Source organism: Ochotona curzoniae, unplaced genomic scaffold (assembly GCF_017591425.1).
Source record: "Ochotona curzoniae isolate NIBS_2020 unplaced genomic scaffold, NIBS_Ocur_1.0 contig_3432, whole genome shotgun sequence".
Classification (NCBI taxonomy): Eukaryota; Metazoa; Chordata; class Mammalia; order Lagomorpha; family Ochotonidae; genus Ochotona; species Ochotona curzoniae.
Window position 1 is genome coordinate 13216965 of NW_024465859.1, and position 144179 is coordinate 13361143.

At 43.0% G+C, this 144179-nt stretch overlaps 1 protein-coding gene across 1 annotated transcript; it reads left to right on the forward strand.

Moving 5' to 3' along the window:
- Nucleotides 1-2048: 2048 nt before the first annotated feature.
- TRIM44 (tripartite motif containing 44) lies at nt 2049-116010 on the forward strand. The gene is made up of 5 exons (XM_040980111.1): nt 2049-2792; nt 37545-37622; nt 59497-59736; nt 66365-66384; nt 111588-116010. The coding sequence occupies exons 1-5, from the start codon at nt 2148-2150 to the stop codon at nt 111613-111615; spliced, it is 1011 nt and encodes a 336-aa protein (XP_040836045.1). The 5' UTR covers nt 2049-2147; the 3' UTR covers nt 111616-116010.
- Nucleotides 116011-144179: the final 28169 nt, after the last annotated feature.

Sequence of the window (144179 nt, forward strand, 5' to 3'; positions counted from 1 at the left end):
TTCTAGAACTAAATTATTTCCTTTTAAGTCTGAGGGGGGTTAGAAAAAATAAAAATGCTACTCACTTGGTTTAATAATGGTGATGTTCAAGTTAATATTTGTTGAATTTCCTTTTCTAGAATTATGCATACATCTCCACTTTGAATGTAGATACAGAAAAATAAAATCCAGAGAAATTAACTGGAGGGAAACAGCAATGTATATGGAATTGGAACAGAGATTTTTTTTTTAAATCAGCATTCTACAAGATTGTTTTGAGATTTAAAACAGGAGTGTAAGAAAGACTTATCTAAGAAAAGCTGCAGGAGGATTTAGCATACTGGGGACTCAATGATTAAGATGCTGGTTACAACATCTGCAAGGCCAGAATGCCTGAGTTGGATCTGTGCCTACTCCAGCGGGAGGCAGCAGGCCACTGCTCCAGTACCTCTGTTCCTGCCACCTCCACAGCAGACAGGGACTCTGTTCCTGCCTCTATGCCAGCTACGTCCAGGCCAGGATGCTGTACTTTGTGGAGCGAACCAGCAGATGCAAGAGAGCTCTCTGCTGCTCAAGCAAAAATCAATCAAAAGATGAAGGCGATATTATCTGTGGGTTACATTCGCTTTGTTTACAATGTTTTCCATAACCCCACCTACTGCCTTGATATATAATGGCAATCATGCAGAAATCCTAGAGCAAAATTAACTAAGGGGGTCGACGACATTCAGCTCCTGTTCTTAATCCTACCTCAGCTTCTCCATGACTGGGTAGGTCAAATGTTCTTTTTCCTCTCTTCTATGAAGGGTGAGACCAAGATATAGGATTGAGACAGGATGTACACACTCCCACTCACTAGGAAAAATTCCCCATGGGTTTAAAACATACTTCAAAACCTCCTCCATAGATCACCGCAAACACTAAATATAATTTGTGCCAAAAATAATAAGCGAATGTACTGCAGGCACCTTCACACCAAATCCACAAAAATACCCAATGAAGTGGGCAGGGCCTTTATTTCCACTCTGCCCAGCATGGCCAGAAACCTGATTAATGAATGCGGCATCAGGAATTGGGGGGTCCTGGGGCAGTGCACTTCCCACAGCTTTCAAAGAGCCACAAAAAGATACGACCTAGTTCTTGGCACTTCAACACTGCTTAATAAATCACAGCCCATTCTTCACTCTAGGAATCTAATCTGAATCCAGAAAGACTTCTCACGTATAGGAAACTGGAGCTCGGGCCATAGCCTTTCCCTCCAGCCTCACCTGTCTAACCAAAGGCTCAGGAAAAGAGCCAGGAATCCTCAGCCCCTGGGAGGCAGGAATGCAAACACACTTTGCAAACAAAGCATAGTATTTCTTCGGATCGAAAAGTGTTTGCTCAGTCTGTCTGACAGTCCCAGGGCCCCAGAGAACAAACACAGACCTTCTGGGGCCTCTGAAAACCCCCAAAGCTCAGGTTTCCGGCTGGTCAACAATGCTCCAAGCTGGCACCGCGCAGAAAACCCGCGGACCGCGACGGGTACTGAGCACACAAGGACCAAGGTCCAGTGGACATCTCCAGGGAGGGACTGGGGGGGCGGGGCCGAGTCCCCAACCCCAGGAGACCGCGAGGCTTCCTCCATCCTCGCTCCACTTTCCCGGGATGCTGAGATTCCTAACCGCAGAGCCGAGCCCCAAGGGAAACGCTTAAAAAAAAAAAAAAGGGCCATTGCCACTTTAAATGACTCAGGAAGTGAAAAGAGTCCGCCTGACAGCGAAAGGGAAAGTGGAACCGGGGCGGCGCGGGAGCCTGCAGCCGCCGCCGCGTTCCTCGCCCGGGGAGGGAGACCAGCGGGCGGCGCGGGGGCCGACGGGGCCGCGGGGCGGCCGCGCCGGAAGTGCCCCGAGCGGCCGAGGAAGCGCCGCGGCTGCGCGCAGCAGGCCGAGGCGGAGGGACGGGCCTTCGCTGCCGGCCGGGCTAAGGGGGCTGTCTGCGGGTCCGGCTCTCGCAGCGAGACGCAGCGCGACCCCGGCGGGCGGCGCCTCCCGGAGAAAAGGCCCTCGCCCGGGCGAGGAAGAGGGGGAGGAGGAGGAGGAGGAGGAGGAGGAGGAGGTGAAGGAGCCGCGCCGAGGCCGGCGGCGAGCGCGGCGGTCCGCAGGCCTGGGCCGCGTCCCTGCGCCCACATGGCCTCCGGAGTGGGCGCGGCCTTCGAGGAGCTGCCTCCCGACGGCACGTGTGACGAGTGCGAGCCCGACGAGGCCCCGGGCGCCGAAGAGGTGTGTCGCGAATGCGGCTTCTGCTTCTGCCGCCGCCACGCCGAGGCGCACAGGCAGAAGTTCCTGAGCCATCACCTGGCCGACTACGTCCATGGCGCCCAGGCCTGGGCCTCGGGAGCCCCTGGGGAAGGGGACGCGGAGGCCAAGGACGAGCAGGACAAGGAGTTAGAGAGCGAGACGGAGGAAGGCAGTGAGACGGAGGAGGAGAGCGAGTCGGAGGAGGAGGAGGAGGAGGAAGAGGAGGAAGAAGAGGAGAGCGAGGAGGAGAGCGACGAGGAAATGGAAGACGAACAAGAGAGTGAGGCGGAGGGGGACAACCAGGAGGAGGGGGAGTCGGAGGCGGAGGGGGAAACCGAGGCAGAGAGCGAGTTTGACCCCGAAATAGAAATGGAAGCCGAGAGGGTGGCCAAGAGGAAGTGTCCCGACCACGGGCTCGACTTGAGCACGTACTGCCAGGAGGACAGGCGGCTCATCTGTGTCCTGTGCCCTGTCATCGGAGCCCACCGGGGCCACCAGCTGTCCACCCTAGATGAAGCCTTCGAGGAGCTGAGAGTAAGTACCGAGCACAGGCCTGGGAGCAGCACCCCTGGGCTTACAGCCGGTGGTCCAGTGGGTGCTTCGACCCTGGAACCCTGTTCTGTTCACCTGATTGGAAACAGTGTTTATTCACTACTGTTGATGACACTTCTCTGAGAAGCACAGGGACTGGACCCTTGAGATTGTAGACGTGTACACAAAATGTAATCTATAATTTCTGGAGATTTGCAGCCCTCTGGTCTGCGGTTCCCAGAGATGAAGGAGCATTCCTTGGGAATGTTGATCTCTCCTAGGCCATTTTCCATAAGTCGTGCTTGTGGGTGCAGGTGCTGTGACTTAGGGCTCCTGGTGATGAGGGTTGCTTTGCCAGCTTGGAAACGGGGAAAGTCGTTGAATGAGTGTGTGTTGAAGGTGAACTTGGCAAATGGTTTGCCTCGAGTTGTGATGGTGTCGTTTGACCTTGGCTTTTCGAAGCAGCCTTCAGCTTGCTGGAATGGAGTAATAAACATTGTGACAAAATCCACCATATCAGCTTTTCTCTTTTATTCCATATTTTTCATTGTAAAGCTTACATTCAGAAAGTGTATGAACATATACATAATCAGTAATGATAAAACACTGATGTATTCTTCACTTGGCTTACGATGTTCTGGTGTGAGATGTGTAACTTGCCACACTGTGATGCCCATCCTGGTTGACTAATACTGATTCAGTCCCGGCTTCTGGAGCTCCTGGCCATCGAAAACAGTACAGACACTAACATTGTTAGTCATGTCTTCTGATGTAGATTTCCCATATTTGATTGGATTAGAAACATAGGAATGGAATTACTAGGTTTTAGACTGATGCATTTCTTCAGTAGTACTAGAGATCGTCAGCTGTTTTCTGAAGTGGTTGTACCTGTTGGACTCATGAAGCATGTGGAAGTTCTGCATTTCTGGATCTTCACTAATACTTACTGTTACAGTAGTTTTGATCTTTGCCAATCTTGTGACTATGTACTGAATGGTATTCTTCCTTTTTCAAGAGGTATTTATTTGAAAGGGAGTTTAGTGTAGATCATATCATGGTTTACTCTCCAGAGCGTCACAGTGTTCAGGAGGGGGCCATGCCACAGCCAGGAGTGCCACCTGGATCTTCCATGTGGGGCTCAGGCAGGCCTGAGTCGTCACCCATCACCTGCCAGGCACTGGAACCAGCACTCCAGGGTGGAGTACAGAGTCCCAATGTGGGCTTGACCCTTTGTAGCACAGCACCGGTTCTGTGAATGGTGTCTTGTTTGGGTTTCACTTTGTATTCCTCTCGATATTAATGATTTTTGAATATCTTGTTTTCCTATTTTGTGAAGTACCCAGGCATGCTTCTGTGGGGTTGCCAGTGATTTTCTTGTTAACTTCTAGCCATTTTTATATATTTGTTTCTGACTTCTTTGTTGTTAATATCGGTTGCAAATATCTTATGTAATTTTTCCTATTTCAGAATTCTAACTTGAGTGGGAGTTTTTCATTTTATTGCACAATTTATCAGTACGCTATGGTTGCTTGTGTATTTTTGTTTGTTTGTTTTTTGCTTTTTGGCAGTGGGGGAGGGAGGTAGGAAATCTTGTTCTTAATACCATGGTGGAAATGTAGGAGTCCAATTCCATTTTTTCCCCCCCTACAGGTAACCAGTTTATCAAGCACCAGGAAGGGCATGTTGACAGAGAGAAGGAGAGACAAAGAGAAAGATACTACATCCGCTGGCTCACTCCTCAAATGGCCGCAATGGTTGGAGCAGAGCCAATCAGAAACCAGGTGCTAGGACTCTCTTTCCAGGTCTTCCAAATGGGTGTAGAGTCCCCAGGCTTTGGGCCATTCGCTACTACTTTCCCAGGGCACAAGCAGGGAGCTAGATGGGAGTGGAGCAGCTGGGGCACGAACCGGCCCCTGTATGGGATCCTGGCACATGAAAGGCAAGGACTGAGCCACTGAGGCATCATGCTGGGCCCATAGTTTTTTTTTTTTTTTTCCATTATTTTATTTTATTTTTGACAATCTTTACATAATTAGGGCACAAAGGTTCAAAGGCTACAGGAAAGTGGGTAAGACTATCATTTCCACATTTTTTTTTCTGTAGCTGGGGTAAAAGGGGAGGTAAAGACATAAGCCCCACCCAGCCTCCCACCCATCCCAGGTCCCCGATGTGGGGTATGCTCCGAGGGTCTTGCTCAAGTGGTTTTGATAGTTCACCAGTTCTGGATTGCTGCCAGTCTTGCCATTCCAAGCATGATGAGGTCGCTGTGGAATTCGCTGATTGGCATAGTCCATCTTAGAGTCTCCATTTGCCCTGTTTTTCATTGCCAGCATATGGCTGGGGTAGCTGATTGATTTTTTCTGTCCTCTGTCTTTTCATGGTTAGGGATCTGAGTCCTGCAGTTCAATTACGGGGATCCCTAAAGAAACTTTGAGGTGAAGCCAGATCAGGTTCTTGTGTGTACTTGCAAATACAGGGCCCAGTACAGTCCATCGCCCCAATCAGCTAGTGGGTGCAATTGCTGGGTCGGTTTTATTTCCAGTGCTTTCTTCTACGCGAACCAATGGGTGTTGCAGGCCAGCTTGATTCTGCCCAGCACATCCTTAGCCCTCACATAAACCAGTGGGAGCTGCAGCCTAGTTGGAACCACCCACAATAACCCCCACCAGGCCCACCCCCTACCGTGGTTCCCATGCTTGCCAGTATGTGCAGCAGACTAGTCCAGTCTGTCCCACATCCCATTCAGCTCTCATACATGTCTGTGGGTATTGAAGCCTAGTTCAACCTAACCAGCTCCACCATCCAGCTCACACACATGCTGTTGGGTGCCTTTTTGTCTAGCCACCCCTGCCCCTGTCCTAGTTTTCGAGCCCTGCAGTGGGGGTGGTAACCCAAGAGGGAGGAGCTCACTATTTCCCTTCTAGGCCACTCCCATTCCCGAATTATGCACTCTCCATGTGGTTCTGCAGTTTAACCACAGATTTAGCCACAAGTGCCAGCTTTTGCATGCTGATGCTGTGGCAAAGCCTAACCAACCCTCACCTGCTCTAATATAAGCTTGCACCAGTTGGAACAATCAGCCCAGCCTGGCTGCGGCAAAGCCCAACCAACCCTCACCTGCTCTAATATAAGCTTGCACCAGTTGGAACAATCAGCCCAGCCTGGCTTTTCCCTGGTCTAGCACACATGAGGCCCACAGGTGTTGTAGCTCTGTCTAGTCTGGTCTGCCCCATCCCAGCTCACACTTTCCAGTAGGAGTAGCTATCCAGCAGGACCCCCCCCCCCCCCCCCCCCCCCCCGGCTCACACACACACACATTCTCCCTGCCAACCCTGCCACCTCCCTCCCTGGTTCTGACATGTGCTGTGCTGTTGGGTGCTGTGGCCACATCCAGTACAGGTCTCCTCACCTTGGCATTCCGTATTGTGTACTGGTTTTTGTTGTGACCAAACCTGGCTCAATCCACGCTCTGTTCCGGTGCTCAGATCACCAGCGGCTGATGTGAATTGGTTCAGCCTGGTCTGCCCCCGACCCATGCAAAATGTATGACAGTGGGATACATGGCCTGTTCTGGGCTGTTTCCTGTTGTGGTTCTTTTTTTTTTTTTTTAATTTTTTTTTAAAGATTTATTTTTATTATTTTTTTATTGGAAAGGCGGATATACAGAGAGGAGAGACAGAGAGGAAGATCTTCCGTCCGATGATTCACTCCCCAAGTGAGCGCAACGGGCCGATGCTATGCTGATCAGAAGCCAGGAGCCTCTTCCGGGTCTCCCACGCGGGTGCAGGGTCCAAAGCTTTGGGCCGTCCTCGACTGCTTTTCCCAGGCCACAGGCAGGGAGCTGGAAGGGAAGCGGGGCTGCTGGGATAGAACCGGCGCCCATATGGGATCCCGGGCGTGCAAGGCGAGGACCTTAACCACTTGCGCCATCACTCCGGGCCCTGCTGTCGTGGTTCTTGCATTCACCTGCAGGGACTATGTCCTGCCAGAAGAGTTGCCCAGGCTCTTTCATCAGAACCTTTCCCAGTGCCAGATCTTGCACATACCAATGGGTCCATGAGCCAGCCCTACTCAGTTCACCTCCTGTCCTAGCAGGAACAGTGGCCTTTCCTGACTGGCCTTCAACCCATTCTGGTTCTCACTGTTGGGTGTTTTAGCTCAGCCATAGCTTGTCCATTCCCACATACAGCTCATACATGGCTCAGTAGGGGCTGAGACCTAGCCTAGTCCATCTTATATCTACCCTGGTCCTCAAGAGCACCAGATAGTGTTGGAGTCTAGCCCAGCTTGGTGCATCCAGTCTCAGTCCACACTTGTGCCTAGGGAGGTTACAACTGTATCCTGATCAGAACGCAGCCCCCCATTCCAGCCCACGTGCTCCTTGGTGGGAGCCTCCACTCAGCTAGGGTGTCCCCTTAGCTCCCCAACCATGCCTGTTCCCAGCCGTAGATCGTGCACATGCCAGTGGTTGCTCTGACTCAGTTTGGCACAGCCCCTCATCTGTTCCGGTCCCTGCCTTAGATGCTGTGGCTTAGTGTCCTTGGCTCACCCAGATTAGTAGGTGCAAGAGCCTAGCTCGGCATGACCTGTGCTCCCTCCTGATTTCTCATTTTGTTTGTGAGCTAAGGTTTACTCAGTCCTGCCTGGTCTACCCCGTTCCATTACCATTTCACACATTGGCCAGCCAATGGAGCTACTTTTCCCAGCTTGTCCGACGCCAGTTCTGGATCATGTGTTCACCAGCACAAGCTATGACCCTCCAGGGGAGTTTCCCAAGTTCTTCCACTTGACCCACTCCCAGACCCAGTTCTCATACATGCCAGTGGTTTTTAGGCCAGTGCCTGGCATAGCCTGGTCTTCCCTTTGGCCTTGTATGAGCTGGTGAATGTTGCAGCCTGGCCCACCCCACACCCTATTCAGGATGCACGTTCGGGTGCTGCTGCCTTGACTAGTCCAGACTGTTGTCGGTTCCTTTACTGTGATTGATGGCAAGCTCCTTGGTCACACCTAGCTTAGTCCATCACCTCCCCAGCTCTTGAGCTAACCAATAGGGCTAGTATTTCCACAGGGTTTTGGGCCAATAGTTTTTAATTTATTAAGAACATATATAGGATTTTTTTTCCACTTTAGGAAGAAACTTTCCTAGGCAACAAAGAGGGAGTTGGATGGGAAGTGTAGAGCCAAGCTCCATTGTGTTTTTTGATACTGTAACAATTGCCTGTATTCCTTTAAGAACAAGTAAGCTGATTTATAATCTCTGTCTTTGATAATTCTGAGATGTAAAGATGTTGTTCCCCCACCAATTTCTTCATTACCGATATGTCTGATTATATTTGGCTGAGTGGCATCCCATTGACTTTAAAAATATATCTGTGGAAATGACCTAAGCCTAAATGAAACTATATTTTTTGAGAGATGATTTGAGTTTGCTCCTGTTGAGATCTCAGGATAAACTGTTTAGAACTCCCTTAAACTTATTTGTTGAAATTCCTTGGACCAGGCCAGGCGCGGTGGCGCAAGTGGTTAAAGTCCAAGCCTTGCACGCCCGGGATCCCATATGGGTGCCGGTTCTAATCCTGGCAGCCCCGCTTCCCTTCTAGCTCCCTGCCTGTGGCCCGGAAAAGCAGTCGAGGACAGCCCAAAGCTTTGGGACCCTGCACCCGCATGGGAGACCCGGAAGAGGCTCCTGGCTTCGGATTGGCATAGCATCGGCCCGTTGCGCTCACTTGGGGAGTGAACCATCGGGCGGAAGATCTTCCTCTCTGTCTCTCCTCCTTGCTGTATATCTGCCTTTCCAATGAAAAAATAATAAAAATAAATCTTTAAAAAAAAATTCCTTGGACCAAACTTTTAGGACGGCCTGCCCAATGTTACAGTGTCAAAGATTTTTTTCTTTTTAAATTATCTGCTCTCCATGGCCTCCTATTTTGTTTTCTGTTCAGTCCCCTTTGGAGGTTGAGAGAGAGACAAGTTTACCTTTAGTTTAAGAACAGAAGGGTTGAAGAGTTCTGAGTCTATATTGGAAGGCTCTGTTGTAAATGTGCACTCCCTATCTATTACTCGCTGCTTCCCCCACATCTCACTTTTCTTCCCAAACCGAGTACACAGCCATTGTATTGACTTCAGTCAGTGTCTATATTAAAAGCTGCTTCCTGGACACTGCTTATCCTAATGTTGATTGGAACGTCACTAACTATGGATTTTTTTTTAATGTTATCAATATTTTCTCTTGTGGCTACTATACCAAGGACACACATTACTTTTTATTTTGTCTTGTGTTGGATGATTCTAATAACTTTTTAAAAATTTTATTACTTATTATTTTATTTTTATTGGAAAGTCAGATGTACAGAAAGAAGGAGAGACAGAGAGGAAGCTATGAATTTATTACTCCTCCTGAATCACTCCCCAAGCGACCGCAACAGCTGGAGCTGAGCCAATCCAAAACCAGAAGCCCGGAGCCTCCTCTGGGTCTCCCACGCAGGTGCAGGGTCCCAAGGCCTTGGGCCGTCCTCAGCTGCTTTCCCATGCCACAAGCAGGGAGCTGGATGGGAAGCAGGGCCGCTGGAATTAGAACCAGCGACCATATGGGATTCCAGTGTGTGCAAGGCAAGGACTTTAACCCCTAGGCTTCCGTGCTGGGCCTGACTCTCATAATTTTTGAGGAGCAGTAGCCAGATACATTTGTAGAGTGTTCTTCAGTTTGGTTTCACCTAATTTTTTTAAATCATGGATTAGAGTTGTGACTATTAATGGAATTACAAGTATATAATTTTTTAATGCTTTTTAAAATATTTTGTTTATTGAAAGGTGGGGCTGGTGATGGGACAAGGAGATCGTCCTTTAAGGCATGCCTACGTTAGTTAGGACAGGGCAGTGTCAAAGCCAGGAACCAGGTATTGCGTCCTGGTCTCATGTGGGTCATAGGGATCTAAGACTTGAACCATGACTTCTTCCTTCCAGTGTGCTTACTGTTGCGAAGCTGGGTTAGAAGCAGAGGCAGAGCTTTGTCCAGCCCAGCCGGTGCATTAAACACAGCAAGCAAAATTCGGTGAGTCTGTAGCAGGCTAATTTTTAAGCTGATAATTTTGAATGGCCCAAAAGTAATGTTGCAGATATTTGAAGGGCTCTTGGCAGAAAAAATGTTCCCCACATCGTGATGCTGTGTGCAGGTGTCCTAAGGAGCACCTTCACGCATGGCTGCAGCTAACTGCTGCTGTTAACATTGTTTGGACAAGGCACAAACTACCCGAGGAGTTGTGGGTGGGTTTTTTTTCTGTTGTTTGCTGCTTTGTTTGTTTTGATTTGTTTCTGTTTGATTTGTTTTCCCAAGCTTTTATTTTTTTTTTGAAAGGCAGAATTGCAGAGAGGCAGGAATACAGAGAGGTCTTCCATCCACTGATTCCCTTTCCAAGTGTCTCTGCTTAGCTCTCTGCTGATGACCTGGGAAGGCAGAGGAGGATGGCCCAAATGGGAGACCTCACGTGGGAGGCTCAGCAGCTCCTGGCTCCCAGCTTCAGATTGGCCCAGCTCTGGCCATTGCAGCTGCTTGGAGAGTAAACCAGAGCATGCAAGAGCTGTGTCTCTCCTTCTCTGTAATTCTTTCAAGTAAAATAAATACATCTTAAAAAAATTAAAAGATATTTTCTTTTTTTTTTTTTTTTTTAAAGATTTACTTATTTTTATTGGAAAGGAGATATACAGAGAGGAAGATCTTCTAGCAGTTGATTCACTACCTTAGTGACCGCAGTGGTCAGAGCTGAGCCAATCCGGAGCCAGGAACCAGGAGTTTCTTCCAGGTCTCCCACACAGGTGCAGGGTCCCAAAGCTTTGGGCCGTCCTCTACTGCTTTCCCAGGCCACAGGCAGGGAGCTGGATGGGAAACAGGGCCACTGGAATTAGAACCGGTGGCCATATGGTATCCCTGTACTTTCAAGGTGTGGACTTTAGCCACTAGGTCGCCACACTGGGCCTAAGATGGCATTTTCTAAAGTGGCAAAAGAAAAACTCGTTGGCAGAATGCAACACTAGACAGCATCTGTGGAATTTTTAGCACGTGTTTGTGATGCACTAATCCAAACATTTAGAAGCCACACCTCTTTGCTTCAAGTATGTTTTTTAGGTGTAAGTTCTGGGAGAGAAATGTTTGGTAATTGATTCTGGGAACAACTGCCTGGAGGAATTAGAGAAGGACTGCTGGTAGCCGGGTGATTGGAACAGCTGTGACTCCACAGGGACTGTGACAGTAGGCTGCATTCCATCCTGTAGTGGTCAGTGGTTATGACTTTTTGTCCACTCATAGAATGTTAAGGTTTGTTGTAACATACATTTCATTTTTATTGTCTGAAAGAATATAGGGCATCTTCTGATAAGAGCATGAAGCACTGATTGAAAAATGGTACTAGAGAAGAACAGGAAATATCATAGCTTTTCCACTAAAATTATTTATTAAATTGCATTTATTAGAAAGGAAGAGCAGCAGGGAAGAGAAAGATTTCAGCCAGTGGGTTAACCCCCAAGTGCCTTCCAATCAATTGTGTCTGGGACAGGTTCAAGCTAGGAACCAGGAACTGTTCTCCAGTCTCCCATGCTTGACTGTCATTTGGTGCCCCCGAGGGTGGATATAGGCAGGAAGCTTAAGTTAGGACCAGAGGGTGGGTCTACAGCTCACCTGGAACACGTCACCCTGAACATTCCCGATCTCGTCTGCTCTGAAGCTATGCAGGGTCGGGCCTGGTTAGCACTTGGATGCGAGCAGCAGAGGTGCTCTGATACGGGATGCAGGCGTCCCAAACAATGCCTACTCTTATGTGTATGTTTATGTGAACTTTTCAATTTTAGGGTCATTTTATATTTACTGGAAAATTTGAACATAGCACTGAGTTCCCATATATGGTTTTCCATGCCCTGTTTCTCTTGTTATTGAAATCTTTTTTTGAATGAACTATTGTCACATTATTAACAATAGTCTATATTTCAGATTTCCCTCTGTATTTTTTTTTTTTTTCTGATCCAGGGTTCATTCAAAATAATATACTGCATTTAGTTGCCATGTCTCTTTAGGCTCAGCTTAATTTTAGCAGTTTCTCAGACTTTTCTTTTTCTTCTTTTTTTTTTTAAACCTTGTCAGTAGTATTGGTCAAGTATCCCGTAAAATGTCCCTGTATTAGGATTTGTTTTATCGTCATTTTTTTTTTTCTTAAAGTTTCATTTATTTATTGACAGGTAGGGTGACAGGGAGATTTTCTGTCCACTGATTCCCACTGCAGATCCGCGCGTAGCCAGGGCTGAAGTCAGGAGCCAAGAATTCCATGTTCCCGTGGGGGTGGTGGGAACCCAAGCACTTAGCCATCACCTGCTGCTTCCCAGATGTGTTAGCAGCGTTAGCAGCATTAAGGGAAAGCTGTGTCCAAAGTAGTGTAGCCAGCACTCTAATTGACATTCCGCTGTAAGTCTTGAACATCCCAAGCAGCAGCTTAACTCACTGCAACACAATGCCTGCTCCTGATGTTTATCTTATGGTTGGACGGGGATCATGGGTTTTGGGGTGACAAAGATTCTTTTCTGATACTGAGCAAGGATCTTGTAATATCTCATATAGCTTGGAAATGTCTTCTGGTCTTTTCCTTATTTCATTGATCAACTATTTTTTTTTTTTTAAAGATTTATTTTTATTATTTTTTCATTGGAAAGGCAGATATACAGCAAGGAGGAGAGACAGAGAGGAAGATCTTCCGTCCGATGATTCACTCCCCAAGTGAGCGCAACGGGTCGATGCCATGCCGATCAGAAGCCAGGAGCCTCTTCCGGGTCTCCCACGCGGGTGCAAAGCCTTGGGCCGTCCTCGACTGCTTTCCCAGGCCACAAGCAGGGAGCTGGAAGGGAAGCAGGGCTGCCGGGATTAGAACCGGCGCCCATATGGGATCCCAGGCATGCAAGGCGAGGACCTTAACCACTGCGCCACCGCGCAGGGCCCCATTGATCAACTTTTAAGCACAGCCCTGATTCATGAAAAATGATTAGTAGTATTGATAACTGACACTTAAAATATATACAAGTAGTTTTTTCTTAAGTGTTTTATATATATATATTAACTTATTTGATCCTCATTATAACCCTTGAGTACAACAGTAGGTTAAGTTGCCACCTGCAGTGTTAGATCTCATGCTGTAGTGCTGATTCAAATCCTGCCTGTTTTGCTTCTGGTCAGGCTTCTTGCTGATGTACATGGTAAGGCACTGGAAGATGGCCAAAGTCCTTGGACCCCTGTTACCCATGTGGGAGACCTGGATATTCTGGCTTCTGGCTTTGGCCTGGCCCAGCTTGACCATCATAGCCATTTTGTGGGTGAACCAGCGAGCGGAAGGTTTCTGTCTCTCTGTAACTCTGCCTTTCAGATAAATAAATATATCTTTTTTTAAAAGACAAATGGAGCAAGCCATGACTTGCCCACATAGTATGCTGGCATCGCAGATAGTGACTTAACATGCTGTGCTATACCACCAGTCCCTTTCTCTCTCTCTCTCTCTTTCTTTGTTTCAAAAAGCCTTATTTGAAAGCAGAATGACACAGAGAGATCTACCATGTGCTGATTCATTCCTCAAGTTCCTACAATAGCCAGGGCTGCGCCAAACTGAGGCCAGGCCCGTCTGGGTCTCCTGTGTTTGAGGCAGAGACCCAAGTGCTTGGGCTGTTATTATCTTCCTATGTGTCTTGGCAGGAACACTGGATTAGAAGTGGAAGAGCTGAGACTGGAATCAGCATTTTAATAGAAGATGTAGGCTATTTGGGGTATACGTTTATTACAGTACTAGCTACTTTTCCCTTGTCTGTCCTGTATGTGCTACAAACTTTTCTGAGGCTAGAACTATGTTTTTTCTTGGTAGTGTTGTGTAGGACATACTGGATAAACATGCAAGTGATAACAATCTTGTCTACACTTGATATATTAATGGATTGTTAATATTTTTTGCATCATGTTTTAGGATTAAGTTGTACATTTAAAATAATAAGATTGGACAAATCCAAAATAACAGTGACTCAAACAGATGTTTCATTTTTCTCATATAAAGGAAGTCTGGTGTAGGCAATTAAAGGATGTAGTTCTTATCTTTAGGAGGTCTGGGAAGCACTTCCAAGTTGGAGAGCAGGCATGAAAGTGTAGTGTGGTACAAGTGAAGTCTGAAGAAAAAACACACACATTGCTTATGCCATTGGGTAAATCTCATTTCCTTAATTTTTCTAATTGCAAGAGAGACTGAGAAATTAGTCATTTTTTCAGGCCATTGTGTCTATCCAGTGTTAGATTTAAAACACACACACAAACACACCCCAAAACAGGGGTGCTACCAAGACCAGAATGATGATAAAATCAGGTTTGTTGAGCTTTGCTCCCAGGCGAGGTTCATTGGGCTGCAAAGTAGTGGGCTGCTGAAGGGTGATGACAAAGCTTGAGGTAAAGGTATGTGTTGTCTTCTGATTGGTCAGCTTCATTTAAGTGAGTCTGGGGCGGCTATTATTGGCGGGAACTTTTGGTACCATGGAGGGGCTTTCTGCCTGGCCCTGGGCCCTCTAGGCTAACATCCAGCAGCTGAGATTTTGAAACTAAGTAAAAATGAATGAGTATTAAAGGATCTGACATGCTGCACTTGGCTTTGCAGCCTAAGCCTCTGAGCTGTGACTCTGCCACCTAGTTAAATATGTCATGTTGAGTAGTTCATGTATATGTAGCAGCTTCTTTTGTAACATTGACATAGTTGTTTCTCATTGGATTACAATGAGGAACAAACATGGTTCCTGGAATATATTAAGTTCTCAGCAGTTGGTGATTCTTATTACCATTTAGAGATTCTTTTCTGAGTTCAGTTCTACACAGATTGGTCTGGTAGCAGTAGACATTCTGGACACCAAGTGTCTTTGGATGAAAACTGTTCTTCCCCCTCTCCTTCTGCTTGCTTTAATCTGGTGGGTAGATAGACTGGTGAAAGATTTGTCTTCCGAGAAGAGCTGTTGTATATTTCGGTGTCCTGCTGATGCCTTATGCACTAGCTAACCAAAACACAGCTGGTAAGTCTAATTTTAGGCTCACAAGTCTTACTGGTTGTCCTGTATAGATTCTGTTTTACATTCTGATCTGTGTGAAATTTTTATAGAAGCAGAAGGGAAGCTGGGGCAGTATTCCTTTTACTTTCTGGTTAGAAAATAGCTTTTTTTGTGTTTTCAGTTGGCAGTCATGAAGAGAAATGTCAGATAAGTTGATTTAGATACTTGTGCTGTTATGTCTGCACCTCAGGGATTTTTTTTAATTTTTAATTTTCTTTTTGAGAGGGCAACATGCCCATGTGGACCTCTGATTAGGTGGGAGGAAAGGTGGGTGGGACAAATGTTTCCTTTTTTTCTTTTTCCTTCCTTCTTCTATGTCTTCAAAGAAGGGTGGAGGGGGCCTTAGTCAAACTACATCAGCACCTGGCATGCATGGGGGACAGTCATTTGATGATGCCTTAAGGAACCCGATGATGGAATGTATGTTCCAAGGATGTTACTTGAGTGATTTTGATAGTTCTGAGAAGTTTTTGGTTTCCTTGCTTCAGGGTTGGGAACATCTTCCCAAGGTCTTTTGATTGACAGAGTCCACCTTAGTGCATTCATAGACCCAGGAAGATGCTGCAAAGCTTGGCTAGGAGAGTAGTCCAACCTGTTTCCTACTTTCCGTCCTTCATTGAGGCAGTGGACATCCCCTGCTGGCCTAGATGAGCTGACCATCATGTCCTCAATGTGCATCTGGGCATGGTGTCTCCTGCACAGACACTAGCAGCTGAGGAGGTCCATCCTGATACATGTACTTCAAGATCAGTATGCACATCCTGTGGTTTTCCCTATGGCCATGGTCTGAGTTCAGCAGTCTAGTTGGGGAATACCCCAAGAATCCTCACCTGGGGTGACTTCAGATTTGACTCTTGTCAGTCAGTGTGGGGGGTCAGGTTCTGTCTGATACCTGCACCAGCCAACACACATACCAGTGGATGCAAGCTGCTTGGTCAGTTCTGCCCCAGCCACATATCTCAAATAAACTAACATTCTGTGGACCGGGCCAGCCTGCCTGCCCACCACAGACTTAGTCCTACAGCCTTGTTGGGGTGACCCCCAAACCTCCCACCAGGCCAGTTCCATGCCCTAGTTTTTGCATATGCCAATCTCTGCTTTAGTCTAGCCTGGCCCAGCCTGCATCCCATCTGGGTCTCATGCACACACATGGGTACTGTGGCTTACCTTAGCCTGACCTACACCCAGACCTGGTTCTTGTCCTCACCAGTGGAGGTATTACTTAGCAGGGGAGTGTTCATGGTTCCCCTGCCAGGGATGCTCCCAGCTCTGGATCTTGCACCTGCCAGGAATACTGTGGTTCAGTTTGACAAGACTTGTACCCAATCCTGATCCATGCTAGCTGGTGGCCTACACCCACCCATTCTGACTCTTACATGTGCCAGTGGGTGTGGTGGCGTGGGCTAACCTGTCCTGTCCTCAGTCCCATTCACCAATGGAAACAGCAATACAGTATGCAAATTCTGGAGATTCTGCTACTAGGCCCGTTCCCAGCTATGGGTCTTGTGTTCTAGTGGGTGCTGTGGCCCAGTCTGAGATGGTCTGCCCCCCAGTCTCAGCATTTGGCAGCAAGTGCTACAGCCTGGCTCAGCTCAATTTGCTCCTAGTCCAGCTCTTGCCATATGAAGATTTCATTTCCTTTGGTATATGCCCAGAAACGGGATAGCAGGGTCATACCATAGGTCAATTTTCGGTTCTGTTAACACTTTCCATACTGACTTTATTAGTGGCTGCATTAGCCTACACTCCAACCAACAGTGAGGTAGGGTACCTTCTTGCTCACATCTGTGCTGGCAGGTTCTGAATGTGGGCCAGTCTCACTGGAGTTAGGTGGAGTCACAGTGTATTTTTTGTTTGTATTTCCCTAATAACCAGGGAACTTGGACATTCTTTGATATCTCTGCTAGTCATTTGAATTTTTTCTTATGAAATTGCCTGCTCATTTTTTTTTTTTTTTGCCCATTCCTTCATAGGGTAGTTTGTTTCCCTATGTTGAGTTTATGAGCTCTTTGCAAATCCTGAATATTAGTTCCATATATGTTTTGTGGAGTTAAAAGATTTTCTTTCATTCTGATGGTTGCTTTTTCATTTTGTTGATCATTTCCTTTACTGTGCAGAAACTTCTTAGTTTTATGTAGTCCCATTTGTTTATTTTAACTTTGACTGCCTGGGCTTAGGTGACTTTTCTAAGAAGCCTTATGAATGCCTGTCTTGCTGAGTGCTTTCCATGTGTTTCTGTAATAATTTGATGGTTTCTTGGGGGCACATTTAGGTCCTTGACCAATGTAGAAGTAGGGGTCTTGCTTCTTAGCTCTATGGGCTGCTATCCAATTGTTCCAGCAGCATTTGTGGAATAGACCTGTCTTTTGCCCTGAATTATTTTCAGTTCCTGATTATTCTGTGTATGTCTGAGATGTCCAGTGTTGTATTTTCTTTTTGTTTTTGATTGTATTAATATTGTATCTTCTCCCTGCTTTTTTTGTTTTTCATTAGTTGGACTAGTGGGGAATCTATTTTGTTTTTCTCCACTAACCAGCTCTTTTATTCCCCGATCTTATGTATTGTTATTTCGGTTACTATTTTGTTTATTTCCTCCCTTATTTTGATTATTTCCTTTCTCTGATAATCTTGGGATTGTTTTACTATTGTTTTTCTAGTCCTCTAGGTGTATGGTTAGCTTGTTTACTTGGTATTTTTCTAATCTCTTGACACAAGCATTAATTGAAATGAACTTTCCTCTTAATACTGCCTTAATAATGTCCTACAAGTTTTGATATGTTGTGTTGATGCTTTTATTCATTTCAATCTATGTTTTAATTTTCCTCTCTGATTTCTTCTATAACCCACTGTCTGTTTAGTAGCATATTATTCAGTCTCCAGGTTTTTGCATGTCTTGGGGGGCATATTTTGACTTGTTGGTCTCAGTTTTACTCCATGATGATCTGAGAAGATGCATGATATGATTTTGATTTTTAAAATTTTGCTGAGGCTTGTTTTGTCACCTACAATGCAAATAATCCTGGAGAAGATTCTATGTAGTGATGAAAAAATGCATATTCTGCATCTGTAGGACAAAAGGTTCTATGGATACTTAATTGTGCATTTGTTCTGTTGTCTGGGTAGCCTTTGTTGTTTCCTTGCTTCCTTTGGGGAGTTTCTTTCCCCATTGATCTGTCCATTGAGGTTCATGGGGTGTTAAGGTCTCCTACTTTTACTGTGTTAGAGACTGTTTCTCCTTTTAAATCCACTAATATTTGCTTCATGTAGCTAAATGTCCTGGAAACCTGGAAACCTGGGTGAGCATGCACTTATTATGTATCCCTTGATCATTTTGTGGTATCCTTCTTCAGCTCTTTTAATGCTTTTCATATCAACCTCTGATATAAGAATGGCTACACCAGCTCCTTTTTTCTTTCCACTAGGCTGGAATATCTTTTTCTGTCTTTTCCTTTTCAGTTTCTGCCTATTTTCTTTTTTTTCCCACCAAGTCAGCTAATCTGTGTTGTTTGATTTATGAATCTAAGCCATTTGCATTCAGGGTTAATATCAATAGGTAGTGATTTGGTCTTGTCAGTTTAGCAATGGGTTGTTTGTTTTTTATTTTAGTCCTTTGTTGTATTGGGGTGTTCTCCATGTTTGCCTTTGGTTTTGGTAGGTGCTATTCCATTTCTCTGTTAGCAGGACATCTTTATGTACAATTGTAGAGCAGGTCTCATATAGGTGCATTGTTTGAGTTTTGTCTGCTGTGGAAGAATTTTATTTTCAAAGACACATGAAAACTTTGCTGGGTAAATTATTCTGGACTGACACTTTTTCCTTTTAGGATCTGAAATATGTTCCTCTATTCTCTTCTGGCCTGCAGAGTTTCCTCTGAGAGGTTGGTTTTGAGTGTCATTGGCTTTTCTCTGTATGGCTTTTCTCTGTATGTTAATTGATTTTTTTGACATGCATATTTAAGTATCTTTTTCTTATGGTCAACTGAAGAGAGCTTGATTATGATGTGTCATGGCAAGGATCATTTGGTTGACCATATTGGAAGTTCTGTGCTCCTTCTATATTTTGTTTCCTAATTGTTTTTCTCTATATTAGGTAAATTCTCAATTATACCATTTTTTCTAAAGGTTTATTTTCTTTTCTTTTTTTTTTATTTTATTTTTATTGGAAAGGTGGAGAGACAGAGAGGAAGATCTTCTGTCTGATGATTCACTCCACAAGTGAGCGCAACAGCCGATGCTATGCCGATCCAAAGCCAGGAGCCTCTTCCGGGTCTCCCACGCAGGTGCAGGGTCCCAAAGCTTTGGGCTGTCCTTGACTGCTTTCCCAGACCACAGGCAGGGAGCTGGAAGGGAAGTGGAGCTGCCGGGATTAGAACTGGCGCCCATATGGGATCCTGGGCTTGCAAGGCGAGGACCTTAACCACTGCGTTATCGTGCCGGGCCCAGTTTATTTTATTTTTATTGGAATGACAGATTTATAGAGAGCAGGAGAGACAGAGAAAGATCTTCCATCTACTGTTCACTTCGCAAGTGGCCGCAATGGTTGGAGCTAAGCTGATCTGAAGCCAGGAGCTTGCTCTGGGTCTCTCACATGTTTGCAGGGTTCCAAGACTTTGGACCATCCTTTATAGCTTTCCCAGGCTAGAAGTGGGGAGCTGGATGGAAAGTGGAGTATCTGGGACACAAACCAGTGCCCACATGGGATCATGGCTTGTACAAGGCAAGGATTTAGCTACTGAGACACAGCTCTGGACTGTCTCAATGATTATTTGTTTGAATCCATCTTTGAATCCAGCTTCTCTTTCCTCACATTTAGGTACTTCCATAGCTTTTATATTCAGCCTTAAAAGATGTCTTATCTTTTGTATGTTTTTTGTTTGTTTTAGCTTGATTCATGTCCTCTTCCAGCTTTCAACTGTTTCAGTTATTAAAAATTTTTTCTCCAATTCTGAGATTATTTTTCCTGCCTCAGTCATTGTATTATGAGGCTTTCCACTGAATTTTTAATTTGCTGTGTTGTGTGCTTCATTTCTAATAATTCAGCTTGATTTTGTTTCAGTGCTACTATTTTCTGTGAAATATATTATTTGAACTCCTGTATGTGCTTCATGTTTTTAGAAGCTTTATAATAGTTTAAAAAAATATGGTCCCAAGCTGTGGGCAGTGGCATAGTTTGCATTGTATCTGAGCAAGTGTTTCAGTGCTGGGAGAAAAGCAACTAATAGCTGGTGGGCATCTTGGGCCTGGTTAATGCCAAAGCTGTGTTAACCATGCCAGTATGCCAGAATAGTTTCATAGCCTATTCTATTTTCCTTTTTTTTTTTTTCCTGAAGATGTGTGGGGGAGATGCTGGGCCCGTGAGCCCTGGGGGTGAGGGGCCTGACAGAGCCCTAAGGGGTCTGTGTAGCCTGACCTGGGACCTTAGGCCTGCCTACGTGGTAGATGACAGGTCCATGAGTCCCAGGGGTGGGAGGTTTGGTGGGGCCGGGATCTCCTGGCCTGGGTCCTTAGGCCTGCCTGCACAGTGGGTGCCAGGTCACTGAGCCCAGGTGCTGGGCGCCTGTCAGGTGTGGGAAGCCCACTAGGGCCTGGAGGCCTGGGTCCTTACACAAGCCTCTGCAGTGGGTGCTGGGTCTGTGAGCCCCAGTGGCTGGGGGGGGGCGGGTCCAGCTGGGCCCTGGTCAGATGGCCCAGGACACTAATGATGCGGGGCTAAGCCCACTGGCCTCTAGGCAGCATGCGTGTGGGGGCTTGGTGTGGGCTTTCAAGGACTCTGGGGGGGTCGCACAGGTGGGGGTATGCAGGGACATGAGGGCGCATGACCAGTATTGGTGGTCTGTGTATAGAGAGCATATTGCAGAACTGGGCCTCCTCAGTGGAAAAGATGGAGCAGTGGATGAGTGGCCCAGATGCACACGGAGGATGTGGCAGCCCATTGTGGCTTGCGAGGAAGGAGTGCAGAACAAATCGGAAACACCTCAAACAAACTATACAGTGAATATCTGGACAAATGGAGACTCTAAGGTAAACTCTGTCAGCCAGTGGACACTGGAAGGATTTCCTCATCCTAGGATGGGTGAGATTGACAGCAGTTTAGAATTATTAAAACCACTTAGGCAGAAGCTTCAGAACATGCTCCACATCACGGACCCTGGTTGTATAATGAGTGATTGTTCTCCATCCCTGGGTACTGGGGCAGTTGGAAGGCTGGGTGTGGCTTCTCCCCTTACTCTCCCCTTCTTCCAAATGCAGGAAGAAAAAAAAAAAGGAAATTTGGAAACAGTGGTGTCACCTACTTTCCCTTAATCCTTGATCTTTCCCACCCTGATAAACAATGTAAGCACTATGAAAAACACTAAAGTATTATGTGGCAGTTCCTCCCTGTGTTCCTCAGTAACTCAGATCCAGATAGGATTTTTGGCTCTTTAGCTCTCGGTCATTGCGATCAACTCTGATTAGTGCTTGCTTCTCCTTAGGGCCAGTTTTAAACTGTGATTTCCACCGGACTGTAGGGTGACTTTACTGGTTATGTTCAGGTTCTGGTTCTTCCTTTGCAGTCATTTGTACCACTCCTTCCCGTGAGTTTCATTCCTGGACTCTCTTGCCACAGTGGTCTCCATGGCCCCAGCTCCTGGCTCATCACTTTCCACTCGCATCACTATCTGCTCAGCCTTCTTTCCCCACTCCTGGTTGGTATCCAGGATTAAGGAGACACCAGCTGTCCTAGATCACAGGGGGTTGTCTGTTGTGCCCATTGAACAATTTTTTTTTTTTTTTTTTTTTTTTTGCTTTTTCTCCTCTTCCTGGAACCTGCTGGCAGTTAGGTCTGGTGCCCACCTGGATCTATTTTGGATGGAACCTGCAGTATTGTTTCCCCGGTGTGACCAGTGCAATGCATTAAGGAAGAAATGAATCCTCTATGTAGCACATGTGCAGGTTTCCAAGGTCTCTTGCCCCACCCAGCCTTTGCCTCTGTACACCTGATTTGGCACCGGTGAATGTCTGGACCATGGAATCCACCCTGTTCCAGTACCTGGCTGCTTAGGCTCTGCCACTTTGCTTCTGCTCATGGTTGGATTAAACAAATCAGCAGTTCAGGCAGTTGTATGACTAGGTTCACCTGAGTTACTGTTAAACTCCCTTCCCATGTAGCTTCCAGTGGAGCTGTGATCACCCCTGGGGTGTCTCCACTGTTTCTGCTGCTTCCCCACATCCTCGGTGTCCAGGTGTCCCTCTGCCATCTGTCTGTCCTCTCTTGTTTCCTGGGATCGCATCCTCTCTTCTTCACCTCGGCTAATCTTTTCTGAGTGAAAAATACACTGGCCTTTTCTTAAGAAAAGGAATGATTACCATTGTTACAGCTTCACTCTATTTACCATGTAACTGGAACAGAAACAATATTGCTATCTCTACTATTCTGGGAGAGTGGAGATGGTGAAGAATAGTTTATGATGACATGCAGTTTAGAGTTAGGTCTGCAAAAACATGTTGATGGATTTTCTCAGAGATAAGAATGAATTTTGGGGTCTGAGCAACTAAAGGCATTTTTTTGTTTTTTTTTTTTTTAATTAGAAAGTTAGATTTACAGAGAGAAATATTTTCCACCCACCAGTTTGTTCCCCAAGTGGCCGCAATGGCCAGAACTGAACTGATACAAAGCTAGGAGCCAGGAACTTCCCACGTGGATGTAGGGTCCCAAGACCCTGGGCTGTCCTCCACTACTTTTCTAGGCCACTAACAGGGAGCTGGAAGGAAAGTGGAGCAGCAGGGATACAAACTGGCACCCGTATAGGATCCTGGCACATGCAAGGTAAGGACTTCAGCCACTTGGCTACTATGCCAGGCCCCTAAATATGGTTTTTTTGCCAAGCATTGGAGTGGATTAATTGTTGAAGAATAAAGTAATATGACGATGGCAAAGAAATTCATAAATCGAATCAGGATATTATACTTTGTTTTCATTTTCTTTTGAACAAAACTTTGCTTTTTGATTTCTTGGGAGGATTTTGTATTTTTTAAATTTTTATTTTTTATTATTTCAAGATATGTTTCCATAGGCACTGGAATTGGGACCATTTGGTTGCAAGAGGTAGAATTTCATTCTTTTTAATTGCTCAGTTGTATTCCATGGAGTAGATGTACCACTGTTTCTTTATTCACTCCTCTATCTGGGTTGTTTCTATGTCTTTGCTATGGCAGATTCCTTTTTCAGGTGCAGATTTCATTTCCTTTGGCTATATTCCCCTAGAGGGATAGCTGGATCATCTCAGTAGATGCAGAGAAGCCATTTGACAAAGTCCAATACCATGTCATGCTAAAGACCTTAAGTAAGATAGGTATAGAAGGAACATTGTATAACACAATCAAAGTAATATACGAAAAACCCAGTGCCAGCATCATATACTAAATGGAGGAAGACATTCCACTAAAATCTGGAACTAGATAAGGATGTCCACTTTCGCCAGTGCTATTCAATAATTTTAGTGGAAATTCTTGCCAGAGCTGTTAGGCAAGAAAAAGAAATGAACTTAAATTGGAAATGAGAAATTAACATTATCTGTTTGAGGATGTTATGATCCTCTACATAGGAGAACTGAAAGATTCAGTCAAGAGCCTATGGAACTCATAAGAGAATTTGGCAGGGTATCAGGATACAAAATTAATGAACATGAACATGGACTTTGTATTTCGTCTTTGAATCTTCTGCTCTTCCTCCAAAGATTTTTTTTTAATGACAAAAAATTGTACCAACATAGTTTTTTTTTTCCTTTTTAATGTAATATCCATACAAGGTCAATGGGGTTTGGGGCTGGTAGACTCATCACCTCAAATAACCTTCAGTTTTTCTTCTTGAACCCAGCATTTTCTGATTCTCTGTGATGTAGAGTTGAGTACTTAAGATTCGGTTTAGGATTTTTACATTTCTGTTGAAAAATGACTTCTTTTGGTGACCAGCTAATGATTACCCTTAGGCTAGACTGACTTTCCTAGAGGTGCTGAGACTGATTTTCAGTAAATACTATTTCTTGTTCAGTTGTCAGTTTACCTATCTTGTTCCATGTTTACTCCACAGCGGCCCCAATTTTAAAAGGATTTTTACGTAAGAGTGAACTTTTTTTCTGTGTTGGATGAATGATATATGTATATCTTGTGTTCTGCACTGCTTTGAAGAAAGAAATTTAAGTATTTTTGGTCTTCAAAACTAAAGAGTCATAAAAATAGAAAAACCCCTATTTGGAAGACAGATAAGAGACAGAGATCTTCCATTCCCTGGTTTGCTGCCCAAATGCCAGAAACAGCCAAGGGCTGTGCTGGGCCATGCCAAAGCAGGAGCCCAGGACTCTGATATGGATAGGAAGGACTAAAATATTTGTACCATCACCTGCTACCTGCAAAGGCACACATGACCAGGAAGCTGGAACCCAGGGAATGAGCCTGAATTCAAACCCAGAAATTCTGATTCAGGCTCTCAAGTGATGTCTTAATCCCTGCACCCAACACCTGCTGTGAGCCCAGTTGAGAGGGTTACTCCCAGTGGTAGGCAACTGAAAATGTCTATAGAGACCAGAAAGGCAGCACAAGTGAGAGAAGCAGGTAGCTGCTACTGAGCTTTAGCCAATTTACCATATCAGAATGTAACCAGTAGTCGTGATCTTTGGATTTCCAAGGAAGCTGGAAATCTTAATCAGTGTTTCCTATTTTAAACATTTAAATGTTGGCAGCTAAATAAAATTCGCAATAGGATGAGTACGATAACATTCTAGAACCAAAGAAGTAGTTCCGTGGGCTGCAGACTGTAAATTTGTATCTTTTGATCTGGTCCAATTTCCTCATTTACAGGTGGAGAAACACAAACCCAGAGATATAAAATTACTTTACAAGCACACACAATAGTGACAGAGCTAAGATTGGAACCTAGGTCTTTTTCCTCTTTGCACAATGCTCTGTATACTAGAAGAGTTCTAACTTTTTTGGAGGTCTGAGGAAAGCTGATATTCCTTTGCCTAGAAAATGCATGAATGGTCCAAATATTATGTATGATTTGGGGTCTTGTAACATACTCTGAAATCCAGACTTGAGCACCAAGAATGATTTCCTGTAACTGCTGGTTTGTTTGACTTGTAGAAGAAATGGTTCCTTTTATTGATGTTTATATTTAGGCGGAAAAAAAGACGGCACTTAAAGAATATTTCCTGACCTCCTCCCTTTACTCTGTCCCATACATACTCCTTTTTCTTTCTCCATTGCATCTTGCCTTTCCCTCTTTCCTGCCTTGAATTTTTTCTAAATATGAAATCTTGTCTGCAACTCAGAGAAATACATCTTAGGTGAGTCCAGATCCCTCATACTACTTTTGAGTCTCACAACAATTGCTTTTTTTCTAGTCTTTTGCATACATATGTTACCCATAGAGACTCAGTCTTCTCCCCAGATGTAGGCAGCTACCTAAGTTGCATAGTATCTAGGGAAGTTTTACATTGCTGGGAGAAAAGCTGCTAGTAGCTGGTAGACATTCTGGGCCTGGTCAATGCCAAATTTGTGTTAACAGTACTAGTGTGACAGCACAGATGCCTATTCTATTTTCTTTATTTTTTAAAAGATATGTGGGGGGCAGACACAATCATGCCAGCACATGGGGTCTGGGGACCTGGGTCCATGCGTTTGTAGGCCCTAGGCAGGGCCAGCGGGTGGGAGGAGGGAGTGGGTTGGGCATGACATATTGCTGGAGGACTGGGCTTGGGGATCTGTGTGCTTGTGGGCATGGGGGCGCTGTGGATTGCTCAGGGTAGGGATCTTGGGGTGTGTGGAAAGTAGGACTGCTAAGGGAGAATGTGAATTGTGAGGAGTAACTTCTGGGGGACTTCCACCAGCCAGGCTACTACACTTGTAGATAAATAGAGGGTTGACACCAGGTGGTTTGGAGGAGGGAAACCAGAGCATCTCTTAGGGTCAAACCAATACACCTGCTCATGGGGGAGACCTGAGCTGGGCTTGTTGGTATCAGTCACCATCTGCCAGTGCACATGAAAACCATGGCTTGGGGGGTCTGTCAGGGCTAGACCACAGTACCTGCCAGTGAGTGTAGGGGCAGGAAATGGCCCGTGTCAGGCTAGTCCATGACACTAGCCACCAGGTCTGGGAGCAGATTCTGTGGGCTCACACCTATGAGACTGCCATAGCAGCTGGTTTGCTCAAGGGTGGGCAGTGGTATTGGGCCAAGCTAGGCATGACCAACACTCATAAATACTGGAGATGGGGACAGGCTGGGATGTTCAAGACTGGAGTATCAGCAGGTGCACCGAAGAATTGGGTGTGTGGCAGACAAGTACTGCAATATCCACTAGCACACACTAAGGCTGACAGTGGCAGGCAGACTGTGCTGGGTAAGGGCTTAACACCTGTTGGCACATGTGAGATATGGGTCTGGGAGTGGGCCTGATGGGGGAATTGGGAAACTCCCCTGGTGGGCTGTTGCTCTCACTGGTGAGTATGTGAGTTAGGTAAGTGTTGGATAGGCTAGGTGGGGCTGCCTCACTTGTCGGCAGCTTTGTGAGTTGGCTGTAGGGCTACAGATAAGGCAGAGATAGACCAGACCTTAGCACATTCAATGTGTAGGAGCCAGGATGGGGTACAGACTGTGCTGGGCTAGGCTAGGCTACCTATCACACCTACTTGTTTGCATGAAAGCCAGGGATGGAAGCAGGCTGGGTAGGGCTAGACTCTAGCACCCTCCTATGAAAGTTGGGACTGGGGTGGGCCAAGCCAGGCAGTGCCACAGCTTTCAATGGTAAAAACCAAGCCGGGTGATAGGCTATGCTGGGCTGTGGCAAAATAACTATTGGCACAAGCCAGAGCTGTGGCTGGGAGTGGGCCTGATTGGGGAGCTAAGTGGATGCCTTGGCTGGGCTGCGGCTCCCACTGGTGAGCACAAAAACTGGAATGGGGAGGGTAAACTGGGATGGACTTGGCTGTTGTATCCCTTGGCATGGGTGTGAACTGGGTCTGGAGTATGCCTGGCTGTGCCAGGCTCCAGCACCTGCCAGTGCTCGCAGGAGCCAGGGTAGGTGTAGGACAGGCTGAGCCAGGTCTCTGTACCTGTTGAACTGTGTGAGAGATGGTTGTGGGACTGGACCATGCAGGGCCAGACTGCACCCAATAGTAAGAGCCAATATGGGTGTGGGCTGGTCGGGCAAGGCCGCTGTACCTCCCAGGACAAGAGGTTGGAGAAACCTACTGGTGTGTATGAGATCTGCCACTGGGCGATGACCTGGTAGAGCAGCTTGGGAAACTGTTTTGTCAGGATGCAGTCCCTGTAGGTGAGCACAAAAATTAAGGCTAGGAGCAGCCCAGATCAGGCCAGGTTACAGTACCTGCTGGCATACGTGAGGGTCAAGTTTGGGGGAGGGCCATGTCGTGCCAGTTCTTAGCACCCACTGGCAGATCTGAGAACCAGAATGAGGTGCAGGATGGCCCAGGTTGGGTCACAACGTCAGCCAGTTCACAATAGGGCTCAAACTAGGACTAAGATGTAACACCTGTTAGCATGAGCTAGAACTGGTGTCAGGCTGGGCCAGACCAGGCTACAGAGCCCACTGGTGGATGCCTATGTGAAGCAAGCCTTGCCAGCCTGAGCTGCAACTCTCACCAGTGCACATAAGACCCTAGGATGAAGGATAAGCCCATCGGTGCCTCCCTGCTGGGCCAGTGTTCCCTCTGGTGAGTGTGAGAGCTGGGACCAGGGACAGAGCAAGCTGGGCAGGTCTACAATACCTTTTGGCCTGTATGTTAACTGGGTTAGGGGTAGAGCCAGACTGAGCTAAGTGATCATATCCGTTTGTGCATTCATGAGCCAAAGTACAGGCTGATTGGACTTTGTTGCAGCATCAGCTGACAAGAGGGAGGATTAGGCGCAAGTACTGTCAGGCTGGAGCATAGAACCACCTGGAAAGTACAAGATCTGGGGCTGGGAGTTGGGCCTACTGGGGAGATTGTGGGTATCCCACTGATGGGTTGCAGCTTCCACCAAAGAGCGTGGGAACTAGAACTGGGGGTAGGCCTGGCTGGATGGGCATTGGCTCCTACCAGCATTACTGTGGGCTGGATAGTGGTATTGGTCAGGCTGAGCTAGGCTCCAACACTCATTGATATGTTTGAGAGCTGAATGGGATGCCTGATGGACTGAACCAGTCTGCTGCACACACTGGGATGCATAGCAACTAGGGCTGGGAATGCCCTGGGGTTAGGGGAGCTTACTGAGGTTCACCCCAGCTAGGTTGTAGTTTTTGCTGGTGTGTGAGGGTTGAGTGTGTGGTAGGCAGTGATGGGCTGTGCCACAGCATCCATTGATTGGTTTGTCCAGGAGATAGAGCTGGGGACCGAACTGACCAAGTGACTGCAACCACCAGTGTGTGTGTAGGCTGATGTGAGTGATGGACTGAGCCAGACCATGTACCAACTGACATACAAAGTCATATCTGGGATCACCTTGGTGAGGTTTTTTTGGGGTCCCCCCTCAACTGGACCACTGGACTCAGAATTCAAACCACAAGGCAAATCACAGGATCTGTGTCCTGACTATGGCGTGCATGTGTCAGAACTGTGTCTTCATGGTTATTGAAACCTATGCAGTGGATGGCATGCCCAGATGTAAATGGGGGACATGACAGCCTGCAAAGGATGTTTACTACCATGAATGGCAGGGCAAATTGGACAGCTCTTCCAGCCCCAGCCAAGCTTTGACAGTGATTATCTGTGTGAGTAAAGACTCTAAGGTGGACTGTGTCAGCCAAAGAACCTTGAAAGGATTTCCTCAGCCTTGTAGCAGTGAGATCAGTAGCATCTCAGAACTATCAACACCACTTAAGCAGTACTCTTGGAACTTGGTCCACATCAAGGACCCTGGGATGACATCGGGTGGCCATCCTCATTCCTGCATACTGATATATGTTTGGGCTGCTGGGAGCACCCTCACTTCTTCTCTCCCCATTTTCCCCAGATACAGGAAGAAAAAGGAGGTAGGAAACAGTTGTTCCATCCACTTTCCTCCATTCCTCCACCCTCCCCACTGTATTTGGTGGCACACAAAGGCACACATCCTTCTTAACTATATAAATAATGTGATCAAAATAAAATGAATTTATTATAAAAAGAATAGAGAATGAATAAAAAATGTCTTTTGTGTTTCAAAATTTTCTGTGTGCTGTTTTGCAAGTTGTTTTAAATTCATTAGTACATCTTGCATATTCAGGTACATACAAACCTACTTTTTCTTTAGTTAAAATTTTCAGTTATTTTCCTATTACTTTAAAGGCAGAATGACAAATGCGCACACACACAGAGGAAGTTCTGCTATCTGCTGGTTCACTTCCCAAATGGCTGCAGTAGAAATGACTGGGCTAGAATGAAGGTCTCTCACCAGGGTGACATGGAACCAGGTACTTGAATCAGTCATCTTCATCAGGATGTGCTCCAGCAATAAGCTGAATTGGAAGTGGGAGACATGGACCACAAAACCAGGCGCTCATGTGGGATGCACTATGCCCAGGCAGTAACGTAGCCACTGTGCTAAGAGCCTGTCCTCCTTCCTTCTGTTTAATTGCTATATCCTATTCTGTAGTTAATTCCTCCGTCTTAGCCACCCACTCATGAATAACTTAGGGTGTTTATGTTTTTTTTAGTGTTAACAACAATGCTGTAATAAATATTTTTGTGCATGCTTCCTTCACACATGTTCTGGTTTCTCAAGGGGAAATGAGACGTGGACTTGCTAAGCATCTGATTTCAGAGTAGCATTTTTATTTTACACTTCATTGGCGACATATGGAAGTCCCCAGTATTCCAAAGCCTTTGACACTTTCTATTATATAAATAATTCTTTCAGTCCAATGGCTAAGAAGTAATATCTTAATTACAAGTAAGTTTGAACATTATTTGTACCTTTTGATATGTTCATTAGCCATTTCACATGTCTGTTTTGTTCGTATCCTTCATCGGGGATTTATTTTGGACTTACACAATTGATTTTCTCTTGCAGATTTGTACGATTTCCTTATGTATTTAATCAAATTTATACCAGTCTCTTCCCTTGTATGTGCTGTAACCTTTTTTTTCACTTGAATCTTTTTTATTCTGATTTTTGCTCTCTACTAGGTCTGTGATTTGGATGGGGGATACATAATTTGACTTCCATGAAAGCGTTTTTCTCAGTTGTAATGTGAAAATATACTACCTCTTACCTCTTAGTGATAGTGAGATGTCAGTAAAAGTGTGAGCTCTGTGATTTTTGGATTTTTCATTTGATATCTGTTAGCCATTGTTTTCTCTGCTATACAGTGAAAATACAGTACTTTTTAGTGTTGCTGTAAAATGCCAAAAGAAGGCATTTGGAAGTGTCTTGGAGAGTAAAGAAAATCTTCACATGTGTGACATTTTGTTCTTTCATTTTTTGTGGGTCATTCCTAGGAGCTGGCTTTTGTGAAGCAACCTGTAACTCCAAAATGGTTGAATTTTGAGAGGGAGGTGTCATAGCCTAGCCCCTGTTTTATTTATTTGAAAGGCAGTGAGGGAGAGAGGTCTGTCCTCATTCTGCAACTGAGCCAGAGCCAAGCCAGGAAGCAGGAACTTTGTCCAGGTCTCCCATGTAGATCCAAGGACCCAATGCCATGAGCCTCCACCTGTTGTCTCTCAGGTGTACATTAGTAGAGAGCTAGACAGGAAGCACAGGAGCCAGGACTTGATTCCAGGTGCTGTGATCTGGGATGTGGGCATCCCAGGTGGCAGCCTAATCCACCTTGTCTCATAAGCAGGTCATGCTCACCAAAAAACCTACCAAGGTTCTTGCAGTGTGTTGGGTGTAGTGGAGGAGAATGTCAGGAAAATCCTACTTTTCTAGTAGCCATAGTGTAGGGATTAACATTGAATCTGATCATTTGTAGAACCAGATGCTCACATGGTTAGAATCTTCTTTTTTGTTTCTGCTACATCTTTTTTGGTTTCTTGCCTGGTCCCACTTCTCAGTTACAACATAGGTTCCAGAAGCAGTTGTTTTGGTTTATAAGTTAAGCGAGGGCATACAAGGCTGTGCTTTCTTGCTCAGGTTACCTTCTTTAAAGTATATTTGAGAAGCAGAGATAATGAGCTCCCTATTACTGGTTCTTTCCTTAAATGTTCATGGTGACCAGGGCTGAAGCCGGGAGCTAGGAATTTATTCCTGATCTCCTGTGTGTGTGCAGGAGCTCAACTACTGGAGCTGTTGTTGCTTCCCCCAGGGCCTGTGTGAACAGGAAGGTGGAGCCAGGAGCTGAAGGCAGGAGTTGAAGCCAAGCACCCTGTCTGCTGTGGGATGCCACCATCTGAACCATGAAGTCTGCTGGTTATCTTTACTAAGTGACTTTCTGAAGCAAACTGATAATTAACAGAAGCATGATACTGTCCTATGGTTTGAGGGTTATCATACTCAGATACCACTCAGATTATCAAATACCACTCAGATTATCATATCCAAATAGCCTTCCATGTTCCTGCTCTGTGTTCTGTTTTATCGAAAGCCTTTCTTCAGCTATTGCCCATCTGCTTCTAGACTACTCACTAGGACCAAAAAATCCCTGATGGAATACCTCACTCTTGTCCTGAGGCTTGTGGAACTTCTTCCTGAAACCAGCCAAAGGTAGATTGGACCATTTGACCCCACCCCTGCTGTGTGGATTGGAAAATCCTAGGTCAAAGGTCAGCTGTTTGGGAGGGACGTTCTCCGAGTTTGGTATTTGGGATTCAGGAAGGGACTAGAATTGGGGGGAAAATGGGGCTGGGTGTGCAGTTGGATTGTAGGCCAGCATCCTCCATTTGGATTCTTGCCCCAGCTTTGCAGCTGTTGGGGTCAGGGTTGCCCAGAGGAGCCTCTCACTTCTGGCCAAGTGTTTCTTTTATGAGTTGTAAAAGAGGTCATTGGGGAGTATTTTCTTTATCACTCATTTAGAGGCTGAATTTAGCAAGCTCAACACGGAGCCCAATTAATCTTTGAAGATGATTCTCAGGGAGTGGGCTGGGATATGGAGTAGGTGAATTTCCTGACAGGAAGCTGTCTCCATGTGCTTCTTTGTCCCTTGGGCTAGACAGTGCTGCTGATGGATTGTGTAAAGCAAGAATTCTGCTGACACACCATACTTTTATGAAAGAAAGTGAGGCGTTCCCTTATCTTGCCACATAAGACACATCTGCCTGCAAACAGGCTGTCTGCTTTTTAGGGATTCCTTTGCTGTTCTGTTTCTTTCCTGAAGGGTTTAAGGCACAACCTGGTGCATTCCTTTTTGTTCTCTAGAGTCAAAGGAAAAAAGCATAATGTATCAGAGCTGTTGCTGAAGAGCTTAACATGGGCCCTGGCAGCTGAAATGATGGGAGAATGAGCTTTTTAGGGACGAGCGACCTGATTGCTTTGACCAATGAGAAACAGGTTAGAGGAATGATATCACCAGACAAGCTTTATTCTGTTCTTCCGTTAAAGCAGGATTGTGTCTGACAGCTTAACCCTTTGTTACGTACGTCAAGTCTTTCTCACTGCCTTAGTATGTGTCTTCTAGATTGACTTTCCCAGTTGTAACTGTGATTCCATAGAGATTAAAGCTATACATTAGTGGAGAAATTGGGAGAGTTGTAAATCATCAGCTTAAAAAATAGAAATTGCTGAAATTTGGAACTAGCACTAGAATGACAGTATAATGTAGCTATGTCAGAAAGCACTTCTGAAATGGATATTGGTCACATGTTACTTATAGGTGTGGGAGAGAAGGGAGGTTATAGAGAGAAAGGAATTAACCTGTAGTACAGTTTAACCATTTAATGAGATATTACTGTTTCCAGTTTAGAGAAATTGAAATTAATTGATGCTGCAAATTTGGAAAATATCATTGATAATGAGGCCAGTTTGAATAAGAGATTTGTTTATTGCTGTACTTCATTATTGTTCCTTGTTCTATGAGAACAGCAGTCTTTCAGTTCTTTACTTCGCTTTAAAATGAGCGCTCCTGCCCTATCCTATAGAGTTGTTCAAATAAGAAGATAACTCAGGCCCGATGCAGTAGCCTAGTGGCTAAAGTCCTCAGCTTGCCTGTGCTGGGATCCCATATGGGTGCTGGTTCATATCCCAGCTACTCTACTTCCCATCCAGCTCCCTGCCTGTGGCCTGGGAAAGTTGTAGAAGACAACTTAAAAGCCTGGGACCGTGCACCTGCATGGGGGACGCGAAAGAAACTCCTGGTTCCTGGCTTGAGACCAGCTCAGCTCTGGCCTTGCTTTCTTAGGGAGTAAACAGCGGATGGAAGATCTTTTTCTCTGTATCTCCTTTTTTCTGTAAATCTGGCTTTCCAATAAACATACATAGATCTTAAAAAAAAAAAAAAAAGAAAAGAACTCCTTTCATTTTAGGTTGTAGCACATATCATGCATTGTTAGGGCATTCATATCCCAAGAGTGTATGTTTATATACTCATATCTTAAGATTGTGTGTTCAATCATTTACTTATTCAGTAGATTTTTACAGTATCTTTTTGATTAGCAACACAAGTGATGCAGGGATATAAAATATGAGAGTTTTTACTTTAGTATAATGAAGGTGTTAGAGGATAATGATAATAAAAGCTTTTATGCTAATATTTACTAAATGTCTAGTCTAATTCTAAGCACCTTGACTTGCGTGAACTCACAACCCTGAGATGTAGGTACTACTGTTATTAGCTACATTTTATAGATAAGGGAAGTGACCCACAGAGAGGTCAGATGACTTGTCTAAAATCGTAGAGCTAATGGTAGAGTGTGGCTTTTAATCTAAGCAGGGAGTTCTGGATTTAGTGCTCTAAACCTGTGCCGTCAGTGTACTAGGCACTGTCCGTGTTTGGCTTTGGAAAATGCTTCGATTGGGGCTCTCCAACCTGGACTGTAAAAAGGTAAACAAAACAAACCCCACTAAATTTAAAATATTTAGCATGGAAAAAAATCTATATTTAAACATCCCATATTCGACAGCAATAATGTTTTATACATAGTGACTTAAGTGAAATGTATTAAAATTAATTTCACTGGTGAATACTAAAAACTTTAAATTGCTTATATGGCTTGCATTTGGATTTACACTTCTGTTGGGATTTGCAGTTACACTGCAATAACAATGACATTAAGAGCAGGTGATGTTTTTGAGCAATGTGTGCCAAAGGTACGTTTTAAATTAAGCCTCTTTTTCTGAAGATTTAGTCTTTCTTGTACTGAAGGCTGGATTTTTCTGTCCAGTTTGTTTGCTTTTCTACTCAGGTGAAAAGGCAATGACAAATCACTGCGAGAGCACATGTCATAAGCCAAATACAGAGAAATTCACAGTCAGGGAAAGCAAAGCAAAGGAGCAGAGTAAGACTGAAGAAACTCTAGGTGGTGGGGGCAGAAAAGGAGAAAAACCTAGTAGAAATTTGTTTAGAGTACAGTTGATTTGTGTATTTTTGTTATCACTTAATTTGTATTTTTTCCATTTTTTAATTCCTATCATTTTAAGATACAGTTCCATAGACCCTGGGATTTCCTTACTCCCTCCCCCAAAGTCCCTCCCTCTACACATCGATTTCCCCTGTATTAATACAGTGGTGTAGTTCATAAATAGTCATAAGTCCATGATTTCTGGCCTGGACAGTAGAAGAGAGTCCAGTATCCTAGTGTTATCGCAACTGTTAAATATTTACCAGTTTCATTGGGAGTCTGTTTTTGATCTGGAAGTAGAGATGCATATTGCATTGTATCCTCACATGTGAATAGGATAGTTTCCATTACACAATCACTGTACTTCCCCTTAAATGAAAAGCCACAAAACAAAATAACAACAGGAAGAAAAGAAGAAATTAAACATGCCATGAAGTTAAACAACATGCTACTTAATGACTAATGTATACTTGAAGAAACAAAAAAGAAAATAAAGAACCTTCTTTAAGAAAATGATGCTACTTACTGTATGACCTATGAGTCAGTGAAGAATTTAAAATGACAAAACTTATAAACAAATGAAAATAAAAATAATCAAAATCCGTGAGATATAGTTTCCACTGATCTTTGTTGGTGAGATGTGTCTCTTGTAGGCAAAAATAGATTTTTTTTAGTGCCATGTACTAATCTTTGATAAATTTAAACCACTTGCATTCAGGGTTAATACGAACAGGTGATAGCTTGGTCCTGTCATTTTAACAATGGTTGTTCATTGCTTCATTTAGTTTTCTGTAGTAATTTTACTGGGATGTTCTTCACATTTGCCTTTGGTTTTGTTGGGTGCTATTCCTTTTGTTTGTCAAGAGAACATCTTTAAGTATCATTTGCAGGGCAGGTCTGGAAAAGGAGAATTCTTTGAGCTATTCTTTACTCTGGAAAATTTTTATTTCAATTTCAAAGACAAAGGAAAGCTTTGCTGGGTACGTTATTCTGGGCCAACCATTTTTTTGCTTTTAGAATCTGGAATGTGTTGCTCCATTTTCTTTGGACCTGTAGAGTTTTCTATCAGAGGTTGGCTTTGAGTCTGATTGCCATTCCTCTATAGGTCAGTTGATTCTTTTTGTGTGAACATTTAAGGATCTTTATGCTTGATTGAAGAGAGCTTGATCATCATGTGTGTGGTGAAGATTGCTTTAGGTCAACCTTGTTAGGAGTTCTGTACCCTTCTTGGATGTTGTTTCTCAATTCTTTCTCTGTACTAGGGAAGCTTTTTTCTTTGTTGTTTCATTAAATACATTTTAACACCCATCTTCTCTTTCAGTGCCTTCTGAAACTCCAATAACTCATGTTTTTGCCTTTAAATTGTGTCTCTTAATTCTTGAATACTTTTTTTTTTGACGCAGCTCTGCTTCCAGTTTTCTCATTATTTTCCCATTGTGACAAGAACTATTTTCTAATTCTGAGATTCTTTCTTCTGCCTCATTTGTTCTATTATGGAGACTCCCCACAGAATTTTTATTTTGCTCTATTGCAACCTTCATTTCCAATAATTGTACTTGATTTTGTTTGTGTTAGTATTTCCTGTGTGACATATTCCTTAAATTCCTTGAACTCCTCCATGTGCTTCTTGTTGGCAAGAAGTTTTTTTAATGAATTTTCTGAATTTTGTATTCTCTATTTCCTCTGTCTTCCTCAGTTAATTCTGAGGTTGGCATAGGTTTTTGCTCCTTTGCAGGGGGATCTTCAGTAGTATTTATTCTGCCTCTCTCTTCTTTTGCACTTGATCATTGTACTTCTGGTTAGCACATTCTTCTCCTTGGGGCAGGTTTCTAAACTATGTCACCCACAGGTCTACAGTTCAGTTTTATTGATTGAGTTTGGTACGCAGTTCTTTGCACTCACTGTGCCACTCCCTCCAACGAGTTTCAGGTCTGGGCCCTTGTGTTAGACTTCCATCCCGGTCTCTACAGCACCAGCTCCTGGCTCACTGCTCTCCACCTCCTATGATCCCATGCTGAGGCTGCACCATTGTCTGTACAGCCTTTCTTCCACTTCCAGTTTGAGCAGTTCCCAGGATTAGGGAGCCAGGGAGACAGCAGGTGTCCTAAATAGCTAGGTTGCTAGTGGTGCTGATCTTGCCAGAACCTGCTGGTCATTAGGACTGAGGGCCACCTGGACCTATTTTGACCTGTAGGATACCAGAGTTGGTATTATTTTTGATGTGGAAGTAGTATAATGTACTGAGCTCAATGGGTTTGCTCCCAGCTGAGTGCGTGAGCAGTTCACTGTGCCATAGGCTTTGCTTCTCTACACAAAATGGCACCTGATTTGGCTCTGTGGGGGTCCACCTAGTTCCTGCACACCAGTTTTGGATCTGCTGCTCTGTCTCTGCTCCAGGTTGAATCAAACAAATCAGCAGGACGGGATTTCTTTGCCTGGGTTCACCTGCTGATCTCCCAGTGAATTCTTCTTCCCATCTGGGTGCTGATGGATCTCTGGCTTCTGGTGGACAGCTCAGATTACTGTGTGCTGACTTCCACTTGGGTCATTACAATACCACTCTGTTGTTTCCACTGCTTTCCCATGCCCGTCAGTCTCCTGGTGTCCCTCTGCCATTGGCCTGTTCTCTCCTAGTTCCTGGAATATGCCCTCTCTGCTTTACTCTGGCCAATGCTTCTCCTTCTGCTTAAATATGTCCTTACCCTATTCTGCCATATTGATTCCCCCTTAATTTGTAATTTTTAAGAAGCAAATATTCATATACAAATTTCTGATTACTTTTGATGTAGACACTGCTGGGAAAAAATGATGGGCTTGATTTTTATATCAACTCATAAGGCATGGAGAAATATATTTTAGAATTATTAAAATATATGTTCCTACTATATATTAAGAAAATAAAGAAATTTCTTTTGCCAAATATCAGCCCTCAGTGAGCAGCAGCATGGTTGAACTTGAGATGAAACCATGAGTCAGCCTGCATGAATTGCATTTAAATTTTATTGCAGTAGACTCTAGGCAATTTATATCTCCACCTCCTTTGTCTATAAAGAATGAAAGAGGGACAGTGTAGTTCTACTTAGCAATTTCTCTTGACCGATAAGGGAACTTAGCTTTCCATATCACTGTCTTCTGAAATGCTGTATTTATAGAGCATGAAAATATTGCAGGCATATTGACCCCTGACTTTCCTTTTTTTTAGAGCAAAGACTCAGGTGGACTGAAGGCGGCTATGATAGAGTTGGTGGAAAGGTTGAAGTTCAAGAGCTCAGACCCTAAAGTAAGTATTGTTTTGGAGTTAAGTGTTGGTATCCCAAGCACCCTGTTGTCTTTATTAATGTGATGGTTGTTAATAATTGTGTTTCTGAACATTGAGATAAGGTCTAATTAAACCTGCCCATCAAAAACTATGTCCTAATATGTCTGGAAATAGGGGATCTATTTTTTCATTTTTCTGTTTTATGACTTACAGTACCTGATCATTAATTGTTTTCCCTGAACTGCTGAAAAATGAATTTTCAGTCTTCTCTTACTAGGCTTTTGAGGCTTTGGTCCTCTGTTCATTAAATCCAGCGAAAGGCATCTGAGATACTGATGAGCTTAATGCCAGGACTGGAACAGGATCCAGACCCATCCAATTGCTGCTGAGTACTGGCATCTTATTTCTGCCTGCTTGTAGCAGCCAGCTGCCATGGCCAGTGCCTGTGTCCCTGTGACCTGAGTCTAGCCTGAGAAATGATGTAAGCATGTCAGTGTTTTTTATGCAAGATGTTGGGGACTAGAGGGTTGATATTCTGGGAGACACCATATCAAGTGGGGGCGGACTGAGCACTGAACTTGCTGGAAGGATTATGACTAACACAGACTCCATTCTCCTTCCTACGCAGATACTTTCTGTGGCACTACCTGGTTTTGGAGCCAACTGGCTCTGCCTGAAACTCAAAACTTCTCAGAATTAGAGAAAGAACACGGTTTTATTTTACTTTATGTGCTTCAGTTTTTTCCCTTCAAATTCTTTAGAAGGGAAATTGGGCTAGTATTTCTTGAGTACCTGCTAAGAGCTGGGCAGTGTGCCGGGATGCCTTATATAATTGTGGTAAAATACATACAACAAAGTTTTAACCATTTTCAGTGTATAATACAGTAACATTAAGTATATTCAACTGCTGTGCAACAACCATCATTCATCTCCAGAAACAAACTGCAGTACTGTATACAGTAAATGCTGACTCCTTATCTCCCCTCCATCCTTACAAACTTTTGATTGCTGTACCAACCCCATAAAGCAGCTTATTATTTGTATTTTATTAACAAAGATGCTGAGATTTAGAGAGGTGGATCATTTGCCCCAAATCTAGTATAATGTAGTGACAGTGGGATTCAAGTTTTGACGTAAGTGTTCGTACTCTTTTATATAATGTTGTAAACTTATCAGTTTCTTTTTTCTCCTACCATTGTGCCTCAGTTTTTAAGTTGGAACACTATATGAGACAGAGCAATATGTTCCTACAGTCACAATCCATAAAATAAGTTTCTTACAGCATTGAAAGTATTGGGACATCGTTGATATCTTCTGATGACGTTTGAATGGGATCCAGAGGTAGAAGTATTTTGATAGATAGGGAGAGGTTTTTTTGTTTGTTTGTTTGTTTGTTTTTTTGTTTGGGGCTCAGTGCAATGGCCCAGTGTCTAAATGCTCGCCTTACATGTGCCGAGAAACTCTGGTTTCAGATCATAAAAATCTTTCGCCTTTTACATGTGCTAAGATCCCGTGTGGGCCCTGGTTTGTGTCCCGTCTGCTCCACATCCCATCCAGCTTCCTGCTTGTGGCCTGGGAAAACTGCAGAGAATGGTCCACATTCTTGGGACCCTGCTGAGGAAGCTCCTGGCTCCTGGTTTGGATCAACTCAGCTCTGACCATTGCAGCCACATAGGGGGTGATCCAGTGGATGGACAGTCTTTCTCTCAGTATCTCCTATCTGTCAATCTGACTTTCTAATACATATAAGAAATCTAAAAAAAAAAGAAAAAAGATTCATTTGCTTGAAAGGCAGACTTACAGGAAAGAGGGAGAGTGATCTTCTATCTGCCAGTTCATGACACAAATGGCTGCCATGGCTGGGTTTTGCCATGGCTCCATCCTAGTCTCCCATATGGGTGAAGGGGCTCAAGCACTTAGGCTGTCTTCCACTGCTTTCTCAGGCACATTAATAAGGAGCAGGATTGGAAGGGGAGCAACTGGATTTTAAACTGGTGCCAAATGGGATGCCAGTATTTTAGGCAGTGACTCAAGCTCATACTAACCTATGACATTAGCCCTATAGATAGGAAATTTTAAAATACCTTTTATTAACGGGGAGGAGACCTGGCACAATAATTGCTCCTTTAGTGAAGATGAATCAGTTAATTATTAAAGGTTACTGAAAGCTTACTCAGTCACTCAGTGTCTAATATCTGGGGGGAAACTGCTTTGCTGAGGTGGATGACTGTCTTGCTTGTGCCACACTAGTGACTGTAGTTAGCAGGGTAGCGAAGAAGGGGAGAGAGTGTATAGATCACACCAAGCAGCCCTTATGTATGATGGTCATGTAGGTAAAGTGCTCTAGGATCCTTTATGAATGCATGTAGGACTTCTGATGGAGAATTGGCCAGAAGTAAAAAATTGAGTGGTCCAGGGCCCGATGCTGTGGCCTAGCAGCTATAGTCCTTGCCTTGAACATAGCAGGATCCCATATGGGAGCCGCTTCTAATCCTGGCAGCTCCACTTCCCATCCAGCTCCCTGCCTGTGGCCTGGGAAAGCAGTGGAGGATGGCCCAAAGTCTTGGGACCCTGCACCTGTGTGGGAGACCTGGAGGGAGTTCCTGGCTCCTGGCTTCGGATCAGCCGGCCCTTGTGGTCACTTGGGTGAAGATTAAAAAAAATTGAGTGGTCCTGTGAGAAGAATCCACGCAACCTCTGAGCTTTCAAGTGAAGCATCATAAGCTACAGGGTATTGTGGGGAACCTGACTTGAGCCTTAGCTCAGTAGATGTTTACACGTACACCTCTGTTTTACCCCCCCTTTTTTTTTTGTTTTTTTTTGCACTGAACCATTTGCATTAATCTGTTTTATTTTCAAGTCCTATCTTAGTTTAGCACGTGCAGATATTGTATATTGTTGAAGTGATCTTGAGGTAGCGTGAACATAATTGCAAAGTAACGTCCAGGTCAGAAAGGTGAATGTAAAATGAGCCACTGAAATAATGTCTGAAAAAAAATTTTCCCTGAAATAACTTGGTGTCTTCCAAAAGCATCCTCAAGTTGTTGGTTTCTTCTGTTTTGCCTCAGAACCCTGCCCTCCTCCTGTGGAACTGGCCCGTTTCAGAAGGGCAGAGTCTCCCAGGCGGGATGACCTGTCATTTCCTGGCACAGGAGCTTTACATGGAAGCATTGATTGAGTCATGGAGTACCAGTCGCTATCTCTGCCTCGCTTCCCCTAGAATTCCCTGAAGCGTCACACAGCTGGATTAGTACAGACACAACAGTCTCCTGGCCCTGAGTTAATTCTTAACTTGGAGTTTTGGCAGAGAACAGATTAATTGCTTTTAAAATTATGAAATAGTATGTGCTTACCAATTAAAAATATTAATATTTACAAAGGAAAATGTAAATAAATTCTGCCCCTAAACAATTTGCCATAAAACTTTTGAATTTTTTTGTGGAAATATATTTTGAATTTTTAAAATAAAAATGTGATACTTATGGTTTTACCCATTACTGCTTATTATGTAGAATACCATAGCCATTCTGTGTGGAATGTGGATTTAATTCTTCTTCTTCTTCTTTTTTTTTTTTTAAGATTTATTTATTTTTATTACAAAGTCAGGTATACAGAGAGGAGGAGAGACAGAGAGGAAGATCTTCTGTCTGATGGTTCACTCCCCAAGTGAGCACAACGGCCGGTACTGTGCCCATCCGAAGCCAGGAGCCAGGAACCTCTTCCGGGTCTCCCACACAGGTGCAGGGTCCCAAAGCTTTGGGCCGTCCTTGACTGCTTTCCCAGGCCACAAGCAGGGAGCTGGATAGGAAGAGGGGCTGCTGAGATTAGAACCGGCGCCCATATGGGATCCCGGCGCGTTCAAGGCGAGGACTTTAGCTGCTAGGCCACGCTGTCAGGCCCCTAATTCTTTTTCTTAGTGGAATATCTTGTTTAGCTAAAATATTTGTCAGACATTTTTCTTTCAGATTGTTGGTTCCTGAGCTTCAGTCACATGAAAATTATTTGGAAGGTTTATGAAAATACAGAGTGCTAGGCTTGCCCTCCAGAGTTTGTGGTGCACTTGACTTTGGTGGGGAGACTGTTTCATTTCTGTAGTGCTTCCAGGTGGTGCTCGTCGTGTCCCTCAGGAACCAAACATCTGAAACCTACTGTGCTACAGCTGAGTGATTTACCCTCACTTTTGTTTTATTTTTTTTTCATCATTTCTGTAGACAATGTGAAGAATTACTAGAAAGAAGTTTAAATAATTTCAACTTCGTGATAGAAGATGAAGTACATACAAAAAAAAAGTAGCAAGGAGAGTAGAAAGGGAAGTAAACTGCTCAGTGTAAGAGTTCAGGATTTATTTATTTAGTTTATTGGAAAGATTTATTTATTTATTTGATAGTTATGGTAGTGGGGGAGGTTAGGAAAGAGAGAGAGAGAGAGAGAGAGAGAGAGAGAGAGAGAAATCTTAAATCACTTCCTCCATTCCTCAAATGACCACAACAGCTAGGATAGGGCCAGACTGAAGCCAGGAGGCTGAACCTCCATCCATATCTCCAGCGGTGGCAGGAGCAGGTGAGTTTGGGCTGTCTGCTGCTGCTTTCCCAGGCACATTAGTAGGGATTAGGATCTAGGTGGAGTAACGCAAGATCCGAAACAGTGCTCACGTGGGATGCCAACATCAGGTAGCTTGATTTGCTGCATCTGATGCTGGCCCCTTTGGGACTGATACAAACCATCATTGCTAACAGAGAAATGGCAGAAGATAAAAACAAGAAAGGGACCTTATCAGAGCTTAGGAGAAAGACCAAGGGCCATGCCATCGTTTAGGAGTAGGTTATATTCCAACCTGGATGATCAGTAAGAAACACGGATCCCAGTCCCTAGGGAGAATCTGAGCCCAAGAATCAGGGCCAGATGGTTGAGATAAAGCACACAGGCCTAAGTGAAAGACTGTGCATTACTTTGTGGTGAGTCCTGTGTTTCTGACGCAGACTCTGTGCACCTAGAACATCCTATTTCAGAAGATGACTTTATTTTAAAAGATGTATTTATTTTTACTGGAAAATCAGATTTTACACAGAGGAGACAAAGAGAAAGATCTTCCATTTGCTGGTTAACTTCCCAAGTGGTCACAGTGGCCGGAGCTGAGCTGATCCAAAGCCAGGAGCCTCTTCCAGATCTCCACAGGGTCCCAAGGCTTAGGATTGTCCTCTATTGCTTTCCCAGGCCACAAGCAGGGAACTGGAAAGGAAGTGGAACAGCTGGGATATGAACCAGTGCCCAAATGGGATCTCAGCACATGTAAGGTGAGGGTTTTAGCAACTAGGCTACCATGACAGGCCCCAAGAGATGATTTTTTATAACATTTTTTCATTTTTAAGAGAAAAAAAGATTAGTAGGGAATGGACTTTCAAATTATTAAGTTGCCTAAATGTGTTTGACATGATTCAAATTGCAAACTTTTATTCCTAGTTGATTTCTTTAAACACATTTATTGCACAAAGCAGTATTTTTGCATTGGATTTTTTATATTTATGCTACAGTTTAGGGAAATTGAAACACATAGTCAGAGTATGTGTTAGTGTTAGAATGTGTCTATGTGAATTTGTTAGAGATCTCTGAGTTGTTTATTTATCAGCTTTCTTTTGTAGTGACTACACATAAGCTTGGAAAACACATTCCACCCCGCCTGCCCTGACCCTCATAATTTGCTTCTATCTGCCCAGTCCTCAGGAAAAAAAATGGATCAGAAGCATAACATGATGAGCTCAATCATACTAACCTCTTATTATAAGTTAATAACAGCCACTTTCTCTATTAAATATTGATTGCTTTTCTTTCCAAGATATGGTGCTCTTTCGTATTATTGGTGTGGTTGAAGCAAGCAGTTAAAAACATAGTGTGCGGCTTATACTAATTGCATCAGCAGAATTTTGTAACTCAGAGCAAGTGATTTACATTCTCTGAATGAATGAGGTTAAACTTAGAGTCTGGTCAGAATGAGGATGTCTGAAACACCAGGGTTTTTTTCTTTTTTTTTTTTCCCTGTTCTTGGCTGTAGTGTCCAGGGGTGTTCTTACTGAGGTGCGAAACCAAAAGAATTGTCTAACACAATGGAATCAGTTAAATGGATCTAAGAATGTTTTTCTTACCTTACTGTTGTTCTTCAGCATTTGCGTAGCATTTTGCTATTACTGAAGAACCTTACAGTCGTTCTTCATAGGTATTAATTAGTGTGGAACACTGCCTAGTCCTTCTGTCTTCTGTATAAACCAGAATGTTGACAATAATTACTAGTTTTGAATATACAGATGATATTTCAATATAAGCAAAACCTAATTAGAATTCTTCTTGTTAATGTTTATTTCTCATAAAAGTTGAGCCAGGTCTCATTCTGGTCCTTGCCCTGTACCAAAACAGCAATATTAACTGGGATAATGTTTTTTAATCTTGTGGAGGTAGAGAACTGAAATGCCCTAGCTATCAAGTAACTGCACCTGAAAGTGTTTTTTGAATGATGAGAACTTTGCCTTATTTATGCCTTTATCATAAAAAGGTACAAATAGTGTATCTTAGAGGGCATGAATTATGTTTATTTTATCGCTATTTTCTACCCTTACTAGCATGAACATGGCATCCTAGTAATATGCATTATTTATTGCATATGACAACAACCTTATGAAAATAAGAATTTGTCCTATTTTATAGATGTAAGTCTGAGATATGGGGCGAGGGTTTAAACAGCTTGCTTACAAGTGATGCAGACAGGAGCTCAGATTTGTTTTATTTATCTCCATGTATTTTTTTGTCCCTACAATATTGTTGAATTTGTGTGTGAGTATACGTACACGTAGTCTGCCATCTCCAACAGTGTGACCTTTTGCTGATTATTTTCCCTTTATATTTTTCTTTTACTTTATGGGTTTTATCTCCTTTACTGGAATCTGGCAGCCACAGTGTCCAACGGCCCTAGAGCAATAGGACTGAAAATGGTCTTTTCCAACACAAAACATGGGGAGATGGTAAAGAAGCTATAATCTGAGAGCGTTCGGCCCTGGGTGAATGGAAAACTGAGGCAAGACCTTCAGCAGTTTGATATGACTGATGGAAGGCACTAATCATGAGAATTGCTGTGTTGCCCAGGTCTGCACTAGGCTCTGTGACTTGAAAACCACTCATGCCGAAGGATGTGGAGAAATCGGAACCCCATACATTTCTGAAAGAATTTGTGAAATGTGGAAGTCGCTTTGGAAATGTAGGAGTTGCATATGACCCAGTAATTCTGTCTTTGGTGTATAACCAAAGGAAAAGAAAATGTGTTCAGGAAATGTGCACACCGGTTTTCATAGAAGCATAGAAACAGTCCACCTGTCCATCAGCTAGTGAATGGGATAAACAAATGTGATATATCCCTACAGGCTTATATGACTTGACAATAAAAAGAAATGAGGTACTAATGTGCTTTAACATAGGCAGTTTGGTTTAGGACAGAGAAGCCTGGGAAGAATATTCTTCTTTCCCCTCAGAGTTCTTTGTTAGTTTGGACATCCTTTTAATAAAGATTAGTAAAAGAAAAACAGGAGTTTATTAAGACATCTGTGCTTCATGTCAACATGTGAGAGACAAAGAGGTGACTTTAAATTGATTCTCTGGGATTCAAAGCCACAGATGTCCAGGGAAGGCACTGTAGACCAGGTAAGACTCATGCAGATGTTTAAGTTGATGCCTTCTCAGTTTACCTGGAGATTTTAATGAGAGTTTTTACAAATTGTGATTTCCTTTAATGATGTAATTTTTTTTACAAAAGGTAAAATATGAACTCCTGTCTGCATCACTTATCAGCAAGCTGTTTAAACCCTCGCCCCGGATCTCAGACTTCCATGTATAAAATAGGACAAATACTTATTTTCACAAGGTTGTTGTCTCTTACATAAACAATCAGCTCAAGTTGGTTTTTCTGCCAGAAGAGTATATTTTGCACTGGTAGGTTCTGAGCCTGTTTAGTAGTAAGTGTAATTTCCACCACAGCTAAACTGTTCACAGATTACGTGTTGTGTGACCCCATTCAAAAGGGAAGTCCCGGGGCCCGGCAGCGTGGCCTAGCAGCTAAAGTCCTCACCTGGAACACGCTGGGATCCCATATGGGCGCCGGTTCTAATCCCGGCAGCTCCACTTCCTATCCAGCTTCCTGCTTGTGGCCTGGGAAAGCAGTTGAGGACAGCCCAAGGCTTTGGGACCCTGTTCCCATGTGGGAGACCTGGAAGAGGTTCCTGGTTCCCGGCTTCAGATTGGCGCAGTACCGGCCGTTGTGCTCACTTGGGGAGTGAATCATTGAATGGAAGATCTTCCTCTCTGTCTCTCCTCCTCTCTGTATATCTGACTTTCCAATAAAAATAAATAAATCTTTTTTTTTTATTTTTTAAAAATAGGAAGTCCCGGAAAAGCCATTATACAGGGAAGTAGATTCAGTGTTTTCCAGGACTGTGGAAGACTAAGAATAGGGAATTGCTGATTGCTCATGGCTGTGGGACTTTTGGGGGATGGGGTTGTGCTGGAGTCCATGCAGTAGGCGTGGATGACAGGAAGGTGTGAAGAGAACAGCTCCCTGCTTTTCACGGCCTGGGGAGCTTCCAGCTGTTTGGCAGGGCGTGGCGGATTTCTCTCTGACCCCCTTGACACAGTCTCACCCCCTTTCACATGGACACTCAAGCACCCCACTAAGAATTTTGTAATCTATTGAGGCATTGTTTGCCCCATGAGATGGCTGTTCAACCAACATGAGCTTGAGAGTTAATGTTATTGATAATATCTTGGTGAGTGGGCCTTTAACTGCACACAGGAGTACAATTAAACTCAATGCCGTTTCTGAACACCTTATTGTGAGCCTACCCATTGCCCTGAAATCTGGCCCAGACATATAGCGTATCTTCTGGGAAATGGCTTGATAAGAATTTTACAACCTAATGAAAGTGGTGGAAGTATGGGCCCAAACTGCTATGACAAAAAATATAGCTACTGTGACCCTGAAGGCTATCCTGCTATGGCAAAAAATATAGTTACTGTGACCTTAAAGGTTAGCCTGTCCTTGCAACTCTTTAGAACATAGAAAATGTAGTTGTTTTAGCTGCTTTCATATTTTTTTAACTAGAGGAAATATAGGGCAATTTTACTAACATCATAAAGATATACTTTTGATTACTGTTTGATCGTTTATGAGGTTGTAGAGCCTGCAGTTGTAGAGGGATTTAATGTTTGAAACTTTTTGTCTTAGATGTTTATGTTTTTTCTCTTTTGATGTATTTTTCCCATTAAGTGATGGATAAGTTGTAGAATAAGAATAAGAATTGTGGTAGGAGTGTATTACTCATTAAGATGTGTTGTCTACTGAGGAATTCTTGGCTGCAACATCAGAATGTATAATACCCTGTCTTAAGGTGAAACAATTTGCAGAATTCTCTTTGGAAACACTCACTTTTCCATTGTAGAGTTGAAACCAAAATGGAGTAAACATGGTTCATTGCTAACTGCAATTCTTTTCACCATTATAACTCTTGCTTTACTTGTTTAGCTAACAAACTGTGTGGGCTTCCTAATGGCCAGCGTGCCCTTTAGTGCCAATGGCCCCCAATCCCCATAAACCAAGGCCCCAGTCTTACTAACCCATACGTAATTCAAGGTAGGGATCTGGTTGTCGCAGGTGGTGCCAAGGATAGAACCCAGACTTGAGGAGAGCAGGTGGGGAGTGGCAAGCCGAGATAAATAAGGAATGTGTAATCCTCCCTCATTGATCCCTCAAGCTGTTGTAAATTGTGTCCTCCTGGGGCTATGTCCAAGGCTATGTAAAACTGCCCCTAAAAGAAAGCCTTGTACTGCTTCTGTATAAATAAAGCGGACAGCTTTCTCGCTTGGTCCACAATGATGTAGTGGTGCGTCTCTTCTCTCTATGCCTATTTCATGCACCCTTCTTGAGCTCCGTACTCAGCTGGAGTTGGACTCCAGCAGGATGGGGGAATGACAAAATCTTAAAATGATTGGTTGTGGTGAGGTTGCACACCCCTGTGAATATACTAAAAATAATGACTTGTACACTTTCATTGAGTGCATTGTAAGATAAGTATATCTCAGTGAAACTTGAGAGAGCTTGTGGTGCCTAAATCGCTTTTTGGGACCTTTCAGTTGAAGTGTCAGCAATAAATAGTCTTTGTTTCTATTTCCTTTCCTCTTCTAGACAAGGGTGTGACCCTGTAGCAAGAGGAGGCAACATACTACAGTTGTTAAAAGCCAAGGCTGTGGGATCTGGATGCCCTCACACCCAGCCCCAAGGGATCGGCTCCAGCATTGGTAACTTCACAGCCTTGGGCCAATCTTGCACTCGGCCTCTTCATTTCTCAGGGTTTTTTTTGGTTGAATTTGACAAATAGGAACTAACAGTACATACTCCATAGATTGTGAGGAAGATTAAAAGAGAATCCTTTAGACTGCTTAGTACAGAATCCTGCAAATGGTTGCAGCTGCAAGTCTTTCTAGCCCTGAGACCCAGGACTGCTTAAAGAGCAAGGAGGGGTTCATGGGCCAGCTTCTTCCTACAAAGTTTATGAGACCGTTTAAGCCTTTCTGAATGGAAAAAAGTTTATAAATAACTGGATTCTATTCTTTGATCTAGTAATACTTCCAAGAATTAGTGACACTTACAGATTGTGAGTTTTATCAAAGGTCCATTGATACCTTTTTTGAATGATGGTAACATGCAAAGAAGAAAGACGTGGAGATATCTCCACAGTTGGAATTCTTTGGCATGGCTCCTTGGGTGGCTCTCTGGGCCCTATCTTGCTGCAAAACTGGCCTTAGTTTAGCATAAGTGGTATTTTGAAAAGTTAATGGAAAGCACATATTATGAAAAATTTATGTGTGGATTTGAAAATTGTTTGTACCAAAATAAAATATTTTAAAATTCTGATTTCCATAAAGATAAAGTAAGTTTGCCTCTTCCAATGAGGGAGTGTATCTGCCTTTGCAGTATGCAGCTAGATGTGTATCCGTATATTCCCTTTGGAAACAGAGACAATAATAGGAGCTGTTTACACATTGTTGCAGAGCAAACTCTAGATAGCATAATTGCCTGGTGTCAAAATTAAAAAAAGTTAAAACGCATCTCACAGATGCTTTAGAAGATGCATATCTTTTCAAATAGATACCACTGAAGCCTGACATTCTTCTTTCCTCTGTTACAACTTCACCCTTTCTTTTGGGGGGACCCCAGTGCTCCTAGTTAAACAACATACATTCAACCACAGGCATTTTAGGAATAAGGTAGGCATAGTTACTGAGCTGCTTGGTGGGTAGAAAGCAAAAGATTGAGCTTTAAGTGGCTTAATAAAATTGTCACACTGGAATGTTCTCTCCCTGCTCTGGTTCCTCTGTGCACTGATAAGAGACTTGATAATGTACTCCACAAGAAGCTGGCTGGACTGATTGTGCAAGTCACAAGGAGAGGGGTGCAGTTGTCAGGATTCCCCAGAGCAGTCACATTTCACAGTTCCAGTGCAGGATTGTATTTGACACTTAATTTAGGAGCCTAACTGTGTAGATATATAAAACTTCACTTTAAAATGAAATGATTTTAAGTGAAATTGCTCAGATTTTGTTTAAGGTGCTGCTTTTCTCTTGTTCCCATCTATTTTCCTTTCTTTTAGTTCAACTCTCATTTAGGTAGGAATTAAAACTCAGATTTCTCAAAAACAAAGATATTTTCTTTGTCATCTTAAGGCTAATCTTGTGGAATTAAGCTTTCAGTCTTCTGAAACAGACTAAGTCTATTTGTAGATGCTTGTGTTAATGTGTGTATGTGTATAATTACATACATATATGTAATTATAATTTGACCATTCTTCTGATTGGCTCTGCTGTTACCCAGGGAGCAAGATAAATTAGTTCACTATAGCGTGAAGAGAAATCCAATTCAGCCAGGGAGCTGATTGATGACCATTCCCTTGATGAATGACTTTTGAAATGAATTCTGAGGTATTGCCACATTTGTAACTCAACTAGTGACATTATTCCCATTGCACAAATGAAAAAATAAAGATTTAAGAGAGTAAGTGGCTTGTGCAAGATCACAGGGTTAATGAGACTAGTAAGTTGCGTTTCATGACTTCTTTATAAAGTTATTAGGGGTTATAGCAATTTACTAACTTTTTACCTACAAAAGATGAATTGGAGGCCAGGCACAATAACCCAGTGGCTAAATCCTCACTTGGGATCCTTCCAGATCCCATATGGGCACTGTTCATGCTGCTCCAGTTACTCTCCAGCTCCCTGCCTGTGGCCTGGGAAAGCAATAGAAGACGGCCCAAGTTCTTGGGACTCTGTACCCACATGGGAGACTGTTTCTCAGTTAACTCTGAGGTTGGCATAGGTTTTTGCTCCTTTGCAGGGGGAATCTTCAGTATTTATTCTGCCTCTCTCTTCTTTTGCACTTGATCATTGTACTTCTGGTTAGCACATTCTTCTCCTTGGGGCAGGTTTCTAAACTATGTCACCCACAGGTCTACAGTTCAGTTTTATTGATTGAGTTTGGTACGCAGTTCTTTGCACTCACTTGTGCCACTCCCTCCAACGAGTTTCAGGTCTGGGCCCTTGTGTTAGACTTCCATCCCGGTCTCTACAGCACCAGCTCCTGGCTCACTGCTCTCCACCTCCTGTGATCCCATGCTGAGGCTGCACCATTGTCTGTACAGCCTTTCTTCCACTTCCAGTTTGAGCAGTTCCCAGGATTAGGGAGCCAGGGAGACAGCAGGTGTCCTAAATAGCTAGGTTGCTAGTGGTGCTGATCTTGCCAGAACCTGCTGGTCATTAGGACTGAGGGCCACCTGGACCTATTTTGACCTGTAGGATACCAGAGTTGGTATTATTTTTGATGTGGAAGTAGTATAATGTACTGAGCTCAATGGGTTTGCTCCCAGCTGAGTGCGTGAGCAGTTCACTGTTGTCCCTGCAGTGTGACAGGCTTTACCACCCTGTACAAAATGGCACCTGATGGCATTCTTGATCTGCTGGCCATTAGGTCTGGGGACTATCGGACCTATTTTGGGTGTAACCTGTAGGCTGCCCCATTGATGCAATGCATTGAGCCAGCTTAGTGCATGCACAGTCCTGTCCCACAGCCTTTGCCTTCCTACACAACACGGTGCTCAGTTTAGCTCTATTGGGTGTCTGGGCTGTAAAATCCACCCAGTTCCTGCACTGCCAGTTTTGGATCTGCTGCTTTGTCTCTGCTCCTGGTCGAATCAAACAAATCAGCAGGTCAGGCAGTTCTTTGCTCGCTTTTCTTGCTGATCTCCCAGTGAATTCTTCTTCCCATCTGGCTGCTGGTGGAGTTGAGATCTCTGCTTGCTGACTGCCACTGGGGTATCTGGTCACTGCAGTTCCACACTGTTGTCTCCACTGCGTTCCCATGTCGGTCAGTCTCCTGGTGTCCCTCTGCTGTTGGCGTGTTCTTTCCTATTTCCTATAATGTGCCCTCTCTACTTTACTCTGGCTAATGCTTCTCAATTTGTTTAAACATGTCCTTTTACCCTATTCTGCCATCTTGATTCTTGTCCTCTCAAACTTTGAGTGTTACTTTCCACCTCCTATTTCCTATGCAATAATTCCTGAAGCAGAAGCTCTTTCTAATTCTACCTGGGTTATGGTTGCCAGAAAACAAAATGGACTTAAAAGATCTCCTATTCTTGGTACATGTCCTTGAGTGTCTGTTAGAACTTATCATTCTACTGTCATATTTTTTATAGCAGGGGTCATCAGAATTTTGTTACATTTACTGAGAGAAGCGGTGCTCAGAAATTGTGGTTTTTTTCTTCGTTACCACCCTGGAGTCAGGAAAAAAAAATTCTAAGAGCAAACATTGGAATGAAATCAAAGTGAACCCAGGATCTTTAGTGAATTGTTCTCTGTTATGTCCAGTTCAGTGCCATGTCATTGGGTTACACATCTAATTGTCAAAGCAATAAAGTCATAGCAGCTGACAGCATGAACAAGCAACCTTGAGAGGAGAGGTTGCTTGGCAGCCATACAACAGTAGTAGTGGTTACATAGCCATCTCTCACATAAAGAGCTTCTTCTTCCATGACTGAGGTGCAGTTACTGTCCACTCCACAGCTGATAACACTTCCAGTACAACTGTTTATTTGACCCTTCTTAATTAAGAGCCTTTGGGAACCAAGGTCCTGAGCCTCCAGTACTATGTGTGTGGATTGTATTCATATGGACATGTGTTATTATGTTGGTGTGTCGGGGAGAGAGGGCCACAGGGAGGGAAGAAGAGGAAGCAGAAGCATAAGGTTCTATGCAGTAGCCTGTTCAAAAACTATAGTATTTGGGTCCCTGTACCAACATTTGTAAGAAGAAGCACTTTGTAGAAGGATTAAGTTTTCTCTTATTTGGAATTCTTACCTGAGACTGAGACAGTGTTTTCTGGGTAGTCAATGGTACAAACCACATCAGAGATTGTGTATTATAAGACCAAATGAAATCTAAGACCAAGGTGACAGAGTGAAGGGCATATATAATCTCTAAATCTAAAAGGAACAAATGTGGAATTTGAGGTCAAGATTAGAAAGCCAAGATTTCAGACCTGGTGGAGATGTGTGTGAGTTGGTAAACCACAGAAGCAGGAACATTGCAATTTCCTCTAGTTGGGGGAATAAGGGGCTGAGGTGGAGCTGGGGCTTAAATGATGCAGTAAAGAAGATCCCTAGGTGTTTCATGGAGGGAACTGGGGAGAGAATGTGAAGAAAGGAAGGGAATTTTTCTTTATGTGCAAGGTCCTGTGCAATTCCCTTCTAGTTACTTATATCCATAAACTTACGATCTGGTAGACAAAGTGGAACTCCAGATTGCAGCATGTGAGAAGCTGCCTAAATTGTAGTAACAATAAATGGAGCTAGGAAGTGGTTCCATTCTTAAAGGGAATATGCGGGAGAATAATGTGGTTATAGGCATATTGCGTATTCAGCTCTGGAGTTGAAACTCACTTAGTATGTATATGAATTTGAGCAAATTTCTTACCTTCCTACTTTAATTTCTTCATCAAATGGTATTATAGTAATAGCCACCTTATGGTATCCTTGTAATGATTAATTGAATATACATAAAGTGCTTAATGTAGTGGCTAATACACAAGACACTGAAAAAAGAAATGGTTATGATTTATGATGGTGGTGGAAGATTCAGTTTGGAGTTTGATAGTTTGAGTAATGGAAAAATATCCCAGATAGACACGCACATTAACCGGCAGGACCTGTACAAGTAGTTTCCTGGAGTGAAGATCCAAGCTTAGATGCCATCTCTATGGAGGTAGTAGTTAAATTCTGAAGGTGAGATGAAATTGCTAAGGAAGAGTTTGGTATTTTTCAGTATAAAGTTATTTTGCTCCTAGAGAAATTTAGGATGTTGTAGTGGGATGTGTGTGCTGTTGGAGTTAATACTGCTGCTTGGTGCACAGAGGCCAGAGATGCTACTGAGCATCATACAATGCATGGGTCATTCTTGCTCCCCACCCCCTGCCACAATACACAAGCAGGAATCAGGGGCTCCTAGTGTCAGAATGTGATAGACTTTCTCAATCACAGGCACCTGGAGAGAATATATAGATTGCAGGGTTGGAGCCAGGAAACCAAAGCGTCACAAAAGTCAAGGATTACAGTAGAAATGAGAAGGGAGAATTTACAGATCAAGGGCTGTTGGTTTTTAAACACTACAAACAAGAAAATGCTGAAATGAAATGGAGTTGAGATAGATGCCTAATTCCCTGAAATTGTATTCTTGTTTAGACAAGAGGAGGAGGAATTAGATGCGCAACTGGATTGGTAAATTGTTCAAGGATCTAACAATCAATGCAGTTGTATCATTGTAGATTTTCCCATCATTTAATCTGTTCTTGTTACGAAATTTCTCCACTGGCAGAAGTTTGGAAGGTGTCTTTGAGGACATATTGGAAACCATACACAAGCCTTAGTTTTGAGCTTCCCAGCTTGAACATTGCCATGACCATTGGCAGATTGAGAGTTTCCTGCTGTGGTGATAAGGACCAGCAACATATGAAGCAGTTCTGTTTCCTGCCTTTTCATTTTTCCAAGTTTAGAATAGTGGCCATTAAGATGGGAAGGAGGGAAATAAAAGTGGATTCTGGCTTTGTAGGAGAGATACTTAGTCTTCAAACTATTTCAGGCAGTCTTCAAACTATTTCAGGCAGTTTTTATGTTTGTTTGTTTTTTTCTGGTCACTTTTGGAGCAGTCTGTTAATCCTTGCAATGTGTTTGACTAATGGAACAAGTACTTTTGAAATCTCCCATTGTTGTAGACTTGAATACATTGTTTTTAAAAAGATTTATTTATTTGAAAGGCAGGATGACGGCAGTGGCTGTAAGATATTTTCTATGTTCTGATACACCCTCGCACCCCCTCAAGTGTAGGGTGGAACTGGACCAGGCCAGGGCCAGGAGCTAGAACTTCATCTTTTAAAAAAAAATTTTTATTTTTATTACAAAGTCAGATATACAGAGAGGAGGAGAGACAGAGAGGAAGATCTTCCGTCCAATGATTCACTCCCCAAGCAACCACAACGGCCAGTGCTACGCTGATCCAAAGCCAGGAGCCAGGAACTTCCTCCAGGTCTCCCACACAGGTGCAGGGTCCCAAAGCTTTGGGCTGTCCTCGGCTGCCTTCCCAGACCACAAGCAGGGAGCTGGGTGGGAATTGGAGCTGCCAGGATTAGAGCCGATGTCCATGTGGGATCCCAGTGTGTTCAAGGTGAGGATTTTAGCCACTAGGCCACCGTGGTGCCAAGCCCCTAGAACTTCATCTCGTTTTCCCAGGTAGGTGACAGGGATTCAGCTACTTGAGCCATCATCTGCTGCCTTCGTTGGAACATTAACAGGAAGCTGGATCATAAGTTGCTTAGCTGAAATTCAAACCTGGCAAATCTGGAAGCAGATACAAGCACAAAAACTGACTGCTTCACCTACTGTGCCACAGTGCCTGCCCTTAGATGTTTCTATTTGTAGTAATGCCCTTCTCTAGACCTTTGATCTTTCTCTATTTCTCTTTGGAATGCCTTTCTGGAAACAATTTCCCTTAAGCCATGAATTCTTCTAGCTAGTATTTGTTGTTTTTATAATCTGCCTCTAACACAAATAAGTGAATACCACCTTGAATTTCTGCAGGCAAATTAGTTTGGAAATTAGTGGGTTATATCACTTTCAAGTATATATAGTGCTGTTTTTGAATATAAGCTTCCTATTTCAAGATTTTGTGTGTTTATGTGAGTGTTCAGTACTAATCTACATGCCTCTTGAGTTTGGCTTAGCTTAGGAATATGGACTGTAAAAGTGGATACAAAGGGGCCAACACCATGATAAAGCCGACTAAACCTCTTGCAGTGACAACATCTCATATGGGCACCAGTTCTACTGGCTGGTCCACTTCCAATCTAGCTCCCTGCTTTTGGCTGAGAGGGCAGAATGGATGGCCCAGGTCCTTGGGCTCCTGAACCCATGTGAAAGACCTGGAAGAAGCTCCTGAATCTTGACCAGCCTGATTCTGGCTGTTGCAGCCATTTGGGGAGTGAACCAGTGGATGGAAGATGCTTGCTCTCTGTAACCCTGGCTTCCAAATAAATAAATAAATCCTTAAAAAAAGGGGGCCCAGTGCAATGACTCAGTTGGCTAATCATCCAAATCTGAGCACCATGATCCCATATGGATACTGCTTCTTGTCCCAGCTGCTCCACTTCCCATCTAGCTCCCTGGTTGTGGCCTGGGAAAGCAGTAGATGATGGTCCGACTCTGGCATCTTGCGTACTCCTGTTGGGGACCTGGAGGAGGCTGCTGGCTTTGGATCAGCTCAGCTCCAGCCAGTACATCCATTTGTGAGCTAGTGGATGGGAGATCTTTCTCTGTCTTTCGTTCTCACAGTAAATCTGCCTTCCAAATAAAAATAAATCTTTAAAAAAGAAAGAACTGGGTAAGGTGTAGCTCTTTAGTTGTTAAATCTTTTGTTCAACACAGGTATCTGAGTAGGGATAGCAGCAGAAGTAGCCTATCAACCGGGGCAAGGCCTCTGTCAAGAAGAAATGCATTTGAAGAACTTAAAACCGAAAAGGATCATTGCTGTCACAGAAGGTGTGGTAGACTGGCTAGAGGAGAGTTTCTCAGCAAGATTTCATTGCTGACCTTTTGCTGAGCGCTTTTCCCCTTTACCTGCAAAATGAGGAGATTGGACTCGGGTATTTACTAGTTAATTCTGATAATAGACAGATATTGCTATATTGATGTAATCTTACCAAATATATTAAGTAATAAAGCAACATTGTACCCTCCTGTAGCTATAACAAAGATACAGCATGTAGCTTATAAACCAGGATGTTGACCATTTCACGGCATTCAATTGAATAAAAGGAGAAAACTGTGTACGGTTTTGTCTGTATTGAAGACCAGTTCTCTCAGTAAAATCCACTACCAGTAACCTAGGCAGTACTCTAAGGGGGAGGGGGAGATTTTTCTTTTGGTCAGAACAGCTGCACTTTGGTCTTTATTACCCTTTGGGGTTCCATGCTAAGATTTTGTTTAGTTTAAGAAAAGTACAAGTTTATAAAGATTTGACATCAACTGATAGTAAATGATATTTGAAAGAAATTTTTTATTACCGATTTCAGCATTCTATGATGCATCCAGCTTTCCCTTATCTGTGTATGCAGAAATTTCCTCTTTTAATGGAATGTAGATGTGATTATAGTTAAAACTGTAACATGGGGTGGGTATTGTGGCACAATGAAACCCCTGCTTGTGACACTAGTATGTGTACTGAAGTGCCAGTCCTGGCTCCTTGTACTTCCAGTTCAGCTTCCTGCTAACATGCCTGGGAAGACATCACAAGATAGCCCAACTATTAAGTTCCCTTCTACCCTTGTGGTTGACTGGATGGAGCTCCTGGATCCTGCTTTGGCCTGCCCCAGCCCTAATTGTTGCTGGCATCTGGAGAGTGTACCATGGATGGGAGATAAGACTTAATCCCTCCCACTTCCAACCACTCTGCCTTTCAAGCCCAAACAAATCTTTTTTTGTTTTGTTTTATTTTGTTTTTACTGTAGCATGTAACTCACTTGGATAGATACTGTGTAAGTCCCAAGAACTAAATAACAATGGTTTTATAAGTTTTTATCAGGATGGAGTTTTGATGACAAAGAGATAGAATGAAATCTGAAAGACAGTTTTGGAAATGGCTTCGCTGTCATCATTGGGGGGATCCTTTTCCAGAAAGACACCCCATGCTCAGTGTTGCATGGAGTTAGTCTGGGTCTGAATGGATGCCACTGCATAGAGCTTTGTTCTTACTGCTTTAGACTGGAGCAAGGCATACTCCTGTGTTAGTAAAGAGTGGGAATGACAAGAAGCATGATTATTCTGCTTCCAGTTCTTGTTTGTGGCATGGTCTTGTTGGAAACCTGTGTAAAGCAATAGGAAATAGAGAACTCAGGTTGTTTTTTTCAAAATTAATTTTTTATTTGAAAGACACATTTTAGAGAGAGAGAGTTTTTCTGTCCTCTATTTCACTCCCCAGATTATTGGTTTTCACTATGGTTACCATTTTTAGTAGCTTTAAACCATTGGGAAAGTTTTTCAGATATACAGAAAATTTCTTAGTGAAAGTTTTCCAGATTTAGCATTCGAGATAGAGTACTAAGTCATTTAAAACCTCATTTATTTCAAGAGTAGAGATCTATCAATAAATGGTCACCATAGAGTATATCAACCCTTATGTGTACATATGAAAATAATAAGAAATTAAAATAGTACCCTGTTGTCAGAATTTGCAGGGTTACTAATAACATTTAACATCCCCTTCCCCTCCCTGTTTTCCAGCATCAGTGGGGCATCTGGGGAGAGTATATGAATTCCGGGGTTTATGACACTCAGACATTTAATATATGAACAGATCTGTATCATATGGGCCTTTTGCATTGACCTCCCTATGGTAGTACTTTAGATGCTGCTTAAGATTCAAGCTATTTGCAGACTTTAAGAGGCTTTAATTAAAAGTGGTCTCCTCTGGGCATATTGCAATAGACTAGTGGCTAAATGCAACTGCTGGGATCTCATATGGGCGCTGGTTCGTGTCCTGGCTACTCCACTTCCCATCCAGCTCCCTGCTTTTGGCCTGAGAAAGCAGTAGAGGAAGTTCCAAAGCCTTGAGACCCTGCACATGCATAGGAGACCTGGACTAAGAAGCTCCTGGCTACTGCTTTTGGGTCAGCTCAGCCCCAGTTGTTGCGGCCACTTGGGGAGTGAACCAGTGGACCAAAAATCTCTCTGTCTCTCTCTCTAAATCTGCCTTTCCAATAAATAAAATGAAATAAATCTTTTTTTTAAACGGCTTCCTCTGTTTTAGTATTTCCCTTTATCATTCTCTTCATAGGTTTATACAATTTGGTTTTCTTTCTGATAAATTGTTACAGTGAATAGAGTCTAAGACTAAGAACCAGTTAACTTAGATTAAAACTACATTTTCTACCAGATCTAAAATCTTCTGTAGCCTTCCCTTTTTACTTACTTACTTACTTACCTCTTCTTCACTCCTTATCTCAACTACTCATAACTATTTTCAAATGCTTATAGAATAAATATGATTGTGAAGAAGCATCAATAAATGCATTTTCTGGCAAGATTGGCAATTTAGAAGTTCTTTTGTAGTTTTCTTACTGTATTTTGGTCTTTCTTATGTCCTAGCCAGATACAGTCTACAGTTGTAATCTCTTTTATTTCCAATTGTTAATGTAAAACAAAACAATAACATAGCTTCATTTGTCATGTAGTAAAATTCTACAAATCTGTTATTAGTGAAGGTGTAAGGAAATGTTTATTTTATACATTGTAGGAATATAATTGGTATATCTGTGTTAGAAGGCAATTTGACTGTATCTGTCTATATTTTTATAGTATGTATGTTATCAGACTGCAGGGGTCTCCGAAAAAATTCCTGTGCAGTTACTAAGAAGGATACCCAAGGATACTCATTGCAGTTTTCTTTGTGTTAGCAAATTTTGACATCCTATATTTCCATTAAAAGGGTAACAGTTAAACAGGAGATAGAGGCATTTCAACACTTTTTTGCGCCAAAATAAAGTTTTAATCTCATTTTTAACAATGCTTTAAAGTTCTTTCTAGTATCCTTATATATATCCATGTCATGCAAATAGCAGGCATAATACAAAGTTTGAGGTAGGTCTATGTTTACTGATTATTTTAAATTGAAAAGCAAGACAAGCCAGTTTTTCACTGTGATGTATTTGCATAAAAACTGTATAATTGCCTGTATACATACACTTCTATATTATATTCAGAAAATAAAGAATATATGCCAAACCGTTAATAATAGTTGGGCAATGAAAAGAAATTTCATTTTTTAGATAAATATATGAAGATACATTATCAGGCTTATGAAAAATGAAACTTTATGTTTATTAAATTGCAAGAAACTTCAAAATTTTTTGTACCAAAACGAGCTTTTAATTCTATTTTCCATGTGGTTTTCAAAGTGTCTTTATGCATTTATCTTAAAAAGGAGCACAAACACATAAATGTACAGAAACTAGTATAATCCTAAGTGAAAGACGAAAATAAAGGAGAAAGAATTACTTTTTGAACAAAAGCAAAAAATCAGTAGGAAGTTTATCAAAAATATTGGGGAACTGTTGTTAGAAGATAGTCCCACAACTCTAGAATCAGATAGGAACCATGATTTGTATCTCGTAAGGACTGCCTAATGATTTATAGTGAGAATTTCACCTTTTCATTTCTTTGTATGTTTAAGTTAACTCTTTTTTTTTTTTTTTCTTGTGTGTGCTCTTCAGGTAACTCGGGACCAGATGAAGGTGTTTATACAGCAGGAATTTAAGAAGGTTCAGAAGGTTATAGCTGATGAGGAGCAGAAAGCCCTTCATCTGGTGGACATCCAAGAAGCAATGGCCACAGCTCATGTGACTGAGATACTGGCAGACATCCAGTCCCACATGGATAGATTAATGACTCAGATGGCCCAAGCCAAGGAGCAACTCAATACCTCTAATGAATCAGCCGAGCCAAAGGCAGAGGTAAATGAAGATGCCCACTATTATTATGAGCAAGAGACAGACGTGACTGTCACACTTGTTAGTTTTGGAGATGTCCCCTTATCATCTTGAACATGAACGCATCGAAAGCTCAGACTAAGTGTTTGGACAAGTGTGTAAACTAGTGTGGAAATATTGGCCACTAGGGCCTGCATGTGGGAGATTGGTCTATCAAAGGTATTTATCAACTATCACTTAAAGGAGTAGAGTCAGTGGAGAAAGTACTAATCCCAGTTAAGGAGAGGGAAATCAGAGATCAGAGCTGGAGAAGAGGCTAACTGACAGAGCCTAAGCTGTGACATGAGCCTATAAATAAAGTTATCACAGAGATGAGAACAGGGCTAAATTAGAACAAGCCAGGAAATAGAGCATAAAGTGTGCCAGAATGAAAGATCTTTTACTTATTCTGTGAAATAGTGATAGGGTGCCTCAGACTGGTTTATATATGGAGCCAACTGTATAAATTGGGGACAAAACTACTGGATTAACAGTGGCATGTGAGCTAGGGCCTTGTGAGAATTCTCTCCCCTCCTCCTTTCCCCCAAAAAAGTATGAAGAGGAAGAATACAGAAGAATAATTATAATATGTTAGTTCCTATATCATTGTCATTTTGTAACAGAAATGAAAAGGTTTTACACTTACAGGGATATTCACGAACAGCATATTCAGGCATTTAGAATCTGTGACAGAGGGAGGAAGTAGTACCCTTCTGCACTGGAGACCATACGCAGAGCTCTAGCTGCTTCCTCTTAACACTCGTATTAACTAGACCATGTCTCTTCCCTTGGAAGTCAATGTATAGAGCTTTAATTCACTCCTGCGCTGGATTTATGAGTTGGTGCCCCTCATCTACTCTAGATAGATTTGTGGAGACCGAGTATAGTCCTGTCCTGTGATTGGTACAGACCAGAATAGCATGGCAGACACTTTATAAAGTTGACATTTGGCTATAGACCATAAAACTGATCCAAGACCTGCATTCTGAATCTAAACAGACTGACTGCATAATTACGTAGTATATTTAAATAGGAATCAGATTCTTGTGATTCAGGACACAGTCCCAAATTACTCATAACAAGAATGTAGAAAATCCCAACTGTAATAAGAGAAGAACTTTAACGTAAGCTCACTCCAAGGTAACACAGTTACTGGAATTGTCAGGTGAGCATTGAAAACTCACTTTCACAAATATGTCTCATTGGACAATTGTGGGTATTCTGTAAACAAATGAAAAATATAAAATCTAAGCAAGGAAATAGAAATTATAAGAAGGTACAAATAGGGCCTAGCGTGGTGGCCTAGCAGCTAAAGTCCTCACCTTAAACGCGCCAGGATCCCACATGGGCACAGGTTCTAATCCCGGCAGCTCCACTTCCATCCAGCTCCCTGCTTGTGGTCTGGGAAAGCAGCCAAGACGGCCCAATGCTTTGGGACCCTGCACCTGTGTGGGATACCTGGAGGAGGTTCCTGGCTTTTGGCTTTGGATCAGTGTAGCACTGGCTGTTATGGTCACTTGGGGAGTGAATCATTGGACGGAAGATCTTAATCTCTGTCTCTCCACCCCTCTGTATATCTGCCTGTCCAATAAAAATAAATAAATCTTTTTAAAAAATAAGGTACAAATAAAAATTTTAGAACTGGAAAATATATACCAAAACAATAAATTTACTGGTGGAGTTCATTGGGCCTTTGGGGATGAAGGAAAAGATTGGAGAATTGAAAAATAGATTTGATCCAATCTAAGAATTAGGAAAAAATTTGTAAGTAATTTAGCTGATTAAAGTGATAAAGAGAAATGACACGATAACTATGACAATAATTTGAGTGAAACATTATGTCTCCATTTATGTCTGATTTTACATTCTCAGAAATTTTAGATTTAGTTTAAAAAGTCTTTACTGGATTTTGTTATCCCTTGGTGTTTAATCTTTCTGTTGCCATTGAAGCTTTATAAATACAGTTTTTCAGATTTTTTCTGTTAGTATATAAAATACAATTGGATTGTATTTATCCATTTTGTATTTTTTAGTTTTGTCAAGTTTACCTATTGGGTACGATAGGTGTTTAAAAATTCTTTATAACAGTGACTTTTAGGATTTTCTACATTAATAATCATTTTGTCTATAAATAGAGACAGTTTTGCTTTTTTTTTTTTTTTTGTAGCCTGGATGCCTTGTTGCCTAAGGGCAGTGGCTACGATTTCCATTGCAGTGCCAACAGAAATGATAAAAACGGGCGTGCTTGTCTTGTTCACAATCTTAGAGGGAAAGCATTCGGTATATTACTATTAAGCCAGTGCATTTTGTAGATACACCTTATCAGATTGAGGAAACTTTGGTTCATAACATGCTGAGGATTTTTTTTTATCACTTGTGTTGAATATTTTGTTTGTTCTGCATATTTTGAAATCATGTGTTTTTAAAATTATTTTGTTATAACAGTCTGTTGATTAATTTTACACTTTTTTTAAAAAGAGATTTTATTTATTTTTATTCCATCTGCTGATTCACTTCCCAAGTATCCACAAAGGCCGGAGCTGCACCAATCCAAAGCCAAAAGTCCAGATCCTCTTCTGGCTCTTCTGCTCAGATGCAGGCTCCCAAGGCTTTGGGCTGTCCACGACTACTCTCCCAGGCCACAAGCAGGGAGCTGGATGGGAAGCAGAGCCACTGGGACTAGAACCAGTGCCCATGTGGGATTCTGGTGCATGCAAGGCTAGGACTTTAGCCTCTAGGCTACCAACATGCAGAGCCCTAATTTTACACTTTTGAGCTAACTTTGTGTTCATGAAACAAACTCCTGCTTGATCAGTTAGTAATTTGTTAAGAGTTTTTGTGTCGTTTCATGAGCAACACTGGTCTGCAATTTATATTTTTGTGGTGTTAATGTGAGGGTTATTTTTGATTCAGAAACAAATATTTCCTTTTCCCGTGTTCACAAAATCAAGTATTAAAAAGTAGTATATCTTTGTATCATGAACATTTTCATTTTTGTTCAGTTTTGCAAATACTGAGTAGGAATGAGATACTTTTAGAAAAGGTTCAGTCTTGAAATGTGTCTGTATATTTTTTGTCATTCTCATTTTTAGAAAATATGAATTTGCTCTTTGAAGTTGAATGTCACGTTTCTAGCATAAGCCGTATCCATAGTGCACCATTGATTAAGTCCACTTACTTTCTGTCTTTTCATAGTGAAAGGGATGCCATTCACACTAAGCTGAATGCAGGTGCTTAGATTTTTGTAATTTATTTTTAGTACTTTGCATGTTCGATTTTCATCAACATTATTGAATGTGGAAGCATTCAGATTCATTCTCATAAAGGCAATAACTCATGGAAAGCAACTGTTGATCCTCTTGCACTTGTGTTTTGTTAACTGTGTTATTATAATTAAATGTGTGATGGATATAAAGTGGTTTGGTTGTTAGGGAGTAACATTTCCAGTGGTGGAGGCAGAAATGGGAGTTTGCAATGCAGTGACGTCTACCAAGCAGACATATTCAGGATTGCTTGCAAGGAGGGATTTGGGGACATTGCTTAATCTAGTATTTATATAATGAAAGTTGTTGAACAGACATCTGCTTTTAGTAGTCTTCAAATGAGAGTTCACTCATAATGGGAGTAAAAATTAGTCTTTTATCCATGTAGCTATGGAGGACAGGGGAGGATTACCCCAGTCAGACCGTCAGTGAGGAAACATCCAAATAAGGTTTCATCTTAAAAGATGAGACAAATTAGCCATGCTTTCATAATAGAGATATGCATTGCAAGTAGCAGAGTTAGTGTTTGCATATATTTAGTATTACTGCTAACATTAGCAGTCATGAATGTGTCTTGGCTTATCCATAATGTTCATATAATTCATGGGTGTGGGTATGTTTGTTCTTTCATTCATGCCACAGTAAAAGTCACCCCATTCTGCCCCAAGCTTCGTGAGTAACTAATGTTCATGAAAAACACGAATCCATAAGTAACAGGAATGGGTAAAGAGACAACAAAACCTTATGCTTTCTGTCTGAATCGTTCTGTGCTTTCCCCACTGTCCTCTAGAAATCTAATTGAGAATGTGAGAGAAGTGAAATAATTGCTTCTGTTTTTTGAATACCTAATGTAAAACAGTTCCTTGGTGTTCTCGTGTTTTTGTGTTTATTTTAGTACAGATAATGACCCTTTGAAGTAAGAATTAGGGTCTCCATGTCAGATGAGGAGCTGAGCCCTTGGAAAGGTTAGTAAATGGTCAAAAGCTTGATTATTGGAATTAGAGTACTAGAACTTGAGACCATCTGCCTGTAATTCAGAAACCTGTCTCACTATAGCACCAAGATAAGTAATTGTAAGGAGGATTTATTCTGAATCATGGGAGAAAGTTTAAAAACTTCTTCTCCATAAGGTGCTTCTAGATAAGCATGTTTAAACACCCAATGATAATTGAAAAATTGTGTTGAGGCTTAATTGTGTTATTGGTAGTTACGTAATTCAAATTAAATTCAAATTTTATAACTTTTTCTTGCTATGTTATAGTTCTCATGAGACATCTCCATCAATTAAAATGCAAAGAAAGCTTCCACCATCCTTATATCCTCCCTGCACCACTTGCCCCACTTCTCTCTCATTGGATTATAAGTGATAGCACCCTTACAGGATTAAGAAATTCTTAGCAGTCTTCTGAAAATGACCTTCTTGTTCTGCTCAACCTCCAGTGGATAGTCTGATTGAAATTATCTTTCTAGCTGTGAGTGTCCTTTGTATACTGGAACTTGTGACATTTCATTTTTCTTTTTCATATTCTCATGCCCTATGCTACGTTCTGCCCAGTACACATGTAAGCCTTTTGACCTCCTCTAGTTTGACTGAACTCAAGGTTCCTTCAACAATACCATTTATTTTCAACTGTTGCACCGCTTCTCCTGCTGTTCTGTTGACTTTTCCACTTTTCTTTGTCAGCCTAAGAAAATACTACTAACTCCTCAAGCTTTCTTTTCCTTCTGCAGTAGTTTGATTCATAGAACATTGTGTTTATGCCTTTGGTAGAACTCTTAACACATTTATCTATGAGTGGCTAATTCTGTTCACCTGTTTGCTCCTAATTGAGAATTCCAAGAAGATTGAATCATTACCGGTTATTTAACTTGTACCTTTAGTATTTATACATAGTAGCTTCTTAATGAATCACACTGCTGATATTGATAAATATCCTTTATTAAATATATCATACATTGGGCTTGATATTCATAAATATTATTTAATGTTCATACTCATCCTACAGAAAATTGTTAATCTTTTTAAAAATTGTTCGTTCTTATTAGAAAGGTAGATTAGATTTAGGGAGAGAAGGGGACACTGAAAGAAAGATGTCCCATATAGTGGTTTACTTTCCAAATGGTCACAATGGCCGGAACTGAGCTCCAAACGCAGGAGCTAGAAGCCTCTTCTAGGTCTCCCACGCAGGAACAGGGTCCTAAGGCCTTGGGCTTCCTTTATTCCTTTCCAAGGTCATAAGCAGGGAGCTGGTTGGGAAGTGGAGCAGCCACGACTTGAACTGGTGCCCATATGAGATCCTGGCACTTGCAAGGTGAGGGTTTAGCCATTGACTTACTGTGCCATGCCCTACTCCATTTTACAGATTAGGAAATTGTAATCAGAGAGACAAAATAGCTAGAGCAACAAAGCAAGCAAGTAATAGAGATAAGATTTGAACACAGGGTTTTTTTTTTTTTTTTAACTGCAACTGATTTTTCTTTATACCAACAGAAACCATTCATTCATCTTATGTTGAGACCACCCATGAATAGCTAAAGAGGATGTTAAGAGATAGCCTCTCACTAAAAGCATGAGTAAGGTCTTGGGAAAAGCTTGAGAATCATTTGAAAAATCTTACTTGGTCATGGAACGAGACTCAAAGGAATTTGCTGTGATAACTACTGCTAATGTTAGGTTTCAGAGAAACCAGGATCTAGAAAAATAATTCACTGTGTTTGCAGAGTGGATGAGAAAAAAATGGTGTGAATCATCCAGAGTTAGAATGACAATGTTACAGAGGAGACCATGGAGTTCTAGATGAATTCATTACCATGTCCCCAAAGGCGCATAGCTACCAAGTATCAGAGCTTGTCCAAGAACCCCTAGGCCATGAACACAGTTCAGTACCCTTTCCAACGACAGTATGCTACCTATTAAAATTGCTACATTCTGAGAAAAATTACTGGACCAAGGCAAAAATGAGTCTTTGAAGAAAAACAGCTTGATCCCTTTGAAGCCAGTTAGCTTTTGCCCAAGACCTGCTGCTATTTTGGTGCTATGGGTCTATTCAGACCTAAATACTGCAAGCCATACAAATAAAAAGGCAGGGCTGTTATTTAGGCCTCCTGGGTCTACACATTCGCATCTCCGCTTGCCAGGGCAAATTATCAGTTCATCTCTGCAGGGCAGTTTGGACACAGGATGGTAATAACCCTTATCTTAGTCCTTAGATGTATTCTGGTTCATCTTTGTTACAATAAATACATAATCCTTTCTCCAGGTTGAGAGAGGAAAGGGAAAAAAATAAAGAAATCTAAATTGGTCTCTGCCACTGACGATTTCTAATAGTTTCTTTCTCTTTGTCTTTTAGGGTGACGAGGAAGGAGCCAGGTAAGATCGCATTGTTGCTGCTTGTTCATTCTCAGAATTGAAGTGGAGTGATATTTGTGGTCTTTCAATACCCCATGAAATATGAACAATCAAGGAATTGCACAGAAAGTGAATCTACATCTTAAGATAGGGCTTTGAATATCTTATTTTGTATGCCTCCTGTCTGCCTCCCCAACTATGCCATTTCTTCCCTGTAACTTTCAGATAAAGGTAGAATTGAAAGTATACGATGCACTAACTTCGCTTTATTGCTTGCTGCATTCAGAATACTTGGCTAAGAGTAGGTGCTACATTTGAATGGTTAATTAATCTATCAGGTGGACTGATTAGATAAACTTGCACATTGTTCTTTTTTTTAATTGAAATTGGATTGTCTTTTCTTTAATGGGCTCTGGATTCGATATTCTTTATTTCAGACCTATGACATCTTTGTATCAGACCCAAGACACGTGAACAATGCACCCTAGGCTAAAGGCATTGTGACAAAGCTTTGTTTAGGAAAACAAATTGCCTCTGTGCTTCTAATGCAACAGTATTATATACAATCTAAAGTACATTTCACTGCTCCCTGAGCCTTGCAGTAAATAGACTCTGATTAACTTACTTTTCCTGTCATATGGCTGAAACAGTGAGAACAGACCTTAGGAATTGTCGCAGCTCTAGCATCAACATGATCAAGGAGTATTAATATAAAATAAGGTGCAATGCCTGGATGGATGCTGTCCACCACATGGGTTTAAGGACAGTGAAGGCTGAGAGGTCTCAGAAAGGTCTTGGAGGCCAATGCTTCTCAAATTTGAACTTTTGTGGACATGTCCCACCCCCTTTTTCCCAAATGGACAAGTAGAACCTCGATTGTGAAACGAAAAGGTTTTCTTTGATTAAGGTTGGGGGCTATATTCGGTGGTGAATTCTGTTCGTCACAGTAAACCTTTCGAGGGGCTTCTGTAGAGATCTGAGTTTCTCAGAACTCTGTTTGAAAATTCCTAATCTAGTCCCAGTTCTTTACTAAAAGAAGCTAAATTAATTTTGAGTCAAATTATTCATCTTGTTTTTGTGGTCATGTGCTAGAATCACATTGATTAGAATACAAAGACCTTATGAAGAGATTAATTCTCTTCAAAGATAGCGTTCATTGTGGGATACTGGCTTTAGCTTTTAATTGCAAATTCTTTCATGTCATTTTGACAATACAGTGTTGAGATGTGGACTTTGTTTACTAGCAACCAACATGCCAGACTGCCTCTCTTGGGCCAGGTTGCCATGAATGTCAGCAGGCTTCTGACTGAGATTTGACACAGCCTTTTTGTGCAGTGAGCATTTGAAGAACATGTTCCAATTTGGCCAAAACAGGGAGGAGAAATCAAAATTTCTTTTTAACCTTTAAATTCGTATTTGTTGGTTCCATTCAGTTTATTTGTATTTTGAACTACCATTTGGCTGGGTTTATTGCAGTTGATGCTTCAGGGAGGATTGCCTTTGATCTGAAATTCCTCTTGTTTGTAGTATGCATTTTGCCATTTCTATAAGCCAAATAGAATTTTGTTCCAGAATCTTCTGTATTAAATGAGGGTTGATGTGTAAGGGTGGCAAAATGGAAATTTGAATCTGTGCAGGGGCAGTGGATGAGAAAAGAGTTTGAAGATGCTGTTTTGGTTCAGTTTGTGTCTTCTTTGCCAAAATTCTTTCCATGTAACCACTTTCCTGCTATTGATACAAAATTCCAAGGAGAAATGGATTCCAGCCAGTATGCATAGTAGGAGGAGAAAAGAAAGTTGTCCTGTCCTATGGGAATGTTTTGGCCATTTGTCCATCTTCCTTTCTACTAGCTGAAGTTTCCAGAATTTGGTGTTGACTTGTAAGTTGCTTCATAGGAGTTGTAGTAATTTGGGTCATATCACTTCCTTGTCCTGGATTTTATTGTGCAGCTATCTTGTTAATTAACTAAACTAGCTGTAGCTCCCATTTGCTGAATATTTATCATGTCCAAAGTGGGTTTCATATATTCTTAGTTAGCCCTTATATAGAGCTTAGGACGTAGTTTCCATCCTGCCCTCAAGCCTTTCGGACTGTCTGCAGGGAGCCAGCACGCTTCTCTGTGTGTGAGCCTGTGTGAAAGCTGAGAGGATTCACACACAGTCTTCAGAGGATCACTCCAATCTTGTTCTGCTTCTCTGGGAGTTCTTCCTTGCTTTGATGTTGAATTACTGTGTCCTCTGTTTTCTGTAAACTGCTTCTCTGCTCCTCAGCCTCTGTTACTCTGCAGGGCTCGCTCTTTTGAGTAGTCATGCAGTGTCCTCTGAGCATCAGCAGCAGAGATGCTCTCTGGGGAGCAGCAGCCCAGGCTGCAATAGCTGCCCATTGCTTCTTCATCAAGTAACACATGCCTCAAAACTATGATACACAGCCCTGATGGCAGAATCTCAGAGTGGGAAGGAGCCAAAGTCTTAATTGGAGAGTGTCGGTATTAATTGCTATGGTGTCATCATTGGAGAGCCTATCTTTGAAGCCCAGAGTGAGTTTTTTTTTTTTTTTACAAGTAAGAAAAGCAATTTACACTTTTGGCAGCAATTTTCTCTCTTTGCTGTGCTATTATGGGAGATCTTGTGTTTGCACCCTTACATACTAGCTCCTGCTCTACTCCTGCTGGAGCTTACTGAGAAGGAATGTGTATTTGAGAAGTGGCTGTAAGATATGCTTGTGTGAAAGCTCTTGTGATGTAGGAGGAAGTCAGAGAGGAAAAATAGCCTTAAACCCTGGTGCTCAAAAGGAGGCAGAGCAAGATCAGGACTAAACTTTGATTTGCTGTTGAGGTTCTTTGAAAAAAATTTTTTAACTAAAAGGAAAATGAGTTTGTAATAGTAAAAGTTATGGTTGGAACTTGTGTCTGGCTGTTATTCAGGCAAAATGGTCCTGCTGAGATCAGTGTGAATGATGGATGTTGATTCTGTGATCAGACAGCGACCATGTTGTGAAGGATTCAGATCTGAAGGAGATCAGCTGCTCATTTACATTCTTGGTTCTGCCTGGGACCAACTGCATTTGCTAGGCAAGTCATTTAGCCTCCTGTGAACAGTGGCCTCACCCCTCCTGCTCCCATGTCCACCTAGTTTTGAGGACATCGTGTTGAATATGAGGTGGAGGGTCTGATATTGTGGTGCAATGGGTTAAACTTCCTTGTGATGCCAACATCCCGTATGAGCGGTGCTTCCAACCCGCCTGACTGCTAGTGAGCTGGGAAGATAGCCCAAGTGCATGCGCCCCTGCTACCCATTTAGCACTCCCAGATGATGTTTTGGTTCCCGGTTTTGGCCTGACACAGCTATGGCATTGCAGCCATTTTGGGCAGTGTATAAAGGATAGAAAATCTGTTAATCTTGCTCTCTTTTCTCTCTCTCTCTCTGTAATTCAAATAAATGAATTTATACATATTCATGAAGTGTGGAAAGAATCTTATAGATTGTGTAATTTGATAGAATTTTTGAATCTTAATTTTATTTCTTGAAACATTGTTTTATATTTGCCTGCTATATATTCTTTGTTTCCTTGTAAATGAATCGACCATATATTCTTAGAGTGTTTTCTGTTTCTGACTACCTGGGTTGTACAGTAAAAAAAGGACTAGGTCAGCGATACACTTCAGTTTCTTTTGTCCTCTGACTGCAAATTCATGATTTGATGGTTTTGTTATCTCCATTTAAGGAGACCCATCTGGAAGCCCAGGGCCATGACACTAATAGTTGTGATGTGGACTGCAAGTATCAAGGCTACTTATTATAGAGTAGGGTTCCACCATCCAAGTTGGCCTTAGTGCTTGGTATCTTAGGGAGAAGACAGGCTCTTAGTGGTCAGTATCTTTTTAGGGAGACTGAGCTGGGGTTTTTTTTTTTTTTTTGGTCATCCTGATTGTCCCTTACCTTAGCTAGAAGAAGGGGAAGTTATGTTACATGTTATGCTGCCAGTATGTATCAAAAGTAAGCCACCTTACTAAAATAGTTTACTTTTAGGTTTTTCTGTGAGTCACAGTTTTGTGTATGTTGGTGTATTAACCAAAGGACCCACTCAAAGCTAGGAAATTCAGCCGAAGTGCCTCTAGCTTATTGCATCTGCCTCCAGCTAGAAATGCTGACTGGGAATAGCCCATACTTCACTCAGCAGCCTGCTGCCTCTAGCTCTAACACTAAGCTCAGGGGCCCCGGTGTCACCTTGCATGCTCAGTTCCTGCTCTGGTCAACTTTTGTTTGCCATCCAGTACAGTAGTTAATGATGCATATGAGGCTAATCTTATTTCTATATTTGGCCTCAGAGCTTATCAGGATAATGTTTTCTGATAAATGCTCTAGTCCTTAGCACCTCAGAAAGGGAAAATTACAGAGGAATTTTCCACTCATTTATTCAGCAAATGTCTTAGAGGAATATTATATGTGGTAGGCTTAAGATATGTGAAGGTGGCTAAGATTTTGTCCTTGCATCTGTAGATATCAAAGTCTAATTTGGATGAGAGTTGAATAAGACATTTTAATTTCATATTGAAGTGCAGCATAAAAAACACAACAAATTGCTTATTGAGTGGCAGCTGTGTTTAAGCAAATATTTTAAACGTTTGCATGTATGATTTATTTTTCACAATAGCCCTAAAAAGTGCTTGTTAATACACTACCTTCATTAGCCTCTGAAATGAAAAGCTGAGTTGCAATGAGATTATACATTCTTGAGATCAAACAGCTAACAGGTGATGGAGCCAGCATCCCTGCTTTAATACTCTGGCTCTAGAGTGTGAGTTCTTAACCAGTGCACTAAAATGATTCTCTAGAGTAAATATGTCGGATATAGATAAGGATTCAGCTAATTCAAAAGAAAGAAAAAACAGATAGCATTTCTTTTTGACCAAGGAAAGTAAATAGGGCTACTTTCTGCTTTTCCTACTTCCAACTGGAAGGCATGTGAGGGCTGTCTAAGAAGAGAATTCAGCGCATCATGAGGTTCAGGAATGAAAACATACATGCCATGTAGAGAATGGTAACAGCGTGACTGCTCTGGGCAGGAGCTAAGACTAAAACCTGGGTTGAGTACAGCCTGCAAAGAATCTGTTGTTGCCATGTGGAGATGCCAAAGGTTTGAATTATTATTTTGTTGTTGTTGTTAGTATTGTTTTCCATGATTCGATTTTGTTGGTGTAGGGATTCCCCTCTCCACCCTCCCCTTCTTCCCCATTTTCCCCTCACTACCATTTTCCCTACCACCATTTCCCCCTGTATGATTGTAATAGTCTTTCAGCAATAGTCACAAGTCCAGCATTCTGCTATTGGCAATGTGAAAATCTAGTATTCTGTTTTTCAAGATGTATTTAATAGTTTCATTGGGAGTCCTTATATGTGCGAGTAGAGTTGCATATTGCAGCATATTTTCATTATCTGTTACGCTAGTCTCCATTATATGAGACTGTCCATGTTAAGGAAATTCTCTTTTATTAGTACATTGAATATGTCTTTTAATGCAGCTTCTCTTTCAGTGCCTTCAGGAATTCCATAACACTTATGTTCAACCTTTTGATGATGTTTCTTAATTCTTGGATGCTTTTCTTAGCTTTACTCAGTTCCTCTTCCAGCATTCTGTTTCAGTGTTTTTGCATGTGCTGTCTTCCAGTTCTTAAATTCTTTCTTCTGTCTCACTCATTGTATTATTGAGGCTTTCTATTGAGTTTTTAATTTGCTCTTAATTTTGACATTGAAATAGTCTTTTGCCCCTTTGCAGGGAGGCATCGGTAATCTCATTCATTGGGTCTGTGCCTCTTTTGCTGTTGGCCATTGCAACTCATATTAGCCTCTTCTCCTTGAGGCCAAATTTTAAGCCAAGTCACCCAGAGGTCTAGAGGTTGACTCAACTAAACCTCTTCTGTGTCTGGTTCTCTACTTGTTTCACTGTGCCATTTGCTCCATCCAGTTGCATTCCTGAACTCCCATGCTGTGTTTCTGCCACAGCCTCTGAAGCCAGGGATCCTCTCCTGGGTTGCCACTATGTTGTGGCTGCTCTGTTTACTCAGCCTTTCTTCTGCTCATGAGCAGAACCCTGGGTTAGGGAGACACTAGCTTTGACTTTAAATTCGAACTCAGGGCTCTCAGTGGTACCCATCGTTCAGATGTTTTTTTTTCTTTCCTCATCTTGCTGGAAGCTGCTAGCAAGTAAGTCTGGGAGCTAACTGGACCTATTTTAGATGGGATCCATTGGTTGCCAAGTCAGTATCATTTTTCTGGTAGGACCAGTGCAGTGAGTTCTCACCTGGCGCTGCATTTGCAAAACTCAGTTATTCCTCCCCACTCCATCCCATGCCCCACAGGGCCTTTGCCACAGAACTCAGAATGGTACCCAGGGTGGCACTGGTGAGGAGCTGGGCCCTTGACATCTATCTACCCCATCCCTATACCTGTGTGAAAGGGCTCCGCCACTCTGCTTCTGCTCGTGATTGGATAAAACAAATCGGTAGGACCTGCGTTCTACGGCCTGATTCACCTCCTGCATCCTGAGTGATCTCCCTTTCCCACCTGACTGCTGGTGCGGCTCTGAGTGATGCTAGAACGTCTGTTTCCTGCAGCACCATGCGTTGTCTTTGCTGCTTCCCTGTGTCCACAGGTCTTCAGGAATCCCTCTGCTGCCATCCTGCCCACTCATATTCCTGGGATCATGCTCTGTCTGCCTTTCCTCTGCTAATTCCTCTCTGTTCAATTTTTTTTCTAATTTATTTATTTTTTATTTTTAAAAATAATGATTATGTGGTTGATCAGGTTGGGAAAATTGGGTATATTCATTGCTTCCAAATTTGCTATTTCTTTTTGTTGTTCCTGGGGTGAGGGGGGGAAACAAAAGGGATAACCACTCACAACTCTGTTCATTTTTAACCTTTCTTCATCCTATTCTGCCATCTTCATAATCTTGCATTTTTTCTAATTACATTGTATTTGCTGCCTGTGTCATCCGTAGAAAAAAAATGGAATATTATGGATTTCCTCCTCTAATCAGATTTCATGATTTGTTGTGGATAAATTGTTTGCTTTCTTTATACCTCAGTTACCCAGCCACTTACATCTTATTATGCCCAATGGACAAATACGCTGTGATGTACTGAAGTATTTTCCTTTTGGGTTTGCTCTTTCAGATGGAAAACCCACCAATTAAGATAAGTTTGTTTTAAGAGGAAATTAATTGGTTTATGTCCTACTTACTCTGTCTGCTCCTACCTTCTTGTAATTTAGAAGTAAATCTGACAAATAGTTACCTAATTCCTTTTAAGTTAATGGTTGAAAACTATTGAACCAACATTTTTCAAATAGAGTTAAGAGTACAAACGTTTTTTTACATAAAATTAGTAAAAAAAAAATAGGTAAATTGATGTGTACCACATGGTCTCCAAATTATATCCAGTGCTAAAGCATCAAGTTGTAGCCGAGTCTCCTCTTCCTTGTTGGTCTTCAAAGTCATTTTGGACTGATATCAGGCAGAATATATTCAAGGAAGTCACAAATTCCAGTCTGTTTTACAGCTAACTGAATTTAATATTCTTGATTATATATCCCCCACTTTCACATCTTTGTTCACTTTAGAAGAAATCTGCTAGTCTCAAGCATCTTCTTTTTTTAAAGGCAGGCAAGAGGCCAGTAATTCCTTTTTTTCAACACTTCCAAGGGTCTTTCATGTTTCTGGTAAGTTCTTTGTTGCTAAATGGCATTCACCTGTTTTTTGTTTATTAATTTTTTTATTGGAAAGGCAGGTTTATAAAGAGAAGGAGAAACAGAAAAAGATCTTCCATCTGCTGGTTCACTCTCCAAATGGCTGCAGTGACCAGAGCTGAGCCAATCCAAAGCTAGGAGCCAGAAGCCTCCTCTGGGTGACCTGTGGGCCTTCCTCCACTATTTTCCCAGGCCACAAGCAGGGAAACTGGATAGAAAGTGGAGCAGCCTGGAAACAAACCAGCATCCTGGTGCTTGCAAAGTGAGGATTTGGCCATTGAGCCGTCACACCAGGCCTGGCATTCACCTATTTTTTATCAAGGCACTCAGTGGACAACTATAACAGATGTTGGCAGCGTATGTTGACTTTTTGTTTTCCTTTTCCAAATTATACCCAATTGAAAGTCAATGAGTGCATCTTTCCTTAAAATTAGAACTGTGGGGAGCTGACTTCAAAACTTTCAAGAAGGAGACCAAAGGCTGAAATAAATGGTGAGGTTTTGACCACAGTCCAATGTTCATGTGCCTGTTCTTGTCTTGACCCAAGACCCAAATGAATGGTCACAGGTTCCTAAAAGAAACTGCTTGCTTATTCACAGTCCGAGGTGCAGGGAAGAAGATAACTGCTTTAGCAAATAAAATGCCTCATTCCTCCTCTGCCACTTCTGAGCACCACTTCCAGTTATACTCTGTTGATTGCAATGTAGCTGTGAAAAGGAGGCATTTTGTTTCCTTGTTAAATACATGTCCTTTACACTCTAGTTACATCAATTCTATTTAAAGGAAAGTGAGATTGAGCATTAGAAAAGCAGTACAGGCAAGAAACCTGAAAGAACTGCAGTGGCTTCAGGGAAAGGAGCGTTTTTCAGTATTCTTGTCTGCTAGATGTATCTCACTCTAGGTGCTACAGGACAGGGTGACGTTTTATCCCACTTGCAGGACGCTTTCACACAGACAAGGCTTAGCTAAATTGACCAGGCTGTAGATTTGTCCTAATTTTACAATTTGTGTGGAATTAAAATTTACCTAGCGGTAACAGTAATACCTGCCTGTATATTAAACATTAAGTGAGAACTAGATCTATATACACTCTTAGATCCTTTAAGCAATTTCTTTGAGGTATAGTTATTCTAATCCCTCTTGTGTATGAGGAAGTTAGCACTGTAGGTTTAGGTGACTAAGTTGTGGTCACACAATTAGATGATTTAACAAGTATTAAAGCTTTGTGCTTTAGTAGCAGAAGTTTAGGATTCTGCTATTTAATTATATCGTGGCATCTTAGGCCTAGGCAATGGTAGAAAATAATATCAAACTGTTAAGGTATGCTTAACAGTTTCATTGGGAGTCCTCCTTTTATTCAGAAATAGATACCCACTGCAGTATATCTTCACTTTCTGATATGTCTCTATTATAAAGTCCGTCTGTGAGAATATAAGGATATACTTGTGCTTCTGTATATCTATATGTTTTGTATTTTGCATAAGGGGTGTCTTATATCAGAGAGAGCATATGGTATTTGTCCTTTGGGAGTTGACTTATGTCACTGAGCATAATGGTCTAAAGCACTATGCTACTACAATAACATAGAGGGAAATGGTGCGAGGGGAAAAGGGAGAGAGAGGAAGAGGAGTGGGGAAGAATCCCTATGCCTACAAAACTGTATTGTGGAAAATAATGAAAATTAAAAGGTAGCATTTTTGAAAAGGAAGCTCTTTACTTTGTTGTTGCACTATGCTGCCTTCCTCAGAAGATAGAATATTTATATTTTCCAGTTTCCTGGCTGGGAATAAATGAAGCTGATGAATGAGACTGAGACAAAGGAATTTAATTTTTAAAGAATAATTGCTGAATCTTTCTATATTTTTAAAGATTTATCTAATTTAAAGCAGAGTTACAGAAAGAGACAGGCAGACAAAGAGCTCTATCCTCTGCTTCACTCCCCAGTACTTGGCCAGTCCAAAGTCAGGAGCCATGAGCTTCTGCCTGGTCTCCTACACAGGCATAGGAGTGCAGGCACTTCAACCATCTTCTGCTTTCCCAGGTGTGATAGAGGGAGCAGAATCAGGAGGGAAGCAGTCAGGACTTGAGCTGGTGCCCACATGGATGTCACCAACATAGGCTGTGGTTTTATCTAATATACCATAGCACCAGTCCTGGCATTTAAATTTACATATATATTTGTGGGACCGGAGCAATGGCTCAGTGGCAAATCCTCACCTTACAAATACTGGGATCTCATATGGATACCGGTTTATGTCCCAGCTCCATCCAACTCCCTGCTTATGGGCTGGGAAAAGAGTAGAGGATGGCCCATAGCCTTAGGACCCTGCACCTGCATGGCAAACCTGGAGCAGGATCCTGGCTTCTGGTTTCAGATCAACTCAGCTTTGGCTTTTGGCAGCCATTGAATAACGAACCAGCAGATGAAAGATTCTCTCATTTTCTCTCTCATTCTCTCTCTCTCTCTCTCTCTCTCTCTCTCTCTCTCTCTCTCTCTCTCTCTCATTATCTCCGTGAATTTGATCTGCCCTTCCAATACAAATATCCTAATTTTTAAAATTTATTAGTGCAAGTGCTCCTATTGCTTGATGTACGTCTTAAGTGCCCATTGAGGGCCAAAGTAAGTAATTAATCCAGGTAACCTGCGTAAATGATAGTAACCCAGTTGGTTTCTTGAGCCCATCACTGCTACTTTGCATGTTTGGATTAGCAATAGTTGAAATCAGGAGTGGGGCTCAGTGTTGAAGCTGTATTGTCTGATATGGATTATGGACATCCTTACCAGCATCTTAACTGGTAGGATAAATACCAACCTCAGATTTTGCACTTTTATCAGAAAATTTGGTTATTTTCTCTGTTGGATGTCAACACTATAGTTTCGAGAAGGAAGTTGAGGGACTTGCCAAGAAAGTACCTAAGATAGAATGAACTGGAACTACTCTCCCTAGACAGGTAAATATTAGTTTACTCCCTGGCTTTTGTGGAGCTAGTAACTGCCATTGCTTCTTCTGAAAGAACCACTATTCACCCAGTGGCAGGTGCAGGCTGACCGTTGCCATGGCAACGGCAGAAGGCAGCAAGCAGTTTAATTCCAGAACTGATAATTAACTGGGGGTGGGGTGAGGAGGTGGGGAGTGAAATGAGGGTATAATTGTTACAAGAGGGGAAACATAGCAATTACTAGCAAACTGCATAGATGAAAAGTCCAGGCGCAGATGCTCTGGCTCAGCATGCCCCCAGCATCAGGGCTCATCCCCTCTGGTTAGGAATTTTCGGTGAAATGAAGGATCCAGTCTCCCAAGCCAACAAAGTCCGTTTAAGAAACCACATGGGGAAGAAGAACTGTTGCATAGAAAACCAGATGTATGGCTCCCCTACATAACACCATCAAGCCAGAAGCGGTCTGCAACTGCTGCCTAGACTGCTGTAACAATTCAGAGAATACTTTTTGTGAGTTTCTACTTTGGAGGGTAGAATAGGGAAGAGTGCATCATTAGGAAGAAAATGGAAGAGGACCTGTCAGGGTGATGATCTGGCTTAGCTCCTTGATTGCCGTGGCTGGTAGACTATCAGCTCCTTAGAGATGGTATTAAAGTGGCCAACCACTCAGAGCAACGTCAGTATCAGTGTCACAGGAAGAAGGTGCTGTTGCTGTTCTTACGTCAGACCCAGAGATGTTCAGGACTTTGACTACAGTTTCACAGCTAGCTAAATGAAAATACAGAATTTCAGGTATCTTCCTGGATTTATGAAATAGAACCTGTACTGTACAGAGAAATCGTAGTCCCAATCTAAAATAAACTTAAGTAGATAGAAACAGCTTATAATGAAAAAAAATTTTTCTAATAAAATAAACAGCCTAGGGTGAGTTAAAACTTGGAAAAGGAGATGATTTTAGTAACATAACAAAATAGAAACTGACTAGAATCCCTGTAACAAAACTTACATGATGCATTTTTTATGGGAAAAATCGCATATGGTATAGAAGCATTTCTCTGTGTGTATGCAAACATGTTTGTGAGTGAAAGAGGGAGTGAGCTTTTGCTTATGTCTTAACAGGAAGTGAAATGTGACATTTGTTCAACATAATGTTCAGAACTTTGTTGTAACGTTTTGTGCCAGGGATACAGTTGTGAACACAATATTGAAGGCTCCTGCCGATACGTATCTTACATTCTAGAATATAAAGATTGAGGAATATAAATGATGTGTGTTTTTGAAATACATTTTGCAGAGACCCATCATTCCTATCAGTCCTCTTGACTGATAGGAAAGTTTGTAGAAGATAGAATAAGACATTAATATAGGTTGATTATCATTATATTCTTTTTTAAGGATTTATTTTATTTTTATTGGAAAGGCAGATATACAGAGAGGAGGAGAGACAGAGAGGAAGATCTGCCGTCTGTTGACTCACTCCCCAAGCGGCCACAACAGCTGAAGTTGAGCTGATCTGAAGCCAGGAGCCTGGAGCTCTTCCAGGTCTCCCATGTAGGTGCAGGGTCCCAAAGCCTTGGGTCATCATCAACTGCTTTCCCAGGTCAAGGGCAGGGAGCTGGATGAGAAGCAGGACAGCCGGGATTAGAACTAGTACCCAGATGAGATCCCAGCATGCTCAAGGCAAGGACCTTAACCGTTATGCTATTGCGCCAGGCCCCATTATATTCTTTTTTTTTCCCTAAGTGCAAATGACAGGTGTTCCTTTTTTTTTTTCTTGTTTTCCCCCACACTAATATCATCATTTCACACCTCCCCCCCCACCCCGTGTTTGGGGTCAGGGGAGAAATAAAGAGAAAAGCTCCACCCAGCCTCCCTCCCATCCCAGGTCCCCAATGTGAGGCATGCTCCAAGGGTCCTGCTCAAGCAGTTTTGATGGTTCAACAGTTCTGAATTGCTGCCAATCTCACCGCTCCAAGCGCAACGAAATCTATTCAGAATCCACTGGCTGACATAGTCTCTTCATGGTTGGGGTTCTGAGATTAGCAGTTCAGTTGCAGGGATCCCCAGAGACACTATCTGAGGTGATCCCAGATCTGATTCTTGTGTGTGCTTGCCAGTACAGGGTCCAGCACCAACTGTTGCCCCAGTCAACTTACGCCCATGCTGGCCATTGCGATGCTGAATCACTTCTGTTTCCAGCCCTGTCTTCCACTTGAACCAATAGGTGTTGTAGTCCAGCTTGATCCTACCCATTTTATACCCCATTATATTTTTAAAAATAAGTTTACCCTCAGGTTTTCAGAGATCTGACAAACCAGTAAGTTGATGCTGCTTTTGTAAGTAAAACAGTATCAAAATTCGGAAGTTCAACTGACAACAGTAATTATGCTGGAGAATGTAATTTTCCTGCATAGTAGAGCTGAGATTATTTCAAGGAGATCTCATTAATGTGTTTCTCATCAACAAAAGCAGTGTAACCTTTCTCTTATTAGATTAGTATAAGATCATGATGCCAACAGCTATTGGAATAATTGTCAATCTTTTCTTTTGTTCTAAGAAAGTAAATTAAGCACTGTCTAGAAGTTTAGATATGGATATTAAGATAATCAAATATAGAGAAACATGTGAACATTCATTCTGAAATCTTCATGAGCATTCTGTCACTTCTGCAAAATTTATTCCCTTGTCCATTTAGCAAATGTTTATTATATGCTAGGAGGTGCTGGAGTTGGAGGGGTAGTGAAAATTAGAGCCATATACTATTTTTATATGTATAATATAGTGAGTGACCTTCACATTTCAGCGGCATATGTTTGTATTGTATCTGCCTAACAGTCTTCGGCTTGAAGAGTAGGTAGTATACTAAAATGATGTGTGTCATATGAAGCTATAAATGGAATGTCCTCAGTGCAGGGCTTTTGAGACATATTGGCTGAATGCTAATTATGTGGGTTGTCAACTTGCTTTTCTTCTAAACCTGGGTTCTGTAGTTCAATAAGTTTGAAAAATCTCATTTTTTTTTTTACCTGTAAATAGCATGGTATAATAAAGACTTTGGACATTCCTGTGATAGAAAGATCTGTTTATTTAAAAATTAAAAAAACAGATTTACTTACTTTTTGGAAATACAGAGTGACATGTGGAGATCTTGCTGGTTTACTGTCTCACTGCCTTAAGTGTGCCAGAGTGAACCCAGGAGCCAAGGACTGCACCTGGGTCCCCCATATGGGTGACAGGGACTGAAATACTGGAGCCAGCACCTGCTGTCTCCCAAAGCCCAGTAGGAAGCCGATGCAAAGTGGCAAGGGCTTGAACCAGGCACTCATGCAGTGCATGTGTCCCAAGTAGTGGTTTAACTATGGAGCCAGCCCTGTTTACTTTGTTTATGGTAGTGTTCCCAGGTTTATTGAGTGTAGGATTCTTTTTCACTTTTGGCCTCCAATCAGCCTTTAGCAGCAGTGTTCCCCTAGATATCCCATGGATAATTCTGCTCGCTTTCCACTAAGTGTTGGGTTAATAAAGCTGATCTAGATTCTTGTGAAATGGACACCAGGGACAGCCTCTGGGAGATATTTTTAAGAATTGCTGTAAAAGATATGCTAACATAGATGTCTATAACTTGTGAGAAAAGTAAGATAATTCCATAAATAAATTTGGTATTGTTTTCCTCTTAACACATATCTTACAGTAACAAGTTATGGTACTACTGTATAACAAACATGCAGCACATGGCTTAGCACAGAGTAGACCTGCAAGTGTTGTTACATGAATGAGTCAGTGACAAGGAGACGATTACAAAATATAAAGTGATATTTTTTAGTTTGTAAAATATGTAAAAGTATTAGACAAGCTGATAAGCACTAACTCTCAGGCATAGTGTTGTTCCTTTTTACTTTGTTTTTAATTAAAGATTTTTGGATTCATCAACCTTCAAAGGGTCAAAAATTTCCCTCAAGTGACCAGATTTTGGTGCAAGATGGATTAATACTAGCACTGAAGTTTCCATGCATGAAGGACAAGAGAGAGAGTAGTGAGAGCAGGCTATCCGGCGTTTGTTGTACCCTCTCCGAATCTTCTCATTGGTCATCTGAGAGAAGTAATAATCACCTGTTTGTGTGAAGGATGAAGTAAGATCATATATGGGAATGGTAAAATATAAGAAATACAGGGCCCGGTGCGGTGGCGCAGTGGTTAAGGTCTTCGCCTTGCACTCCTGGGATCCCATATGGGTACCGGTTCTATCCCGGCAGCCTCGCTTCCCTTCCAGCTCCCTACCTGTGGCCTGGCTTCGGATCGGCATAGCATCGGCCGTTGCGCTTACTTGGGGAGTGAATCATTGGACGGAAGATCTTCCTCTCTGTCTCTCCTCTCTGTATATCTGCCTTTCCAATAAAAAAAATAATAAAAATCTTTTAAAAAAAGAAATGCATAGAAAAAAATTTGAATGTGTAACATTTCTAAAACTATAGATACTAAACTAGTGAAATAGGACTAGATGATGTAAGGTTAATTCTTAAAAAATAATAGTGCCTGTTAAGACTTGGCTACACTTGTGTTTACAGTCTAAGACTTGGATACACAGGGTCTGCAAAAAGTACAGGGGAGCAGGTATATGCTTCAATTTCAAAGGGGTTTTTTTTGCACCAAAATAAACTTATAATTTACTTTTTCCACTATTTTTGACATACCCTTGCATAAATTATTTAAACAAGAATTCACCAGAAATAAGAAAGAAGACTTGATTTACCACTTTCACAGTTCACAGGGTATATGCAGACAATTCATTCTATCAATACTAAGAGTTTATTTTGTTATCTCCATATTACATAAGTAGGGAAACTGAATGAGAAAGTGACTGGTCCAGGGTTGTCCATCTAGAACTAGAAATGTTGTGTCAAGAGAAAGTAAGGGTTTTTTTGTTCCACATCATCATACCTTTGCTGTCCTAACTACTTTGTTCAGAACATTGTGCTGGCTCAGCATGGTAGTCCTGCGGCTGAAGTCCTCGCCTTGAATGTGCCGGGATCCCATATGGGCACTGGTTCTAGTCCTGGTGGCCCTGCTTCCCATCCAGCTCCCTGCTCATGGCCTGGGAAAGCAGTTGAGGATGGTTCAAAGCCTTGGGACCCTGTGCCTGTGTGGGAGACCCAGGGGAAGCTCCAGGCTCCTGGCTTTGGATCAGCTCAACTCTGGACATTGCAGCCACTTGGGGAGTGAACCTTTGGACAGAAGATCTTCCTCTCTGTTTCTCCTCCTCTGTGCATATCTGACTTTGCGATAAAAATAAATAAATCTTAAACAATTCTCACTGCCTTTGGCTCCACCTTCTTTGTAAATGTGATCATTCTGTCTCATGCCAGTAATCTAAAAGTCTTCTTATCACTTCTTTCTTCTTCATATTCTGTGTTCAGTTAATCAGCAAATAATACCAATTTTCCCATAAGTGTACCTCAGAAGACTCTTAATCACCTCCATGCCACCATCCTGATTGAAGCCACCTAAAATCATTCGAAGAATACTATTATCATTTACCCATGGCCACTCTGAACCTACCCTTAGCTATACCACTCCCCCTTCCTTGTCTTCACGTAGATTCTAGAGTCAATTTTTTATAATACAAAGGAGATCATGTAATTTTTTCCACTCAGAATACTCTAATGAGACTTATGCCTGGAATTTGCTTTAGAATAACTAGGAGGAGGGCCTGCAAAGTGGTTAACTATGAGGTTCCTGTCTACCTCAACTGACTGCTCATCCTTTTGCTTACTTCAGCCCCTACTTTGTTGTATTGTGCGTTTGTACACGATGTCCCATGTTAGGGCCCAGCTGCCTAAGTGCTCATTCTCGCACTCGACCCCAGGCCTCTGCTGACATACTGCTTCTTTAGCCCTTGATTCATCATCTGTTTGTTTTTGTCTCCTGAATATACATGTTACTACAAGAAAACATATAATATATTTAAATTGTTATTTTCTTTCTTCCCTGCTAGAAAGTGTCATGAGGGCAAAACATTTTTCTTCTACACCACTGTATTTTCTAGCGTATACTAGATACCCATTTATATCTTTAAGAGTAAATAGATTTGGAAATCCCTTTTTCAAGTAATTGAGAGGAGCTTGGTTTAGAATAAGGAAACTATAGACTAATTGGATTATGTTCTTAATCTGTGTCCTTGTGCATGTCATTCATTAGCATCAGGTGTTTATTAATTTTTTGTTATTCGTAAAAGGGAATACCAAGGTGGTAGGACTTGGAGGGGATTACATGAGTAGCATAATGTAACCAGGAGTGGAAGAGAAAGTCTGGACCTGCCTCTGAGGACCACACTGGTAGGGAACTTAGAGAAATGCTTTATAGCTTAGTAGAGATATCATGGCAGTGTCAGGATCCCAAAGCTGTCAATTGTGTTGATACTTGTAACATGGGTCTTCCAGTTCCTTACCACATAAATAAAATCTAGTTGTGAAAGTGTTAGTCACACTAAAGGAAGACAAGGAGATGATTTTTTTGTTTGTGTGATGTAGAAGAACTGAACCTGCTGCAAGTTGAAGGGGAAATATATGTATTTTACTATAGAGAGAGGGAGAGAGAGAAAGAGAGCCTACTTCTGGAGATAAATTATAGATGTTGATTCTGTATCAAATTGATAAATTGGAGAAAAGAACTAGAGTCCTATAGAAATAGTAATGACTAGTAAAATTATAATATAATAGAATCCATTTTCTGAGTACTTACTAGTGCCTAGTAAATGCCAAATACTTTACATCTAAGTTTTGGCTTAAATTGTAAAACTTATTAAATATATTCTTTCTTTTTTCCTTTGGTAACATTTACTAATCTTTTAGTGATTGAAATAGAACTATGCTAGTATTACCTTAGTTAAATGAAGATGACTCCAAATATCCCAGTAAGGAAAGCAGATCATGGACAGCCCCATCATCATTATAAGACTCGTGGAAATATTATTTTTGATCTAAATCACTAATGGAAATGTCCAAACTGCCCACTGCTTACTTTGGAGCTTTACCTTATGAAAACTGAACTATCTGTCTCCTTTTTACCTGTACAACTTCAACCTTTTCTTCAAGCACTGACTTATTTTTGCTGTATGAGCCCTTCTCTAATCCTTTAGTCTCTATAGCTCATTGTGGGACTTTACACTTTCTTCTCTGTTTTGTAATTATGCATCTACTATGTCATAGCTAGGGCCTGGGAATTCCTGAATCGCAGCATTTGTACTTTATTTTTCTTTGTCTCTCTAATATGTAGCAGTTCTGTTACATTTGTAGCCTATACATGAACAATACTTTGCTTTGTGCTGACCAGACTGGTAGGGGTTCTGGAGGGTCACCCCAACAGGACATGGCACCACCAATGAGAATAAGAGCTGGGCCAGGCCACAGCATTCACCAACGACACTGGCAACAGCTAGGACTGAAGGTGGACCAGGGCAAACCATTGCACTTACTAGTACAAATAAAAGCTGAGTCTGGAGAATGGCCAGTAGAGAGCCAAGGAATCTCCCTGTCTGGTCCGCTGAATCTGCCAGTGTATGCCAGAGTTAGGGCTGGACCAAGCAGCTGCACCTACCAGTACACACAAGAGTGAGCCTGAGGAATGGTCTAGTAGGGTTCAAAGAGTTTCCTGATTGGACCACTACATCAGCTTGCATATATGAGTGCCAGGTCCCAAGAGGTCTGGGCCTGGCTGCAGCACCTGCAGAAGCACTCGAGGGCAAGGCCTGGGGTGGGCCAGAGTCAGGTCACATCACCCAGCTGTACATAAGAGGACCAGACCTGGGAGTATGTGGGATCAAACCATTGATCTGCAGATTCACACGAGAACCAGGCCTGAATAGGGGTTCCAGGGATCTCTTTGACTGGGTTGTAAGCACTGGTATGTGCACAAGCTATGAGTCAGGATTGGGCAGGCACTATAGCCATCAGTCAAGTGATGGCAGGGGCTGGTGGCACACTGAGTCAGGGAGACTGGAATTGTGGCTTGTGCCAGTCTAGTAGAAATTCTGGAGGCCCCCTCCCCAACCAGCCTGCAGTTGCATGTGGAAAATAGGGCTGTTTATGGTTGGGAGCAGGCCACGGCACTCGTTGGGGTAGGCCAGGTATGGTGACTAGGTCAAGAATGAACTCCTGAATCACATGAGTGCCTTAGATCAACAAGAACCCTGATCTCAGGGAATAGCCCATAGACAATGTGGTCTGGCCTCAGAGCAGAGGATTCAAGAGGATTCAAGAGCTAGCCTGCTCCATTGCTAACTCCTGTGCAAGGATTAAGAATATGGCCAGGGCCCAGCACAGTAGCTTAGCAGCTAAGGTCCTCACCAGGATTCCATATGGGTGCTGGTTCTAATCCTGGCAGCCCTACTTCCCATCCAGCTCCCTGCCAGTGGCATGGGAAAGCAGTTGAGGATGGCAAAAAGCTCTGGGACCCTGTGCCTGCATGGGAAACCCAGAAGAGGCCCCAGGCTCTTGGGTTTGGATTGGCTCAGCTCCAACCATTGAGGCCACTTGGGGAGTGAACCAGTGAACAGATCTTCCTTTCTGTCTCTTCTCCTCTCTGTATATCTGACTTTCCAATAAAAATAAATAAGTCTTTAAATACACACACGAATATATAGCCAGATTTACATGAAGGGCAAAACAGCCTGCTTCTCTAATCCAAAGGAAGACTTTAAGTGCCTATTCAAAGGTGGAAGAAAAGCCAAGTGTCACAACACTCCTGGCCAAATTCAACAGAAGGCACGAACTCCAGATCAAAGAGCACAGGGAGTGGACTGTCAGAGAAGGAAGTTAGTTTGGACAGAGAGATATTACAACAATTCCATGCTTCGTTTCTCTATCTACTGAATTGTGTGCCTTTTTTGTTTTTTATATTTATTTTGCTTTTGCTTAATTTCTCCTTGAGCCCTCAATTTCTCCTTGAGTCTTGTGATTCTTAAATATTTTGAGATGGAATTTATTCTTCAGCTCTAACCCATGATGCTTGGGAACCCAAGGGCCTTGAAGCCATGAGAGTAACTGCTCCTCTGCCCAGTGTTTCTTGAGCATCTTTGTTCACTTCTACTAGCAAACTTCTCAGTCTAATCATTCTTCACAAGTACCAGAAGTCTCTTTTAGGGGAAAACTTTATTTCCCCCTATTTTCACATAGCTGCAAAATCAGGAACTTTTGCCAGCTGTTCCTGCAAATTAGGAAGCTTTTGTATCACTTGTTTCCTTTACCTAACACCTTAACAGGAACAGAAACACAACTTGGCTGAAGGTGCAAATATGAGTCATTTGGCTCCACCTCTCTGTCATGTGGGGTTAATGTGTTAACAATTCCTACATCTCGGTTAGACCTTGGCAGCTCCAGTGACAGTAGCCCTCTGCAGTGGTGACGACTCGCTTGTGGATAGTATCCGAGCCATGTTGGACCCAATGCCTGGGACTCGACCCATGGGCCCCGTTGCCACACAGTGACCAAGTCCTGCCTGCTGACTGTCCGGCGGCGAGCTCTGGGGATTTAAGGGTATGTAATTGCTCCCTAGGGACATATAGGGATAAGGCTAGTTGAGTGTAGGTGAGAGATGAATTCTGTGTGATTCCTAGCGATGGGGTCATGAAACTTGCTTACAAGCCTAGGGACTGAGATCTGAGGGTTTGGAGGGGAGATTGCAGAACTTCTATTTGGGCCAAACTGATTCACCAACCAACATGGGAATCCTGAGATGAGCTGTTAGCGTAGAGCATCACTGAATGCCACATACCAGTCCACATGAAAACTATGGATGGGGGCCTGTCTGGCAGGGCTAGGTACCAGACTGGGTGATGGAACAGTGGATGGGTCACACATGGCAGGGTCAAGACACTAACCAGCATGTGAAAGAACCAGATCTGAGGGTAGATTCTGTGGGGGAAGTGTGGGCCCAACCCTGGGGAAATACAAGCACCACTGGTTAGCTTGTAAGCTGGGGTGGTGATGGGCTGAGCTTGGAGTGGCCATGGCACCTACCATCACTTACAGGTAAAGGAACGGACAACAATCTGGGCAGGTCAAGGCAGCAGCACCCGAATGTGCACCCAGCTGCAGCTGGAAGGGAACGAACTGGGCAGAACCGAGCAAAACTTAACTCACAAGGAAAAATAGAAATCAGAATGGGGCACAGGTCATTTCGAGCTAGGCTCTTGCACAGACTGCTCTATATGAGCCAGGGATACCAGGCCACAGCATCAAAGGCAAAGGCCAAGACAGGTGAGGGGCTACGCCAAGCTAGGTCATAGCAACCACTATCTATGGTTGGGAACAGCCCTGATTTGGGAGCTAAGGAAACATACTAACTGGGTTGGGGTTCCCATGGGAAAGTGCTGGGGCCAGAGCAGGGGCTGCGTTCTGGTCTGGACATGGCTGCAATCTTTCATAGCACAACTGTGGACTGGGACTGGGTACAACAGGCCAGACTAGACTCCAGCACCGTCTGGTGCTCTGCAGAACCAGGATGGATGTAGGGTGGACTAGACTAGATCTCTGCCCTTACTGAGCCATATGTGAGTCATGTCTGGTTATGGATGAGCCATGGATGAGCTGAAATATCCAACAGTGAGAACCAGAATGGGTCGAAGGCCAGTAAGGAAAGGCCACTGTTCCTGCTAGGACAAGAGGTGGACTAAGTAGGGTTGGCTCATGGACTCGCTGGTATGCTCGAGATCTGGCATAGGGAGAGGTTCTGATGGAGGAGCCTGGGCAACTCCTATGGCAGGACATAGTCCCTGCAGGTGAGTGCAAGAACCACGATAGGGAGCAGCCCAGACCGGGGCAGGGAAAGGTACCCACTGGTGTACATTTGGCATAGGTCAGGGGCAGTCCAGGCTAAACCAGTTCACATCAGCTACTGGTGAATCTGAGCACCAGAACAGAGTGTGGGTCGAACCAGGTCCGGTCGCAACACATACCAGTGCACATTACGACTGGGATTGGATGCCTGGTGGGCTAGACTAGGCTATAACCTTCACCAGTGTCAGCTGGAATTAGGGGTAGGCCAGGCCAGGCCAGGCTACAACACCCCTGGCAATCCCAAGGTGAGATGGGCCGTATGTGCCCAATCAGCACACATCAGAACCAGAAGAGATAGGAGGAGGAATGTGGAGGGCTCCCCTGCTGGACAACCACTCCTGCTGGAGAACATGAGCTGAGATGTGGGCAGACCAGACCAGTCAGGGCTAGAACACCTGTGGGCCTCCTGTGAGTTAGAGCAGAGAAAAAGTCAGGCTGGGCTGGCTGTTCCAACTGGTGCAAGCAAAAATTAGAGTGGGTGAGGGTTGGTTGGGCTTTGCCATAGCATCAGCTGGCAGATGCTAGCACTGGGGGCTAATTCTGTCTAGTTAAATTGCAGAACCACCTGAAGAGTGCATAATCTGGGAGTGGGAGTGACCTAGAAGGGAAATAGTGGACTCCTCCCTCTTGGGTTACCACTCCCACTAGAGAGCACAAAAACTAGGACGGGGGCAGGGGTGGCTAGATGCAACACCACCCTCCAGTATGTGTGCGGGCTGGATAATAGGGCTGGTTGGGTTGAACTAGACTTCAATGCCCATTGACATGTATGAGAGCTAAATGGGATGTGGGACAGACTGGCAAGCATGGGAACCAGGGTAGGGGGAAGGCCTGGTGGGGATTATGGCGAGTTGCTCCCAGCTAGGCTGCAGCTCCCACTGGTTTATGTGAGGGCCAAGTATGAAGTGAGCAGTATTGGGCTAGCCTGCAACACCCATTATGGTTCAAGTGGAAGACAGGGCTGGAAATAGAACTGACCCAGCAATTGCAACGACCAGCATGGACATAAGTTGATTGGGGCAACAGTTGGTGCTGGACCCTGTACTGGCAAGCACACACAAGAATCAGATCTGGGATCACCTCAGATAAAGTGTCTCTGGGGATCCCTGCAACTGAACTGCTAATCTCAGAACCCCAACCATGAAGAGACTATGTCAGCCAGTGGATTCTGAATAGATTTCATTGCGCTTGGAGCGGTGAGATTGGCAGCAATTCAGAATTGTTGAACTATCAAAACTGCTTGAGCAGGACCCTTGGAGCATGCCTCACATCGGGGACCTGGGATGGGAGGGAGGCTGGGTGGAGCTTTTCCCTTTGTTTCTCCCCTGATCCCAGCTACAGGGAAACAATGATGATATTAGTGTGGAAGCAGAGGTTTTACCCTCTTTCCTGTAGCTTTTGACCCTTTGTAGCCGAATCAACTAAGTAAGAATATTAAAAAATATTTTTTAAAATTAAAGAAAAAAAAAAACTTTGGTCCCAGATTTAGTTTTCTAGTCACCATTGCAGAAAAACTCAGCCAATTTGCCTGCCTGTTAGTTGGTTGCTTTTGAGTTAGGTGGCCATACCTGCTTTTTTTAAAAAGCTATAGTAAAATGTGGAAGAGTCAGGCAGTTTATAGATTTTTTCCCCCTAGGTAGGAATAGAATGGAAGAGTAAATTGAGAAATGCAGGTAGAATTGAATGATCCATTGCTATACTACTCTGGAGAAGTATAGACTCCAAAATGACAATTTAAATTTTTTTCAAAATCTTTTCAAATAGATGCAAGAGTGTTCCGTAGTGCCTACATTCTGTGTTCATCCTGAAACAAGTTGTATTTCTTGCACACCTGGCATTTTACAGATAATGAACTTTTATCTGCTTGCTCAATGGAATATTATTCCTACCTCTGTTGATCAGTTTCTGTAGCCTCTTCTATGCCAGTTTATAAATGAGGGGAACAAAAAACACAACATGAATTTAGCACAAATGGATTTAATTTTGTCTTTAAATTTTAGTAACTGTGAATAAACTTTAACTTCTTAGAGCCTCTGTTTCCTGATTCACAGGGTAAAGTGCCTCACCATCTTTGGGGACTCTAAGGGGACACATGCTGCATATGAGTTAAATGACTTTGTAACTAGTAAAGAAGTGTATGAATAATAGCATCCTGAATATAATGGCGGTTGGGCTGGTACTCTTTCAGGCTGCATCATGTGCACAAGTTCTAGAGAACTTGTACAGCTGATTTGATAGGATGAAAGAAGACAGCATGAAAGGTACACCTGCTTCCTAGCAGAGAACCATATGCCTCAGGCACAGCCGGAGTGATTGCTCACTGATCTCAGGGATGTCAGGGCCTGGATGTGGCAGAGTCAGCCCTGGGAGCCTGTAACTGACACCTCAGAAGGGAGCCACTGGTGACGTGGACATTTCTTCTGGTACCGAGTGAAGTTATTTCCAGTGATTATCATAAGAAAAGGTGAATTCTAAAACAAGAAAGAATTATTTTTGGGTCAGACTAAACATACCATGCAGTGTGAAACAATTTAGGGAGAAGGGAAATGTCATGAACTCAAACGTGGATCATGTGGAGTAATTTGTAAAGTGATAGAAATCCCTGCCTGGACCTGTGCTCTCCCAGTCTAGAGCCCCTAGAAGTGGTAACAGGAATTAGCAAACTGTCTTCAATGTTTCAAAACTGTGAAGGAATAATAAGATTGCCATTTACTTAATGCCCTTTTGAGATAATTCTTTCATTGGCTTATCTACTATTTCAGCAGATTCTTAAAGATTTATTAGCTGTGTGCCAGATGCTCTGCCAAGTGCAAGAAAAATTTTTAATGACTGAAAATCCATGCTACTGAGACATTTTAAACAACTAGTGAACCAAAGAGAGGAAAATGGATAATTATAAAACAGTATAACATATACTGAAAAAGGTGATTTGGAGTGCTCTGAGAGACCCAAGGGGTGAGGCAAACTGTAGTCCAAGTGGGGATAGGGTCTTGGAAGACATCCTAGAGCTGTCACTAGATGCTAATCTTATGGAACATAGCTTAGCCAGGTGGATACCAGGGAATGAGATTCTTGGCAGATACTAAATTTTATGTTTAGCTAATGGGGCTTTTAATTCTCCAGAATACTTGGGCATGGGAGTATTTAAAATTTTGTTCAGCTTTGAGTTATAGAAAATTCTAGTGTTTTTAAATTCTGGTAGCTTAATGTAAGTTTTATTTGCTTCACAGAGTAACTTTGGAGGGACTTGACTGCTGGCTTTGGTTCAGTGAGTGATGATGTCACTGTCTTCTGTCTCATATTCACTGGGCTCTGCCTTCATGCATGTTGCCTTACAGCTGATAAAGACCTGCAGGGTTGGGTTGTAGAACATGTTCAAGGATAAAGAATGAGTCAGAAGAAACGCCATGTCTGTTCATCTGGAAAGGAAATACTTCCAGAGGAACACCTGCCACCACCACCACCCAGCAAAACCTGCATCTTCTGTATTGTGTGTTTAAACTGGGCCATCCCTAACTGCAGTATGGGCTAAGTGGGATATTTCAGCCCATCTACCCTACAAAGCAGAAGACAACGAGGAAAGTGAATTAGAAATGACTACATAAACCAGTCAGCAGATTTCATCTACTTCATATGACAAGCTCTTGAGATAGGAAGAATGGGTTATGGTAATGCCTAAAGTCACAGAGGCATACATTTATTTAGAGATAACAAAATTTTAAACATTCGATAAGTATATTTATTTTAATTTTATCTTATTTGAAAAATATCTTCAAGATCTCCCATCTGTTGGCTTGTTGCTCTGGTGCCTCTGAAAGCCAGAGTTGATCCAGGCAAAGAGAACAACCCTGAACTCAGTCTGTATCTCCCATGTGGATTCCAGAAAGCCAAACACTTGAGCCATCGCCTGCTGCCACCCAGAGTGCATATGAGCAGAAAGCCTTAAGCAGAGATGGGATTCAATTCCAGACATTCTAGTATGGGATCCAGTTGTGCCAAGTGGCATCTTAACCACTGCACTAAACAACCACCCATGCATTTAGGGCTTATTGCTCTCCAGGTTCTTGCTCAGCACTTGACACATATTGTGCCATTTTCTTCTCATGCATTCCTGTAGGTCAGGCTGTCCTCATTCTGTTCAGGTATCTGAGTTAACAGATCTAAGGAGGTAGTGATTAAACTTGCCCAGCATCACACAGCTAGCATGTAGCAGAAGCAGAATTGAAACCTGAGATACAGCTAGAGGCTCAAATGCCTGCTGATGGTATTTTTGTCTTTTCTTGCATTGACTATTTATAGCATTATTCACAGGCCATACAGAATTAACAACTTAAAAATTACCCTGATAAAAATTTATTGAATTTCAAATCCTGCCTATACTTGCCATAGCAGGACCACATCAGATGATTTTGTGAGACTTAAGTGGCACACAGGCTGGGCATTTCCCAAAATCTTTCTCCCTGTGGACCCAGGGAATGTATCATCTCACTGATATATCCCAAATTCTTAAAGCCCATCCCATTCCCCTATTACACCTCTTAATTTACATAATGACTCCTGTTTCTTCATCATTGCCCTTATGGATACCAAATCCACCACACATTATTTCAAATGTCCAGCTGTTATGGATGTATTTGCTTTGCTTGTAGTAGCACCAACTGTAATGAGTACATTTTACATCTGTGGAGATGTCATTGGTTTATTTGATGCTCCATTTTAATTTATGGTGGAAAATGAATACTTAAAGGGTTGCCCAGGCTCCCATTACTCCAGAGGAAATGAGGGGTGCCCTGTGTGCGCGCATATGTTTTTGCATTCATGAAGCAGATAGAATATTTTGGGCAGAATGAATTGTGTGCCTGAAGTGAAAGTCCTGCCTTTTCCTGAAAGGACACACTGAAGACAATTGGTTGAGGGTGTCCGTGAGCCAGTACAAGTAGATTTTGGAAGTGGGAAGAGATGGGTAGTTAGTCCTCCCGAAGGGGCTCAAATTGTAACTAGATTCTTGAAAAGGAAAAGGTGACAGTCTTGCTGGTCTTATCATGGTTTTATTGCCAAGCTCTTCTTTGCTTCATGTTCATAGCTAGCAAGGCTTACTGATGTGCTTCATGCCAGCGTTCACCCTGACCAAGCACTGACATAACCTGTACTGTTCTGGGTGAGTGAGACGGGCTTTGGAGGCAGCTTGTGCTGTGCTTGGGATTCGTTATGGAAACTATCTTTGTGAGAAGGAGCATTCCATGAACTAGCAGGGAACTAGTCTGACACTCTGTCGTATATGAACCGTATAATATGTATGTATAAAATATGCATAGAAATTCACTAGAGAGAGCCCGCAAGGCCTTTACTAAAATTTGGAGAAAACAAAATTTCTGGGTCCTTAAGTAATCTTAAATGTCACCAGTGTTTATTGCTGGATATCTCTCAGAAACTGGGTTGTAACATTTTAGTCTCTGTTTCATAGGACAAACTTTGCCCTCTGAGTCTCTAAAGCCTTAGCTCTTAGGCAGTACATTATCTGAATCTGCTGCAAACACCTGAAATAAACTCGAAAGAAATATGAATCTGATAAGACAAGTGAATAATCTTTAAAAAGTTACTGTTCTTTGCATCCAAAATATTAGTAGCACTTGGCCTCTGGTGAAGAGTTTGTTATTGTAAAAGAAATTTTGTAGGACCGAGTCTGTTATTTTGGGAAATTACTTACAGCATAAATAACTAGCTCCGAATTGAATCTCTGAGTCCCATACTCTGAAACTGAAAAAGCAGTAAGGCCCCCCCCCCATATTCTCTAACCAAAAAATGTGGAAGGCAAAACTTTCACAGTCTTGCGTCTCTGACATTCGGCACCAGTGCTTGCCATAATCTCAGGGGTAACAGTTTGAAGCCTGTTGTATTTTTGCTCTGGTGCAGAGTCAGTCTTCCTGCAGCCTAGAAAGCCTCTCTGAATTGGGTGCAGGAATGAACATACAGACAGGACACGTCTTCTACAGTGACATGGTATCAGGTTTCTATGGGCAGAGGCCAAAAGACAGATGCAGCTGACTGCCACAGCAGTTGTAAGTAAGCATTGCAGGGCCATCCTCCTGCTGTACAGATCACAAAAAATGAAGGCTTTGGAGAGTAAATATGTACGCTGAGGCCATAGTGTATATCAAAAGCAGAAGCAGAATTCTGAACCTTTCATTTTCTATTACTCTTTACTGTATTACATCACCCCAACACTTAATAAAACATGATTTAAAGACTGCCTTAAGATTTTTTTTTTTAAAAGAAAGAATTGTAAAGAAGACTAAAACCCAAGGTCATTGCTTGGAGCTCTGCCTTTATGGGGAGGAGCAGAGGCACTACCACAGTATCAGCCCGATTCAGTTTGCTGCTATTTGCTGTTATTTGCTGTTAGCTAACGCACAAATGTGGTAACCAATGTGCATGACCATCACAAGGAGCCACCCATCTCAAGAGAATACCTGTAGCAAATGAGTCTTCAGGGTGCTCTGTTACTAGAAGCAGAACCATTTTCATTAATCTGTTCTACACATGTCTTTGTCCACTTAAAATGTTCTAGGTTCCCCACCAAATGTGCATATATTTCTAGTCTAAATAGCTATGCTTATAGCTTGTGCTAAGATCATTGAACAGGAACTGGTATCGTGATACATTAGCTTAGGCTGCAGCTTAGGAAACCTGTGTTGCCTACCAGAGAGCCAGTTCACATCTCTGCTGCTCAGCTTCCTGTCCAGCTTCTTACTAAGGCACCTGGGAAGCAACAAATGATGGCCAGCTGGAGGAGTGCCTCTGAAGATGGCCCGCATCAGTAGAGGATTATGCTATGAATAAATGCTGATATTCTAAACAGCAGCCAAAGCACAGAGCAAAACAGACTGGAAAGTAATGAATGTAGAGCAGCTAGCAGGACATTTCTTCAGGATCTTTGTATTATCGCCGTGAGGAGGAATAGATACTCTTAGGAATATCCTGTACGCTGCTAGAGCAAGTTACTCAACTATATCAGCTGGGAGACTAGAATGCTTCCCAGTAGTTTTTCTTTTATGTTCTACTTGTGATGGTCTTCACCAAGATGAAGGGGATTAGGTTTAGGATACGACAGAAAATGCTAATATCTTGTATTTTCATTCTGCAGATCTTCTTAGATACACAGCTTCTAACAAGGGCAATAAGTAGTGAATCAGCATACCTGTCCTCAAGAAGCAGTTTGTTGCCTGAAAGAAGTTCCAGTATGCTGCTGGGTTAATATCACAGGAGAGACACCTGTGGTACTTAACATACCTTGTTACAAATCTTGTGTGAGCCCCTTGAAGAGTCTTGCAGCACAGTAGACCACATCAAGAGCTTTTCAGTGCCCACAGTCAGTCGTCAGTCGCAACCTCTAGCCTGAACTCTTCAGTCCTGTTAAAGTTGCATTCTGCCTTCCTAGTCTTTGTAATGAATTGTCACACAATATACTGGGGGCACTTCTTAAGACTGCCACCCTGCTTTTCCTTCCCAGTTCTGACAGCAGCCTTGCCCCAGTGGCATTTTCATGCTGTTGCTTTGAGTGGGCCACTCTGCCTTAGCTGTGCTCATCAGCTCTTCAGAGCCTATATTTCTGTCACTTTCCCATGAACCACTAAGTTCCTTCCCCTTAGCTTTACTACAGGACACACAGATTCTGGAATCTTGGAGGTGACCAATGAGTGATCTGTAGGCCGGAGGGATTGGCACAGGCTTCCTGGAAGTTACAGACTTGAAAGCTGGTTATGAATTTAGAATGGAAGAAAGGATATTCATTCACACTGGAACAAAAAAATGCCCTTGTTATGACTTGTTCACAGCTGTTGAAACCGTCATTGTGAAGGAGGAATTCAGAACTGGAGCTGCCACAGAGATTTAAGGATTATCTGTGGATTTTAGTGTCATTACTCTTCTTTACCAAAGAGAGGGAAGGAGACATTTGGAATGAAAGAAAAAAAAAAAAATAAAGCCCCTAGTGTTGAGTTATAGCAGATTCATGGAGTCAGTCTACTTTCCTCCTCCAGACAAGTTGGGCCTAAATCGAGTGTCTGTGATCCCCAGTAAAAGTCGTCTTCACAGACGCATTTATGCCAAAGGAGTAAGAGCAAGCGAGTGACCCCCTTGCCTCTCGCATAGACCAGTGCTTCCTGGCCTTGATTGCTAGATCTCTCCTGTTAATTCGACCCCATTTCCAAAGCGATCTTCCTTTCCTATTCATGGGACAAGAAGCTGGTATTGAATTAGCTGCCAGAGGCCTTTGTTCCACCAGGGCTCTGAGTACTGTCAGAAATCAAACTCAGGAGACGCAGCTGGAGAAGGATTAGGGGAAGGAAATAAGCTTTTTCTTTCATGCTGGATGTAACACAAGCAATTCAATAGGCTTTACTTAAATTCCTTGCTCAAAGAATTATCACTCTTCTTTTTTATTTCTTGCATATATTTTAGACAAGGGTCCTAAAAATAATTTTTATAAAAGAGTGGCTTTTTTTATTCCACAACAGATTTTTTCTTTAAATTTAAAAGCAACTCCCAAAATAATTTTCTCATTTATTCCTTACAGTGTTTGGTTGAAATATTTATTTCGTTGTCAATTTCTCTTCTTTCCCTCTGTGTTGGGCTGAGTGAAGAGTACAGTGCAATGTTTTCTTGTACTGAATGGGTGAGGAAAAACAAAGGATCTACACATTGGCTAGCTTCTCATCCTGGTGTAAAAGAATCATCTGATACAAGTATATTACTTTTTCTATATTAAACTTTTTTTTTTTAAGATTTATTTATTTATTGGAAAGTCAGATATACAGAGAGGAGGAGCGAGAGAGAGGAAGATCTTCCGTCCAATGATTCACTTCCCAAGTGAGTGCAATGGCCAGTGCTATGCCAATCTGAAGCCAGGAGCCAGGAACCTCTTCCAGGTTTCCCACATGGGTACAGGGTCCCAAAGCTCTCGGCTGTCCTCGACTGCTTTCCCAGGCCACAAGCAGGGAGCTGGATGGGAAGTGGAGCTGCCGGAATTAGAACTGGCGCCCTATGGGATCCCGGCATGTTCAAGGTGAGGACTTTAGCTGCTAGGCCACACTGTCAGGCCCCTGTATTAAACTTCTAAGTCTGGCACTCAGTGTGAGAATCTTAAGAATCATCTAACTTAAACACGAAGAAGGGAAGAAAATAAGTCTAATGTGTGCACAGCACTTAATGATGTATCACTTCTTGAGGCAAGTATTTATAACATTTATCGTATGTTATATGCTTTTATATTTATAAAGAAAATGGTGACCATTAGCCCTGATTTATAAATGAAGAGGCTAGTCACAGTAGAATGAATTTTGCTCAGAAAAATACAGTTAGTGAGTGGATTCAGCCCTTGATTTCCCTGACTTTGTCCCTCCTGCTACAGCTGTCACTCCAAAAGCTAGGGTTGAAAATTGTGACAGCAAGAAGCCCTGCCATTCAAGTTGACAGACGGCCCTCCATCACTCTCAGAGGACGACTGAGTCTTACTTGAGTCTCTTCTGCTGAATCTGTAACTGGGCCAGTAGAAAAGAGTCACTTCCCAAATATACTAAATAAAGTGTGCAAACCCTGATTTTTGTTGACAGAGCCATAAACAGGTTCTTAGGAATGTTGATGAAGCAGATCTGAAGTGGTAGAATTATGCCATTTGGGTGTCACAGGAGAGTTGCCTTCAGGAAAAACTGGGAAAACAGCAAATCATGTCTTTAATAATCTTCCTTTGCTTTCAGCATGCTGAACTTCCGCGCCATTCCTGGCCTTTTAAAGATAATTTAAAAAAAATGACCATTTCTCTTTCCCAATAAAACTTACCAATCTACCACCTTGGCTTGTCAGCTTCTAAAATGACAGCTGGCTTACCCAGAAACTCACTTGTACTCAAGTAGTTTATGGGGACCCCAAGCTTATTCTTATCTTCACATGCACTGACTTAAATTCAGGAACCTCTTAAGCACAGTACCTGAGTACAGTACCTATTAAAGAATGACTTTACTAAGGACTTCAGGCTTAATGTCGAATAGTAGAAGTTTAAAGTGGCGCAGGGGTTGGCTGTATTTCACAGGCTGTCATGTTTGGTGTTTTAACTTTCTCCAGTGCATAGGCAGCCATTTCAGTTTAGGGCAGTGGGCTTTTGTTCGGTCCTGAGACTGAACAGTGGAAAAGATGGAAGGTTCCTCCTATGTTCTGTTCCTTGCTTGTTTCTGCCTTGGCTGTCCTATTTGGTGTTTCCCTGTGTTTCCGACCACAGAGAGGTGACCACACTGTCTGTCACCTGATAATGTGAAACTGCATTCCAAGGACAGTCTTTGGAAAGACTGACTAAAAGTAAATTGGACTTAATGTTCACTTCCTTAGGTGTCTGCCTCAGACTCCAGTAGGGACAGATTTCTTTGGTCCAGAACTGTTGGCTCTTTCCTGAGCCATTGAAGTAGAAAGTTAGGTGCAAATGCAGATAACTTCATTTCCTGGGGAGACTCATAATCAAAGTGTTTATAAGAGAAAGGCTAGGACTGAGTAGCACAGGTGAGGAACCAAGCAGTAAAACAGAGATCCTCTGTTCCATTCTACAAACTTCCACACTGCAGTTACATTCTGGCAATCTACCTCCAATGCCAGCATTCTGTATAAGCATCGTTTCAAGTCCTGGCTGCTCCACTGCCCATCCAGCTCCCTGCTTATGGCCTGGGAAAGCAGCAGGGGGTGATCCAAAGCCTTGGGACACTGCACCCACAATGGAGAGCCAAAGAAAGCTCCTGGCTCCTGGCTTCTAATGGCTCAGTTCTAACCATTGAGACCATTTGTGCAGTGAACCAGCAGATAGAAGACCTTTGTCTCTGCAAATTTGCCTTTCCGGTTTAAAAAAAAAAAATCTTTAAAAAAGACATGCTGACAGAGATGTCTGAGTTACTAACTAGGTACAGGTTTTATGTTTCTTCATGGTTTCTGGTTTCCTGCTTCCCCATGTCAGCACCTTCTCACCACCCGAGGCCTGAGCCTAAGATATTGGCACAAAGGCTCTGCTCATGAGGGAGGTGTCCATTCACCCAGAACCTCGGCATCATCACATTGGCTCAACAGTAGCCCTTGTAGGCTGATAATATCATCACGTTTCAGTAACCCGATGTCTGTCTGCCCACACACAGGCTTTTTATACTGAGATATCACTGGGCATTTTTTGTTTGTTTTCTTTTTACTGGGAACATCTGTGCTGCTGTGGGAAGTGATTGCACAGAACACAATCCGAACATTACAAATAAAGATCTTGTTCCCATTTTGGAGCGCCGGCCATGTGGTGGACGCCACTTGGAGCTCTGACATTGCTCATTGCCTGCACCTCTCATCTCAGGAGACACTGCAGTCATGACCCATGAGGGTCAACATCAGAGCTGCTGGTCAGTCACTCTGTCTCTCCACATGACCTTATATTTTAGCCACCCTGAACTTTTCCACAGCTCCCTGAAAATGCTGATCCCTTTACATCTTCAAGAGTTGGTTCAGGCTGCTGCCTCCACCTTGCTCCTCTACCTGTCCCAGTTATCTTCCTGGAAAACACTAATCCATTGTTTTGGTTGTTCCTGAGCAATAAAGACTTTCCTCTCTAAATAGAATTCACTTCTTCCTTTTCTCATAGCATACAAACTACATTCTTCATTGGACTATAAACTTCTTAGAGACCCTGTGCTACTCTACTCTTTATTCTGGCAGAATGTTATAGAGGCTCAGTCACTGTGAAACAGAAGAGAAGTGAGTGTAGACTGGTATTCATGTAAGAACAGCTGAATTTGGTCAAGTGCTCGTTACTTATTAGATAGTATGGTTAAATACTTTTAAGCACATCAATCCTAAAAAATAATTTCCTAAAAAATATTTCCTAAAAAATATTTTCCACCATCTAAAATTAAGTACTCGTTTATTTATTGTCTTCTCATGAAAAATTAAGCCCTATAGCACCAAGGACCTTGCCAGCCTTTTTCATTGCTATAATGTCAGCACGTGTTGCAGTGCCTGATATGTTGATGGTACTCAGTATTTGTTCATTGGAAAGGCAAATGCTTTAGTGACTCTGCATTCCACAGATAAGGAAACTGAGGCATGGAGACATTAAATAATTTTGCAAGAGTCACGTAGTTGAGAGTTCAAAGGCTTAGTTGGGAATTCTGTTCTTACTCCAAAGTAGACTATCCTATTATGCAACTTCCTTTAGGAGTTCTCTTGGTAGACAAAGCTTAGTGCTTCTGGGGGGAAAGATCATCTTTTGCCGGGAGGGTTGTTGTTTTTGCCTTGAAGGTCTTCCTTCCCCACCTTTTACCTCACTTTTTACTTCTGGGCAAGGCAGGTTGGGAGGCTGCCATGCTGGGTGATAGGAAGTAGAATCCGCCTCCATGGAGCCTCAGTGGTGAGGACTGCCATGGACAGTGTGGCTAGGTTGAAGTGCACCAAGGCCCTGGAGGCCACAATGACAGAGCAGAGATGTGTGAGACCACAGGCTTCACTGGCTCCCTGACGACTAAGTACAGTCATCTTTACTATTTTTCTACAATCTAACTAAAATCGCAAGACCTTGATGACTCTTGCTTCAGGACAAAAGCATTGAGATTGAAACTAAAATCTGACCCAGAGAGACACTGTCCTGGATACGGAGAAATCTCTGTTAGTGGCAGGCCTTTTTTTGGCATAAGCATTTGATGAAGCCCACAGGAACCAAGGTCATGCTGTGAGAAAAATGACCACTTTGCAACAAAGTTACAACAGCAAAATCATTGATTGGATGCACTTGTAAAAACTGAAGAGGAGGGGGGATTATCTGCAATTTTTTAAAAAAATATTGGGATCCTCCTAGCAGGGAAATTTTTTGCATGATTTGTAAGAAGATTTATTTATTTATTTCGATTTTAGATTGGTCTTCTGGATGCCTTTTCATTCCCCAAATGGCTGCAATGGCTAGTGCTGGGCCAGACTGAATCCAGGACCCAAGAACTTCCTCAGCACTTAGGTGCAGGGGCTCAAGGCCCTGGGCAGCCTCTGCTACTTTCACAGGTGCATTAGCAGGGAGCTGGATCAGAAATGGAGCAGCCAGAACTCGAACCAGTACCTGTATGGAGTGTTGGTAGGTGGTAACTCTAGATACTACACCACAACACCACCTCCAGGAAGGAAATTTTCTAAGTAATTGATGCCCTCACTAGAATTGTAGTCAACCAAGGCTTTGGGAAATCTTTGGTGACAGCAGAGGTAGTAATCTGGGTGTTTAAATACAGCCCAGCTGAGTTCACAAGTCCACTCATATGCTGCCACTTTCACTCACTACTGAGTTTCCTACTCAAGGCTAAAAACAAGGACCAGACCACAGTTATAGTTCAGCCTTGCCCAGCTGTAAGAAAGTAAGATGTTACTCATTTGTCTGCAACATCATTTCAGTGGGAACTTTAAAGAGCATCTCATCCAAGGTCATCCTGCTGATATTTGCTGGAATAGGAACTTGAAGCTTACTTATGCTTTTTCTGCTGTTGATCACAACTGCACCAACTAACCCAGGTCTTCCACTTACTTTCATCTGAACAAAAGAGGAGAACAGTGATTAAGCACGCCTTCACCTCCAATTTGACCCAGATGACTGGCTTCTGTCCATGTCTCTCCTTTGATAGACCTTCAGGGTGAGAGATATATGCTTAAAGTTATGGAATCTAGTTCTGACTTGAAGACAACTCGCAGCTGGATTCCAGAGGGTTGGAAGTTGCCAAATGTGCAGCTGTTTTATAGAGAAACCAGGTGAGGATATTTCCTCATGGAAATGAATTGACTCACCAAGTTTCTTTGGGAAGAGCAGGATGTGAGCTTACTCCACTTTGTCCTCAATCACAACATTGCCCCCTCTCCTTAACGGGCAAGGTTTAGTTGTTTGTAAGAGTGATCATTGGTCATATTACAGCTAGTGTCCTAGTTGTTACAGGTTATGTGATTTAGTCATTGCAGTGACAATTAGAAATGAAATGGAACCTAGATTCACCTGTAAAATGTGCTATGCATAAGATATCTTCAAGACTAGCAAATGCATTACAGTTTGCCTGGGAAGGCTTCTGGAATGGTAATACCTAATAAGGTTGTTTGATTAATTAATGTATCATTAGTACTGAAGACATTACCAGGTACCGGACATACAATAATGCATAGAATAATTAAAGACCCCTGCCATCTGAAAAATGGTAGAGTGGTACTATAGTCAGATGTAACCATGCGGAGTAGAGTGGCTACCAAAACTGCTTGGTCGGGGCTGTCTCTGAGAAGTAACATTGAAGCTGAGACCCAAATGTTAAGGAGTCAGTTACTCCAGCATATAGGGGAAAGAGCTATTGAGACAACAGAAAATGTAAAAGTCTTATGGTAGGAACAGGCTCTGCTTATTTGAACGAAGAAACGCATTGTGCTAAGCAAGTAGCATCAGTCAAGTTGGAGAGGTAAGCAGGAGTCAAAGTACGTAGGGATTTGTGGGCCATGAGCTTTATTCTGAATGTTATAGAAAATTGTTGAAGGGGTTTTAGATGGGACAGTGATGAGTGAAAAGGTGCCCTTCTAAATACAGTTGGAAAAATGAATAATGGTGTGTTAACAGTAGAAACAGGAAGGCCAATCAGCGGTTGAAAAGATAGGGTAGGGGCCTGGCACAGTGGCCTAGTGGCTAAAGTCCTCACCTTGCACATGCTGGGATTCCATATGGGCGCCATTTCTAATCTCAGTTGCTCCAATTCCCATCCAGCTCCCTGCCTGTGGCCTGGGAAAGCAGTCAAGGACAGCCCAAAGCTTTGGGACCCTGCACCGGTGTGGGAGACCTGGAAGAAATGACTTCAGATCGACTCAGCTCTGGCTATTGCAGTCACTTGGGGAGTGAATCGTTGGACAGAGATATTCCTCCTTTCTACATATATCTGACTTTGCAGTACAAATAAATAAATCTTTTTAAGATAGGGAATAGAAGAGAGGAGAAATGGACAAACAAGGGAAGTATTGTGCAGGGTGAATCACCGGTACTTTCTGTTGAAGTCAGTGAGTTAGGGAAGTGGTATTCCTAAGGTTTTGGGTCTAATCATGGCACGTAGAAAGCATTTTGTATGTGGTAGTGCTTAATGTGTCAGTGTCATTGTTTATAAATGGCCTGTTATCAAAATACCAAGAGAAAAGTTATGAAAAAAAGTCCATTCAGGTTGTGCCTACAGTGCTCTGATGACAGCACCAGCATCTCTCTTGTGTGTCAGTAGGTAACAATCTTAGAGGCATTAGGAGCTGCAAGGTCAGTAATGCATTCAGGAGCCATGGAATGATTTTCAGTCACCCTCACCTGGTCATCGTCATGCTGAATGACTTTTAGCTTTGATTTCTGTATCTAATGTTACTAATTAACTTTTTAAAAAATGCATTGAGTACTTATTTTGTGAACAAGCACCCTGCCAAGCTCTCTGTGTATCTGTCATATGTGTGATGATTAATGCACAACAAGTATTATGTATACATGAGTCTCATTAAATTCTTTCTCCGTAGCTCTCTCTGGTAGCACTAAATTGTCCTCTAAATCTGAGTGAAAACATGGAGTGAAAAGCTCATGGCTAGTAAGTCATAGAACTATGGCTCAAGCTCAGATGTCTCTAACTACTAAATCCACCTTTGTAGCCCTCTGCCACATGACAGGTAGCCATAGGTGTTCTATGTGCTGCTATGCTTCCAGACCCCAGCTTTCTACAGTGTCTGTACCACAGCTCCGGGGCGTCATGGATGATGATGTCATCTCTGTTTTCTCTCCATCCAAAGCTACTAATATCTGCTCATTATCTGTATCTTTTCCTGCCCCACCTGCCACATTCACACTCCTGCTATTCTTGCAGATTAGAAATCAGTTTCAGTTGTATTTATTGATCCTTTCTCCTTCCGTCCTTTGATATCATGAAAGAAACAACAGCTGAGGCAACAGAAAATTTCAAGTTGCAGCATTTCATTAAATCTTCAGTTTAAGAATTTTGTGGTAGAAAATTGCTAAAGAGATTAGGCTTTCATTATTCACATGCTAAGAAAAGATGAGGAAACTCATTTGGGTTTCCTGAAGATGCTAGAATCAAGGAAGCTAAAACCTCAGGTTGTTATTTGCTTATAATGTGTCCACCTGCCTTGATTTGCCTGGGCCATAATAGGGCAGAGAAAAGGAAAAACTTAGTCCCTCCATGGAATTTTCCTCCTAAATTTCAACAGAAAGCCATGTGATATGAAGTTAAGTAAATCAAATGTCTTTAAAAATAAAGCTCTTTGGAAAAATGTGTGATTCTGAGAGTAGGTTAGGAGATGTTCAAGTTAAACCTGGAGCATCCTGTTGTGCTTGTGCAAGCTGGACAACTGAAGCAGCAGAACAAGTAGTAGTAGATTATATCCTAAGTATAAATTAAATATACATCAATTGATACTTATGTAAATAGGTAAATAAAGAGAGAAATTCCACGCTCACAAGCATTTCATGTATGTTGTAAATATTGTTTTAAGTGGGAGTTGCTTAATTGTGACTTCTGCCACAGGCCATTGTGCAAAGGGGGAAGGAGTAACGTTACCATGGGGAATTCCTGGCTGAACTGCCCCAACCAGTCAACCTCAGTAGTGCTAAACAATATTGAACTTGAGTCTGTGATATTATGTAATGGAATTTTATCTCTGTAGTTTTCTATCCAAAACCCCCAAACCAAGACCTGTTAAGGAGAGAAACATTAAGCAAACTCCACATGATGACCATTCTACAAAATATCTCACTAAAACAAAAGCCATAGGCAAGACTAGCCTAAAGAGGCATAATGATTAAATGTGGTTTTCTGAATGAAATCTGGTACAGAAAAAAGACATTAGGAATGAAGGAAATTTGAATAAAATACAGACTTTAGTTATCACTAATGTATCAGTGTTCACTCATTGTAACAAGTATGCCAAAGTAATCTGTTAATAGTGGAGAAAACTAGATAATGGGAGCCTTTTTTACTGTCTTTTCCATTTTTTGGTACATCTAAAGCTGTTCTGAAAGGTTAAAATCTTAAAGCATACACACCTTTTGACCCTTCTGGGAATTTTTCTTTGGAAATAATTAAGGGTGATTGACCCAAAATGATTTGTATCAGAGACATGTTGGTAATAGGAAAAAGGCAGTTTAAATGTCCAATATTAGATATGTTAAAGCCATACATTTCAATCATGAATCATAATCTTGTAGAAATGTATGTCTTCAAAGAAAGATATTTATGATTGATAGTTCAGTGGGAAAGCAAATTATGAGCAAAACTGAACTGTGAGCCAATTTTAGGAAATACAGATAGGCATTTTTATAGAAGTTTAGAAAAAATATGGTCGGATATGTTTTAATGTGTTAGTGGTGATTATCCCTGGTGGATAACACTGTGAAACTTTTTTTAAATAGAAACTAGCATTATTTGTTACAGAAAGTAAACAGCAGCAAAGGAGAAAAGATCCATTTAATTAAAAAAAAAAAACTAGAAATTACATCATTCTAAATATCGTTGTAGCAAGGGACTGAGTCCTAAAGAAGGGAGTTTTGAGAGCAGACCAGCCATTAGCAGACTAATAAATACGCTCTTACATCTCTAGGCAGGGCCCTGCCTAGGCACGTCACCACCCTCACCCATACAGGGCCTGTGGAAGTGGAAAATCGGCTGCGAAGGACGTGAAAGTCAAACTAGGCACTGTAACAGAGTACCAACATGAGTCTACACTGGAGACCCACATCCCAGAGCCCTCCGCTACAGAAGCAGAGCCAGCTGTGAGGACTAAGACAAATGGAGGGGGGGCGGCCAGTATTTCCTTCTCCTCCTTTTCCTCCTAAAGTGATCTGTAGGAATGTATACATCAGCCTTCAGTCTAAAGATAGAGGGGATAGTGAGGGGGAGGCCATAGGAAGCAAAGAGATAAAGTACTATACACGAGAGTAAATCAACTCAGCAAATACATCATGGTTGGAAGAGTTATGATACAAGGTATTAATTTCTTAGTTGAGGCAGTTTAGTCTCAGTGTCGCAAGGCCAAGACCTGACTCTAACCTAATCATGTTCTCTTAGTTAACCTATGATAAATTAAGACCATTTCGTTCTAGTTTGTGTTTGTGCCTTTCTAGTCCTATAGGCAGCTGCTAAATCTATGTTTTTGTACCTTATAGCACAGTGACCCTTGACTTGTATTAGAGTTGGGGACAAAACAGCAGCCTTGCTGTACCTCATGGGGGAATGCCACTGGATCTGGGCATCTGCTGCATCCCTTCATCAGGGCTGAGCACTAGTTTATGGGAAGAGAATTAGATGATAACGTTCCTTTTCCATGTTTTTCAACATTGACAGAAGAATCTGCTAGTTCCCTCGCCAGATGCCCTCAGCAGCTGGGCTGACGCAGGATGAATCCAGGGTCTTACATGTGGGTGACAGGGACCCAGTGCGTGGGCTCTCATATGCTATCTGTGGGTGCACATTTTAACAGGAAATTAGATCAGAAGCAGAGGTGGACTAAATCCCAGGCACTCCACTGTGGAATGTGGGCATCCCAAGTGTGGCTTAACTGCCTGCACTGTAACACCTACTCTTCCAGAAACATTTTGAAGATCTCACCTGTATATTGGCACCAGACACCCACTTCCCAAAATACTGAAAGCTTAAGATTGGCCAGTTAGCTTCATATATAATGCCTGTGTGGTGTAATTTTGAGAGAATACCAAATCTTTTTGAATCTTGCCTTCCTCCCTTGTCAATACTGCTGAATTTCTGTATGCTCCTGAGTTTAATAATCCTGTTACAGCAGTAATCAATAAATCTGCAAGAACTCATCAGACATGAATGATACCAAATCATGCAAGTGATGGTGTAAGCTCAGGGAAACAGAGCTATTACAAAAAGTACCTGCCACCTCATTTATTAACTTTCTGTTATGCCCCTACAGCTCTGGGGATAGAAGCTGAACAGTTGAACCAACTCTCCATACAGACTAATAAATGATTAGGCAGTGGAGCCCTTTTCCATCTTAATCACTTTATCAGCAGGTGCTTAGGAGCTGAGTGTGATGGGAGCTTGTATTCTGCATCTTGAATTCCACAGGCGCCAGAACAAGTCAAAAAGAATTCCTCATCGCTCATTGTGCATACTCACAAGAGACACAGCATTCTGGTGACTGATACGCCTTGAACTCTTCCTGTCACCTCAAGCTCTGTCCCAATCAGGGAGGTATTACATTTCATACCACCCCTAGCCAGAATTTAGCAGTTTAGTTCATTCAGCTAAATTTTTGGTTTATATTGCCTAAAAGAATGTAGAAAAAAATATTTGTATCTTGCCTGTTTTTAATTAACCTTTGATATTGTGTATCCAGCTTAAAGGATGATTGCTGATATATTTTGTAGTTTAAATGAGCTTCTATATATGCTTTTGTTTAAACACTGCCACTGCAGGTTAGATTAACTTTATAAGACATAATTTGTAAAACCAATTTTTGTGGTAAATCTGCAGCCAAATCAGACTTGCTTAGACCAAATCTCATTTCACCTTGTTTTTGAAGATTTTTTTTAAATTGGGAAATCAGATATACAGAAAGGAGGAGAGACAGAGAAAAATCTCCCATCTGTTTATTCATCCCCCCAAGTGACTGCAACATCCGGAGCTGAGCCAATCCAAAGCCAGGAGCCCAGAGCCTCTTCCAGGTCTCCCACGTGGGTATAGGTTTCCAAGGTTTTGGGCTGTCCTTGACTGCTTTCCTAGGCCACAAACAGGGAGCTGGATGAAAAGCGGGGCAGCTGGGATTAGAACTTGGGCATCCGTATGGGATCCCGGAGCGTGCAAGGTGAAGACTTTAAATGGGTTCTCATTTCACTTCTTAAACATCTCAAACATATTAAGTGTATACCTTACGACAGTGACATCTCACTTCTGGATTTAAATTATTAGATATGTAGCTAGAGGATACAGCATACAACCTTGCAAAGAGTTTATTGCCTACAGAAAATATGGGACTATATCCTCTACCACTCATCCTACTCTCCCAGCAACTTCTTATAAAAATGAAATACTCTAAAGCTGCTGTGAGGTGAGTGATGTGTCTCTTCTCCGAGGCAGGATAAATATTTCCAAAGTGGGAGTGGCTGAGAAAAGAACCTCTGGGTCACAGGCTTGTACCTGGGAAAAGGTCAGTTTTAAGACAGAGTGTAAACAAAGTTGAAAATCTAGATATGTATTTCCTTAAGATTTCCTGTGCTAAAAATTTTCTCTGGAAAGTCTTTTTGAGCCACAAGGGTTTGTGTTTTGAGATCATCACTTAGGTACCTTCAGACTAGATGAGTCAGTAACTGAGCTGAGGCCAGTTAACTCAGTTTCCTTCAGTAGTTATCCTCACCAGGTTTGGCAGAGGATGGGTTTTCTAGAGGTCAGTCACACAGAGTCAGGGAACCGACTCTTTGTGTCCAGTACCTGTGCAGCTGGAATTCTTTCTGAAAACTCGTCAGGCAAGCACAACTAGATTCTGTTGCTCTCCAGTTTTTGAAGGAGTTGGAACATGCTTGTTCTGAAAGGTAGTGTTTAGGATGGCAGTCCTAGGGACATTAAGGGAAAGTTAGGAGAAGACATGCTTTTGTTTTAAATTTTTATTTTATTTGTTTGAAAGGCAGGGATACTGGGAGTAAGAAAGAGAGAGACTGAGATCTTTTTCCCTCTCCAAATGGCCAAAACAGCCAGGGCTGAACCAGACTGAAGCCAGAAGCCTAGCTTGCCCTCTGAGTCTCCCATACCTGACAGAGGCCCAGGGCCATCTCCTGCTGCTTTCCCACAAGCATTAACAGGGACTTGGATTGAAAGTGGAGCAGCTGGTACTCAAAGCAGCGCTCATATGGGATGCTGGCCTCACAGATGGCAGTTTGACCCACCGTACAATGCTGCCAACCTCAGGGAAGTAGGTATTTGTCCAGTATAAGAAGGGAGGAGACCAACATAATTATAAATTGTATTGTACAGAATGTGTGAGCTTTCATAATAACCCCATAATACAGATAGTAATACCATTAGGACACAAATTCAGAAAGGCTTTGAAACTCATCCAAATATTTAGAACTATTTCAGTCTGGAAACCTCAAAATCATTGTCTGATGTTCCCTCTGTCATTGATAAGAGCCTGCTGTGGAATAGGGCTGCCTGGGGCTGCCTGCCTGGCACATTTACTTCATTATTAGAACTTGAGTGACCTCTGAATCCCACTCCAATTACAAATCTAAGCATAAGATAGAAGTTTCAGAAGAAGCCAGGTGGCTGAGGTGGGGCAGGGCTGTGCTGCTTCACTGGTCAAAGTGGAGACTTCCAGGCTGTCGTCAGGGAGTGTCTCCTACCAGTTGTGCAGGCTAGCCCTTCAGGAAACCCTGAGCGGACTGAATAAAGCTGTTAGAGATGCACTCACACTATTCCGAAAGATGGTCATTCTGAAAAGATCTTCAAAGGTACGACTTGTCCACTCTCCTTGCTGCCCTCTGTTTCTCTCACTGCTTGGCTGTGGAGTCCACTAGATAACCATTGCCCCTGCCTTAATCACCATTGTACTTAGCATCACTCCTAACACAGAGTGGTCAGTACGCACTGAGCATGCCAAGCCTGATGAGATCAATAAATGGCACAGTCCTAAGGGTTTTTGTGTTAATCTGGAAAATAAGTTGTATCCTTTGAGTCCCCAAATAGGTCTCTCTTAAGGTAGTGAGAAAAGAGAATTCTCAGTCAGGACTTGCATTCTTTTTCTTACACTGCTCTCTAGTTCTTACAGTACAGAACCTGAAAGCCAGAAAAGAATATTTGTGGCAAAAATTTGATTATTCTCAACAGGGGAGGAGCCAGTGACCTCTTTGAATATATGATGAAAATCATAACCTCTCAGACAAAGGCATGCACAGACAGAACTCTTGTTTGCACTTTCCGTTGGTTCATGAACCCTTCAAGTGCGAATCTCAAGAATGCCAACAAGTTCTCTGCAGCTTAGGGAAAGGGCACAGGCACCAGGCCTCATGTTTGACGTAAAACTGACAGGAGAACAATAAGAGCTTTGCTTTGGATCTAATACCAAAGGCAGAGGAAATACGACACTGGTTCCAACTCTGCCTACATTCTAGGGAGACGTTTGCATAAAAGATCCTTTGTTCTCTCTGGATGGAAGCCACCTAATTCTATTGTAATGACAGTCCACTGTCTACCTTGACCTAATATGCCCCCTTCATCCTGTGATTGAGCAAAAACACAAGCAAAAGGAGTGGAGACAGGGCAAAGTGTGAATGACAGATTGCTAGCATGTCCTCGTGGCTCCTGGAGTCTGTTTAACTTCATCTGCAGGCCCTTTGTCTTGAATAATTCTTCCCTTAGTGAAACTATGAGAAGTCCATTTACATAGGATGTTTTCCCTCAGCATCCTTTTTAAAAAGATGCAAAATAACAGATTTTATATCAAGGTACAGGTAGTAGCTTGTCAGATGAGGAGTTTCCAGGTCCCAGCAGGAAGCTGCTGCCCTCTGGGCCCCTGCCTTAGCATCAGGCAGCTACTGTAGACTGTGTCCAGTCAAAACTGAAGCTGGAGTTCTAAGGATATAGACTGAATACTGTGTAATTCTCAAATTTTACATCTCTCAGAGATTCATTTCCTACATCTATAAAATCCTGTTTCCTGGGATCAGGTTCGGCTCCTGTGCTTACTTCCAGGACGACGAGCTCGAGGAGTGGAAGAGAAGAAACCAGTCACGTGGACACTTTTGCCCTTCTGAGGGTCATCCTTGCTGCCTCTGTTTGTCTGCCTCTGCCTCCTCCTTGCCCTCATCCCTGTACCTACCGTGCCGTGCTCTCTCCCAGGACCATGCCAGAGATCACCCTTTGAGCAACTGAAGTGCTCAGAGCTGAGCCTGGCAGGTGTCCCGCTCACTGAAGCTGAAATACTCCAATCACCGGTCAGAACAGTAACAACTGATCAGTCTTTTCTGCTTGTCTGTCCCTCCCACCCTCTTTTCCTATTTTTGTTTCACTCCATTTTTAAGTGCTATATATATAGTAGTTAATAAAATAATATTTGTACTCTTAGGTACTGTAGCAAACAAATTATAGGCTGTTATAAGCATTATGAAAGAAATAAGAGAATGGCAAGGGAGTCCTGCTGAACGTAGAGCAGCTTCTTGAGGAGGTGATATTTAAACCCACTGGCTGGCTGAATGGACTGGAAGTTTGAGAAGTGCCACTGGCGGGACAAATATATCTTCTCCTTGTTCTACTTGTGTTCTCCTAACACTAGATATGCTAAACTTCAGAGAAAGTTAAAGCCTCATGGTTTTTACCAATAAGTTGTTTTTTTTTTTTAATCATAGTGATCTTCATCTGATCCTTTGAATAAATATTCACATAGCATGCACTGTGCATTTTACATGTATTCTCTAGTAACCTGAAAAAACTAAGTTTCGTCATTTTTCTCACTATAATCAAATTAAAAAGAAAAAACTTAGAGAAAAGAAGTCCTCGGAACCTGGCTGCACTGACTTAGGCATGGTCATTGGGGCTTGGATCCAGGGGTGTCTCAGAGCAAGGCCTGGGGTGCCCCCGCCCCCCAGGCTGTGATGCCTTCCTTTGTGTGATGTCTTAACTCATGTGACTCTCCTTTTCTTTTGTAGTGGTGCCAGTGAAGAAGAGGACACATGAAGGCTTGCCATTCCCAGAGGAAACCCATCCCCGCCCCCGTGTGCATGTGACAGAGCGTAATGGCTTCTGATTTCTGTGAAAGCTGCCCAGCAATGTACTTCTCACCACTTCTGTCCCCGGAACCACAGCAGGCATGTTGCTCTTGGAGGGATGTCAGCTTTGTGCTTGTCAACTGTATGCTTCTCATTCTCATTGTGGTCACTCAAGCAAAAGAGCCCCTTTGATCAGCTGGGAGCAATTAACAGGGTCCGTCAGTGCTTTGAAATGACTTAGGAAAGCCTGCCCCTGCAGTGTTGTATAGCCAAATAACTTTATTAGGCAGGATTAGGAATAATCATGAACTAAGAATTTTTCCCTACCTGCTAATGCTAACAGAAACCCTCCGTGTTGTTCACAGTGAAGCATGTGGAAGGCATAGGAGGAGGCACTGCCTCCTAGAGAGAATCTCTGCAAAGGCAGTTCTGTGTTTGGAAACATCTGGTACCAGGAATGCTGCAGATGGCTTGAATGACAGGGTTGGAGAAAGAGTTAAACATTAGAAAGATACTGATATTTTTAGTACATGGGGTTATCCAGGACTTCAGATTCATAATTCAGTGCTTTGGAAATGAAAAAATGATTGAAGAGGTGGAAGGGAAATGACCTTGCGGGGAGTAGGAGGGAGAAGACCAAAGATTAAATCTGATTAAAGGTTGAAATCAGTATATCTGAATTCCAATGGCTTGAACTTCGAAAATAATCACTGACGGATCTCTCAGAACTCAAATTACTTGGGTGATGTCTACGGGTTTTATGGGTTTGGTCCAAGAAAGGCTTTTCTTGTGGGAATTTTTCATTTTTTTTAAATTCCCTTTCCCGTGCCCACACCCCCACCTCCACTCCCCGCTCAGTTTAGCCTGATGTGGCTTACATGGCAGTGTGGGGAGCGGGGTCATAGCAGGACAGCTGAGTTCAGTCCTCTCCGAGGGGAAACACACCTTCCTTTCACCCTATGCAGAGGGAGCCCTGTTCCCCAGCACCTCCTCCACAGACCCTCAGACGGTTTCCCACACCCTGACTCTCACCTCTTAGGTAGCATGAGCGAGAGTCCTGAGGTTGGACTTCCTGCCTTTCCCAGTTCCAAATCAGGATTCCTGCATTTAAGCTTTTTGCCCTCAAATAGCCATGATGTGCTAAGGGAACAGAAATATACAGGCTTGATCTTCGTGAAACAAACGTTTTGCTTAATAAATGGTTTAAAGGCAGGAGATACACTTTGCTAGGAAACAAACGTGTGGAATGGAATGTTCATACACTGAGAAAGGAGAGCCTAGGAATGGGTAGTTGGTTCTTCTGTGCTGTTAGTGATGCTGCTGTGGTGTTCCCCCTGAGTGAGGCACACCATTGGAGCCTCAGTGAAACAGCCATGAGGTCACTGCTGAGCCAGGGCCTAGGCCTCTCAGACAGCTAAGGCAGAACCAAAGGAATCTTTCCACTTCCTGCCTGCTTGTCTGTAGCCTCTTTACCTACCGCAAAGCTTCCAGGTCAGTAGACTGGAAAGCATACAGGAAGGTTTTTGAGGCAGAAACAATTGCTTATTATAGGAGTCTAATTGTATCATTGTGCAGTCCTATGCATGGTACAGAATAATATATTCCCCTGAGGCTGGGAAGCTACGAAACCCTGTCTGCAAAAACTGTAGAACTGAACATGCCACTGGTTACAACAGCCAGTCGTATCCAACATAACTAACTTAAGAGAAAGTCCAGTGGCCACTCTTGAAAGAGCTTATAGTATCAAAAGATTTTTAAAAATATAACTAAATAACTAGGATTTGGAAATTTGTGTTGTCTTTCTACAGTAATCATTGCTTTGCAAATAGTAACCTAGCTTCCTAATCATGTATTGTTACTTTATATTAGTATTTGGAAAAATCCAAGCATTTACATAGTGGCTAACAGCAGAAATAGAATGTGTGCCAGCCTGTCTCAAATTATTATATGTCTGTGATCCTCAAGGAGAAGAGCACTTTTGCTTTGACTTAGAACGGGTTGCAGATTTGCTTTATGGGCTCCTGCTGTCTTCAGCACCTGATAAAACTTTAACCAGGGAAGCATTAAATACAGCGCAGCAGCTTCTGCCCAGGCTCCTAAGTTCCTGCCGGCAGCATTTATCAATGTAAGAACTAGGATGCTTCCTGCAGCGGCACCGGCTTCCCCTAAAGCTGGAGCATGCTGCTTGGCCTTAAGCCCCAGCATGACGAGGCTTCCCTCTTGCCAGGTCAGTAAAAGTTCAGTCTTCAGCATTGTGTCCTGACTGGCTGCAGGCTTCACGTTTGCAGAAATCCCAAGAGAGACAGGTATGAATATAACCAGAATGAATTAGGTACTCACAGCAATTCCTGGATGCCTTCCAAATGTTGGGTTTCCAGATGCTAGAAGGAATTGTCCTTTCATTTGGTGTCATTAAACCCAGGTCAGTCCCAAGAAGTACTTGGGAGTCTCAGTTCTGCCATCCCTAGAAGGAAATAAACTGTATGAGGGACCAGCTATGAGCTATGTCCTGTGTTATTCCACACTTATCTTGTAGATTGCAAAAAAGCTGCCAGTTCTCTCTAGCTAAATAGCTAGGAAAAGTTGGAATCAGATTTTAATCCCAACTTACCATACTTTGGACATCCTTTTGTGTCATGCCAGGGATACCTAACAATACAGAGCAAGAGAAATAAACCACTTCAGGTCCCCCACTGCAGTATGACCATCCACATTAGACTCTTAAAATGACGTTTCATCACTGTGATTTCGGATCACAAATGGCGTCAAACTGGCCTTATTCCTCCACGCTAGCAGATTCTTTAGGTAGACAAGGCTGACTTTGACCTGCCCTAGGAGTGAGTGAACCTTTTCCTTTTTAGTGCCACTCATAAATAAGGGACGTCCTGGCCTTTCCATAGTACAGAACTTTTCAAGAATGGTAGAAATGAAGATTGTTTGCCCTGCTCTAACTTTATTTGGAAACTTACTTGCTACAGAAAAGGAAATCTTTACATATACTTTTTAGTAATATCTTTCCCGTGTCCTCTGTGCTCTGTGAAATACGGCAATTCAGAATCCAGTAAGTTTGAACTGTCCTACTGATGTCTAGATGATGTAGATCGTGTGTGTGTGTGTGTGTGTGTGTGTGTGTGTGTGTGTGTGTGGTGGGGGTACCTCTTTGTCAATCATAAATGGGCTATGTATGTATATGTATATATGTGCATGCTTGCATGCACACACATGCACATTCTAGGAGCTAAAGTACCTCAGAGCAGCCCCTGACTGTCTTGTGTACTACGAAGGTTCCTGCCAGCCTGATGACACGTGCCACCTTGTCCCTGGAGCTTAGCTGCTTGCTTATACAATGCTCATCAGAAGAGCATCACCCTGGCAAGCAGGGTGCCAAGGTGACAGCCTTGAAGGAAACTGCACTCCAGCCTTCCTACAAGGTATCTGGTGATGTGGGAGATTTGGATGCCCAGCTGTTTTGATGACCTGAGGGTCTTGTCAGCCCTGCCAGGCCTGAGGGTTGCAACTGTAAAATGCACAACTTTGTAGCAGTGATAGGACCTGCAATGGCTTCTCTCCTGATGGAATGTATTCTGCTCATTGCTGAGATTCCACCCTTCACTTAATAGCTGTTCAATGTGTTCTTTTCAATAAGTGAGTCAGTTACAGTTTACTGTCTGTCAAACACATCCACCTTTTTCTGCTTTGGAAAAAGTTTTGTTGCACATCTGGACAAGTCTAGTCCAACCCTAAGAGCAGAAGGCGTCCCAAGGGGGAGACTTGGGATCTCTTTGATACTTCCCTTTCCAGCTGTGTGTTTGAAGCCCGCAGCCCAGCCCGTTCCCAGAGCCATGATAGAGAACCTGCTACTGGGGCCCTGGTGGGTAAGACACTATAGTTTGGAAGCACACCAGAAATAGCAGGACCAAGGTCAGAACAGGAAAATGAAAATACACCGAGATACTTGAGACTACAATGGAAAGGAAAAAAATAAAATAAAGCTACAGAGCCCAGGCTGGACTGAGCACTATCTTGAAGACACAGCACAGCAGATCCATACATGATGAGTTAAACCTGACTGGTCGTTCTACAGTGACAGGCTGCAGTGCATGAGTCGGGAGAAGCAACAAATCCATTGTCCGCTGCCTCTTTTCTGTGCACAGTCATTCCCTCCTTAGTCATCTTCCCCTTCCACCATTTACATTAAACAAGGGAACACTCAATCTTTCAAGGGAATTACATGTTGAGTTAATGTTTCAGTATATCATTTTCATACTGTAAATTATTTTGTAAGAGATTTACTGCTATCCCAGGATGTTCGGACTTGGCACCCCTGTGCATTTGGAAATCAATAAACTATTACTGGAAATACTATTTGTCTCTCTGAGTTGTGTATAAAGGACCCTGATAGGTGTAAATATTCATGACAATCTGCATACTCAATTGTGGTAATGATGGGGGTCGTGGTATTTTGTTTATTAAATGTGGATTTACTCCTGACTTCACCAGAGTGCAAGAGATCCCTGAAAAGTGACAGAGGATACATGTAGACCATTGTTATTTAGGGATGTGTTTTCAAAATGATCCATGCCTCGGTAAAATTTTGGGACAAAGAGGTTATAACATAAAGAATACTTGGTCTTGAAGGATGTCTTCAAATAACATTAGGGGTTTACAATTTGGATGGTGTAGATGGAAGGTCAAATTACAATTTTTACTGTATTATCTGGGGAGATTGTATAGAGCAAATTACACTTAGGCCATGAAAAAGATATCTATGGAGCTTGTGAATTATATTTACATATAATTGATGGAGACATAGAAATGTAAATAAAACAATTCTAGCCTAGCTTGTAGTATTACAACAAGAAGTCACACTGAAACCAGGATCCATTTATTCAGAGGCCTTCAAGAGCCCATTGTGAGGCCTGACATGCTGGATGCTATGAGAATTAGGTAAGTGCAACTCCAGCCTAAAGTCAAACTAGAAATAGGTACGTAGGCTAGACATCTGCATCCCGTATTGGAATACTTCATTCAATTCTCATCCCCAGCTCAGGACTCCAATTTCCCGCCAGTGCAGACCCTGGGAGGTAGTGCTGGTGGCTCAAGTAGTTGGGTCCCTACCCCACTCATGTGGAAGATTTGGGTGGACTATGTTCCTGATTCCTGACTGCAGTTCCCTCCTAGCCAGGACATTATTTAGGGAATGGACTAGTGGGTGAGAGATCTGTTTCTGCCTCTCAAATATTTGTTAAGTCAGTGTTTAAAATCCCAGAACCCATCAACACGAGCATTTGGAGCAGCTATATGTGAAACATAATCTGAATTTGCTTTTAATAAATTTGTTTTGCTCTTACTCTTTTAGTTCACTGGGGAAAGTGAGAACTTAAGGGAAGTTGTCCAAGATAGGGAGATAGAGTCACTCAAGGATGCCCATTAAGCCAGCTGTGAGTGCGCAGGATGGCAGACTTTCTGTCTCCTGCAGCAGCCATTAGGCACAGTTCCCTCTGCCCCAGTAGTTTCTGCCCATGGGGGCATTGCCAAGTGCTCCAACACTAGGGAGTCTTCAGTGTTTTAACTAACCACAATGTTTTTGGAGGTTTTCTTTCCAACTTCCTGGTGCCAGTAGCTCAACACCACATCCCGTTGCCCAGCCCATTCTCGTTAACTTTCCCTTGGAAGGTGACAATTTTTAGTTTTATTGATCTTTCCTTGGTCCAATTTGTATGTGGACTCACTTCCTTTATACTTGTAAAAAGAGCAAAGTTTTTAGCTTGTCTGGAATATCTCTTGACCTTGACAAGGCTCCATCATTAGATGTACCCAAGGTTATTAAGATGTCACCGAAGACAAAAACAGAAAACTGAGTAAAGTTAACGGCCAGCTGCTGTGGGTGTGCATTTTTAACATATTGCACTTTTCAGGTTAAAAATTACTCGTTCTTAGTAGTTAGCATTTACTTAGCTCTTTGAACCCCATGCATTGCTGGTACGTTTCATGTTGTCTTACTTCATTCTCAATATTAATGCTATCATCCTCCATTTTACTGCTCAGAAATCACATTCAAAGAATTAAACACTATGACCAAGTTTACACTAAAAAAGTAGAGAGCCAGGATTTAAGCTCAGGGCTGCCACACTTAACAACCTGTTTTCTTTATCTTCTAGCTGCACCAATTGCCGCCTGTTTTGGTCAGTAAAATTTTTGTCCACTTTGTCTTCATTCCAAGCACATACACACACACAGTATGTCCTTGGGGCGAAGAAATCTGCCCTTTTCTAGGCCCACCTTTGTACAGTCTTGAAGACACAGCATGCAGTGAGGGAGAGCGAGCTAAGGAGAGCAGTGAAATCCCTTCTCTGTCCAGAGTCAGCACTTGTAGGAGAGGAAGACTGTTCGACTTACTGTACCTTTCCTGTGCAGCCATAAGTGTCGAAATCACCAAGAGGCAGAGCAATGGCTTCTTTTGCAATGAATGTTAGATTCTAGAAGGCCAGCCAGTTCTGTGACTGAGTCTAGTTCAGTTAAATGTCTTGGAGGTGTCTCCAACCTTTCAAGAGATGTCCCTTGAAAAGAGACCACAAGAGCAGCTCATTCTTCTAAAGATCACTTACTGAGTTTAGCTGTCAGGTCACATGCCTGACAAAAACAACCCACAGCCTGCACACCACTGTGGGATTCTGCAACAACCCACACACCTCATTCTTAGCTCTAACGGCTTCCCTAGCCCTGACAAACCCAAGTGATTCAACCATGGGTATTTGAAATGGAATTTAAAAAAAAAAAATTCTGGAACTTTGGTTCAACTCATTCAGAATTGACTGAGAAACAGAAATTAAGCAGATTTTCTGACTAGATGAAAAAAAGACCGTAAAGAAAATAATGCAAAAGAAAGATCATACTGAAACCCATCAAACACCTACTCGGAACCTATTTATTTTACTTCACAAACAAAATGATGTTTGAGGTTCTAGTTTCCAAGTCTGCAATAGGTTAAGAGAGAGCAAAAGACTTCTAGAGGAAATTTTTGTCAAGAAGGAAAAAGAAGTGGCAACAACAAAAGTTTCAAATTTAGCAAAGAGCTCCAAAGCCCTGTTTGAGGTAGGCACAGTGCCCCAAACAGCTCTCTACACAGCTCACTGCCTACATGATACTCTGAACCTCCTGCATAAAGAGATCAAATTATGCTCAGAAGGCAAAATTTGATGTATTGAACATTTTCAAAATGTTTATATTGCAAATAGTAAGAGAATAAAAAGGGCCAGCATCGTGGTGTAGTAGACTAAGTCTCCACCTGTGGCACCAGCATCTCATAAGGGCAATGCTTTGTGTCCTGGTTGTTCCACTTCCAATCCAGTTCCCTGCTTATAGCGTGGAAGAACACCTGAGGATGACACAGCCTTGGGACACTGCACTCACTTGGGAGACCAGGAAGAAGCTCCTGACTCCTGACTTCAGATCACCTCAGCTCTGGCCATTGCAGCCCTTTGGGGAGTGAACCAGCGGGTGGAAGATTCTCTGTCTCTCTTTGTAATTCTGCCTTTCAAATAAAAGGAAAAGCAAGGGGAAAATAGAAGAGAGACAAAGCTATTCAAAAGAAGAAAATAGAAGGGAGAGGAGAGGAAAAGGGATAAGCCAGACAAGCTTATCCACTGCTGGGGATAGCTGCATCCCGCGTCTTGAATGTGGTTGTTTCAGGTTGAGTGCTCTGCATCCAAGCTTACTTCCTGCAAATGTGCTTTGGAAAGCAGTGAATTATGGCCCACGTGCGGGGTCTCTGCCATCCACATCGAAGACCCTGGTAGAGTTGTGGGCAGAAATTCTGGCTTTGTCCTGACGCAGTCACAGCTGTGGCAGAAATTCAGAGAGTGGAGCCATGGATGAAAAACTCACTCTTCTTTTCTAATAAGTAATAACTCTATATCTAGAAAGAAATAAGCTTCTGGTTATCCAGAAAGTTTAGCTAAATAAAATAGCACCCATGTCTTAGCTGAGGTTAGAGTGTTCCATGAACCTCTTGTGTTCAGAGATTTCTTCACCACTTGTGACTTTCATGCTACGTTGCTTTGCATATAATGGTGTGAACAGTGGAACTGCCAAGTTTCCAATGTGGTGAATAAAACTAATAACTAGAATACGGGTCAAATTCTGTTACAACAAATACCACTACTATAAAAGTCACTTAAGCATTCCTGTTACCTCTAAGTCCCTATTTATTTTAGGCAATAGTAATTACAACAAAATTGGAGTACAATAAAAAGGAAACCAGATCCTCACCACAAGTTGAATGTAACACAATTGAACTTGTAGTGACAAATTCATACCTCATTTCTCTAGCCCTTTGCTATAAGAATAAACCTTACATAGACGTGATACCAGCCTGAACAACTGGTAGTTGGTTGTTGTTGCTAGATGCACAAATTCAGAATCAAAATCCACCTGAGTTTTGTGGCAGCTCTCACTAGGGAATTTGTTCTCCAGGGACGCTTTTGCCCCTAATCTATGTTAGAATCATCAATCAGAAAGCTACTTGCCACCGCTAGTGATGTAAAGCACATCTTAAGCCCTGAATGAAGACAAGATGTCCTTCCCATGGGTCACTGAGCACTTTGCGGTAACCTGACCCTGATCTAAAAACTTGAAGACAAAAAAGCTCATAAGCATTTGACTAGAATTCCTTTTCTCCCATGATACAATGCTTCCAACATTGCAGGCTTGTAAATGTGTAAGCTAGGTCAAGGATATGTAAAGAAATGGTCTCAATCAGCTGTACTCCATTTGGCACACAGTCAGGGATTTGTGCGTGACCGTCCTTTTGCTGGTGGCAATGATGAGTTTGATTGTTTGGTCTAAAATCATCTATCCATCTTCTTTGCTTAAATATTTTTTACAGCTTTATTGCAACCAATATTCTGTAATGCCCTCAACAGTGAAAGGGATTAAATGATATTTCACTTCCGAATAGTATAGTCAGGAATAAGGAGATGGGCAGGGGAGAAAACTCCCCTCCAGTCCTGGTGGTAATGCCTGGCTCTGGTCTCGGGTCTCAAAAGTTCATAAATACCTGGAGGCAGACAGTGTCGCCACATGCTCAGGGTGAAATGAGCGGTCTGTTGAAGTCAGGCCATTACATCTCCGCTGCTGGCTTTCCTCCCTAAACTAGAGCCTCGTTCAATACGTATGTGCACTCAAGAGTGCAGATCAGGTTAAGAACATTTGCTTGGTTCTTGAAAACATCCATTCAAATGTGGTTCTCCACCCAGAGGTGGTCATTTACTGTGCACTATTTTGATTAGGACTTCTGCAAATAGGGGGTGTTCACTCAAAGTAACTTGCCTCTTTGGGTTTCTCTCCACACTTTTTGTACCTAGTTGCGTGTCCATATCCAGTCTTCCCAGTGGGAAGAACCGTAGGGAGAAGATCGCTCTCAGAGACTGGTGCTGTGGCATAACAAGAGGCTTCCTTAAATGCTGGCATCCCATATGGGCACCAGTTCAGTTTCCAGCTACTCTGCTTCCAGTCTGCTTGCCTGCTAATGCACCTGGGAAAGAAACAGATTATGTGCCAAGTCTTTATAACACCTGCATCCACATAGGAAACCTGGATGAAGCTCCTGGCTTTGGTCTGGCCCGGCTCTAGCCATTGCTACCATTTGGGGAGTGAATCAGTGGATGAACAGTTTTCTCATGCTTGCCAGCTAGCTAGCTCGCTAGCCTTACCTCTGTCTGTTCTTTGCCTCTCTCCCTCTCTCCAACTCTGCCTTTATTATAAATAAAATTAATCTCTAAAGGAAAAATCACCGTTGGAAGTGGTGGTAGGAAGCATTGATTAAGTAGTTTGGAATAGGGAAGATGATTAACATGACCACTGATAATAAAAATCAGGCCTTTCTCAACACTTAAAAAAATTTTTTTAAAGATTTATTTTTTATTGGAAAGTCAGATATACAGGAGGAGAGACAGAGAAGATCTTCCATCAGATGATTGACTCCCCAAGTGACCGCAGTGACCAGAGATGTGCCAATCTGAAGCCAGGACCCCGAAGCTTCTTCCTGGTCTCCCACGTGGGTGCAGGTTCCTAAGGTTTGGGGCTGTCCTTGACTGCTTTCCCAGGCCACAAGCAGGGAGCTGGATGGTAAGCAGGACTGCCGGGATTAGGACTGACTCCCATATGGGATTCTGACGCGTGCAAGGCAAGGACTTTAGCTGATTGGCTACTATGCCAGGCCTGACACTTAAATTTTCCATTTGCTAACAGTTAAGTTCTAATCTGTTCTCCCCAAACTCATATTTTCTCTAGAAGATAGCAGTCTATCTGACTAAACGAAGGGAATCTTCTGAGCTCCTACCTAACAAAAACCCTCCTGCCTGATAAAACTCTCCCTCTGGCATGAGGACAAAATTTGTAAGAAAACTTGGGTTACCCGAGGGCCACCATAGCATATTTTTAAGCAGTGCAAAGAAGCCAGTATTTCTGAAAATGGTGGCCCTGCCTTTCTGGAATAGTGAGAAAAATCCACCTGCAGTGTGAATGTTTCCCTTGATAGCCAAACCACCAGAGACTTAGTTTTATACTATGTTATTGAGGTTAGTTACTGCCATTGTTGCCCTCAGAGAAACAGAAAAGCAAAAACAAGTTCATGATGAAATACTCCCTAACAATCACCAGTGCAGTGTCACGAGGACCTGCATGACCACTGCCTGTCTTCCAGGCCTGGCACAGCCTCACAAAGCAGTGTTGCTGAGCAGGCAAGAGACAAACCCTGTTCACACGGCGGTCAGAAGTGATGCTGAGTTCAGGCTTCCCGCGCTGCCTTTCATCCTCCCACTGCCGTCCTCCACTCCTCGGCTTCCGGTCTCTCCATCTGGAAACCATGAGCCTCATGAATTCCAGGCACACAAATTCTCAGATTTCAGATGTTTGGGAAATGTTCCAGCTTGGGTCATCCTTCAAGAGTAAGAGAATGCAATTTGGGAGGGGAGAAAATAATAAAAAAATTTTTAAAAACTGAGCAGAAGAGAAAGTAAGATGTGTTGTGGATCCATCCTCTCCCCGGCTCGGGTCCCAAACCACACACAATGTCAGAAACTTAAGAAGAAATATTCAGAACCGCCCCTGGGAGGAAACAGAACAGGAAAACAAAATCTGCACTCACCAAAAAGACACTTTTCTCCCATCTACAGTGTAAACACAACTGGCATCAGATGATGTGATGTAATAGATGCTGTGTGTGTTACTGGGGCAGAGGAGGTCCCAAGAGGATGGGACTTAGAATGAAGTCAAGAGTAAAATTTAGACTCAACTGTTGGGGAGGATGTGTTAACATGAGCCACTTTCCTTTTCCAGGAAGAAGCAAGGCGTGGCTTTGTGGCAGGAGAATGGAAGAGCTTGCTCCCAGTCCTGGGTTTTAAGGAACTGATCTGTTCCAGTGCTGGCTCTGTCCTTCACCAGTTCAGATGGGAGGGACAGACACACAGAGCACACAGAAATAGGAGCTTCTGGTTACTCTTTTGTTGATGGCCACCCATTCAAATAGAGCCTTGTTGGGGCATGGTGGTACCCCTCGTTCCCCATGATGAGCCGTCCTGTTCATCCTCTGTCCTCCCCAATGCTATGGCCCCCTGCATCACATCACTTTACCTTATTACACTTTACCTTGTCAGTTCCAAGTATCCCAAATTTGCCTATGCATTTGTTCTCATGAGTAACATCTCTAACTCTTTGTTTTATTGTTTACTACTATGTTGTCAATGCTAACAAAATTGCTTGACAGAGTAGATGTCCAGAATACATTTGTGGACTTACTTAGATATGTTTAAATTTCTGTTTTATTTGAAAAGCAGTCAGAGAGACAGAGATATCTTCCATTCAGCAGTTCATTCCCTACATGCCTACAAAGCCCAGGCTGAACCAGGTTGAAATCAGGAGCTCAGATCTCAAGCCAAGTGTCCCACACGTGTGGCAGGGACCTCGAGCACAGAAGACATTGCTGCTGCTTTCAGGGTAAAAGCGTATCAGAAGGAAGCTGGAACTGGGATTGAAGCTAGACGCAAACCCGGGTGAGACTTGAACTCAAACATTTCAAGCACCAAATGCTCACCACTAGCTGGCATTTTGATAGCACTTGTACCCAGAATTACTTCAGATCATTTATCTTGATGAAGAAAATGGAAAAATATCTTCACCTAGTAGCATGGATGTGCAGAGCAGAGGTCCCACCCAAAGCCATCATTTTGTTCCCAAGGAGAAGGGAGATGACAGTTGGGAAACCTGACTCCCATCCTGCTCTGTCACCAAGAAGCTGGGCCAAGTTCTCCTGAACTGAGGGACTTAATCAGCCCATCATGAGGCTGTCTCCCTTACCTGCTGGCTCCAGCACTGCAAGATCTTAGCAAAGTAAAAGAAAAAAGCAATGGTGAAAATATGGATCCTTCTGAGAACCCCAACTCTTCTTTTTCCTCTCCATGCATGTGCACCTGTGTGTGAGCACACATGTGCAGGCACACTTGTGTGTGTCCATGGATGAACGTGTGTGTGTGTACAACTTCGTATGTGAGTGCAAGCTTGCATGTTGGGTACGCACTGGATTCCTGTCTACACTTTGCAGAAAATACTTGCCCAAAAGTACACAGCTGTAACAAGATGTCCTCTGGTTGGACCCAGCATGGTAGCCTAGCAGCTAAAACTCTTGTTTTGAATGCTCCAGGATCACATATGGGTGCCAGTTTGTGTCCTGGTAGCCCTGCTTCCCATCCAGCTCCCTGCTTGTGGCTTGGGAAAGTAGTCAAGAATGGCCCAAAGTCTTGGGACCCTGTACCCAAGTGGGAGGCTTGGAAGAAGCTCCTGGCTCCTGGCTTTGGATTGGCTCAGCTCCAGTTGTTGCGGCCACTTGGGAAGTCAATCAGCAGAAGGAAGATCTTTCTGTCTTTCCTTCTCTCTGTAAATCTGACTTTCCAATAAAAATAAAACAAATCTTTAAAAAAAAATGGTGACTCCATTTTATAGACTGGGAGACTGGGGTATAAAATCATTGAAGATGGAAATCTGTGTCTGGCCCCAAACAGAACTAACCATGGACCATTCCCAAATATTGGTCCTGGTACATGAGCCTTGAGGCTAGAGCAACTCTAGGGCACCTCTGTGGGGACATCATTGTGTCCAGTAGCACCTATCGAGGGGAGCTGCCACTGGAGTGAATGTGTGTGCACGATACCGGAGAAATGCATGGGTACTACAGGAAGAAAAATGACTTGGCTCCTTTCCAAAGAGCAGTTTTTAAAATATTAGGTCAGCATCTATTTAAAGGAGAGGAGGGTAGCAGCTGGGGAGGGAGGCAGAGGCAGTGCCCTCACCTGCTTACCATGCTCAGAAGCAAAGCCCCAACCCCCTTTTTAGAACACCATTTAGTGACCATCTGTTGTTATTCCAGTGCGCTGCTTTTGAGGTCTTACCCCACCCACATCCAAACGGCTTTGAAGTATTTCTTCCTACCCCCATACAATCATTTCTCCAAAAGGAGTTCTTGGAAGGACACTTTTCTCCACCTTAGCAACAATTAGAGCGAAGCTGTTTCACCATCAGTCTTCTCTCCATGCCCAACCAGCTGATCTCGGGCCACAGGTTGTGTACGTGTGTGTGTGCATGGGTGTCACCAGCTGGTGATTGCAGTGAGGACCATGTGCCTGTCGGTCCTCCCATGTGGTCACAGCCTATCTCACACAGAGTTCATGCCCTTTCTAGTAAGCAGGGACACAAAGATGGTATTTTCTTTGGAGATTATTAGACCCATTGGAATGTAACAAGAGTGTTTAGCTTGGGTAAGAACAAATATCCCCACTTGCTGAGGCAGCTGTCTCTCTTCCATCTCCTCCTCCTCACCCTTTTGCTCCTCTTGTCCCAAACCATTTTTTTTTTTTCTCAAACACAGAGGCACATCTTCCAGACAAACTCCTGAGCAAGAGACATGCCTGGAAAGAACTATTGCTGGGTGGGCTCCAATTCTCACCAGAATGTTTTGCACCTTTTAGGGGACTGTTTTTAGGGGTGCACTGAATAAGGCCTCGGATGGAATCACTCAGCCCTCCCAGTTTATGATACTCAGCTGAGATGACAGAAGACCATGACAGTTGCTGGGAACAAGATCACTTCAACCAGTTGTTCAGCAGAGGTGAAACAGAACAACCGGGCTGATGCAGGCATTTATTTAAACGTGTGGGGTCACCTGGAGTGAAGTCCTTCAACGTACCGCTTCATATCAGCACCAAACTCAGAGGTTTGTTAATGAAGACTCAAGCTGGTGACGTTGGTAGCCATAGAGTTGCAATGGACTGCCTTTCCCAGTTGAATTGGCCAACCTCAGCAGACCCAGGGGCTGGTTCGTACCCAGCCTCTCTTTTTCTGAGATGAAGATGAGTTCTCTTTGAGTGGAACAGTGGGGGCAAACGGATTCTGGGTCACGTTACCCTGGTCTGTCATTTAGGAATCACTTTAAAACAAATAGCTTCCATGCCTCCATTTCCTCATTTAAAAAAAAATGATAAAAATTTCCATGCAGGTTGATAAGAGGATCAGACAAAATAATGGATAGCCCTCCATCACCTATATTTGCATTACTTTTATTACAAGCTGGTTGATAAGCTATCAAAAAGGATTTTTTGAAGGAAAACTTGCTGGGATCCAACCCTCTGTCTAGAACTCTCTCTAACTGAAACAGCTATGACACGCGTGCAAGATTTTTGCGTAACAATGTTTTATGTAGCGTTCTTTTTACTAGAACAAATGGAGTAGTGACCTCACTAGCCATCTGAGGGGACTAGTTACATAGCTCACCGTGCAGGCAGAGGAACACACTGCGACGATGAGAGGGCTGCTCCCACTACCTGCTCAGCCAGCCAGCATTGCTTCGGAAAATCGCTGAGATGAGACCTCCGTGTTGTGTTTGAAATCAGCAATCACGCTTTCCTTCCTGCAATCACAGAACATTCTCTGGGATGCTAATGAAATGATAATTTTGTTTAACAGGGAAGAGAGGATCGTGTCGCTTACACTCAAGCACCGTCAGGCCCCAAGAGGAAGGGATTAAGAAGCAGAGATAGGCGATACCACAGCTCCTAGCACAACCCCATCTTCTCATTGTCACCTGCAAGTCATGGGGCCAACTTCTGACCACTGATAACTCTCCTGAGAGCTTTCTGTTATGACAGGAAGGGCAAAAGAACATCTTCTAGACCAGGTTCACGTAGAGAAAGTGGAATATTTTTCCCCATCCGTTATGATGTCCTAATCCCAGCCCCTTGGGTTGCTTCCTGGACTTGGTTTACTTATTCACTGTGGCCAAATCCAGCTAGATTGGAATGGAGTCTTAAACCGTTATCCACCGTCCGGCTTCATCCCTGCTACAGGTGATTTCCATGAACCAGAGTATTCGTCACGAAAAATCCCCTTCCCCAAACGAGAGCTGTGCCCCCTCCCTTGGAGGTCCCTGATTTGTTCGGATTCTCCTTGATCTCCCTTAGCCTGGTCTATATTTCCTTCGGCCTGTACCCCCTTTTGCCGTGGAGGGGCAGGCCTCATTTTCTGCCAATTTCATGAAAGAGCAGGTAGAAGTACAGAAAACAAGAAGGGAACGAATTGTCTGAGGGCAGCTTATACATACCAGCCCCATTGGCATGGCCACACTGCATCTTCCTAACTCCCACAGCACTGCCTTGTCACCCATCCCTTCGGGATCCCTTCTTCCTGTATATGAAAGGGGCAGTACAAAGCTGTGGAGAAAGTCTCTGCACCATGTAGAGATTACAATATGCAACCAGCAGAATACCAAAGCCTAGGGGATGCCTAAGTGTCACAGGGCAAATTCTTAGCACCCGAGAATCACTGGGGGATGGCAGACCGAAAGGCCAATTGCTCCCGTGGGAGACTGAGGGTCCCTAGGTCCCCCTTTAAGAACCACTCTCCACTGCAATTAATTCCGGCCTCCCTTTCTTCCTCTCATTTTGGTACACCTTTGGATGAATATTGGAACCTGGAAATGAAGAGCAGCGAGATGGAATCCTAAGCATCTTAGCTCTGGCCCTGGTAACCCACTTTCCCATTAGCAGGATTGTGTTCCCTCGTGCAATGCCAGACAAGGCCAGCAGGGGTCTGACATTAGTTGCTTTTAACCCAAAATAACTGTCCATGTGATGGCTCTGTGAATGAACTTGGAAGTGAAGAGCTGACAGCCATAGCCTGAGAAAGCAGAACTTGTAGGTATAAATAATGCATCCATTTCTGTAGTAGGCCTATAAACAGCCCAGCCCACAGGACATTGATTTTCTTTATCCACAATGAAGTGCTTGGTTTAATCCAGTTTCCATGTTTAGCCAGAAAACACATTCATGAAGAAAGCTACCTTAATCCCCGAGCTTTGGGCTGTCCACATTTCTGTCTGAAACTGCTCACCAATTGCTCTTTGGTCTGTAAAGGAGATGCCATGAAGACCAAAGGTGGTGCAATTAAAACAGATAGTACCTTGAAAAATCTACTATTTCTAGAATATTCCTAAAATTGTGAATTTCATATTATAAACTCAATTCATTATGTTGTCTTATTTTCTTAAATAATTATTTTTATTGGAAAGGCAAATTTACGGCTAGAAGTAGAAAGATCCTCTGTCTGCTGGTTCATTCCCCAAGTGGCCACAATGGCTGGTGCTGAGCCAATCCAAAACCAGGAGCCAGGAGCTTCTTCCAGGTTTCCCTCATGGAAGCAGAGTTTCAAGGCTTTGGACCATCCTGGACTGCTTTCCCAGGCTGCAAGCAGGGAACTGGGTTAGAAGTGGAGCAGCTGGGACATGAACCAGTGCCGCTATAGGATCCCAACACTTGCAAGGTAAGACTTTAGTCATTGAGCCATCGTGTTGGGCCCTATATTGTCTTTTTTTTTTTTTTTAAAGATTTATTTCTTTGTATTGGATAGGTGGAAATACAGAGGAGGAGAGACAGAGAGGAAAATCTTCCTTCCGATGCTTCACTCCCCAAGTGACTGCAATAGCTGGTGCTGTGCCAATCCAAAGCCAGGAACTCTTGCAGGTCTCCCACGCAGGTGCAGGATCCCAAGGCTTTGGGCCATGCTCAACTGCTGTCCCAGGCCACAAACAGGGAGCTAGATGGGAAGCAGGGCCACCGGGATTAGAACTGGCGACCATATGGGATCCTGGCCTGTGCAAGGTGAGGACTTTAACCAGTATGCTATCGTGCCGGGCCACCTATGTTATCTTTTAATAGATAATTTATTGTGGATGATTGTTAATTAATAACTTTAGCTCCTTAAAGGAGGTTTTGTGCACTGCACTTTTCAACGTTACACCACACACATGGCCTCATCTAGTCCCATCTAGTCCATGTTGCAAGAAATTATCTAGTCAGTGAAATTGAGGCTCAGGATGTAAAGTAAGCTTCAGGAGGCCAGTGTGTGGTGGCATAACAAGCCAATCCTCTGATTGCAGCATTGGAATCCCATATGGGCACCGGTACATGTCTCAGCTGCTCCACTTCTGATCCAGCTCCCTGCTTACAGCCTGGGAAAGCAGAGGAGAGTGGCTCAGGTCCTTGGGCTCCTGCACCCACCTGGGCGACATGGGAGAGGCTCTGGCCATTGTATCCGTTTGAGGGAAATGGAAGATCTCTTTCTATCTCTCCTTCTTGCTGCAAATCTGCCTTTAAAATAAAAATAAATACATCTTTAAAAGAGAACACAGCTAGTAAAGGTAGGACTGCAGCTTTTCATGCCAGTGCGCCAATGTGAGTCCGTGTTTATTTAAAGGACTTTTTCGTGTGCAAGATTCATACAATGCAACCTTGTTCTTTTGCAACAATTAACCTGACTTCACACATTAGTATCTATTTATATCTTGTCGCTTTACTCAATGTCACTGATTTCTTTAAATCAGGAAATGTATGCTTTTCAGTAAGCATATTTGTTTTGCCTTCACACAACCGTGTTCTATGTTCTGCTTTTCTGTGAGATGACAGGAAGCAGCTAGGATCCAATCTTCCTGAATTCTGAATTTCGCTGTGTCTTCAACAGGCCACTTCTGTCAGAGAAAAAGTCTAACTGCCTTTATCACAACCGCCCGACGAGCCAGGTACTGCTGATTCTCTAGATGAGGATTAGGCGTGGAGAGAACTCACTTGCCCAAGTTCACACAACCACAAAGGGCTGGAGCTGCAATTTGTACTTGGGAAGCCTGGGCAGCCTGACCCTTAGCAGGTGCACAGTCACTGTGGGCACCAAGAACAAACACTCTTAGGTGGCACAGAAGAGGTACCAGGAATGGCTCAGTAATTTCCCCATCCGAATCCAGGCTGGTTGTGAGGACTGACGAAAGTATGTTCTGTTTTCACACTTTGGTGAATAGGGAAAGTGTTATGGGCTAAAAGGAAATGCAGAGTGGATCTAAGGAGAACTTCACAGATAACATTCTTACCTTGAAACCAGCTGCTGGGATTGTATTTGAACCTCAGCTCCTTTCTCTCCATTCTACTCCAAGGCCTAATGACCCCAGGCAGTGAAGGAAAGGTACCTAGCATCTGGCAGCCTCTGGGGTCCAGCTCTGGGACTGCCCAAGCCCCACAGTGCTGGTTCCCACTGACTCGAAGAATCCTCTCCATCCTACTAACTATGCTAAAGCAGGCACTGCATGTTGCCTGCTGAACACGGCTGCTGCTTCTCACAGAGGCCTGTGCACCCTGGCACCAGACTCTTAGCTCTAGAACCCGATTGGTTTAAGGGAAGTACCACCCTCTTTGTCTTACCTATTCAGGAATAGGCATGTGACCTGCAGGGGCTTCTGGGAAGTTTTTACATTCCTACCAAAAGCCATGAGAAGGTCCAGCCTCTCTACCCTGCACTTGACTCTGGAGCCTGAGGAGAAACCTAATTTGGGGCTGCAAGCAGAAGACATGGCCACTTGAGGTAAGCTCGGTGCCTTTTGAAACCAAGTGCTGTGGTGTAAGGCTGCAGTACTAAAAGAACTCCAGTAAGGAATTCTTGTTACTTCCTTTTGCAAAGAGGAAATTGTGGCCATGGGAGGCACAGAGTAAACAGCCAACTAAGTAGCACATCTGGAATTCCCTCTGACAGATCCATCTGCCTCCAAAACTGGTTCTACTGATTTTCTAAAAAGATTTGTTTTATTTATTAATAGAGTTGCAGAAAGAAGACACACACATACTGAGACAGAATGAGAGGTCTCTGATCCTTTGATTCATTCCCCCAAATGGCTGCAATGGCAGGACTGCACCAGGCCAAAGCCAGGAGCCTGGGGCTTCTTCCAGGTCTGCCGTGTAGGTTCAGGTGCCCAACCACTTGAGCCATCTTATGCTGCTTTCCCAGGCAAATTTGTGGGAAGCTGGATTGGAACTAGAGCAACCTGGTTTCAAACCAGCGAACATGTGGAATGCCCGCATTTCAGGCAATGGCTTAACTTGCTAATTTACACAGCTGGCCCCTGTAGCCATTCTTATTTCACTGATCTGTCTGCTTGTCCTGAAGAACAGAGACCACTCTGTTCCCTTTGCTCTGATCAAACCAATGGGCTCACCCACCAAGATACATCCCTCTGCCTCCCCTCCCTCCACTTTTCTTCAAGCAATTCCTTCTACTCAGAAAGGCCTTGGCTATTCTCTCCAACCCTGGGAATCCCCTCCTTCCTCCCAGGCCGACCTCTTGGTTGAATTCCAATTCTGTCCAAGGAACACACCAAAGCTGCGACACTCCTACCAAGCTCACAGCTAGACTTTTTGTTGTTGTTGTTCTTAATTATTGGATTGACAAGTAGTGCTATTTGTTTTTATAAGGTATAGTGCAGCATTTTAACATACACGTAAACTGAGCATGCCAGGCCACTAGCCTTTCCATTTCCTGATCCCTTAGTGGTGTTTGGAGCCCTTCCAGTCTTCTGTACAAGCTAGACTATGCTTCTGTGGACAGTGAACTTCTGACCTCAACATTTCTGCCCTACATGTGGTAGTCCCCAAGGGCGCTCCTTGGCACTCCTGCGAGTTTCAGCTATCTACAGTTAATTCTTGTCACTGACTGTTAGATCTTCCTAGTCCTCTTTTTGGCAGGTAGTTATATATTTTTTTTATTATGATTTATTTTTTTACTGGAAAGGCTGATTTAGAGAGAAGGAGAGACAAAGATCTTCCACCTATTGGTTCACTACTCAAAGGCCTCAACCTCCAGAGCTGAGTTGAACCGAAGCCAGGAACTGGGAGCCTTGTCCAGGTATCCCATACTGGTTCAGGGTCCCAAGGCTTTGGGCCATCCGCTGCTGCTTTCCCAGGCCATAAGCAGGGAGCTGGATGGGAAATGGAGCAGCCAGGACACGAACCAGTGCCCATATGGGATGCTGCACTTGGAGATGGAGAATTAGCCAGTTGAGCCATCATGCTGACTCCCGTCTGTGGGTATGAGATCTGACAGGGAGAGGACTTGGAGCCAGCCAGGAGCTCCTCTCTGTTTCTGTGTTGATCTGAGTTCTGAGTCATTGGACACTTCCCCAGGCTCCACTTGGTAGGGTCTGCACTCTTTATATCTTCGCATGGGCCTTGCCCTCTGAGTCAAGTGTGCTCCCCTTCTTCATGTCTGTCCAGTAGTAGTCATTTTTATTTGTGTCTTGGTTCCATCAATGACCTCCATGCAGGCAAGACACTTGTCTCATCTCACATGTTACAGCATGTGGCACAGTAACTAACCCATGGGAAGTAGTCAGTAAATGTTCAAGGAATGACTAAGTGAATGAATTTTTCTCTGATATAAGAAGACCAGATGTACTCTCAGGACCAAGGGAAAAAAAAAATCTCCTTCATTGGGTAATTCCATGGCCTGGCATGTGGAATATTGGATGAGATCCCCACCTCTCATATCCTTGTGCCTAGTTGCATTGTCGCCTCCTGCTTCCTGTTAGTGCGGCTCCTGAAAGGCAGCAGTGATGGCTCAGGTCATTGGGTTCCTGTTGTCCACACTGGGCACCTAGATTGAGTTCCTGCCTCCTAGCTTTGACCCTGGCACAGCCCTGGCCATTGTGGGCATTTGAGAGTGAATCAGCAAGTGAGAACTCTCTGACTCACACTCTCTCTCCCTCTCAAATAAATAAATAAATAATAGACTTTAAAAAAAAAACCCAAACAAACAGAAAAAACCTTCAAGATCTGACATGATGGCTCAGTGGCTAAATCTTCACCTTGCAAGCGCCAGGATCCCATAGGAGCGCCAGTTCATGTCCTGGTTTCTCCACTTCCCATTCAGCTCCCTATTTGTGCCCTAGGAAAGCAGTCAAGGATTGTCCAAAGCTTTGGAATTCTACACCTGCATGGCACACTTGGAAGAAGCTCCGGGCTCCTGGCTTTGGATTGGCTCACCTCTGACCATTGTAGCCACTTGGGGAGTGAATCAGCAGACAGAAGCTCTTTTTCTCTGTATCTCCTCTCTGTAAATTGTCCTTACCAGTAAAAATAAATAAATAAATGAATAAATAAATTTTAAAAACCCCGTTTTTTAAAAAACTCTCAAACTTCAGAACCAACCATGTGACATAGTTGGTTAAACCATCTCCCACCCGCTGCTGTGCTGACATTTTCGTAAGGGTGCTGGTTCAGGTCCTGGCTGTTCCACTTACGATCAGTTCTGTGCTAATGCACCTAAGAAAGCAGCACATGATGGCCCGAGTGCTTGGATCTCTGCATCCATTTGAGAGACCTGGAAGATGCTCCTGACTTCCGGTTTCAGTCTGGCCCAGATCTAGGCGTGTGGCCACTTGGGAAGTGAACAACCAGCAGATAGAAAATCAATCAAGCAATCTATTTCTTTATCTCACTCTTTCAAATAAATATATCCTTAAAAATCGTTTAAAAATCCATTTTCTCTTTTGCAATGCATCTTCCAACAAAGTAGTATTTTACATTTGGTGGATCTCACACTAATTTAAGCTATTTAAATGACTATTGTCCTCTCTTATGTATTTCAAATTTCATGTGTGTTTCAAATTTCATGTGTGTTTTAATTTTGGTGTTTGCCCACAGAGGCTGTTTCAAAGCCCTTTTTCTTTGCTTTTCCTTTCCGTCCTTCCTTCCTTCTTTCTCCTTTCTTTTTCTCTTTCCTTCCTTCCTTCTTTCTTTCTTTTTTTTATAATTAGCAGCACTGATAAATGAAACCCATGACTATATATAAGTGGCAACTCCATGGCCCTCCCCCACCTCCACACACAAGGGTTCCAGTAAGGTACCTTCCCCACACCTGTGTCTTCGGGGCTAAGTTCAGGTGGATTATCTGACTTGTAGATGGCGCGTGCTTGTAGATAGTTGAAATCCACAGACACTTCCATTGCACGTGGCAGCTTTGACCTTCTCTGCTCATCAGGAGAGTAAATCAGAAACAGAAGACACTGAAATGTGTCCCCTCTCCCTGCCTTAACCACAGGCAACCTGTTGTGGAAGGTGGAGTGTATTCAGAAGGCACAGGAAAACGAAATCAAAGCTTCTACCCACCATCCCTTCCTTGCCTACTACACACACACCTACCCTCCAGCGTTATAATAACAATCCGTTTAAATGATCCGTGTTGTAAGAAAGTCCACCTGGAAAGACAGTGTGGTCCAATGGTTAAGGGTAAAGGTACTAGGACAAACAGAAGTGGGGTCAAGTGCAGCCTCTGCCATTTACAAGTGTGTGTTTCCAGAGCCTCACAAAGCAATAGCTTCATTACCTGTAAAACCCTGCATCATGTGAACTTGGACCAAAGTCATAACTGCGAAGATGCTTCATCACCACTAGCTCTGCCTTTGCACAGGTGCCCTCCTCCCGCTGCAGGATGGGAGCACAGCTCTCCCCTGCCTTTCCTGCAGGCAGAGAGGGAAGTGGCACGCACAGAGAGCTCATTCCTGTATTCACCTTCTCTTACCTCCTTGGGTGCCCACTGCTTGTCACATCACATGTGTCGTCCAGTTAACCTGCACTGTCTTCATGAAAGGTTCAACCTGGAAATTCAGGGTCCTGTGTAAGACTGGGCATCTGGTCACCTTTACCCCACCCATGGGCTGTGGGCCTGGCTCATTTTCCCTCTATGGACTTTAAGATTCTAGCAATATTGAAGTTGTCTTTGGTCATTGGAATGAATGATGTAAGGACATGAGACATCCAGTCAGACGCCAACATTCAGAGTCTACCTAAATCAATAGGTTTTGCATTCTGTCTTTAAGTTCCTGTCTGCACTAAAGAACACACATCAAGGACTATAAACCTCAACTCTCAGGCCAATCTGCCCTTAAGAAGCTATCATGGGGCTGGCACCTTGGCATAGCACGCCTCCTCCTGCAGTGCAGCATCACATGTGGGTGCTGGTTTGAGTCCAGGATGCTCCACTCCCATCCAGCTCCCTGCTAATGGCCTGGGAAAACAGCAGAGGATAGTTAAAGTGTTTGGGTCCCTGAACCAATGTGGGAGACCCAGAGGAAGCTCTTGTTTCCTGGTTTCTAATGGCCACAGCTCGGCCATTGCAGCAATCCTGGGCATGAAGCAGGAGATGTAAGATCTCTGTTTCTCCTTCTCTCTCACAAATGCTGCCTTCCAAACAAAATAAAACAGTAGTTTTTAAAAGAAGCTATCAAGTGTTGGTGATGAGCATGAAGCATTTAACAGGATCACCATTTCCCTTGAGACTGCACCTGGAGAGCACGCAGCCAGCACTCTCCCATATATTTGAGTCTCCAGTAAATCGTGACTCTCCTCAAGCCAGAATGAATATGGGGATGTAAGATGCTGGTGGGGTTGAAGGAAATAAGAAATATTCTCCTAGAAGCCAGGTAGGGGCTGAAGATGAGGGGAAGGTGAGCAGATATGGGACAGCTGCTTCCTTATAATGAGAGCAGGGCTATTATGTTCCGCAAGAGTTCATCCACAGCACCAATCAACCTGAAATTCTGTCTCCTTGCTGTGTGGGAGGTTGAGCTAGGTTGCCACCAGCCTTGGCTTTATAATGCCACATCCTACAGGGGGCTTTGCAATGGCACTTGCAGAAGCACATTAGCCTGCCAGGAGCAGCCACCACCTGCTGTGTCCACTGTCTCCTTTCAGGATGGCTTTCTACTTTTTTTTTTTTTTTTTATCACCCAGCACTTCACAGTTTGCTGGGCATTTAGGATCTTGAAACTATTCTTCTAGGTGGACAGTACCACTATCTTCTGGAAGAAGAAAGGAATCTCGGCCCAGGAATTTGAAAGCCTTTTCAACACTAGTTTAAAGGCAGTAGTTGAGAATGAGGATCGTCAAACTCTCCTATCCTGTAGTCCTATTAGAAGAGTGATTCATACCAAAGAAAGACATAATTTATAGATGACTATGACTACTGTATTAATATATTATAAAACGCAAAAGTAAAATGTAAAAAGAATGAACCTACATACAGATAAAAGATTCAATATTTACTAGCACACCCCAACAGATCATGTTATATTATTAATGAGGTGGCTTTGGAGACACAGCCCCAATGCCTACTGGAGCCAAGCAAGCAATATAAATATGTGGAGTGGGCTGAGTTGAAAAGGCCCAATAGTCCAGGCAGAATAAGACATGGCAACTGATTCTCACTGTTGGACAACAGAGACAGATAGGGACTGTGGCAAAAACTGAGAGCATAACTTTCTCAAAAGGAGAAGCTGTTCTTCAGCTTCAGGCAGTCACTGTGACATCAGAATGTAGGCTGGGTAGGCCGGGTTTGGCACAGCGGGTGTGTCACCACTTGGGATACCCACATCTCACATTGAGACCCAGCTCTGCTTCCCATTTCAGTTTTCTGTTCATGCATGTCCTGGGTTACAGCAGATAATGACATTGATGCTTGGGTCTCTGGATTGAGTTCCTGGCTCCTGGCCTTTGCTTGGTCCAGTCCCTGCTGTCGCGGGCATTTGAACAGTGAACTAACAGATGGGAGACCTTGTTCTGTCTCTGTCTTTCTGATTTTCAAAGAGAATTTTAAATTAAAAAAAAAAGAAAAGAATAATATAGATCCAGAGTTTCCATTGTTCCAAATTTTTAATAGAAGTTAGATATCTAGATTTTTACATGAAATCATACAATTTTATGACATAATTTTTTAAACAAAATTGTTGAGGTCCAAGTGAGTCCATATCTGTTTATAAACTCTCAAAAGAACAGCCACTAGACTAAAGAAAAGAGCTTGCCCTTTGCAGCTAGATCCTATTTCTGTCTTTAACAAGTAATTTAATCTCTCAGTGTGTCAGTTTTCAAACCAGTGAAATCAGCATAATAGGCTTCTTGGAGAGTTGGTGATGAGTACGAAGCATTTAACACAGTGCTATAGCTTGAATAGGGGTTCTGTGTTCCTCCCAGGTCCTGTCTCCATAGTCTTCTGACAGTGGTTAATGCGTTAGTGTTCAGGATTAATGGATCAACAGTGTAGGCTCAATCTACTTGTGATGTTTGAGGGAGAGACCTTTGGGAAGTGACTAGTACAGGTTGAGTTCCTGTATCCCCATGATCATATCATGGTTTTATATGAAGAGAGATACATGGATGTGTGAAGGGAACATACTTGTCTCTGATTCCTGGCTCACCATGTGATGTGTACATGTCCCATCATCCTCTATTCTCATCACACAGCAGACCCGTCAGGCCAATAGATCTGGGACTCTGCAGCTCCAAAACTGTGAGCTGAAGGAAGCCTTTTCTTCCCTCATCACTAGTTCCTCTGAACTTTTGTTACCATGATGTAAAGTTGACCACACACAGTGTCTGCCTTACAGCAGAGGGATGCCTCAGACTCAGTCCTGATGACTGCCAAGCCAATTCTCCTTTTCTTTCTGAAAAGGTTCAGAGAAAATCCCCATTTCTGGCATCCAACTCCCAGTCCTGCACTTTGCAGAACTCATTTGTCTTGCCCTGGTCTCCTCTTTTCTAAGAATAACCCTGTTCAATGAACAAGCTTTTCTTCTGAGCGTGAGCCCTGGGTTTGCCATTAATGAGCCATGTGAGCTTGGGCAAGCAACTGTACTTCCCTGGACCTCTCTTTGAACTTTTAGAAAATGGGAAGAATAATATACACCTCAAAGAATAATCTTGTGATTGCAAAGTTGCGCATTGGGCTAGATAGACTCATCTGCTTGCCACTTCAGAATCCCTGCCTGTCTTTATGGGAAAAACAAACTATTTTCCTCTGTATTTAAACCTGACTCTGAACAATTCCATATTCATCTGGGACTGGGTTGCGGAGATTTCCCACACCGAATAGTTCTCTATGTCTTGATGGACAGCAACTGGTGTCCTGTAATTCAACTCAGTTCAGGCACTCTTTACCTGGAGATAACACGAAATCCCACAGGTTCTGGAATGACCCTCAAGAGTCAATGCGACTCCAGCTTGCACCCCTGTGATTATGACTAATTGGATGTGAATGAGAGGTTCCTGCCACACTTACCTCCCATATTTATTCATTTGCTAGAGAAATTCACAAACTTGGAGCAACATTTTACTTATTTTCTTACCCAATTATTAGCCTTCTAAAAGAATAAAAGGACAGATCAAGTGGAAGAGATACATGAAGCTACCTATGGAGGAGGAGCACGCAACTGCCATGCCCTCTCCATGTGCGCCACCTTCCCAGCACCTGCCTGGACGCTCTGTGCCCCCATGCTTTTTTCTTTTTTCTTTTCACTTCCTCTTCCTCCTTCTCCTCCTCTTCTTCTTCCTCCTCCTCCCCCGCTTCTTCCTCCTAAGCCTCCTCCACCTCCTCTTCTTCCTCCTCCTTCTCTTCTTCTTCTTGAGGCTTCATTGCATTGGTGATCAATTCTGAAAGTTCTGATCTTCAAATTACAATCAGTCCTCCCCAAAATCACCTCACTTGCATACGCTCAGGTGCAGTAGAAAAGGCACGTTATTGTATAGGGCCAGGCCCCTGGCAGAATGAAAACGAAGGAATTTTTTAAAAGCTTGTAAGATGCTTGCTTATGCCCAACTGTGTCTTTAGCAAGACGAAAGTGCCATTCCACCCTTCTGCATGTTTAGCTTATTGTGAGAATGGTAAAAAGGTAGGCAGGATTGTAGTTGTGAGTCCTCACTCTGTGACATTCACTGATTTGTTCTTAGAAGACACAACTTTGAATGTTTACTCTGGTCTTCCTGTCTTGGATCTCCCCTCCTGATGGCTGCAGTAGAGGGTTTCTGACCTAATCAACCTTGCTTTGCTCACTGAACTTGTCTTCATGAAAGTTTTGCTTTTGTGTGATGCAAGAGATGAGCTTGCCTCTGTCTTTTGCCCCCATTTCCCAGTAACATTGTGAGTCATCAAAGACACTCCACTCACCTGTAGCACCCCTATCTCTTGGGAAACGAGCCTCCACAGACTCCTGCCTTGACCCCTGAGTGGCCTCAGAATCCAAGCCTCTAACCTTCCTTTGTTTCTGCCCCCTCAGCGCAGGAAAAGCGTTTCTGCATTCTCCTTTCCACCTGCCCAGATCTGTCAAGAGGATCACAATTGCTTTCAGTCTTCCTACTGAAATGTCATTAACCAGAGAAAACTAAACTCCTATTACGGGAAGAAAGACTGACATCTGTCAACACACCTGGCCAAATCATCGTCCTCTGCTTCAGTCCCACTGAGAGTCATTTACAAACCATCGTCTGTTCTGTGGGCCAAACACACTTTGTCCCTGGCCACCCTGTGCTCTTGAAAGCTGCTGAGTTCCCCAAAATATCATTCCTTGACCCCCCTAAAAATGTCCTACATCCCTGTTCTACATCTTGTTGCAATTACACCGTGTACAAGCAATAAATGTGTATGCTTTTTCTTCAGTTTAATCTCTTTGTCAGTTAATTCTGGTAAATCTGCAGAGGGCAGAGAAGGAGTTCTTTGCCTCTGCAACCTAAATGGACTGCATAAATGGGGCTCTTCCCTCCGGTGTCCAGCCAGTGAAGGTGTCAGCGGGTAATTAGCAGAAGGGAACTAGAAGAGCAGGACATACCTATTCCTCCAGCTCCCTGTGCCCTGGCCCAGGCATACCAGTGGCCAAGCTCCCCAACAGAAGGCCTGGTGCCTCTCCAGGGCCTACAGCTCCAATCTCAGATCTTGGTCCAGCTATAGTTACGGTTTTTCTTTAGGGATCCATTTCCTCCCCTCACCCCTTCAGCCCAGAAGTAGTAACAGCACCTCATTTCTGTTAGCTCTAGGAGATCTCACCCCACATCCTGGCTTCCTTCAACCCTGCCACACCTTTGTAAATGCCGCACTATTAAGCCCTCCCCAATTATGCTGGTAGTGCGGTTTATTTCCTGTGGGACTCCAACCACCACACACGTAGCACCTGTTTTACTCTGTCTTTTTTTGACCTTAGAGCCTTGGATGTGGAAACAACTCAAGCAGAGTTTTTGGAATTGATTCAAAATCAGAAAAATTTTCTATTTGTCCCTCGGGCTCCTGGAAAATGCAGCGAACCTAAAGCCTTTCTTCCCTGAGTGCCTAGTCCATTGCTTGAGATCAAGCAATGTTCGGGTCTTCTTGGAATTTATGATCCCATGAAATTACAGGAATGTAAAATGTGTCTGGGGTGCCTCTCACTACTCTTCGCAGGTTCTGAGAGCAGCTGATTGGCAGGAATTTCCAAGGATATGAGAGCCCAAGGTGCTCCCTCGGACTGTGTATTTACGACTGGTCAGAACTGCTCAGCACCTTGCCCCTGAGTGGCCACAGGGCACAGTGTTGGCCAATGAGACCTAAGTGTGAATCTCCAGCTTGTAGCTTCCGGAAAGCCTTTGCTTCCCTTTCTACATTGACATCGGCAGTAATGCTACAAGATTTCATTTCTCTCTTTACCCTTTCCCTTTACCTGTTTAGAACAAAATGCAGCGACCATCTTGGGACCAGAACATAGGGAGCTGTTATTCTAAGAGTGAAAACGCTTGCATCTTGGGTTATCCCTGAGCTACCACATCAGCTTGGACATGTAAGTCCAAACTTGGATGAGCTAAATAGATACTTATCTGTTTAAGTTACAAATAGTTCATGGGACTGTTAGAAATATTCAAAAGAATTTGTATCTGGAAGGGACCGTCAAAATTCTTTAACCACCTTCTTTCTTTATATATGAGAAAAAGAGGCACAGAAAAGGCTAATGCACCCCAAATCACAAAGCCCAATTGGAACTCCCACCTGCCCCCCAGCCCTGGGCCATGGTGACACCTCCTACAGCCCACGTAGACACTGGCAGGTTCTAGGAGTGCTTCAGCTATTTGCAAACACACTTATTCCTGGTCCCTTAAAACAACCCAGTAAGGTGTTCATGCAGCAAGCCAGTTATGCCTTAATAGTGGGGTCCAGCCAGGTTAACTCTGCACCTGGAGCTGCAGAGCTGCAGAGAAGCTCTTCGGGTGGCACAAAGGCGTTTATGAGAATAAACTAAGAGCGATCGAGGCTACCTGCTTTGCTCCTGTCTCAGGGCAGAGAAGGTTTTTGTGAACTGTGATTAATCCCATCCCCGAAGCTACCTTACCATGAACTTCACAATTCCCAGGTGGCCCTGATGGAGATCTGGCTTGGCTATTGCAGGCATTTTGGGAAACAAAAGGATAGAGGATCTCTCTCTTTTTCTCTCTCTGCTTTTCAAATAAAAAAATTTTTAAAAATTTTAAATAAATAAATATGTAAGACATTCAAATAAGACCTCTTTCTTCCCCTGTAGGCTGGCTTTCAGCCAAAGCCCTCATCACTCTGGGCCTCCATGAAGTTTCCTTTCAGTTGGTTAGGGGAAAAAATAAAGGAAAGTAGAAAGAATTTTAAAAAAAGAAAAGAAAGAAAGGAAAAGAGAAAGAAAGAAATGGAATGGAATGACATTAATTGAATTGAATGAAAGAAACTGAACATGAAAACCCTTTTGCATTTTGCCAAGATGCCCTTTGTTCTTATTTCCTGCGTTTGACCTAGTAGTCAATCATGTATTTTCTGGAAGTTCATTCAGTGTTTCAGTACAAATAGGAGAACTATCTCCCAAGCTGTCATCAAGCAACACAGGGGCCTGAGACCCTGGCAAAGATTCCCCCCACTTATTTTCTTTCTCACTTACAGCTGATACCCCCAAGGAAACTGCACCCCCAAGATTTTACCAAGGAAATAATTGAGAAAATATGCGAATAGATCCTAGAAGGATAAAGAAATCCAGAACATTTGAATACAGAAAAAAAAGTGGGAATGTGTGAAATCAACTGTATCCTTTAATCTGGGGGCTCACTGGGTTCCCACATCAGAGTTCACCTACTTTGTTTTAACCCTAGAGGCAGCTAATTGCAACTGCAGGTAAGGAAGAAGCAATGGCAAATAGAAGAACCAACATTTTAAAACTTCAACAAGACACTGGCTGCTTCCGCTTTGGGAAATCAAACTCCAATCTCCAGCAGACGGGACCTAGAAGTAGCACTCTGAAGTTGTCACTGACGCCTTTGTTCGCCCCTGTGGGTGGACAGAAAGCAACTGCCCGAATCCTCCTGGCCAAGATACAAACGGATGCCCACCCAGGTGTCTGGCAACAAGGTCCTGAGGCTGGTAACATGGCCCATGGTCCCGGTCTCGGGACTGTGAAGAGTTCACAGAGCAGAAAGAGGTGGCACAGGAGCTTAGTGCAGGCTGATTCCAAGCCTTGAGATCTTCCTCCTACTGATGAAAGCTCAACTCAGACCACAGCCACTTCCCTGGACTTGAGCTCCTCTGCCTGCTGCCGTCACACTGACTCAGCAGTCTTTATTGATGGACTGCTGGGTGCCAAGGACTGTGCTTGACTCAATGACTCCCAGAGAAGGATGAGTGGAGGAGGATGATGATGATACAATTTACATGGTGAGAAAACAACTCCTACAGGGTATTGCTTTCCAATCAAGTTACTTGCTCACTATTGAATAAATTGTACTTTGAAAAGCTGGTAAAAATGCCTCTTTCTGTGAGCCAAACCAATCAATACATGTCATTTTGAATTCTGCTTTCTGCCTCTGTCCTGTGCAGACAGAATGGAGAAAAGGCTGCAATTAACAAAGTGATTTATTTTCTTTCTCTTTCTTTCTTTCTTTCTTTCTTTCTTTCTTTCTTTCTTTCTTTCTTTCTTTCTTTCTTTCTTTCTTTCTTCCTTCCTTCCTTCCTTCCTTCCTTCCTTCCTTCCTTTCTTTCCTTTCCTTTCCTTTCCTTTCCTTTCCTTTCCTTTCCTTTCCTTTCCTTTCCTTTCCTTTCCTTTCCTTTCCTTTCCTTTCCTTTCTTCCTTTCTTTCTTTCTTTTAGTGCTTTAATTCTAAACAATAGAAGACCTTACAGAAGGCTGAGTGCACACTCTGCTGGACAGAAGACCCTGTGGGTTTGCCTGTTGTCTGACCACTGTCTTCAGTATTGATCAGGCACAAAAGGAGATGCTAGAGCAGGAGGTGTTGCTATAGGATGCACTATGAAGGCATCTTGAAAAAGTTCGTAGAAAACTGGAATCAAAAAAGAAGTCTATGTTGAGTAGTTAATGAAGTTATGACACCAAGTCCCTTAAAATCCTATATTGAAGTACCTGGGTTTGGTTCCAAGTTCCACCTCCTGACTCCAGCTTCCTGTTACTGCAGACCCTGGAAGGCAGAGGGTGATTGGGTTCTTGGCATTGGCATGGGAGACTGGACTGAGTTCCCAGCTCTTGACTTCAGTGCAGCCTGTGGGCATTTGAGAAATGAATCAGCAAATGAGAGCTCTAACTCTCTCTAGATATCTCTCTGCCTCACCAATGAAAACTAAAACACAAAGTTGAAAGATACACCTCTTTTAGTGCCGAAGCGTCTGAAATCCATGCACAGTTTGTTCATGATATACATTTTCCATGTACCTTTTGAAGAGCTTTCATATACATGGCTTTCAAATGTTTTCACAGCAACATAAGTTCCCTTTAATTCCATTTCCCCCCCAAAACAGCTGAATGTCTCCATACTCACAGACAAAACCCTGAAAGCTTGGGTTCTAGAACCTTCTGTCTTGTGCTGCTTTTCCCACTTGCCTCCCTCTAGTTCCTCATTGGGCTGCTCTTGAGATCTTCATCAGCTAGCTTCACTGGTCGTCAGGCTGCCCCACACTCCTCCTGCCCCATCCACACTCCTGCCCCATCCACACTCCTGCCCTCCCTCTGTTGTCTTCTGTTCTCTTTACAAAGTGGTGACTTTTAAATACAATTTATCTTATTTTTATTGGAAAGACAGGTTTACAAAGAGAGGGAAAGCCAGAGAGTGGTCTTCCATCTGCTGGTTCACTTCCTAAATGGTCGCCAGAGGAACTGAGCTGATTAGAAGCCAGGAGTCAGGAGTCTGTTTCAGGTTTCCCACCTGGATGCAGGGACCCAAGGCCTGGAGCCATCCTCCATTGCTTTCCCAGGCCTTATCAGAGAACTGGATCCTAACTGAAGCATCCAGACTTTGAACTGATGCACATATGGGATGCCAGCGCTGCAGGTGGAGGTTTATCAGTCTACACCAAGGTGCCAGGC

What these genes read in the sequence shown, in the direction of transcription:
- TRIM44 (XM_040980111.1), top strand. Translation starts at nt 2,148, where the DNA reads ATGGCCTCCGGAGTGGGCGCGGCCTTCGAGGAGCTGCCTCCCGACGGC. An exon ending in AAGCCTTCGAGGAGCTGAGA is followed by an intron (nt 2,793 to 37,544) that starts GTAAGTACCGAG and finishes CCTTTTTTTTAG; the next exon opens with AGCAAAGACTCAGGTGGACT. An exon ending in GGTGACGAGGAAGGAGCCAG is followed by an intron (nt 66,385 to 111,587) that starts GTAAGATCGCAT and finishes TTTCTTTTGTAG; the next exon opens with TGGTGCCAGTGAAGAAGAGG.